This window comes from Heloderma suspectum, chromosome W (genome assembly GCF_057233095.1).
Source record: "Heloderma suspectum isolate Gila_16-S chromosome W, 16-S_ref, whole genome shotgun sequence".
NCBI classification, from domain to species: Eukaryota; Metazoa; Chordata; class Lepidosauria; order Squamata; family Helodermatidae; genus Heloderma; species Heloderma suspectum.
This window is the reverse complement of record NC_139475.1, coordinates 68,407,792-68,545,696: the sequence shown is the minus strand read 5'-3', so window position 1 is coordinate 68,545,696 and position 137,905 is coordinate 68,407,792.

Sequence of the window (137,905 nt, the reverse complement as noted above, 5' to 3'; positions counted from 1 at the left end):
TCCCGCCCAGTCAGCTCCTGGGAGTACTCAGGCCAAACACGTCTAATTCAGTTGGAGCTCTCAGAGGCACCTGGTGAGCTCACAGCCAATCAGAAGGATAAAGGGAAGCCCCCTGGGCTTCCTGCAGCCCACTTACGTCTTAGCCTCTGTCTCCTTTCTCTCCTTTGTCTCTTCAAACACTGCAACTCCCCTGGACAACTCCTGTGTGCTCCCCCTGTTCGCTCGCTCTGTTCCCTCACCTGCTGGGTGGTTCCCTGCTTCTGCAGTCCCTGGACCAGCTTGCTCTGCTCTGCTCTGCTCTGCTCTGCTCAGCTGGGAGGTGGGAAACAGACGGAAGCATCCCGCCCAGTCAGCTACTGGGAGTTCTCAGGCCACACCCCTCCAATTCAGTTGGAGCTCTCAGAAGCACCTGGTCAGCTCACAGCCAATCAGAAGGATAAAGCGAAACCCCCTGGGGTTCCTGAAGCCCACTTACCTTTTAGCCTCTGTCCCTTTGTCTCTTCAACCACTGCAACTCCCCTGGACAACTCCTGTTTTCTCCCCCTGTTCGCTCGCTCTGTTCGCTCGCTCTCTGGGTGCTAGCCTGCTTCTGTAGTAACTGGACCAGCTGGAGCAGCTTCCTCCGCTGTGCTCTGCTCTGCTCAGCTGAGAGGCGGGAGACAGTCTGAAGCTTCCTGTACAGTCAGCTGCTGGGACTACTCAGGCCACACCCCTCCAATTCAGTTGGAGCTCTCAGAAGCATCTGGTGAACTCAAAGCCAATCAGCAGGATAAAAGGCAACCCCCTGGGCTTCCTGCAGACCAATGACCTCTTAGCCTATGTCTCCTTTGTCTCTTCAACCACTGCAACTCCACTGGCCAAGCCCTGCTTGCTCCCCCTGTTCGCAGGCTCTGCTCGCTCGCTCTCTGGTTGCTTGCCCGGTTCTGTAGTCCCTGGACCAGCTTGCTCTGCTCTGCTCTACTCAACTGGGAGTCGGGAAACAGATTGAAGTTTGCCACCCAGTCAGCAGCTGGGAGTACTCAGGCCACACCCCTCTAATTCAGTTGGAGGTCTCCGAAGCACCTGGTGAGCTCACAGCCAATCAGCAGGATAAAGAGCAGCCCACTGGGCTTCCCGCAGTCCACTTCCCTCTTACCCTCTGTCTCCTTTGTCTCCTTTGTCTCTTCAACCACTGCAACTCCCCTGCCCAACTCCTCTTTGCTCTGCCTGTTCGCTCGATCTGTTCACTCGCTCTCTGGGAGCTTGCCGGCTTCTGTCGTCCCTGGACCAGCTGGAGCAGCTTGCTCTGCTCTGCTCTGCTTGCTCAGCTGGGAGGTGGGAAACAGACTGAAGCTTCCCTCCCAGTCAGCTGCTGGGAGTACTCAGGCCACACCGCTCCAATTTTATTGGAGCTCTCAGAAGCACCTTGTGAGCTCACAGCCAATCAGAAGGATAAAGGGCAGCCCCCTGGGCTTCCTGCAGCCCACTGACCTCTTAGCCTCTGTCTCCTTTGTCTCCTTTGTCTCTTCAACCACTGCAACTCCCCCGACGAACTCCTGTTTGCTCCCCCTGTTCACTCGCTCTGTTCGCTCACTCTCTGGGAGCTTGCCTGCATCTGTAGTCCCTGGACCAGCCGGAGCAGCTTCCTCTGCTGTGCTCTGCTCTGCTCAGCTGGGAGGCGGGAAACAGACTAAAGCTTCCCGCCCAGTCAGCTGCTGGGAGTACTCAGGCCAAACCCCTCTAATTCAGTTCGAGCTCTCAGAAGCACCTGGTGAGCTCACAGACAATCAGAGGGATAAAGGGCAGCCCCCGGGGCTTCCTGCATCCCACTGACCTCTTAGCCTCTGTCTCCTTTGTCTCTTCAACCACTGCAACTCCCCTGCCCAACTCCTCTTTACTCCCCCTGTTCCCTCGCTCTGTTCGCTCGCTCTCTGGGAGCTTGCCGGCTTCTGTAGTCCCTGGACCAGCTGGAGCAGCTTCCTCTGCTGTGCTCTGCTCTGCTCAGCTGGGAGACAGGAAACAGACTGAAGCTTCCTGCCCAGTCAGCTGCTGGGATTACTCAGCCATACCCCTCCAATTCAGTTGGAGCTCTCAGAACCACCTGGTCAGCTCACAGCCAATCAGAAGGATAAAGGGCAGCCCCCTGGGCTTCCTGCAGCCCACTTACTCCTTAGCCTATGACTCCTTTGTCTCCTTTGTCTCTTCAACCACTCCAACTCCCCTGCTGAACTCGTGTTCTCTCCCCCGGTTCGCTCGCTCTGTTGATCGCTCTCTGGGAGCTTGCCTGCTTCTGTAGTCCCTGGACCAGCTGGTGCAGCTTCCTCTGCTGTGCTCTGCTCCGCTCAGCTGGGAGGCGGGATACAGACTGAAGCTTTCTTCCCAGTTAGCTGCTGGGAGTACTCAGAACAACACCCTCCAATTCAGTTGGAGCTCTCAGAAGCACCTGGTGAGTTCACAGGAATGAGCAGGATAAACGGCCTCCCCCTCGGCTTCCTGCAGCCCACTTCCCTCTTAGCCTCGGTCCACTTTGTCTCCTTTGTCTCTTCAACTACTGCAACTCCCCTGCCCAACTCCTGTTCTCTCCCCCTGTTCGCTCGCTCTGTTCGCTCTCTCTCTGGGACCCTGCCTGCTCTTGTAGTCCCTGGACCAGCCAGAGCAGCTTCCTCTGCTGTGCTCTGCTCTGCTCAGCTGGGAGACAGGAAACAGACTGAAGCTTCCTGCCCAGTCAGCTGCTGGGATTACTCAGCCACACCCCTCCAATTCAGTTGGAGCTCTCAGAACCACCTGGTCAGCTCACAGCCAATCAGAAGGATAAAGGGCAGACCCCGGGGCTTCCTGCCGCCCACTGACCTCTTAGCCTCTGTCTCCTTTGTCTCTTCAACCACTGCAACTCCCCTGCCCAACTCCTCTTTGCTCCCCCTGTTCGCTCGCTCTGTTCGCTCGCTCTCTGGGAGCTTGCCGGCTTCTGTAGTCCCTGGACCAGCTGGAGCAGCTTCCTCTGCTGTGCTCTGCTCTGCTCACCTGGGAGACAGGAAACAGACTGAAGCTTCCTGCCCAGTCAGCTGCTGGGATTACTCAGCCCCACCCCTCCAATTCAGTTGGAGATCTCAGAACCACCTGGTCAGCTCACAGCCAATCAGAAGGATAAAGGGCAGCCCCCTGGGCTTCCTGCAGCCCACTTACTCCTTAGCCTATGTCTCCTTTGTCTCTTCAACCACTGCAACTCCCCTACCGAACTCCTGCTCTCTCCCCCTGTTCGCTCGCTCTGTTTGCTCTCTCTCTGGGAGCTTGCCTGCTCCTGTAGTCCCTGGACCAGCCGGAGCAGCTTCCTCTGCTGTGCTCTGCTCTGCTCAGCTGGGAGGCGGGAAACAGACTAAACCTTCCCGCCCAGTCAGCTCCTGGGAGTACTCAGGCCAAACACGTCTAATTCAGTTGGAGCTCTCAGAGGCACCTGGTGAGCTCACAGCCAATCAGAAGGATAAAGGGAAGCCCCCTGGGCTTCCTGCAGCCCACTTACATCTTAGCCTCTGTCTCCTTTCTCTCCTTTGTCTCTTCAAACACTGCAACTCCCCTGGACAACTCCTGTGTGCTCCCCCTGTTCGCTCGCTCTGTTCCCTCACCCGCTGGGTGCTTCCCTGCTTCTGCAGTCCCTGGACCAGCTTGCTCTGCTCTGCTCTGCTCTGCTCTGCTCAGCTGGGAGGTGGGAAACAGACTGAAGCATCCCGCCCAGTCAGCTACTGGGAGTTCTCAGGCCACACCCCTCCAATTCAGTTGGAGCTCTCAGAACCACCTGGTCAGCTCACAGCCAATCAGAAGGATAAAGGGCAGCCCCCGGGGCTTCCTGCCGCCCACTGACCTCTTAGCCTCTGTCTCCTTTGTCTCTTCAACCACTGCAACTCCCCTGCCCAACTCCTCTTTGCTCCCCCTGTTCGCTCGCTCTGTTCGCTCGCTCTCTGGCTGCTAGCCTGCTTCTGTAGTAACTGGACCAGCTGGAGCAGCTTCCTCCGCTGTGCTCTGCTCTGCTCAGCTGAGAGGCGGGAGACAGTCTGAAGCTTCCTGTACAGTCAGCTGCTGGGACTACTCAGGCCACACCCCTCCAATTCAGTTGGAGCTCTCAGAAGCATCTGGTGAACTCAAAGCCAATCAGCAGGATAAAAGGCAACCCCCTGGGCTTCCTGCAGACCAATGACCTCTTAGCCTATGTCTCCTTTGTCTCTTCAACCACTGCAACTCCACTGGCCAAGCCCTGCTTGCTCCCCGTGTTCGCAGGCTCTGCTCGCTCGCTCTCTGGTTGCTTGCCCGGTTCTGTAGTCCCTGGACCAGCTTGCTCTGCTCTGCTCTACTCAGCTGGGAGTCGGGAAACAGATTGAAGTTTGCCACCCAGTCAGCAGCTGGGAGTACTAAGGCCACACCCCTCTAATTCAGTTGGAGGTCTCCGAAGCACCTGGTGAGCTCACAGCCAATCAGCAGGATAAAGAGCAGCCCACTGGGCTTCCCGCAGTCCACTTCCCTCTTACCCTCTGTCTCCTTTGTCTCCTTTGTCTCTTCAACCACTGCAACTCCCCTGCCCAACTCCTCTTTGCTCTGCCTGTTCGCTCGATCTGTTCACTCGCTCTCTGGGAGCTTGCCGGCTTCTGTCGTCCCTGGACCAGCTGGAGCAGCTTGCTCTGCTCTGCTCTGCTTGCTCAGCTGGGAGGTGGGAAACAGACTGAAGCTTCCCGCCCAGTCAGCTGCTGGGAGTACTCAGGCCACACCGCTCCAATTTTATTGGAGCTCTCAGAAGCACCTGGAGAGCTCACAGCCAATCAGAAGGATAAAGGGAAACCCCCTGGGCTGCCTGCAGCCCACTTACTCCATAGCCTATGACTCTTTTGTCTCCTTTGTCTCTTCAACCACTGCAACTCCCCTGCCGAACTCGTATTCTCTCCCCCTGTTCGCTCGCAATGTTGCTCGCTCTCTGGGAGCTTGCCTGCTTCTGTAGTCCCTGGACCAGCTGGTGCAGCTTCCTCTGCTGTGCTCTGCTCCGCTCAGCTGGGAGGCGGGATACAGACTGAAGCTTTCTTCCCAGTTAGCTGCTGGGAGTACTCAGAACACACCCCTCCAATTCAGTTGGAGCTCTCAGAAGCACCTGGTCAGCTCACAGCTAGTCAGCAGGATAAAGGGCAGCCCCCTGGGCTTCCTGCCGCCCACTTCCCTCTTAGACTCTGTCTCTTTTGTCTCCTTTGTCTCCTTTGTCTCTTCAACCACTGCAACTCCCCTGCCCAACTCCTCTTTGCTCGCCCTGTTCGCTCGCTCTCTTCACTCGCTCTCTGGGAGCTTGCCTGCTTCTGTCGTCCCTGGACCAGCTGGAGCAGCTTCGTCTGCTCTGCGCTGCTTGCTCAGCTGGAAGGCGGGAAACAGACTGAAGCATTCTGCCCAGTCAGCTGATCGGAGTACTCAGGCCACACCCCTCCAATTCACTTGGAGCTCTCAGAAGCACCTGGTCAGCTCACAGCCAATCAGAAGGATAAATGCCAACCCCCTGGGCTTCCTGCAGCCCACTGCCCTCTAAGCCTATGTCTCCTTTGTCTCCTTTGTCTCTTCAACCACTGCAACTCCCCTGCCGAACTCGTATTCTCTCCCCCTGTTCGCTCGCAATGTTGCTCACTCTCTGGGAGCTTGCCTGCTTCTGTAGTCCCTGGACCAGCTGGTGCAGCTTCCTCTGCTGTGCTCTGCTCCGCTCAGCTGGGAGGCGGGATACAGACTGAAGCTTTCTTCCCAGTTAGCTGCTGGGAGTACTCAGAACACACCCCTCCAATTCAGTTGGAGCGCTCAGAAGCACCTGGTGAGCTCACAGCTAGTCAGCAGGATAAAGGGCAGCCCCCTGGGCTTCCTGCCGCCCACTTCCCTCTTAGACTCTGTCTCTTTTGTCTCCTTTGTCTCCTTTGTCTCTTCAAACACTGCAACTCCCCTGCCCAACTCCTCTTTGCTCGCCCTGTTCGCTCGCTCTCTTCACTCGCTCTCTGGGAGCTTGCCTGCTTCTGTCGTCCCTGGACCAGCTGGAGCAGCTTCGTCTACTCTGCGCTGCTTTCTCAGCTGGAAGGCGGGAAACAGACTGAAGCATTCTGCCCAGTCAGCTGATCGGAGTACTCAGGCCACACCCCTCCAATTCACTTGGAGCTCTCAGAAGCACCTGGTCAGCTCACAGCCAATCAGAAGGATAAATGCCAACCCCCTGGGCTTCCTGCAGCCCACTGCCCTCTAAGCCTATGTCTCCTTTGTCTCCTTTGTCTCTTCAACCACTGCAACTCCCCTGGCCAAGCCCTGCTTGCTCCCCCTGTTCGCAGGCTCGGCTCGCTCGCTCTCTGGGTGCTAGCCTGGTTCTGTAGTCCCTGGACAAGCTTGCTCTGCTCTGCTCTGCTCAGCTGGGAGGCGGGAAACAGACTGAAGCATCCCGCCCAGTCACCTGCTGGGAGTACTCAGGCCACACTCCTCCAATTCAGTTGAAGCTCTCAGAAGCACCTGGTGAGCTCACAGCCAATCAGCAGGATAAAGGGCAGCCCCCTGGGCTTCCTGAAGACCACTTCCCTCTTAGCCTCTGTCTCCTTTGTCTCCTTTGTCTCTTCAACCATTGGAACTCCCCTGGCCAACTCCTATTTGCTCCCCCAGTTCACTCGCTGTGTTCGCCCACTCTCTGGGACCCTGCCTGCTTCTGTAGTCCCTGGACCAGCTGGTGCAGCTTCCTCTGTTCTGCTCTGCTCAACTGGGAGCTGGGAAACAGACTGAAGCGTCCCGCCCAGTCAGCTACTGGGAGTACTCAGGCCACACCCCTCCAATTCAGTTGGAGCTCTCAGAAGCACCTGGTGAGCTCACAGCCAATCAGAAGGATAAAGGGCAGCCCCCGGGGCTTCCTGCATCCCACTGACCTCTTAGCCTCTGTCTCCTTTGTCTCTTCAACCACTGCAACTCCCCTGCCCAACTTCTCTTTGCTCCCCCTGTTCCCTCGCTCTGTTCGCTCGCTCTCTGGGAGCTTGCTGGCTTCTGTAGTCCCTGGACCAGCTGGAGCAGCTTCCTCTGCTGTGCTCTGCTCTGCTCAGCTGGGAGACAGGAAACAGACTGAAGCTTCCTGCCCAGTCAGCTGCTGGGATTACTCAGCCACACCCCTCCAATTCAGTTGGAGCTCTCAGAACCACCTGGTCAGCTCACAGCCAATCAGAAGGATAAAGGGCAGCCCCCTGGGCTTCCTGCAGCCCACTTACTCCTTAGCCTATGACTCCTTTGTCTCCTTTGTCTCTTCAACCACTGCAACTCCCCTGCTGAACTCGTGTAATCTCCCCCTGTTCGCTCGCTCTGTTGCTCGCTCTCTGGGAGCTTGCCTGCTTCTGTAGTCCCTGGACCAGCTGGTGCAGCTTCCTCTGCTGTGCTCTGCTCCGCTCAGCTGGGAGGCGGGATACAGACTGAAGCTTTCTTCCCAGTTAGCTGCTGGGAGTACTCAGAACAACACCCACCAATTCAGTTGGAGCTCTCAGAAGCACCTGGTGAGCTCACAGGAATCAGCAGGATAAAGGGACTCCCCCTGGGCTTCCTGCAGCCCACTTCCCTCTTAGCCTCGGTCCACTTTGTCTCCTTTGTCTCTTCAACTACTGCAACTCCCCTGCCCAACTCCTGTTCTCTCCCCCTGTTCGCTCGCTCTGTTCGCTCTCTCTCTGGGACCCTGCCTGCTCTTGTAGTCCCTGGACCAGCCAGAGCAGCTTCCTCTGCTGTGCTCTTCTCTGCTCAGCTGGGAGACGGGAAACAGACTGAAGCTTCCTGCCCAGTCAGCTGCTGGGATTACTCAGCCACACCCCTCCAATTCAGTTGGAGCTCTCAGAACCACCTGGTCAGCTCACAGCCAATCAGAAGGATAAAGGGCAGCCCCCGGGGCTTCCTGCCGCCCACTGACCTCTTAGCCTCTGTCTCCTTTGTCTCTTCAACCACTGCAACTCCCCTGCCCAACTCCTCTTTGCTCCCCCTGTTCGCTCGCTCTGTTCGCTCGCTCTCTGGGTGCTAGCCTGCTTCTGTAGTAACTGGACCAGCTGGAGCAGCTTCCTCCGCTGTGCTCTGCTCTGCTCAGCTGAGAGGCGGGAGACAGTCTGAAGCTTCCTGTACAGTCAGCTGCTGGGACTACTCAGGCCACACCCCTCCAATTCAGTTGGAGCTCTCAGAAGCATCTGGTGAACTCAAAGCCAATCAGCAGGATAAAAGGCAACCCCCTGGGCTTCCTGCAGACCAATGACCTCTTAGCCTATGTCTCCTTTGTCTCTTCAACCACTGCAACTCCACTGGCCAAGCCCTGCTTGCTCCCCGTGTTCGCAGGCTCTGCTCGCTCGCTCTCTGGTTGCTTGCCCGGTTCTGTAGTCCCTGGACCAGCTTGCTCTGCTCTGCTCTACTCAGCTGGGAGTCGGGAAACAGATTGAAGTTTGCCACCCAGTCAGCAGCTGGGAGTACTCAGGCCACACCCCTCTAATTCAGTTGGAGGTCTCCGAAGCACCTGGTGAGCTCACAGCCAATCAGCAGGATAAAGAGCAGCCCCCTGGGCTTCCCGCAGTCCACCTCCCTCTTACCCTCTGTCTCCTTTGTCTCCTTTGTCTCTTCAACCACTGCAACTCCCCTGCCCAACTCCTCTTTGCTCCGCCTGTTCGCTCGATCTGTTCACTCGCTCTCTCGGAGCTTGCCGGCTTCTGTCGTCCCTGGACCAGCTGGAGCAGCTTCCTCTGCTCTGCTCTGCTTGCTCAGCTGGGAGGTGGGAAACAGACTGAAGCGTCCCGCCCAGTCAGCTGCTGGGAGTACTCAGGCCACACCGCTCCAATTTTATTGGAGCTCTCAGAAGCACCTGGAGAGCTCACAGCCAATCAGAAGGATAAAGGGAAACCCCCTGGGCTGCCTGCAGCCCACTTACTCCATAGCCTATGACTCTTTTGTCTCCTTTGTCTCTTCAACCACTGCAACTCCCCTGCCGAACTCGTATTCTCTCCCCCTGTTCGCTCGCAATGTTGCTCGCTCTCTGGGAGCTTGCCTGCTTCTGTAGTCCCTGGACCAGCTGGTGCAGCTTCCTCTGCTGTGCTCTGCTCCGCTCAGCTGGGAGGCGGGATACAGACTGAAGCTTTCTTCCCAGTTAGCTGCTGGGAGTACTCAGAACACACCCCTCCAATTCAGTTGGAGCTCTCAGAAGCACCTGGTCAGCTCACAGCTAGTCAGCAGGATAAAGGGCAGCCCCCTGGGCTTCCTGCCGCCCACTTCCCTCTTAGACTCTGTCTCTTTTGTCTCCTTTGTCTCCTTTGTCTCTTCAACCACTGCAACTCCCCTGCCCAACTCCTCTTTGCTCGCCCTGTTCGCTCGCTCTCTTCACTCGCTCTCTGGGAGCTTGCCTGCTTCTGTCGTCCCTGGACCAGCTGGAGCAGCTTCGTCTGCTCTGCGCTGCTTGCTCAGCTGGAAGGCGGGAAACAGACTGAAGCATTCTGCCCAGTCAGCTGATCGGAGTACTCAGGCCACACCCCTCCAATTCACTTGGAGCTCTCAGAAGCACCTGGTCAGCTCACAGCCAATCAGAAGGATAAATGCCAACCCCCTGGGCTTCCTGCAGCCCACTGCCCTCTAAGCCTATGTCTCCTTTGTCTCCTTTGTCTCTTCAACCACTGCAACTCCCCTGCCGAACTCGTATTCTCTCCCCCTGTTCGCTCGCAATGTTGCTCACTCTCTGGGAGCTTGCCTGCTTCTGTAGTCCCTGGACCAGCTGGTGCAGCTTCCTCTGCTGTGCTCTGCTCCGCTCAGCTGGGAGGCGGGATACAGACTGAAGCTTTCTTCCCAGTTAGCTGCTGGGAGTACTCAGAACACACCCCTCCAATTCAGTTGGAGCGCTCAGAAGCACCTGGTGAGCTCACAGCTAGTCAGCAGGATAAAGGGCAGCCCCCTGGGCTTCCTGCCGCCCACTTCCCTCTTAGACTCTGTCTCTTTTGTCTCCTTTGTCTCCTTTGTCTCTTCAAACACTGCAACTCCCCTGCCCAACTCCTCTTTGCTCGCCCTGTTCGCTCGCTCTCTTCACTCGCTCTCTGGGAGCTTGCCTGCTTCTGTCGTCCCTGGACCAGCTGGAGCAGCTTCGTCTACTCTGCGCTGCTTTCTCAGCTGGAAGGCGGGAAACAGACTGAAGCATTCTGCCCAGTCAGCTGATCGGAGTACTCAGGCCACACCCCTCCAATTCACTTGGAGCTCTCAGAAGCACCTGGTCAGCTCACAGCCAATCAGAAGGATAAATGCCAACCCCCTGGGCTTCCTGCAGCCCACTGCCCTCTAAGCCTATGTCTCCTTTGTCTCCTTTGTCTCTTCAACCACTGCAACTCCCCTGGCCAAGCCCTGCTTGCTCCCCCTGTTCGCAGGCTCGGCTCGCTCGCTCTCTGGGTGCTAGCCTGGTTCTGTAGTCCCTGGACAAGCTTGCTCTGCTCTGCTCTGCTCAGCTGGGAGGCGGGAAACAGACTGAAGCATCCCGCCCAGTCACCTGCTGGGAGTACTCAGGCCACACTCCTCCAATTCAGTTGGAGCTCTCAGAAGCACCTGGTGAGCTCACAGCCAATCAGCAGGATAAAGGGCAGCCCCCTGGGCTTCCTGAAGACCACTTCCCTCTTAGCCTCTGTCTCCTTTGTCTCCTTTGTCTCTTCAACCATTGGAACTCCCCTGGCCAACTCCTATTTGCTCCCCCAGTTCACTCGCTGTGTTCGCCCACTCTCTGGGACCCTGCCTGCTTCTGTAGTCCCTGGACCAGCTGGTGCAGCTTCCTCTGTTCTGCTCTGCTCAACTGGGAGCTGGGAAACAGACTGAAGCGTCCCGCCCAGTCAGCTACTGGGAGTACTCAGGCCACACCCCTCCAATTCAGTTGGAGCTCTCAGAAGCACCTGGTGAGCTCACAGCCAATCAGAAGGATAAAGGGCAGCCCCCGGGGCTTCCTGCATCCCACTGACCTCTTAGCCTCTGTCTCCTTTGTCTCTTCAACCACTGCAACTCCCCTGCCCAACTTCTCTTTGCTCCCCCTGTTCCCTCGCTCTGTTCGCTCGCTCTCTGGGAGCTTGCTGGCTTCTGTAGTCCCTGGACCAGCTGGAGCAGCTTCCTCTGCTGTGCTCTGCTCTGCTCAGCTGGGAGACAGGAAACAGACTGAAGCTTCCTGCCCAGTCAGCTGCTGGGATTACTCAGCCACACCCCTCCAATTCAGTTGGAGCTCTCAGAACCACCTGGTCAGCTCACAGCCAATCAGAAGGATAAAGGGCAGCCCCCTGGGCTTCCTGCAGCCCACTTACTCCTTAGCCTATGACTCCTTTGTCTCCTTTGTCTCTTCAACCACTGCAACTCCCCTGCTGAACTCGTGTAATCTCCCCCTGTTCGCTCGCTCTGTTGCTCGCTCTCTGGGAGCTTGCCTGCTTCTGTAGTCCCTGGACCAGCTGGTGCAGCTTCCTCTGCTGTGCTCTGCTCCGCTCAGCTGGGAGGCGGGATACAGACTGAAGCTTTCTTCCCAGTTAGCTGCTGGGAGTACTCAGAACAACACCCACCAATTCAGTTGGAGCTCTCAGAAGCACCTGGTGAGCTCACAGGAATCAGCAGGATAAAGGGCCTCCCCCTGGGCTTCCTGCAGCCCACTTCCCTCTTAGCCTCGGTCCACTTTGTCTCCTTTGTCTCTTCAACTACTGCAACTCCCCTGCCCAACTCCTGTTCTCTCCCCCTGTTCGCTCGCTCTGTTCGCTCTCTCTCTGGGACCCTGCCTGCTCTTGTAGTCCCTGGACCAGCCAGAGCAGCTTCCTCTGCTGTGCTCTTCTCTGCTCAGCTGGGAGACGGGAAACAGACTGAAGCTTCCTGCCCAGTCAGCTGCTGGGATTACTCAGCCACACCCCTCCAATTCAGTTGGAGCTCTCAGAACCACCTGGTCAGCTCACAGCCAATCAGAAGGATAAAGGGCAGCCCCCGGGGCTTCCTGCCGCCCACTGACCTCTTAGCCTCTGTCTCCTTTGTCTCTTCAACCACTGCAACTCCCCTGCCCAACTCCTCTTTGCTCCCCCTGTTCGCTCGCTCTGTTCGCTCGCTCTCTGGGTGCTAGCCTGCTTCTGTAGTAACTGGACCAGCTGGAGCAGCTTCCTCCGCTGTGCTCTGCTCTGCTCAGCTGAGAGGCGGGAGACAGTCTGAAGCTTCCTGTACAGTCAGCTGCTGGGACTACTCAGGCCACACCCCTCCAATTCAGTTGGAGCTCTCAGAAGCATCTGGTGAACTCAAAGCCAATCAGCAGGATAAAAGGCAACCCCCTGGGCTTCCTGCAGACCAATGACCTCTTAGCCTATGTCTCCTTTGTCTCTTCAACCACTGCAACTCCACTGGCCAAGCCCTGCTTGCTCCCCGTGTTCGCAGGCTCTGCTCGCTCGCTCTCTGGTTGCTTGCCCGGTTCTGTAGTCCCTGGACCAGCTTGCTCTGCTCTGCTCTACTCAGCTGGGAGTCGGGAAACAGATTGAAGTTTGCCACCCAGTCAGCAGCTGGGAGTACTCAGGCCACACCCCTCTAATTCAGTTGGAGGTCTCCGAAGCACCTGGTGAGCTCACAGCCAATCAGCAGGATAAAGAGCAGCCCCCTGGGCTTCCCGCAGTCCACCTCCCTCTTACCCTCTGTCTCCTTTGTCTCCTTTGTCTCTTCAACCACTGCAACTCCCCTGCCCAACTCCTCTTTGCTCCGCCTGTTCGCTCGATCTGTTCACTCGCTCTCTCGGAGCTTGCCGGCTTCTGTCGTCCCTGGACCAGCTGGAGCAGCTTCCTCTGCTCTGCTCTGCTTGCTCAGCTGGGAGGTGGGAAACAGACTGAAGCGTCCCGCCCAGTCAGCTGCTGGGAGTACTCAGGCCACACCGCTCCAATTTTATTGGAGCTCTCAGAAGCACCTGGTGAGCTCACAGCCAATCAGAAGGATAAAAGGCAGCCCCCTGGGCTTCCTGCAGCCCACTTACTCCATAGCCTATGACTCCTTTGTCTCCTTTGTCTCTTCAACCACTGCAACTCCCCTGCCGAACTCGTATTCTCTCCCCCTGTTCGCTCGCAATGTTGCTCACTCTCTGGGAGCTTGCCTGCTTCTGTAGTCCCTGGACCAGCTGGTGCAGCTTCCTCTGCTGTGCTCTGCTCCGCTCAGCTGGGAGGCGGGATACAGACTGAAGCTTTCTTCCCAGTTAGCTGCTGGGAGTACTCAGAACACACCCCTCCAATTCAGTTGGAGCGCTCAGAAGCACCTGGTGAGCTCACAGCTAGTCAGCAGGATAAAGGGCAGCCCCCTGGGCTTCCTGCCGCCCACTTCCCTCTTAGACTCTGTCTCTTTTGTCTCCTTTGTCTCCTTTGTCTCTTCAACCACTGCAACTCCCCTGCCCAACTCCTCTTTGCTCGCCCTGTTCGCTCGCTCTCTTCACTCGCTCTCTGGGAGCTTGCCTGCTTCTGTCGTCCCTGGACCAGCTGGAGCAGCTTCGTCTGCTCTGCGCTGCTTGCTCAGCTGGAAGGCGGGAAACAGACTGAAGCATTCTGCCCAGTCAGCTGATCGGAGTACTCAGGCCACACCCCTCCAATTCACTTGGAGATCTCAGAACCACCTGGTGAGCTCACAGGAATGAGCAGGATAAACGGCCTCCCCCTGGGCTTCCTGCAGCCCACTTCCCTCTAAGCCTATGTCTCCTTTGTCTCCTTTGTCTCTTCAACCACTGCAACTCCCCTGGCCAAGCCCTGCTTGCTCCCCCTGTTCGCAGGCTCGGCTCGCTCGCTCTCTGGGTGCTTGCCTGGTTCTGTAGTCCCTGGACAAGCTTGCTCTGCTCTGCTCTGCTCAGCTGGGAGGCGGGAAACAGACTGAAGCATCCCGCCCAGTCACCTGCTGGGAGTACTCAGGCCACACTCCTCCAATTTAGTTGGAGCTCTCAGAAGCACCTGGTGAGCTCACAGCCAATCAGCAGGATAAAGGGCAGCCCCCTGGGCTTCCTGAAGACCACTTCCCTCTTAGCCTCTGTCTCCTTTGTCTCCTTTGTCTCTTCAACCATTGGAACTCCCCTGGCCAACTCCTATTTGCTCCCCCAGTTCACTCGCTGTGTTCGCCCACTCTCTGGGACCCTGCCTGCTTCTGTAGTCCCTGGACCAGCTGGTGCAGCTTCCTCTGTTCTGCTCTGCTCAACTGGGAGCTGGGAAACAGACTGAAGCGTCCCGCCCAGTCAGCTACTGGGAGTACTCCGGCCACACCCCTCCAATTCAGTTGGAGCTCTCAGAAGCACCTGGTCAGCTCACAGCCAATCAGAAGGATAAAGGGCAGCCCCCGGGGCTTCCTGCATCCCACTGACCTCTTAGCCTCTGTCTCCTTTGTCTCTTCAACCACTGCAACTCCCCTGCCCAACTCCTCTTTGCTCCCCCTGTTCCCTCGCTCTGTTCGCTCGCTCTCTGGGAGCTTGCTGGCTTCTGTAGTCCCTGGACCAGCTGGAGCAGCTTCCTCTGCTGTGCTCTGCTCTGCTCAGCTGGGAGACAGGAAACAGACTGAAGCTTCCTGCCCAGTCAGCTGCTGGGATTACTCAGCCATACCCCTCCAATTCAGTTGGAGCTCTCAGAACCACCTGGTCAGCTCACGGCCAATCAGAAGGATAAAGGGCAGCCCCCTGGGCTTCCTGCAGCCCACTTACTCCTTAGCCTATGACTCCTTTGTCTCCTTTGTCTCTTCAACCACTCCAACTCCCCTGCTGAACTCGTGTTCTCTCCCCCGTTCGCTCGCTCTGTTGATCGCTCTCTGGGAGCTTGCCTGCTTCTGTAGTCCCTGGACCAGCTGGTGCAGCTTCCTCTGCTGTGCTCTGCTCCGCTCAGCTGGGAGGCGGGATACAGACTGAAGCTTTCTTCCCAGTTAGCTGCTGGGAGTACTCAGAACAACACCCTCCAATTCAGTTGGAGCTCTCAGAACCACCTGGTGAGCTCACAGGAATGAGCAGGATAAACGGCCTCCCCCTGGGCTTCCTGCAGCCCACTTCCCTCTTAGCCTCGGTCCACTTTGTCTCCTTTGTCTCTTCAACTACTGCAACTCCCCTGCCCAACTCCTGTTCTCTCCCCCTGTTCGCTCGCTCTGTTCGCTCTCTCTCTGGGACCCTGCCTGCTCTTGTAGTCCCTGGACCAGCCAGAGCAGCTTCCTCTGCTGTGCTCTGCTCTGCTCAGCTGGGAGACAGGAAACAGACTGAAGCTTCCTGCCCAGTCAGCTGCTGGGATTACTCAGCCCCACCCCTCCAATTCAGTTGGAGCTCTCAGAACCACCTGGTCAGCTCACAGCCAATCAGAAGTATAAAGGGCAGACCCCGGGGCTTCCTGCCGCCCACTGACCTCTTAGCCTCTGTCTCCTTTGTCTCTTCAACCACTGCAACTCCCCTGCCCAACTCCTCTTTGCTCCCCCTCTTCGCTCGCTCTGTTCGCTCGCTCTCTGGGAGCTTGCCGGCTTCTGTAGTCCCTGGACCAGCTGGAGCAGCTTCCTCTGCTGTGCTCTGCTCTGCTCACCTGGGAGACAGGAAACAGACTGAAGCTTCCTGCCCAGTCAGCTGCTGGGATTACTCAGCCCCACCCCTCCAATTCAGTTGGAGCTCTCAGAACCACCTGGTCAGCTCACAGCCAATCAGAAGGATAAAGGGCAGCCCCCTGGGCTTCCTGCAGCCCACTTACTCCTTAGCCTATGTCTCCTTTGTCTCTTCAACCACTGCAACTCCCCTACCGAACTCCTGCTCTCTCCCCCTGTTCGCTCGCTCTGTTTGCTCTCTCTCTGGGAGCTTGCCTGCTCCTGTAGTCCCTGGACCAGCCGGAGCAGCTTCCTCTGCTGTGCTCTGCTCTGCTCAGCTGGGAGGCGGGAAACAGACTAAACCTTCCCGCCCAGTCAGCTCCTGGGAGTACTCAGGCCAAACACGTCTAATTCAGTTGGAGCTCTCAGAGGCACCTGGTGAGCTCACAGCCAATCAGAAGGATAAAGGGAAGCCCCCTGGGCTTCCTGCAGCCCACTTACGTCTTAGCCTCTGTCTCCTTTCTCTCCTTTGTCTCTTCAAACACTGCAACTCCCCTGGACAACTCCTGTGTGCTCCCCCTGTTCGCTCGCTCTGTTCCCTCGCCCGCTGGGTGCTTCCCTGCTTCTGCAGTCCCTGGACCAGCTTGCTCTGCTCTGCTCTGCTCTGCTCTGCTCAGCTGGGAGGTGGGAAACAGACTGAAGCGTCCCGCCCAGTCAGCTACTGGGAGTTCTCAGGCCACACCCCTCCAATTCAGTTGGAGCTCTCAGAAGCACCTGGTCAGCTCACAGCCAATCAGAAGGATAAAGGGAAACCCCCTGGGGTTCCTGAAGCCCACTTACCTTTTAGCCTCTGTCTCCTTTGTCTCTTCAACCACTGCAACTCCCCTGGACAACTCCTGTTTTCTCAACCCTGTTCGCTCGCTCTGTTCGCTCGCTCTCTGGGTGCTAGCCTGCTTCTGTAGTAACTGGACCAGCTGGAGCAGCTTCCTCCGCTGTGCTCTGCTCTGCTCAGCTGAGAGGCGGGAGACAGTCTGAAGCTTCCTGTACAGTCAGCTGCTGGGACTACTCAGGCCACACCCCTCCAATTCAGTTGGAGCTCTCAGAAGCATCTGGTGAGCTCACAGCCAATCAGCAGGATAAAAGGCAACCCCCTGGGCTTCCTGCAGCCCACTGCCCTCTTAACCTATGTCTACTTTGTCTCCTTTGTCTCTTCAACCACTGCAACTCCACTGGCCAAGCCCTGCTTGCTCCCCCTTTTCGCAGGCTCTGCTCGCTCGCTCTCTGGGTGCTTGCCCGGTTCTGTAGTCCCTGGACCAGCTTGCTCTGCTCTGCTCTGCTCTGCTCTGCGGTGAGGTGGGAAACAGACTGAAACACCCCGCCCAGTCAGCTGCTGGGAATACTCAGGCCACACTCCTCCAATTCAGTTGGAGCTCTCAGAAGCACCTGGTGACCTCACAGCCAATCAGCAGGATAAAGGGCAGCACCCTGGGCTTCCTGCAGCCCACTTCCCTCTTAGACTCTGTCTCATTTCTCTCCTTTGTCTCTTCAACCACTGCAACTCCCCTGGCCAACTCCTATTTGCTCCCCCTGTTCACTCGATGTGTTCGCTCACTCTCTGGGACCCTGCCTGCTTCTGTAGTCCCTGGACCAGCTGGTGCAGCTTCCTCTGCTGTGCTCTGCTCTGCTCAGCGGGGGGGCGGGAAACTGACTGAAGCTTACCGCCCAGTTAGCTGCTGGGAGTACTCAGGCCACACCCCTCCAATTCAGTTGGAGCTCTCAGAAGCATCTGGTGTGCTCACAACCAATCAGCAGGATAAAAGGCAGCCACCTGGGCTTCCTGCAGCCCACTTCCATCTTACACTCTGTCTCCTTTGTCTCCTTTGTCTCTTCAACCACTGCAACTCCCCCGGCCAAGACCTGTTTGCTCCCCCTGTTCGATCGCTCTGATCGCTCGCTCTCTGGCAGCTTGCCTGCTTCTGTAGTCCCTGGACCAGCCGGAGCAGCTTCCTCTGCTGTGCTCTGCTCTGCTCAGCTGGGAGGCGGGAAACAGACTAAAGCTTCCCGCCCAGTCAGCTGCTGGGAGTACTCAGGCCAAACCCCTCTAATTCAGTTCGAGCTCTCAGAAGCACCTGGTGAGCTCACAGCCAATCAGAGGGATAAAGGGCATCCCCTGGGCTTCCTGCAGCCCACTTACCTCTTAACCTCTTTCTCCTTTGTCTCTTCCTCCACTGCAACTCCCCTGGACAACTCCTGTTTTCTCCCCCTGTTCGCTCGCTCTGTTCGCTCGCTCTCTGGGAGCGTGCCGGCTTCTGTAGTCCCAGGACCAGCTGGAGCAGCTTCCACTGCTCTGCTCTGCTGGGAGGCGGGAAACAGATTGAAGTTTCCCATCCAGTCAGCAGCTGGGAGTACTCAGGCCACACCCCTCTATTTCAGTTGGAGCTCTCAGAAGCACCTGCTCAGCTCACAGCCAATCAGAAGGATAAAGGGCAGCCCCTGGGCTTCCTGAAGCCCACTTACGTCTTAGCCTTTGTCTCTTTTGTCTCTTCAACCACTGCAACTCCCCCGGCCAAGACCTGTTTGCTCCCCCTGTTCGATTGCTCTGATCGCTCCCTCTCTGGCAGCTTGCCTGCATCTGTAGTCCCTCGACCAGCTGGAGCAGCTTCCACTGCTCTGCTCAGCTGGGAGGCGGGAAAAAGACTAAAGCTTCCCGTCCAGTCAGCTGCTGGGAGTACTCAGGCCACACCCCTCCAATTCAGTTGGAGCTCTCAGAAGCCTCTGGTGAGCTCACACCAATCAGCAGGATAAAAGGCAGCCCCCTGGGCTTCCTGCAGCCCACTTCCCTCTTACCCTCTGTCTCTTTTGTCTCCTTTGTCTCCTTTGTCTCTTCAACCACTGCAACTCCCCTGCCCAACTCCTCTTTGCTCCCCCTGTTCGCTCGATCTGTTCACTCGCTCTCTGGGAGCTTGCCTGCTTCTGTCGTCCCTGGACCAGCTGGAGCAGCTTACTCTGCTCTGCTCTCCTCTGCTCAGCTGGGAGGCGGGAAACAGACTGAAGCTTCCCGCCCAGTTAGCTGCTGGTAGTACTCAGGCCACACCCCTCCAATTCACTTGCAGCTCTCAAAAGCACCTGGTGAGCTCACAGCCAGTCAGAAGGATAAAGGGCAGCCCCCTGGACTTCCTGCACCCCACCTAATTCTCAGCCTCTGTCTCCTTTCTCTCTTCAACCACTGCAAATCCCCTGGCCAACTCCTCTTTGCTCGCTCTGTTGGCTCACTCTTTTCGCTCTCTCTCTGGGAGCTTGCCTGCTTCTTTAGTCCCTGGACCAGCTTAAGCAGCTTGCTCTGCTCTGCTCTACTCTGCTCAGCTGTGAGGCGGGAAACAGACTGAAGCTTCCCACCCAGTCAGCTGCTGGGATTACTCAGGCCACACCCCTCCAATTCAGTTGGAGCTCTCAGAACCACCTGGTCAGCTCACAGCCAATCAGAAGGATAAAGGGCCACCCCCTGGGCTTCCTGCAGCCCAATTACCTCTTAGCCTCTGTCTCCTTTGTCTCCTTTGTCTCTTCAACCACTGCAACTCCACTGGACAACTCCTGTTTGCTCCCCCTGTTCGCTCGCTCTGTTCGCTCGCTCTCTGGGAGCTTGTCGGCTTCTGTAGTCCCTGGACCAGCTGGAGCAGCTTCCTCTGCTGTGCTCTGCTCTGCTCAGCTGGGAGACGGGAAACAGACTGAAACTTCCTGCCCAGTCAGCTGCTGGGAGTACTCAGCCACACCCCTCCAATTCAGTTGGAGCTCTCAGAACCACCTGGTCAGCTCACAGCCAATCAGCAGGATAAAAGGCAGCCCCCTGGGCTTCCTGCAGCCCACTGACCTCTTAGCCTATGTCTCCTTTGTCTCCTTCGTCTCCTTTGTTTCTTCAACCACTGCAACTCCCCTGCCCAACTCCTCTTTGCTCCCCCTGTTCGCTCGATCTGTTCACTCGCTCTCTGGGAGCTTGCCTGCTTCTGTCGTCCCTGGACCAGCTGGAGCAGCTTACTCTGCTCTGCTCTCCTCTGCTCAGCTGGGAGGCGGGAAACAGACTGAAGCTTCCCGCCCAGTTAGCTGCTGGTAGTACTCAGGCCACACCCCTCCAATTCACTTGCAGCTCTCAAAAGCACCTGGTGAGCTCACAGCCAGTCAGAAGGATAAAGGGCAGCCCCCTGGACTTCCTGCAGCCCACCTAACTCTCAGCCTCTGTCTCCTTTCTCTCTTCAACCACTGCAAATCCCCTGGCCAACTCCTCTTTGCTCGCTCTGTTGGCTCACTCTTTTCGCTCTCTCTCTGGGAGCTTGCCTGCTTCTTTAGTCCCTGGACCAGCTTAAGCAGCTTGCTCTGCTCTGCTCTGCTCTGCTCAGCTGTGAGGCGGGAAACAGACTGAAGCTTCCCACCCAGTCAGCTGCTGGGATTACTCAGGCCACACCCCTCCAATTCAGTTCGAGCTCTCAGAACCACCTGGTGAGCTCACAGACAATCAGAAGGATAAAGGGCCACCCCCTGGGCTTCCTGCAGCCCACTTCCCTCTTAGCCTCTGTCTCCTTTGTCTCCTTTGTCTCTTCAACCACTGCAACTCCACTGGACAACTCCTGTTTGCTCCCCCTGTTCGCTCGCTCTGTTCGCTCGCTCTCTGGGAGCTTGTCGGCTTCTGTAGTCCCTGGACCAGCTGGAGCAGCTTCCTCTGCTGTGCTCTGCTCTGCTCAGCTGGGAGACGTGAAACAGACTGAAACTTCCTGCCCAGTCAGCTGCTGGGAGTACTCAGCCACACCCCTCCAATTCAGTTGGAGCTCTCAGAACCACCTGGTCAGCTCACAGCCAATCAGCAGGATAAAAGGCAGCCCCCTGGGCTTCCTGCAGCCCACTGACCTCTTAGCCTATGTCTCCTTTGTCTCCTTCGTCTCCTTTGTTTCTTCAACCACTGCAACTCCCCTGCCCAACTCCTCTTTGCTCCCCCTGTTCGCTCGATCTGTTCACTCGCTCTCTGGGAGCTTGCCTGCTTCTGTCGTCCCTGGACCAGCTGGAGCAGCTTACTCTGCTCTGCTCTGCTTGCTCTGCTGGAAGGCGGGAAACAGACTGAAGCATTCTGCCCAGTTAGCTGCTGGTAGTACTCAGGACACACCCCTCCAATTCAGTTGCAGCTCTCAGAACCACCTGGTGACCTCACAGCCAATCAGAAGGATAAAGGGCCGCCCCCTGGGCTTCCTGCAGCCCACTTCCCTCTTAGCCTCGGTCCACTTTGTCTCCTTTGTCTCTTCAACCACTGCAACTCCCCTGCCCAACTCCTCTTTGCTCCCCCTCTTCGCTCGCTCTGTTCGCTCGCTCTCTGGGAGCTTGCAGGCTTCTGTAGTCCCTGGACCAGCTGGAGCAGCTTCCTCTGCTGTGCTCTGCTCTGTTCAGCTGGCAGACAAGAAACAGACTGAAGCTTCCTGCCCAGTCAGCTGCTGGGATTACTCAGCCACACCCCTCCAATTCAGTTGGAGCTCTCATAACCACCTGGTCAGCTCACAGCCAATCAGAAGGATAAAGGGCAGCCCCCTGGGCTTCCTGCAGCCCACTTACTCCTTAGCCTATGTCTCCTTTGTCTCTTCAACCACTGCAACTCCCCAGCCGAACTCCTGTTCTCTCCCCCTGTTCGCTCGCTCTGTTCGCTCACTCTCTGGGAGCTTGCCTGCTCCTGTAGTCCCTGGACCAGCCGGAGCAGCTTCCTCTGCTGTGCTCTGCTCTGCTCAGCTGGGAGGCGGGAAACAGACTAAACCTTCCCGCCCAGTCAGCTCCTGGGAGTACTCAGGCCAAACACGTCTAATACAGTTGGAGCTCTCAGAGGCACCTGGTGAGCTCACAGCCAATCAAAAGGATAAAGGGAAACCCCCTGGACTTCCTAAAGACCACTTTCCTCTTAGCCTCTGTCTGCTTTGTCTGCTTTGTCTCTTCAACCCCTGCAACTCCCCTGGACAACTCCTGTGTGCTCCCCCTGTTCGCTCGCTCTGTTCCCTCGCCCTCTGGGTGCTTCCCTGCTTCTGCAGTCCCTGGACCAGCTTGCTGTGCTCTGCTCTGCTCTACTCAGCTGGGAGGCGGGAAACAGAGTGAAGCGTCCCACCCAGTCAGCTGCTGGGAGTACTCAGGCCACACCCCTCCAATTCAGTTGGAGCTCTCAGAAGCACCTGGTCAGCTCACAGGCAATCAGAAGGATAAAGGGAAACCCCCTGGACTTCCTAAAGACCACTTACCTCTTAGCCTCTGTCTGCTTTGTCTGCTTTGTCTCTTCAACCACTGCAACTCCCCTGGACAACTTCTGTTTGCTCCCCCTGTTCGCTCGCTCTGTTCGCTCGCTCTCTGGGTGCTTGCCTGCATCTGTAGTAACTGGACCAGCTGGAGCAGCTTCCTCCGCTGTGCTCTGCTCTGCTCAGCTGAGAGGCGGGAAACAGTGTGAAGATTCCTGTACAGTCAGCTGCTGGGACTACTCAGGCCACACCCCTCCAATTCAGTTGGAGCTCTCAGAAGCATCTGGTGAGCTCACAGCCAATCAGCAGGATAAAAGGCAACCCCCTGGGCTTCCTGCAGCCCACTGACCTCTTAACCTATGTCTACTTTGTCTCCTTTGTCTCTTCAACCACTGCAACTCCACTGGCCAAGCCCTGCTTGCTCCCCCTTTTCGCAGGCTCTGCTCGCTCGCTCTCTGGGTGCTTGCCCGGTTCTGTAGTCCCTGGACCAGCTTGCTCTGCTCTGCTCTGCTCTGCTGTGCGGTGAGGCGGGAAACAGACTGAAACACCCCGCCCAGTCAGCTGCTGGGAATACTCAGGCCACACTCCTCCAATTCAGTTGGAGCTCTCAGAAGCACCTGGTGACCTCACAGCCAATCAGCAGGATAAAGGGCAGCACCCTGGGCTTCCTGCAGCCCACTTCCCTCTTAGACTCTGTCTCATTTCTCTCCTTTGTCTCTTCAACCACTGCAACTCCCCCGGCCAAGACCTGTTTGCTCCCCCTTTTCACTCGATGTGTTCGCTCACTCTCTGGGACCCTGCCTGCTTCTGTAGTCCCTGGACCAGCTGGTGCAGCTTCCTCTGCTGTGCTCTGCTCTGCTCAGCGGGGGGGCGGGAAACTGACTGAAGCTTACCGCCCAGTTAGCTGCTGGGAGTACTCAGGCCAAACCCCTCTAATTCAGTTCGAGCTCTCAGAAGCACCTGGTGAGCTCACAGCCAATCAGAGGGATAAAGGGCATCCCCTGGGCTTCCTGCAGCCCACTTACCTCTTAACCTCTTTCTCCTTTGTCTCTTCCTCCACTGCAACTCCCCTGGACAACTCCTGTTTTCTCCCCCTGTTCGCTCGCTCTGTTCGCTCGCTCTCTGGGAGCGTGCCGGCTTCTGTAGTCCCAGGACCAGCTGGAGCAGCTTCCACTGCTCTGCTCTGCTGGGAGGCGGGAAACAGATTGAAGTTTCCCGCCCAGTCAGCTGCTGGTAGTACTCAGGCCACACCGCTCCAATTTTATTGGAGCTCTCAGAAGCACCTGCTCACAGCCAATCAGAAGGATAAAGGGCAGCCCCTGGGCTTCCTGAAGCCCACTTACGTCTTAGCCTTTGTCTCTTTTGTCTCTTCAACCACTGCAACTCCCCCGGCCAAGACCTGTTTGCTCCCCCTGTTCGATTGCTTTGATCGCTCCCTCTCTGGCAGCTTGCCTGCATCTGTAGTCCCTCGACCAGCTGGAGCAGCTTCCACTGCTCTGCTCAGCTGGGAGGCGGGAAAAAGACTAAAGCTTCCCGTCCAGTCAGCTGCTGGGAGTACTCAGGCCACACCCCTCCAATTCAGTTGGAGCTCTCAGAAGCCTCTGGTGAGCTCACACCAATCAGCAGGATAAAAGGCAGCCCCCTGGGCTTCCTGCAGCCCACTTCCCTCTTACCCTCTGTCTCTTTTGTCTCCTTTGTCTCCTTTGTCTCCTTTGTCTCTTCAACCACTGCAACTCCCCTGCCCAACTCCTCTTTGCTCCCCCTGTTCGCTCGATCTGTTCACTCGCTCTCTGGGAGCTTGCCTGCTTCTGTCGTCCCTGGACCAGCTGGAGCAGCTTACTCTGCTCTGCTCTCCTCTGCTCAGCTGGGAGGCGGGAAACAGACTGAAGCTTCCCGCCCAGTTAGCTGCTGGTAGTACTCAGGCCACACCCCTCCAATTCACTTGCAGCTCTCAAAAGCACCTGGTGAGCTCACAGCCAGTCAGAAGGATAAAGGGCAGCCCCCTGGACTTCCTGCAGCCCACCTAACTCTCAGCCTCTGTCTCCTTTCTCTCTTCAACCACTGCAAATCCCCTGGCCAACTCCTCTTTGCTCGCTCTGTTGGCTCACTCTTTTCGCTCTCTCTCTGGGAGCTTGCCTGCTTCTTTAGTCCCTGGACCAGCTTAAGCAGCTTGCTCTGCTCTGCTCTGCTCTGCTCAGCTGTGAGGCGGGAAACAGACTGAAGCTTCCCACCCAGTCAGCTGCTGGGATTACTCAGGCCACACCCCTCCAATTCAGTTGGAGCTCTCAGAACCACCTGGTCAGCTCACAGCCAATCAGAAGGATAAAGGGCCACCCCCTGGGCTTCCTGCAGCCCAATTACCTCTTAGCCTCTGTCTCCTTTGTCTCCTTTGTCTCTTCAACCACTGCAACTCCACTGGACAACTCCTGTTTGCTCCCCCTGTTCGCTCGCTCTGTTCGCTCGCTCTCTGGGAGCTTGTCGGCTTCTGTAGTCCCTGGACCAGCTGGAGCAGCTTCCTCTGCTGTGCTCTGCTCTGCTCAGCTGGGAGACGGGAAACAGACTGAAACTTCCTGCCCAGTCAGCTGCTGGGAGTACTCAGCCACACCCCTCCAATTCAGTTGGAGCTCTCAGAACCACCTGGTCAGCTCACAGCCAATCAGCAGGATAAAAGGCAGCCCCCTGGGCTTCCTGCAGCCCACTGACCTCTTAGCCTATGTCTCCTTTGTCTCCTTCGTCTCCTTTGTTTCTTCAACCACTGCAACTCCCCTGCCCAACTCCTCTTTGCTCCCCCTGTTCGCTCGATCTGTTCACTCGCTCTCTGGGAGCTTGCCTGCTTCTGTCGTCCCTGGACCAGCTGGAGCAGCTTACTCTGCTCTGCTCTCCTCTGCTCAGCTGGGAGGCGGGAAACAGACTGAAGCTTCCCGCCCAGTTAGCTGCTGGTAGTACTCAGGCCACACCCCTCCAATTCACTTGCAGCTCTCAAAAGCACCTGGTGAGCTCACAGCCAGTCAGAAGGATAAAGGGCAGCCCCCTGGACTTCCTGCAGCCCACCTAACTCTCAGCCTCTGTCTCCTTTCTCTCTTCAACCACTGCAAATCCCCTGGCCAACTCCTCTTTGCTCGCTCTGTTGGCTCACTCTTTTCGCTCTCTCTCTGGGAGCTTGCCTGCTTCTTTAGTCCCTGGACCAGCTTAAGCAGCTTGCTCTGCTCTGCTCTGCTCTGCTCAGCTGTGAGGCGGGAAACAGACTGAAGCTTCCCACCCAGTCAGCTGCTGGGATTACTCAGGCCACACCCCTCCAATTCAGTTCGAGCTCTCAGAACCACCTGGTGAGCTCACAGACAATCAGAAGGATAAAGGGCCACCCCCTGGGCTTCCTGCAGCCAAACCCCTCTAATTCAGTTCGAGCTCTCAGAAGCACCTGGTGAGCTCACAGACAATCAGAGGGATAAATGGCATACCCTGGGCTTCCTGCAGCCCACTTCCCTCTTAGCCTCTGTCTCCTTTGTCTCCTTTGTCTCTTCAACCTTTGTCTCTGTCTCCTTTCTCTCTTCAACCACTGCAAATCCCCTGGCCAACTCCTCTTTGCTCGCTCTGTTGGCTCACTCTTTTCGCTCTCTCTCTGGGAGCTTGCCTGCTTCTTTAGTCCCTGGACCAGCTTAAGCAGCTTCCTCTGCTGTGCTCTGCTCCGCTCAGCTGGGAGGCGGGATACAGACTGAAGCTTTCTACCCAGTTAGCTGCTGGGAGTATTCAGAACACACCCCTCCAATTCAGTTGGAGCTCTCAGAAGCACCTGGTGAGCTCACAGCCAATCAGCAGGATAAAGGGAAGCCCCCTGGGCTTCCTGCCGCCCACTTCCCTCTTAGACTCTGTCTCCTTTGTCTCCTTTGTCTCCTTTGTCTCTTCAACCACTGCAACTCCCCTGCCCAACTCCTCTTTGCTCGCCCTGTTCGCTCGCTCTCTTCACTCGCTCTCTGGGAGCTTGCCTGCTTCTGTCGTCCCTGGACCAGCTGGAGCAGCTTGCTCTCCTCTGCTCTGCTTGCTCTGCTGGAAGGCGGGAAACAGACTGAAGCATTCTGCCCAGTCAGCTGCTGGGATTACTCAGGACACACCCCTCCAATTCAGTTGCAGCTCTCAGAACCACCTGGTGACCTCACAGCCAATCAGAAGGATAAAGGGCCGCCCCCTGGGCTTCCTGCAGCCCACTTCCCTCTTAGCCTCGGTCCACTTTGTCTCCTTTGTCTCTTCAACCACTGCAACTCCCCTGCCCAACTCCTCTTTGCTCCCCCTCTTCGCTCGCTCTGTTCGCTCGCTCTCTGGGAGCTTGCAGGCTTCTGTAGTCCCTGGACCAGCTGGAGCAGCTTCCTCTGCTGTGCTCTGCTCTGTTCAGCTGGCAGACAAGAAACAGACTGAAGCTTCCTGCCCAGTCAGCTGCTGGGATTACTCAGCCACACCCCTCCAATTCAGTTGGAGCTCTCATAACCACCTGGTCAGCTCACAGCCAATCAGAAGGATAAAGGGCAGCCCCCTGGGCTTCCTGCAGCCCACTTACTCCTTAGCCTATGTCTCCTTTGTCTCTTCAACCACTGCAACTCCCCAGCCGAACTCCTGTTCTCTCCCCCTGTTCGCTCGCTCTGTTCGCTCACTCTCTGGGAGCTTGCCTGCTCCTGTAGTCCCTGGACCAGCCGGAGCAGCTTCCTCTGCTGTGCTCTGCTCTGCTCAGCTGGGAGGCGGGAAACAAACTAAACCTTCCCGCCCAGTCAGCTCCTGGGAGTACTCAGGCCAAACACGTCTAATTCAGTTGGAGCTCTCAGAGGCATCTGGTGAGCTCACAGCCAATCAAAAGGATAAAGGGAAACCCCCTGGACTTCCTGCAGCCCACTTCCCTCTTAGACTCTGTCTCATTCCTCTCCTTTGTCTCTTCAACCACTGCAACTCCCCTGGCCAACTCCTATTTGCTCCCCCTGTTCACTCGATGTGTTCGCTCACTCTCTGGGACCCTGCCTGCTTCTGTTGTCCCTGGACCAGCTGGTGCAGCTTCCTCTGCTGTGCTCTGCTCTGCTCAGCGGGGGGGCGGGAAACTGACTGAAGCTTACCGCCCAGTTAGCTGCTGGGAGTACTCAGGCCACACCCCTCCAATTCAGTTGGAGCTCTCAGAAGCATCTGGTGTGCTCACAACCAATCAGCAGGATAAAAGGCAGCCACCTGGGCTTCCTGCAGCCCACTTCCATCTTACACTCTGTCTCTTTTGTCTCCTTTGTCTCCTTTGTCTCTTCAACCACTGCAACTCCCCTGGCCAACTCCTCTTTGCTCCCCCTGTTCGCTCCCTCTGTTCACTCGCTCTCTGGGAGCTTGCCTGCTTCTGTCGTCCCTGGACAAGCAGGAGCAGCTTGGTCTGCTCTGCTCTGCTTGCTCAGCTGGGAGGTGGGAAACAGACTGAAGCATTCTGCCCAGTCAGCTGCTCGGAGTACTCAGGCCACACCCCTCCAATTCATTTGGAGCGCTCAAAACCACCTGGTCAGCTCACAGCCAATCAGAAGGATAAAGGGCAGCCCCCTGGGCTTCCTGCAGCCCACTTACATCTTAGCCTTTGTCTCCTTTGTCTCCTTTGTCTCTTCAACCACTGCAACTCCCCCGGCCAAGACCTGTTTGCTCCCCCTGTTCGATCGCTCTGATCGCTCGCTCTCTGGCAGCTTGCCTGCTTCTGTAGTCCCTGGACCAGCCGAAGCAGCTTCCTCTGCTGTGCTCTGCTCTGCTCAGCTGGGAGGCGGGAAACAGACTAAAGCTTCCCGCCCAGTCAGCTGATGGGAGTACTCAGGCCACACCCCTCCAATTCAGTTGGAGCTCTCAGAACCACCTGGTCAGCTCACAGCCAATCAGCAGGATAAAAGGCAGCCCCCTGGGCTTCCTGCAGCCCACTGACCTCTTAGCCTATGTCTCCTTTGTCTCCTTTGTCTCCTTTGTTTCTTCAACCACTGCAACTCCCCTGCCCAACTCCTCTTTGCTCCCCCTGTTCGCTCGATCTGTTCACTCGCTCTCTGGGAGCTTGCCTGCTTCTGTCGTCCCTGGACCAGCTGGAGCAGCTTACTCTGCTCTGCTCTCCTCTGCTCAGCTGGGAGGCGGGAAACAGACTGAAGCTTCCCACCCAGTTAGCTGCTGGTAGTACTCAGGCCACACCCCTCCAATTCACTTGCAGCTCTCAAAAGCACCTGGTGAGCTCACAGCCAGTCAGAAGGATAAAGGGCAGCCCCCTGGACTTCCTGCAGCCCACCTAACTCTCAGCCTCTGTCTCCTTTCTCTCTTCAACCACTGCAAATCCCCTGGCCAACTCCTCTTTGCTCGCTCTGTTGGCTCACTCTTTTCGCTCTCTCTCTGGGAGCTTGCCTGCTTCTTTAGTCCCTGGACCAGCTTAAGCAGCTTGCTCTGCTCTGCTCTGCTCTGCTCAGCTGTGAGGCGGGAGACAGACTGAAGCTTCCCACCCAGTCAGCTGCTGGGATTACTCAGGCCAAACCCCTCTAATTCAGTTCGAGCTCTCAGAAGCACCTGGTGAGCTCACAGACAATCAGGGGGATAAATGGCATACCCTGGGCTTCCTGAAGCCCACTTCCCTCTTAGCCTCTGTCTCCTTTGTCTCCTTTGTCTCTTCAACCACTGCAACTCCCCTGCCCAACTCCTGTTCTCTCCCCCTGTTCGCTCGCTCTGTTCGCTCGCTCTCTGGGAGCTTGCCTGCTTCTGTAGTCCCTGGACCAGCTGGTGCAGCTTCCTCTGCTGTGCTCTGCTCCGCTCAGCTGGGAGGCGGGATACAGACTGAAGCTTTCTACCCAGTTAGCTGCTGGGAGTATTCAGAACACACCCCTCCAATTCAGTTGGAGCTCTCAGAAGCACCTGGTGAGCTCACAGCCAATCAGCAGGATAAAGGGAAGCCCCCTGGGCTTCCTGCCGCCCACTTCCCTCTTAGACTCTGTCTCCTTTGTCTCCTTTGTCTCCTTTGTCTCTTCAACCACTGCAACTCCCCTGCCCAACTCCTCTTTGCTCGCCCTGTTCGCTCGCTCTCTTCACTCGCTCTCTGGGAGCTTGCCTGCTTCTGTCGTCCCTGGACCAGCTGGAGCAGCTTGCTCTCCTCTGCTCTGCTTGCTCTGCTGGAAGGCGGGAAACAGACTGAAGCATTCTGCCCAGTCAGCTGCTGGGATTACTCAGGACACACCCCTCCAATTCAGTTGCAGCTCTCAGAACCACCTGGTGACCTCACAGCCAATCAGAAGGATAAAGGGCTGGGCTTCCTGGAAGGAAGGCTTCCTGCAGCCCACTTCCCTCTTAGCCTCGGTCCACTTTGTCTCCTTTGTCTCTTCAACCACTGCAACTCCCCTGCCCAACTCCTCTTTGCTCCCCCTCTTCGCTCGCTCTGTTCGCTCTGTTCGCTCGCTCTCTGGGAGCTTGCCGGCTTCTGTAGTCCCTGGACCAGCTGGAGCAGCTTCCTCTGCTGTGCTCTGCTCTGTTCAGCTGGCAGACAAGAAACAGACTGAAGCTTCCTGCCCAGTCAGCTGCTGGGATTACTCAGCCACACCCCTCCAATTCAGTTGGAGCTCTCATAACCACCTGGTCAGCTCACAGCCAATCAGAAGGATAAAGGGCAGCCCCCTGGGCTTCCTGCAGCCCACTTACTCCTTAGCCTATGTCTCCTTTGTCTCTTCAACCACTGCAACTCCCCAGCCGAACTCCTGTTCTCTCCCCCTGTTCGCTCGCTCTGTTCGCTCACTCTCTGGGAGCTTGCCTGCTCCTGTAGTCCCTGGACCAGCCGGAGCAGCTTCCTCTGCTGTGCTCTGCTCTGCTCAGCTGGGAGGCGGGAAACAGACTAAACCTTCCCGCCCAGTCAGCTCCTGGGAGTACTCAGGCCAAACACGTCTAATTCAGTTGGAGCTCTCAGAGGCACCTGGTGAGCTCACAGCCAATCAGAAGGATAAAGGGAAGCCCCCTGGGCTTCCTGCAGCCCACTTACGTCTTAGCCTCTGTCTCCTTTCTCTCCTTTGTCTCTTCAAACACTGCAACTCCCCTGGACAACTCCTGTGTGCTCCCCCTGTTCGCTCGCTCTGTTCCCTCACCTGCTGGGTGGTTCCCTGCTTCTGCAGTCCCTGGACCAGCTTGCTCTGCTCTGCTCTGCTCTGCTCTGCTCAGCTGGGAGGTGGGAAACAGACGGAAGCATCCCGCCCAGTCAGCTACTGGGAGTTCTCAGGCCACACCCCTCCAATTCAGTTGGAGCTCTCAGAAGCACCTGGTCAGCTCACAGCCAATCAGAAGGATAAAGCGAAACCCCCTGGGGTTCCTGAAGCCCACTTACCTTTTAGCCTCTGTCCCTTTGTCTCTTCAACCACTGCAACTCCCCTGGACAACTCCTGTTTTCTCCCCCTGTTCGCTCGCTCTGTTCGCTCGCTCTCTGGGTGCTAGCCTGCTTCTGTAGTAACTGGACCAGCTGGAGCAGCTTCCTCCGCTGTGCTCTGCTCTGCTCAGCTGAGAGGCGGGAGACAGTCTGAAGCTTCCTGTACAGTCAGCTGCTGGGACTACTCAGGCCACACCCCTCCAATTCAGTTGGAGCTCTCAGAAGCATCTGGTGAACTCAAAGCCAATCAGCAGGATAAAAGGCAACCCCCTGGGCTTCCTGCAGACCAATGACCTCTTAGCCTATGTCTCCTTTGTCTCTTCAACCACTGCAACTCCACTGGCCAAGCCCTGCTTGCTCCCCCTGTTCGCAGGCTCTGCTCGCTCGCTCTCTGGTTGCTTGCCCGGTTCTGTAGTCCCTGGACCAGCTTGCTCTGCTCTGCTCTACTCAACTGGGAGTCGGGAAACAGATTGAAGTTTGCCACCCAGTCAGCAGCTGGGAGTACTCAGGCCACACCCCTCTAATTCAGTTGGAGGTCTCCGAAGCACCTGGTGAGCTCACAGCCAATCAGCAGGATAAAGAGCAGCCCACTGGGCTTCCCGCAGTCCACTTCCCTCTTACCCTCTGTCTCCTTTGTCTCCTTTGTCTCTTCAACCACTGCAACTCCCCTGCCCAACTCCTCTTTGCTCTGCCTGTTCGCTCGATCTGTTCACTCGCTCTCTGGGAGCTTGCCGGCTTCTGTCGTCCCTGGACCAGCTGGAGCAGCTTGCTCTGCTCTGCTCTGCTTGCTCAGCTGGGAGGTGGGAAACAGACTGAAGCTTCCCTCCCAGTCAGCTGCTGGGAGTACTCAGGCCACACCGCTCCAATTTTATTGGAGCTCTCAGAAGCACCTTGTGAGCTCACAGCCAATCAGAAGGATAAAGGGCAGCCCCCTGGGCTTCCTGCAGCCCACTGACCTCTTAGCCTCTGTCTCCTTTGTCTCCTTTGTCTCTTCAACCACTGCAACTCCCCCGACGAACTCCTGTTTGCTCCCCCTGTTCACTCGCTCTGTTCGCTCACTCTCTGGGAGCTTGCCTGCATCTGTAGTCCCTGGACCAGCCGGAGCAGCTTCCTCTGCTGTGCTCTGCTCTGCTCAGCTGGGAGGCGGGAAACAGACTAAAGCTTCCCGCCCAGTCAGCTGCTGGGAGTACTCAGGCCAAACCCCTCTAATTCAGTTCGAGCTCTCAGAAGCACCTGGTGAGCTCACAGACAATCAGAGGGATAAAGGGCAGCCCCCGGGGCTTCCTGCATCCCACTGACCTCTTAGCCTCTGTCTCCTTTGTCTCTTCAACCACTGCAACTCCCCTGCCCAACTCCTCTTTACTCCCCCTGTTCCCTCGCTCTGTTCGCTCGCTCTCTGGGAGCTTGCCGGCTTCTGTAGTCCCTGGACCAGCTGGAGCAGCTTCCTCTGCTGTGCTCTGCTCTGCTCAGCTGGGAGACAGGAAACAGACTGAAGCTTCCTGCCCAGTCAGCTGCTGGGATTACTCAGCCATACCCCTCCAATTCAGTTGGAGCTCTCAGAACCACCTGGTCAGCTCACAGCCAATCAGAAGGATAAAGGGCAGCCCCCTGGGCTTCCTGCAGCCCACTTACTCCTTAGCCTATGACTCCTTTGTCTCCTTTGTCTCTTCAACCACTCCAACTCCCCTGCTGAACTCGTGTTCTCTCCCCCGGTTCGCTCGCTCTGTTGATCGCTCTCTGGGAGCTTGCCTGCTTCTGTAGTCCCTGGACCAGCTGGTGCAGCTTCCTCTGCTGTGCTCTGCTCCGCTCAGCTGGGAGGCGGGATACAGACTGAAGCTTTCTTCCCAGTTAGCTGCTGGGAGTACTCAGAACAACACCCTCCAATTCAGTTGGAGCTCTCAGAAGCACCTGGTGAGTTCACAGGAATGAGCAGGATAAACGGCCTCCCCCTCGGCTTCCTGCAGCCCACTTCCCTCTTAGCCTCGGTCCACTTTGTCTCCTTTGTCTCTTCAACTACTGCAACTCCCCTGCCCAACTCCTGTTCTCTCCCCCTGTTCGCTCGCTCTGTTCGCTCTCTCTCTGGGACCCTGCCTGCTCTTGTAGTCCCTGGACCAGCCAGAGCAGCTTCCTCTGCTGTGCTCTGCTCTGCTCAGCTGGGAGACAGGAAACAGACTGAAGCTTCCTGCCCAGTCAGCTGCTGGGATTACTCAGCCACACCCCTCCAATTCAGTTGGAGCTCTCAGAACCACCTGGTCAGCTCACAGCCAATCAGAAGGATAAAGGGCAGACCCCGGGGCTTCCTGCCGCCCACTGACCTCTTAGCCTCTGTCTCCTTTGTCTCTTCAACCACTGCAACTCCCCTGCCCAACTCCTCTTTGCTCCCCCTGTTCGCTCGCTCTGTTCGCTCGCTCTCTGGGAGCTTGCCGGCTTCTGTAGTCCCTGGACCAGCTGGAGCAGCTTCCTCTGCTGTGCTCTGCTCTGCTCACCTGGGAGACAGGAAACAGACTGAAGCTTCCTGCCCAGTCAGCTGCTGGGATTACTCAGCCCCACCCCTCCAATTCAGTTGGAGATCTCAGAACCACCTGGTCAGCTCACAGCCAATCAGAAGGATAAAGGGCAGCCCCCTGGGCTTCCTGCAGCCCACTTACTCCTTAGCCTATGTCTCCTTTGTCTCTTCAACCACTGCAACTCCCCTACCGAACTCCTGCTCTCTCCCCCTGTTCGCTCGCTCTGTTTGCTCTCTCTCTGGGAGCTTGCCTGCTCCTGTAGTCCCTGGACCAGCCGGAGCAGCTTCCTCTGCTGTGCTCTGCTCTGCTCAGCTGGGAGGCGGGAAACAGACTAAACCTTCCCGCCCAGTCAGCTCCTGGGAGTACTCAGGCCAAACACGTCTAATTCAGTTGGAGCTCTCAGAGGCACCTGGTGAGCTCACAGCCAATCAGAAGGATAAAGGGAAGCCCCCTGGGCTTCCTGCAGCCCACTTACATCTTAGCCTCTGTCTCCTTTCTCTCCTTTGTCTCTTCAAACACTGCAACTCCCCTGGACAACTCCTGTGTGCTCCCCCTGTTCGCTCGCTCTGTTCCCTCACCCGCTGGGTGCTTCCCTGCTTCTGCAGTCCCTGGACCAGCTTGCTCTGCTCTGCTCTGCTCTGCTCTGCTCAGCTGGGAGGTGGGAAACAGACTGAAGCATCCCGCCCAGTCAGCTACTGGGAGTTCTCAGGCCACACCCCTCCAATTCAGTTGGAGCTCTCAGAAGCACCTGGTCAGCTCACAGCCAATCAGAAGGATAAAGGGAAACCCCCTGGGGTTCCTGAAGCCCACTTACCTTTTAGCCTCTGTCTCCTTTGTCTCTTCAACCACTGCAACTCCCCTGGACAACTCCTGTTTTCTCCCCCTGTTCGCTCGCTCTGTTCGCTCGCTCTCTGGGTGCTAGCCTGCTTCTGTAGTAACTGGACCAGCTGGAGCAGCTTCCTCCGCTGTGCTCTGCTCTGCTCAGCTGAGAGGCGGGAGACAGTCTGAAGCTTCCTGTACAGTCAGCTGCTGGGACTACTCAGGCCACACCCCTCCAATTCAGTTGGAGCTCTCAGAAGCATCTGGTGAACTCAAAGCCAATCAGCAGGATAAAAGGCAACCCCCTGGGCTTCCTGCAGACCAATGACCTCTTAGCCTATGTCTCCTTTGTCTCTTCAACCACTGCAACTCCACTGGCCAAGCCCTGCTTGCTCCCCCTGTTCGCAGGCTCTGCTCGCTCGCTCTCTGGTTGCTTGCCCGGTTCTGTAGTCCCTGGACCAGCTTGCTCTGCTCTGCTCTACTCAACTGGGAGTCGGGAAACAGATTGAAGTTTGCCACCCAGTCAGCAGCTGGGAGTACTCAGGCCACACCCCTCTAATTCAGTTGGAGGTCTCCGAAGCACCTGGTGAGCTCACAGCCAATCAGCAGGATAAAGAGCAGCCCACTGGGCTTCCCGCAGTCCACTTCCCTCTTACCCTCTGTCTCCTTTGTCTCCTTTGTCTCTTCAACCACTGCAACTCCCCTGCCCAACTCCTCTTTGCTCTGCCTGTTCGCTCGATCTGTTCACTCGCTCTCTGGGAGCTTGCCGGCTTCTGTCGTCCCTGGACCAGCTGGAGCAGCTTGCTCTGCTCTGCTCTGCTTGCTCAGCTGGGAGGTGGGAAACAGACTGAAGCTTCCCTCCCAGTCAGCTGCTGGGAGTACTCAGGCCACACCGCTCCAATTTTATTGGAGCTCTCAGAAGCACCTTGTGAGCTCACAGCCAATCAGAAGGATAAAGGGCAGCCCCCTGGGCTTCCTGCAGCCCACTGACCTCTTAGCCTCTGTCTCCTTTGTCTCCTTTGTCTCTTCAACCACTGCAACTCCCCCGACGAACTCCTGTTTGCTCCCCCTGTTCACTCGCTCTGTTCGCTCACTCTCTGGGAGCTTGCCTGCATCTGTAGTCTTTGGACCAGCCGGAGCAGCTTCCTCTGCTGTGCTCTGCTCTGCTCAGCTGGGAGGCGGGAAACAGACTAAAGCTTCCCGCCCAGTCAGCTGCTGGGAGTACTCAGGCCAAACCCCTCTAATTCAGTTCGAGCTCTCAGAAGCACCTGGTGAGCTCACAGACAATCAGAGGGATAAAGGGCAGCCCCCGGGGCTTCCTGCATCCCACTGACCTCTTAGCCTCTGTCTCCTTTGTCTCTTCAACCACTGCAACTCCCCTGCCCAACTTCTCTTTGCTCCCCCTGTTCCCTCGCTCTGTTCGCTCGCTCTCTGGGAGCTTGCCGGCTTCTGTAGTCCCTGGACCAGCCGGAGCAGCTTCCTCTGCTGTGCTCTGCTCTGCTCAGCTGGGAGGCGGGAAACAGACTAAAGCTTCCCGTCCAGTCAGCTGCAGGGAGTACTCAGGCCAAACCCCTCAAATTCTGTTGGAGCTCTCAGGAGCACCTGGTGAGCTCACAGCCAATAAGCAGGAGTAATGGGAGCCCCCTGGGCTTCCTGCAGGCCACTTTCCTCTTAGAATCTGTCTCTTTTGTCTCCTTTGTCTCTTCAACCACTGCAACTCCCCTGGACAACTCCTGTGTGCTCCTCCTGTTCGCTCGCTCTGTTCCCTCGCCCTCTGGGTGCTTCCTGCTTCTGCAGTCCCTGGACCAGCTTGTTCTGCTCTGCTCGGCTCTGCTCAGCTGGGAGGTGGGAAACAGACTGAAGCGTCCCGCCCAGTCAGCTGCTGGGAGTACTCAGGCCACACACCTCCAATTCAGTTGGAGCTCTCAGAAGCACCTGGTCAGCTCACAGCCAATCAGAAGGATAAAGGGAAACCCCCTGGACCTCCTAAAGCCCACTTACCTCTCAGCCTCTGTCTCCTTTGTCTCTTTTGTCTCTTCAACCACTGCAACTCCCCTGCCCAACTCCTGTTCTCTCCCCCTGTTGGCTCGCTCTGTTCGCTCGCTCTCTGGGAGCTTGCCTGCTTCTGTAGTCCCTGGAACAGCTGGTGCAGCTTCCTCTGCTGTGCTCTGCTCCGCTCAGCTGGGAGGCGGGATACAGACTGAAGCTTTCTACCCAGTTAGCTGCTGGGAGTACTCAGAAAACACCCCTCCAATTCAGTTGGAGCTCTCAGAAGCACCTGGTGTGCTCACAGCCAATCAGCAGGATAAAGGGAAGCCCCCTGGGCTTCCTGCCGCCCACTTCCCTCTTAGACTCTGTCTCTTTTGTCTCCTTTGTCTCCTTTGTCTCTTCAACCACTGCAACTCCCCTGCCCAACTCCTCTTTGCTCGCCCTGTTCGCTCGCTCTCTTCACTCGCTCTCTGGGAGCTTGCCTGCTTCTGTCGTCCCTGGACCAGCTGGAGCAGCTTGCTCTGCTCTGCTCTGCTTGCTCAGCTGGAAGGCGGGAAACAGACTGAAGCATTCTGCCCAGTCAGCTGCTGGAATTACTCAGGACACACCCCTCCAATTCAGTTGCAGCTCTCAGAACCACCTGGTGACCTCACAGCCAATCAGAAGGATAAAGGGCCGCCCCCTGGGCTTCCTGCAGCCCACTTCCATCTTAGCCTCAGTCCACTTTGTCTCCTTTGTCTCTTAAACCACTGCAACTCCCCTTCCCAGCTCCTGTTCTCTCCCCCTCTTCGCTCGCTCTGTTCGCTCTCTCTCTGGGACCTTGCCTGCTCCTGTAGTCCCTGGACCAGCTGGAGCAGCTTCGTCTGCTCTGCTCTGCTTGCTCAGTTGGGAGGCGGGAAACAGACTGAAGCATCCCGCCCAGTCACCTGCTGGGAGTACTCAGGCCACACTCCTCCAATTCAGTTGGAGCTCTCAGAAGCACCTGGTGAGCTCACAGCCAATCAGCAGGATAAAGGGCAGCCCCCTGGGCTTCCTGCAGCCCACTTCCCTCTTAGCCTCTGTCTCCTTTGTCTCCTTCGTCTCTTCAACCATTGGAACTCCCCTGGCCAACTCCTATTTGCTCCCCCTGTTCACTCGCTGTGTTCGCCCACTCTCTGGGACCCTGCCTGCTTCTGTAGTCCCTGGACCAGCTGGTGCAGCTTCCTCTGTTCTGCTCTGCTCAACTGGGAGCTGGGAAACAGACTGAAGCGTCCCGCCCAGTCAGCTACTGGGAGTACTCAGGCCACACCCCTCCAATTCAGTTGGAGCTCTCAGAAGCACCTGGTGAGCTCACAGCCAATCAGAAGGATAAAGGGCAGCCCCCGGGGCTTCCTGCATCCCACAGACCTATTACCCTCTGTCTCCTTTGTCTCTTCAACCACTGCAACTCCCCTGCCCAACTTCTCTTTTCTCCCCCTGTTCCCTCGCTCTGTTCACTCGCTCTCTGGGAGCTTGCCGGCTTCTGTAGTCCCTGGACCAGCTTGCTCTGCTCTGCTTGCTCAGTTGGGAGGCGGGAAACAGACTGAAGCATCCCGCCCAGTCACCTGCTGGGAGTACTCAGGCCACACTCCTCCAATTCAGTTGGAGCTCTCAGAAGCACCTGGTGAGCTCACAGCCAATCAGCAGGATAAAGGGCAGTCCCCTGGGCTTCCTGCAGCCCACTTACCACTTAGCCTCTGTCTCCTTTGTCTCCGTTGTCTCTTCAACCACTGCAACTCCCCTGGACAACTTCTATTTTCTCCCCCTGTTCAGTCCCTGAGTTCGCTCGCTCTCTGGGAGCTTGCCTGCTTCTGTAGTCCCTGGACCAGCTGGTGCAGCTTCCTCTGCTGTGCTCTGCTCCGCTCAGATGGGAGGCAGGATACAGACTGAATCTTTCTGCACAGTTAGCTGCTGGGAGTACTCAGAACACACCCCTCCAATTCAGTTGGAGCTCTCAGAAGCACCTGGTGAGCTCACAGCCAATCAGCAGGATAAAGGGCAGCCCCCTGGGCTTCCTGCCGCCCACTTCCCTCTCAGACTCTGTCTCTTTTGTCTCCTTTGTCTCCTTTGTCTCTTCAACCACTGCAACTCCCCTGCCCAACTCCTCTTTGCTCCCCCTGTTCGCTCGCTCTGTTCGCTCGCTCTCTGGGTGCTAGCCTGCTTCTGTAGTAACTGGACCAGCTGGAGCAGCTTCCTCCGCTGTGCTCTGCTCTGCTCAGCTGAGAGGCGGGAGACAGTCTGAAGCTTCCTGTACAGTCAGCTGCTGGGACTACTCAGGCCACACCCCTCCAATTCAGTTGGAGCTCTCAGAAGCATCTGGTGAACTCAAAGCCAATCAGCAGGATAAAAGGCAACCCCCTGGGCTTCCTGCAGACCAATGACCTCTTAGCCTATGTCTCCTTTGTCTCTTCAACCACTGCAACTCCACTGGCCAAGCCCTGCTTGCTCCCCGTGTTCGCAGGCTCTGCTCGCTCGCTCTCTGGTTGCTTGCCCGGTTCTGTAGTCCCTGGACCAGCTTGCTCTGCTCTGCTCTACTCAGCTGGGAGTCGGGAAACAGATTGAAGTTTGCCACCCAGTCAGCAGCTGGGAGTACTCAGGCCACACCCCTCTAATTCAGTTGGAGGTCTCCGAAGCACCTGGTGAGCTCACAGCCAATCAGCAGGATAAAGAGCAGCCCCCTGGGCTTCCCGCAGTCCACCTCCCTCTTACCCTCTGTCTCCTTTGTCTCCTTTGTCTCTTCAACCACTGCAACTCCCCTGCCCAACTCCTCTTTGCTCCGCCTGTTCGCTCGATCTGTTCACTCGCTCTCTGGGAGCTTGCCGGCTTCTGTCGTCCCTGGACCAGCTGGAGCAGCTTGCTCTGCTCTGCTCTGCTCAGCTGGGAGACAGGAAACAGACTGAAGCTTCCTGCCCAGTCAGCTGCTGGGATTACTCAGCCATACCCCTCCAATTCAGTTGGAGCTCTCAGAACCACCTGGTCAGCTCACAGCCAATCAGAAGGATAAAGGGCAGCCCCCTGGGCTTCCTGCAGCCCACTTACTCCTTAGCCTATGACTCCTTTGTCTCCTTTGTCTCTTCAACCACTCCAACTCCCCTGCTGAACTCGTGTTCTCTCCCCCGGTTCGCTCGCTCTGTTGATCGCTCTCTGGGAGCTTGCCTGCTTCTGTAGTCCCTGGACCAGCTGGTGCAGCTTCCTCTGCTGTGCTCTGCTCCGCTCAGCTGGGAGGCGGGATACAGACTGAAGCTTTCTTCCCAGTTAGCTGCTGGGAGTACTCAGAACAACACCCTCCAATTCAGTTGGAGCTCTCAGAAGCACCTGGTGAGCTCACAGGAATGAGCAGGATAAACGGCCTCCCCCTCGGCTTCCTGCAGCCCACTTCCCTCTTAGCCTCGGTCCACTTTGTCTCCTTTGTCTCTTCAACCACTGCAACTCCCCTGCCCAACTCCTGTTCTCTCCCCCTGTTCGCTCGCTCTGTTCGCTCTCTCTCTGGGACCCTGCCTGCTCTTGTAGTCCCTGGACCAGCCAGAGCAGCTTCCTCTGCTGTGCTCTGCTCTGCTCAGCTGGGAGACAGGAAACAGACTGAAGCTTCCTGCCCAGTCAGCTGCTGGGATTACTCAGCCACACCCCTCCAATTCAGTTGGAGCTCTCAGAACCACCTGGTCAGCTCACAGCCAATCAGAAGGATAAAGGGCAGCCCCCTGGGCTTCCTGCAGCCCACGTACTCCTTAGCCTATGTCTCCTTTGTCTCTTCAACCACTGCAACTCCCCTACCGAACTCCTGCTCTCTCCCCCTGTTCGCTCGCTCTGTTTGCTCTCTCTCTGGGAGCTTGCCTGCTCCTGTAGTCCCTGGACCAGCCGGAGCAGCTTCCTCTGCTGTGCTCTGCTCTGCTCAGCTGGGAGGCGGGAAACAGACTAAACCTTCCCGCCCAGTCAGCTCCTGGGAGTACTCAGGCCAAACACGTCTAATTCAGTTGGAGCTCTCAGAGGCACCTGGTGAGCTCACAGCCAATCAGAAGGATAAAGGGAAGCCCCCTGGGCTTCCTGCAGCCCACTTACGTCTTAGCCTCTGTCTCCTTTCTCTCCTTTGTCTCTTCAAACACTGCAACTCCCCTGGACAACTCCTGTGTGCTCCCCCTGTTCGCTCGCTCTGTTCCCTCGCCCGCTGGGTGCTTCCCTGCTTCTGCAGTCCCTGGACCAGCTTGCTCTGCTCTGCTCTGCTCTGCTCTGCTCAGCTGGGAGGTGGGAAACAGACTGAAGCATCCCGCCCAGTCAGCTACTGGGAGTTCTCAGGCCACACCCCTCCAATTCAGTTGGAGCTCTCAGAAGCACCTGGTCAGCTCACAGCCAATCAGAAGGATAAAGGGAAACCCCCTGGGGTTCCTGAAGCCCACTTACCTTTTAGCCTCTGTCTCCTTTGTCTCTTCAACCACTGCAACTCCCCTGGACAACTCCTGTTTTCTCCCCCTGTTCGCTCGCTCTGTTCGCTCGCTCTCTGGGTGCTAGCCTGCTTCTGTAGTAACTGGACCAGCTGGAGCAGCTTCCTCCGCTGTGCTCTGCTCTGCTCAGCTGAGAGGCGGGAGACAGTCTGAAGCTTCCTGTACAGTCAGCTGCTGGGACTACTCAGGCCACACCCCTCCAATTCAGTTGGAGCTCTCAGAAGCATCTGGTGAACTCAAAGCCAATCAGCAGGATAAAAGGCAACCCCCTGGGCTTCCTGCAGACCAATGACCTCTTAGCCTATGTCTCCTTTGTCTCTTCAACCACTGCAACTCCACTGGCCAAGCCCTGCTTGCTCCCCCTTTTCGCAGGCTCTGCTCGCTCGCTCTCTGGTTGCTTGCCCGGTTCTGTAGTCCCTGGACCAGCTTGCTCTGCTCTGCTCTACTCAACTGGGAGTCGGGAAACAGATTGAAGTTTGCCACCCAGTCAGCAGCTGGGAGTACTCAGGCCACACCCCTCTAATTCAGTTGGAGGTCTCCGAAGCACCTGGTGAGCTCACAGCCAATCAGCAGGATAAAGAGCAGCCCACTGGGCTTCCCGCAGTCCACTTCCCTCTTACCCTCTGTCTCCTTTGTCTCCTTTGTCTCTTCACCCACTGCAACTCCCCTGCCCAACTCCTCTTTGCTCTGCCTGTTCGCTCGATCTGTTCACTCGCTCTCTGGGAGCTTGCCGGCTTCTGTCGTCCCTGGACCAGCTGGAGCAGCTTGCTCTGCTCTGCTCTGCTTGCTCAGCTGGGAGGTGGGAAACAGACTGAAGCTTCCCTCCCAGTCAGCTGCTGGGAGTACTCAGGCCACACCGCTCCAATTTTATTGGAGCTCTCAGAAGCACCTTGTGAGCTCACAGCCAATCAGAAGGATAAAGGGCAGCCCCCTGGGCTTCCTGCAGCCCACTGACCTCTTAGCCTCTGTCTCCTTTGTCTCCTTTGTCTCTTCAACCACTGCAACTCCCCCGACGAACTCCTGTTTGCTCCCCCTGTTCACTCGCTCTGTTCGCTCACTCTCTGGGACCCTGCCTGCTCTTGTAGTCCCTGGACCAGCCAGAGCAGCTTCCTCTGCTGTGCTCTGCTCTGCTCAGCTGGGAGACAGGAAACAGACTGAAGCTTCCTGCCCAGTCAGCGGCTGGGATTACTCAGCCACACCCCTCCAATTCAGTTGGAGCTCTCAGAACCACCTGGTCAGCTCACAGCCAATCAGAAGGATAAAGGGCAGACCCCGGGGCTTCCTGCCGCCCACTGACCTCTTAGCCTCTGTCTCCTTTGTCTCTTCAACCACTGCAACTCCCCTGCCCAACTCCTCTTTGCTCCCCCTGTTCGCTCGCTCTGTTCGCTCGCTCTCTGGGAGCTTGCCGGCTTCTGTAGTCCCTGGACCAGCTGGAGCAGCTTCCTCTGCTGTGCTCTGCTCTGCTCACCTGGGAGACAGGAAACAGACTGAAGCTTCCTGCCCAGTCAGCTGCTGGGATTACTCAGCCCCACCCCTCCAATTCAGTTGGAGCTCTCAGAACCACCTGGTCAGCTCACAGCCAATCAGAAGGATAAAGGGCAGCCCCCTGGGCTTCCTGCAGCCCACGTACTCCTTAGCCTATGTCTCCTTTGTCTCTTCAACCACTGCAACTCCCCTACCGAACTCCTGCTCTCTCCCCCTGTTCGCTCGCTCTGTTTGCTCTCTCTCTGGGAGCTTGCCTGCTCCTGTAGTCCCTGGACCAGCCGGAGCAGCTTCCTCTGCTGTGCTCTGCTCTGCTCAGCTGGGAGGCGGGAAACAGACTAAACCTTCCCGCCCAGTCAGCTCCTGGGAGTACTCAGGCCAAACACGTCTAATTCAGTTGGAGCTCTCAGAGGCACCTGGTGAGCTCACAGCCAATCAGAAGGATAAAGGGAAGCCCCCTGGGCTTCCTGCAGCCCACTTACGTCTTAGCCTCTGTCTCCTTTCTCTCCTTTGTCTCTTCAAACACTGCAACTCCCCTGGACAACTCCTGTGTGCTCCCCCTGTTCGCTCGCTCTGTTCCCTCGCCCGCTGGGTGCTTCCCTGCTTCTGCAGTCCCTGGACCAGCTTGCTCTGCTCTGCTCTGCTCTGCTCTGCTCAGCTGGGAGGTGGGAAACAGACTGAAGCGTCCCGCCCAGTCAGCTACTGGGAGTTCTCAGGCCACACCCCTCCAATTCAGTTGGAGCTCTCAGAAGCACCTGGTCAGCTCACAGCCAATCAGAAGGATAAAGGGAAACCCCCTGGGGTTCCTGAAGCCCACTTACCTTTTAGCCTCTGTCTCCTTTGTCTCTTCAACCACTGCAACTCCCCTGGACAACTCCTGTTTTCTCAACCCTGTTCGCTCGCTCTGTTCGCTCGCTCTCTGGGTGCTAGCCTGCTTCTGTAGTAACTGGACCAGCTGGAGCAGCTTCCTCCGCTGTGCTCTGCTCTGCTCAGCTGAAAGGCGGGAGACAGTCTGAAGCTTCCTGTACAGTCAGCTGCTGGGACTACTCAGGCCACACCCCTCCAATTCAGTTGGAGCTCTCAGAAGCATCTGGTGAGCTCACAGCCAATCAGCAGGATAAAAGGCAACCCCCTGGGCTTCCTGCAGCCCACTGCCCTCTTAACCTATGTCTACTTTGTCTCCTTTGTCTCTTCAACCACTGCAACTCCACTGGCCAAGCCCTGCTTGCTCCCCCTTTTCGCAGGCTCTGCTCGCTCGCTCTCTGGGTGCTTGCCCGGTTCTGTAGTCCCTGGACCAGCTTGCTCTGCTCTGCTCTGCTCTGCTCTGCGGTGAGGTGGGAAACAGACTGAAACACCCCGCCCAGTCAGCTGCTGGGAATACTCAGGCCACACTCCTCCAATTCAGTTGGAGCTCTCAGAAGCACCTGGTGACCTCACAGCCAATCAGCAGGATAAAGGGCAGCACCCTGGGCTTCCTGCAGCCCACTTCCCTCTTAGACTCTGTCTCATTTCTCTCCTTTGTCTCTTCAACCACTGCAACTCCCCTGGCCAACTCCTATTTGCTCCCCCTGTTCACTCGATGTGTTCGCTCACTCTCTGGGACCCTGCCTGCTTCTGTAGTCCCTGGACCAGCTGGTGCAGCTTCCTCTGCTGTGCTCTGCTCTGCTCAGCGGGGGGGCGGGAAACTGACTGAAGCTTACCGCCCAGTTAGCTGCTGGGAGTACTCAGGCCACACCCCTCCAATTCAGTTGGAGCTCTCAGAAGCATCTGGTGTGCTCACAACCAATCAGCAGGATAAAAGGCAGCCACCTGGGCTTCCTGCAGCCCACTTCCATCTTACACTCTGTCTCCTTTGTCTCCTTTGTCTCTTCAACCACTGCAACTCCCCCGGCCAAGACCTGTTTGCTCCCCCTGTTCGATCGCTCTGATCGCTCGCTCTCTGGCAGCTTGCCTGCTTCTGTAGTCCCTGGACCAGCCGGAGCAGCTTCCTCTGCTGTGCTCTGCTCTGCTCAGCTGGGAGGCGGGAAACAGACTAAAGCTTCCCGCCCAGTCAGCTGCTGGGAGTACTCAGGCCAAACCCCTCTAATTCAGTTCGAGCTCTCAGAAGCACCTGGTGAGCTCACAGCCAATCAGAGGGATAAAGGGCATCCCCTGGGCTTCCTGCAGCCCACTTACCTCTTAACCTCTTTCTCCTTTGTCTCTTCCTCCACTGCAACTCCCCTGGACAACTCCTGTTTTCTCCCCCTGTTCGCTCGCTCTGTTCGCTCGCTCTCTGGGAGCGTGCCGGCTTCTGTAGTCCCAGGACCAGCTGGAGCAGCTTCCACTGCTCTGCTCTGCTGGGAGGCGGGAAACAGATTGAAGTTTCCCATCCAGTCAGCAGCTGGGAGTACTCAGGCCACACCCCTCTATTTCAGTTGGAGCTCTCAGAAGCACCTGCTCAGCTCACAGCCAATCAGAAGGATAAAGGGCAGCCCCTGGGCTTCCTGAAGCCCACTTACGTCTTAGCCTTTGTCTCTTTTGTCTCTTCAACCACTGCAACTCCCCCGGCCAAGACCTGTTTGCTCCCCCTGTTCGATTGCTCTGATCGCTCCCTCTCTGGCAGCTTGCCTGCATCTGTAGTCCCTCGACCAGCTGGAGCAGCTTCCACTGCTCTGCTCAGCTGGGAGGCGGGAAAAAGACTAAAGCTTCCCGTCCAGTCAGCTGCTGGGAGTACTCAGGCCACACCCCTCCAATTCAGTTGGAGCTCTCAGAAGCCTCTGGTGAGCTCACACCAATCAGCAGGATAAAAGGCAGCCCCCTGGGCTTCCTGCAGCCCACTTCCCTCTTACCCTCTGTCTCTTTTGTCTCCTTTGTCTCCTTTGTCTCTTCAACCACTGCAACTCCCCTGCCCAACTCCTCTTTGCTCCCCCTGTTCGCTCGATCTGTTCACTCGCTCTCTGGGAGCTTGCCTGCTTCTGTCGTCCCTGGACCAGCTGGAGCAGCTTACTCTGCTCTGCTCTCCTCTGCTCAGCTGGGAGGCGGGAAACAGACTGAAGCTTCCCGCCCAGTTAGCTGCTGGTAGTACTCAGGCCACACCCCTCCAATTCACTTGCAGCTCTCAAAAGCACCTGGTGAGCTCACAGCCAGTCAGAAGGATAAAGGGCAGCCCCCTGGACTTCCTGCACCCCACCTAATTCTCAGCCTCTGTCTCCTTTCTCTCTTCAACCACTGCAAATCCCCTGGCCAACTCCTCTTTGCTCGCTCTGTTGGCTCACTCTTTTCGCTCTCTCTCTGGGAGCTTGCCTGCTTCTTTAGTCCCTGGACCAGCTTAAGCAGCTTGCTCTGCTCTGCTCTACTCTGCTCAGCTGTGAGGCGGGAAACAGACTGAAGCTTCCCACCCAGTCAGCTGCTGGGATTACTCAGGCCACACCCCTCCAATTCAGTTGGAGCTCTCAGAACCACCTGGTCAGCTCACAGCCAATCAGAAGGATAAAGGGCCACCCCCTGGGCTTCCTGCAGCCCAATTACCTCTTAGCCTCTGTCTCCTTTGTCTCCTTTGTCTCTTCAACCACTGCAACTCCACTGGACAACTCCTGTTTGCTCCCCCTGTTCGCTCGCTCTGTTCGCTCGCTCTCTGGGAGCTTGTCGGCTTCTGTAGTCCCTGGACCAGCTGGAGCAGCTTCCTCTGCTGTGCTCTGCTCTGCTCAGCTGGGAGACGGGAAACAGACTGAAACTTCCTGCCCAGTCAGCTGCTGGGAGTACTCAGCCACACCCCTCCAATTCAGTTGGAGCTCTCAGAACCACCTGGTCAGCTCACAGCCAATCAGCAGGATAAAAGGCAGCCCCCTGGGCTTCCTGCAGCCCACTGACCTCTTAGCCTATGTCTCCTTTGTCTCCTTCGTCTCCTTTGTTTCTTCAACCACTGCAACTCCCCTGCCCAACTCCTCTTTGCTCCCCCTGTTCGCTCGATCTGTTCACTCGCTCTCTGGGAGCTTGCCTGCTTCTGTCGTCCCTGGACCAGCTGGAGCAGCTTACTCTGCTCTGCTCTCCTCTGCTCAGCTGGGAGGCGGGAAACAGACTGAAGCTTCCCGCCCAGTTAGCTGCTGGTAGTACTCAGGCCACACCCCTCCAATTCACTTGCAGCTCTCAAAAGCACCTGGTGAGCTCACAGCCAGTCAGAAGGATAAAGGGCAGCCCCCTGGACTTCCTGCAGCCCACCTAACTCTCAGCCTCTGTCTCCTTTCTCTCTTCAACCACTGCAAATCCCCTGGCCAACTCCTCTTTGCTCGCTCTGTTGGCTCACTCTTTTCGCTCTCTCTCTGGGAGCTTGCCTGCTTCTTTAGTCCCTGGACCAGCTTAAGCAGCTTGCTCTGCTCTGCTCTGCTCTGCTCAGCTGTGAGGCGGGAAACAGACTGAAGCTTCCCACCCAGTCAGCTGCTGGGATTACTCAGGCCACACCCCTCCAATTCAGTTCGAGCTCTCAGAACCACCTGGTGAGCTCACAGACAATCAGAAGGATAAAGGGCCACCCCCTGGGCTTCCTGCAGCCCACTTCCCTCTTAGCCTCTGTCTCCTTTGTCTCCTTTGTCTCTTCAACCACTGCAACTCCACTGGACAACTCCTGTTTGCTCCCCCTGTTCGCTCGCTCTGTTCGCTCGCTCTCTGGGAGCTTGTCGGCTTCTGTAGTCCCTGGACCAGCTGGAGCAGCTTCCTCTGCTGTGCTCTGCTCTGCTCAGCTGGGAGACGTGAAACAGACTGAAACTTCCTGCCCAGTCAGCTGCTGGGAGTACTCAGCCACACCCCTCCAATTCAGTTGGAGCTCTCAGAACCACCTGGTCAGCTCACAGCCAATCAGCAGGATAAAAGGCAGCCCCCTGGGCTTCCTGCAGCCCACTGACCTCTTAGCCTATGTCTCCTTTGTCTCCTTCGTCTCCTTTGTTTCTTCAACCACTGCAACTCCCCTGCCCAACTCCTCTTTGCTCCCCCTGTTCGCTCGATCTGTTCACTCGCTCTCTGGGAGCTTGCCTGCTTCTGTCGTCCCTGGACCAGCTGGAGCAGCTTACTCTGCTCTGCTCTGCTTGCTCTGCTGGAAGGCGGGAAACAGACTGAAGCATTCTGCCCAGTTAGCTGCTGGTAGTACTCAGGACACACCCCTCCAATTCAGTTGCAGCTCTCAGAACCACCTGGTGACCTCACAGCCAATCAGAAGGATAAAGGGCCGCCCCCTGGGCTTCCTGCAGCCCACTTCCCTCTTAGCCTCGGTCCACTTTGTCTCCTTTGTCTCTTCAACCACTGCAACTCCCCTGCCCAACTCCTCTTTGCTCCCCCTCTTCGCTCGCTCTGTTCGCTCGCTCTCTGGGAGCTTGCAGGCTTCTGTAGTCCCTGGACCAGCTGGAGCAGCTTCCTCTGCTGTGCTCTGCTCTGTTCAGCTGGCAGACAAGAAACAGACTGAAGCTTCCTGCCCAGTCAGCTGCTGGGATTACTCAGCCACACCCCTCCAATTCAGTTGGAGCTCTCATAACCACCTGGTCAGCTCACAGCCAATCAGAAGGATAAAGGGCAGCCCCCTGGGCTTCCTGCAGCCCACTTACTCCTTAGCCTATGTCTCCTTTGTCTCTTCAACCACTGCAACTCCCCAGCCGAACTCCTGTTCTCTCCCCCTGTTCGCTCGCTCTGTTCGCTCACTCTCTGGGAGCTTGCCTGCTCCTGTAGTCCCTGGACCAGCCGGAGCAGCTTCCTCTGCTGTGCTCTGCTCTGCTCAGCTGGGAGGCGGGAAACAGACTAAACCTTCCCGCCCAGTCAGCTCCTGGGAGTACTCAGGCCAAACACGTCTAATACAGTTGGAGCTCTCAGAGGCACCTGGTGAGCTCACAGCCAATCAAAAGGATAAAGGGAAACCCCCTGGACTTCCTAAAGACCACTTTCCTCTTAGCCTCTGTCTGCTTTGTCTGCTTTGTCTCTTCAACCCCTGCAACTCCCCTGGACAACTCCTGTGTGCTCCCCCTGTTCGCTCGCTCTGTTCCCTCGCCCTCTGGGTGCTTCCCTGCTTCTGCAGTCCCTGGACCAGCTTGCTGTGCTCTGCTCTGCTCTACTCAGCTGGGAGGCGGGAAACAGAGTGAAGCGTCCCACCCAGTCAGCTGCTGGGAGTACTCAGGCCACACCCCTCCAATTCAGTTGGAGCTCTCAGAAGCACCTGGTCAGCTCACAGGCAATCAGAAGGATAAAGGGAAACCCCCTGGACTTCCTAAAGACCACTTACCTCTTAGCCTCTGTCTGCTTTGTCTGCTTTGTCTCTTCAACCACTGCAACTCCCCTGGACAACTTCTGTTTGCTCCCCCTGTTCGCTCGCTCTGTTCGCTCGCTCTCTGGGTGCTTGCCTGCATCTGTAGTAACTGGACCAGCTGGAGCAGCTTCCTCCGCTGTGCTCTGCTCTGCTCAGCTGAGAGGCGGGAAACAGTGTGAAGATTCCTGTACAGTCAGCTGCTGGGACTACTCAGGCCACACCCCTCCAATTCAGTTGGAGCTCTCAGAAGCATCTGGTGAGCTCACAGCCAATCAGCAGGATAAAAGGCAACCCCCTGGGCTTCCTGCAGCCCACTGACCTCTTAACCTATGTCTACTTTGTCTCCTTTGTCTCTTCAACCACTGCAACTCCACTGGCCAAGCCCTGCTTGCTCCCCCTTTTCGCAGGCTCTGCTCGCTCGCTCTCTGGGTGCTTGCCCGGTTCTGTAGTCCCTGGACCAGCTTGCTCTGCTCTGCTCTGCTCTGCTGTGCGGTGAGGCGGGAAACAGACTGAAACACCCCGCCCAGTCAGCTGCTGGGAATACTCAGGCCACACTCCTCCAATTCAGTTGGAGCTCTCAGAAGCACCTGGTGACCTCACAGCCAATCAGCAGGATAAAGGGCAGCACCCTGGGCTTCCTGCAGCCCACTTCCCTCTTAGACTCTGTCTCATTTCTCTCCTTTGTCTCTTCAACCACTGCAACTCCCCCGGCCAAGACCTGTTTGCTCCCCCTTTTCACTCGATGTGTTCGCTCACTCTCTGGGACCCTGCCTGCTTCTGTAGTCCCTGGACCAGCTGGTGCAGCTTCCTCTGCTGTGCTCTGCTCTGCTCAGCGGGGGGGCGGGAAACTGACTGAAGCTTACCGCCCAGTTAGCTGCTGGGAGTACTCAGGCCAAACCCCTCTAATTCAGTTCGAGCTCTCAGAAGCACCTGGTGAGCTCACAGCCAATCAGAGGGATAAAGGGCATCCCCTGGGCTTCCTGCAGCCCACTTACCTCTTAACCTCTTTCTCCTTTGTCTCTTCCTCCACTGCAACTCCCCTGGACAACTCCTGTTTTCTCCCCCTGTTCGCTCGCTCTGTTCGCTCGCTCTCTGGGAGCGTGCCGGCTTCTGTAGTCCCAGGACCAGCTGGAGCAGCTTCCACTGCTCTGCTCTGCTGGGAGGCGGGAAACAGATTGAAGTTTCCCGCCCAGTCAGCTGCTGGTAGTACTCAGGCCACACCGCTCCAATTTTATTGGAGCTCTCAGAAGCACCTGCTCACAGCCAATCAGAAGGATAAAGGGCAGCCCCTGGGCTTCCTGAAGCCCACTTACGTCTTAGCCTTTGTCTCTTTTGTCTCTTCAACCACTGCAACTCCCCCGGCCAAGACCTGTTTGCTCCCCCTGTTCGATTGCTTTGATCGCTCCCTCTCTGGCAGCTTGCCTGCATCTGTAGTCCCTCGACCAGCTGGAGCAGCTTCCACTGCTCTGCTCAGCTGGGAGGCGGGAAAAAGACTAAAGCTTCCCGTCCAGTCAGCTGCTGGGAGTACTCAGGCCACACCCCTCCAATTCAGTTGGAGCTCTCAGAAGCCTCTGGTGAGCTCACACCAATCAGCAGGATAAAAGGCAGCCCCCTGGGCTTCCTGCAGCCCACTTCCCTCTTACCCTCTGTCTCTTTTGTCTCCTTTGTCTCCTTTGTCTCCTTTGTCTCTTCAACCACTGCAACTCCCCTGCCCAACTCCTCTTTGCTCCCCCTGTTCGCTCGATCTGTTCACTCGCTCTCTGGGAGCTTGCCTGCTTCTGTCGTCCCTGGACCAGCTGGAGCAGCTTACTCTGCTCTGCTCTCCTCTGCTCAGCTGGGAGGCGGGAAACAGACTGAAGCTTCCCGCCCAGTTAGCTGCTGGTAGTACTCAGGCCACACCCCTCCAATTCACTTGCAGCTCTCAAAAGCACCTGGTGAGCTCACAGCCAGTCAGAAGGATAAAGGGCAGCCCCCTGGACTTCCTGCAGCCCACCTAACTCTCAGCCTCTGTCTCCTTTCTCTCTTCAACCACTGCAAATCCCCTGGCCAACTCCTCTTTGCTCGCTCTGTTGGCTCACTCTTTTCGCTCTCTCTCTGGGAGCTTGCCTGCTTCTTTAGTCCCTGGACCAGCTTAAGCAGCTTGCTCTGCTCTGCTCTGCTCTGCTCAGCTGTGAGGCGGGAAACAGACTGAAGCTTCCCACCCAGTCAGCTGCTGGGATTACTCAGGCCACACCCCTCCAATTCAGTTGGAGCTCTCAGAACCACCTGGTCAGCTCACAGCCAATCAGAAGGATAAAGGGCCACCCCCTGGGCTTCCTGCAGCCCAATTACCTCTTAGCCTCTGTCTCCTTTGTCTCCTTTGTCTCTTCAACCACTGCAACTCCACTGGACAACTCCTGTTTGCTCCCCCTGTTCGCTCGCTCTGTTCGCTCGCTCTCTGGGAGCTTGTCGGCTTCTGTAGTCCCTGGACCAGCTGGAGCAGCTTCCTCTGCTGTGCTCTGCTCTGCTCAGCTGGGAGACGGGAAACAGACTGAAACTTCCTGCCCAGTCAGCTGCTGGGAGTACTCAGCCACACCCCTCCAATTCAGTTGGAGCTCTCAGAACCACCTGGTCAGCTCACAGCCAATCAGCAGGATAAAAGGCAGCCCCCTGGGCTTCCTGCAGCCCACTGACCTCTTAGCCTATGTCTCCTTTGTCTCCTTCGTCTCCTTTGTTTCTTCAACCACTGCAACTCCCCTGCCCAACTCCTCTTTGCTCCCCCTGTTCGCTCGATCTGTTCACTCGCTCTCTGGGAGCTTGCCTGCTTCTGTCGTCCCTGGACCAGCTGGAGCAGCTTACTCTGCTCTGCTCTCCTCTGCTCAGCTGGGAGGCGGGAAACAGACTGAAGCTTCCCGCCCAGTTAGCTGCTGGTAGTACTCAGGCCACACCCCTCCAATTCACTTGCAGCTCTCAAAAGCACCTGGTGAGCTCACAGCCAGTCAGAAGGATAAAGGGCAGCCCCCTGGACTTCCTGCAGCCCACCTAACTCTCAGCCTCTGTCTCCTTTCTCTCTTCAACCACTGCAAATCCCCTGGCCAACTCCTCTTTGCTCGCTCTGTTGGCTCACTCTTTTCGCTCTCTCTCTGGGAGCTTGCCTGCTTCTTTAGTCCCTGGACCAGCTTAAGCAGCTTGCTCTGCTCTGCTCTGCTCTGCTCAGCTGTGAGGCGGGAGACAGACTGAAGCTTCCCACCCAGTCAGCTGCTGGGATTACTCAGGCCAAACCCCTCTAATTCAGTTCGAGCTCTCAGAAGCACCTGGTGAGCTCACAGACAATCAGAGGGATAAATGGCATACCCTGGGCTTCCTGCAGCCCACTTCCCTCTTAGCCTCTGTCTCCTTTGTCTCCTTTGTCTCTTCAACCACTGCAACTCCCCTGCCCAACTCCTGTTCTCTCCCCCTGTTCGCTCGCTCTGTTCGCTCGCTCTCTGGGAGCTTGCCTGCTTCTGTAGTCCCTGGACCAGCTGGTGCAGCTTCCTCTGCTGTGCTCTGCTCCGCTCAGCTGGGAGGCGGGATACAGACTGAAGCTTTCTACCCAGTTAGCTGCTGGGAGTATTCAGAACACACCCCTCCAATTCAGTTGGAGCTCTCAGAAGCACCTGGTGAGCTCACAGCCAATCAGCAGGATAAAGGGAAGCCCCCTGGGCTTCCTGCCGCCCACTTCCCTCTTAGACTCTGTCTCCTTTGTCTCCTTTGTCTCCTTTGTCTCTTCAACCACTGCAACTCCCCTGCCCAACTCCTCTTTGCTCGCCCTGTTCGCTCGCTCTCTTCACTCGCTCTCTGGGAGCTTGCCTGCTTCTGTCGTCCCTGGACCAGCTGGAGCAGCTTGCTCTCCTCTGCTCTGCTTGCTCTGCTGGAAGGCGGGAAACAGACTGAAGCATTCTGCCCAGTCAGCTGCTGGGATTACTCAGGACACACCCCTCCAATTCAGTTGCAGCTCTCAGAACCACCTGGTGACCTCACAGCCAATCAGAAGGATAAAGGGCCGCCCCCTGGGCTTCCTGCAGCCCACTTACTCCTTAGCCTATGTCTCCTTTGTCTCTTCAACCACTGCAACTCCCCAGCCGAACTCCTGTTCTCTCCCCCTGTTCGCTCGCTCTGTTCGCTCACTCTCTGGGAGCTTGCCTGCTCCTGTAGTCCCTGGACCAGCCGGAGCAGCTTCCTCTGCTGTGCTCTGCTCTGCTCAGCTGGGAGGCGGGAAACAGACTAAACCTTCCCACCCAGTCAGCTCCTGGGAGTACTCAGGCCAAACACGTCTAATTCAGTTGGAGCTCTCAGAGGCATCTGGTGAGCTCACAGCCAATCAAAAGGATAAAGGGAAACCCCCTGGACTTCCTGCAGCCCACTTCCCTCTTAGACTCTGTCTCATTCCTCTCCTTTGTCTCTTCAACCACTGCAACTCCCCTGGCCAACTCCTATTTCCTCCCCCTGTTCACTCGATGTGTTCGCTCACTCTCTGGGACCCTGCCTGCTTCTGTTGTCCCTGGACCAGCTGGTGCAGCTTCCTCTGCTGTGCTCTGCTCTGCTCAGCGGGGGGGCGGGAAACTGACTGAAGCTTACCGCCCAGTTAGCTGCTGGGAGTACTCAGGCCACACCCCTCCAATTCAGTTGGAGCTCTCAGAAGCATCTGGTGTGCTCACAACCAATCAGCAGGATAAAAGGCAGCCACCTGGGCTTCCTGCAGCCCACTTCCATCTTACACTCTGTCTCTTTTGTCTCCTTTGTCTCCTTTGTCTCTTCAACCACTGCAACTCCCCTGGCCAACTCCTCTTTGCTCCCCCTGTTCGCTCCCTCTGTTCACTCGCTCTCTGGGAGCTTGCCTGCTTCTGTCGTCCCTGGACAAGCAGGAGCAGCTTGGTCTGCTCTGCTCTGCTTGCTCAGCTGGGAGGTGGGAAACAGACTGAAGCATTCTGCCCAGTCAGCTGCTCGGAGTACTCAGGCCACACCCCTCCAATTCATTTGGAGCGCTCAAAACCACCTGGTCAGCTCACAGCCAATCAGAAGGATAAAGGGCAGCCCCCTGGGCTTCCTGCAGCCCACTTACATCTTAGCCTTTGTCTCCTTTGTCTCCTTTGTCTCTTCAACCACTGCAACTCCCCCGGCCAAGACCTGTTTGCTCCCCCTGTTCGATCGCTCTGATCGCTCGCTCTCTGGCAGCTTGCCTGCTTCTGTAGTCCCTGGACCAGCCGAAGCAGCTTCCTCTGCTGTGCTCTGCTCTGCTCAGCTGGGAGGCGGGAAACAGACTAAAGCTTCCCGCCCAGTCAGCTGATGGGAGTACTCAGGCCACACCCCTCCAATTCAGTTGGAGCTCTCAGAACCACCTGGTCAGCTCACAGCCAATCAGCAGGATAAAAGGCAGCCCCCTGGGCTTCCTGCAGCCCACTGACCTCTTAGCCTATGTCTCCTTTGTCTCCTTTGTCTCCTTTGTTTCTTCAACCACTGCAACTCCCCTGCCCAACTCCTCTTTGCTCCCCCTGTTCGCTCGATCTGTTCACTCGCTCTCTGGGAGCTTGCCTGCTTCTGTCGTCCCTGGACCAGCTGGAGCAGCTTACTCTGCTCTGCTCTCCTCTGCTCAGCTGGGAGGCGGGAAACAGACTGAAGCTTCCCACCCAGTTAGCTGCTGGTAGTACTCAGGCCACACCCCTCCAATTCACTTGCAGCTCTCAAAAGCACCTGGTGAGCTCACAGCCAGTCAGAAGGATAAAGGGCAGCCCCCTGGACTTCCTGCAGCCCACCTAACTCTCAGCCTCTGTCTCCTTTCTCTCTTCAACCACTGCAAATCCCCTGGCCAACTCCTCTTTGCTCGCTCTGTTGGCTCACTCTTTTCGCTCTCTCTCTGGGAGCTTGCCTGCTTCTTTAGTCCCTGGACCAGCTTAAGCAGCTTGCTCTGCTCTGCTCTGCTCTGCTCAGCTGTGAGGCGGGAGACAGACTGAAGCTTCCCACCCAGTCAGCTGCTGGGATTACTCAGGCCAAACCCCTCTAATTCAGTTCGAGCTCTCAGAAGCACCTGGTGAGCTCACAGACAATCAGGGGGATAAATGGCATACCCTGGGCTTCCTGAAGCCCACTTCCCTCTTAGCCTCTGTCTCCTTTGTCTCCTTTGTCTCTTCAACCACTGCAACTCCCCTGCCCAACTCCTGTTCTCTCCCCCTGTTCGCTCGCTCTGTTCGCTCGCTCTCTGGGAGCTTGCCTGCTTCTGTAGTCCCTGGACCAGCTGGTGCAGCTTCCTCTGCTGTGCTCTGCTCCGCTCAGCTGGGAGGCGGGATACAGACTGAAGCTTTCTACCCAGTTAGCTGCTGGGAGTATTCAGAACACACCCCTCCAATTCAGTTGGAGCTCTCAGAAGCACCTGGTGAGCTCACAGCCAATCAGCAGGATAAAGGGAAGCCCCCTGGGCTTCCTGCCGCCCACTTCCCTCTTAGACTCTGTCTCCTTTGTCTCCTTTGTCTCCTTTGTCTCTTCAACCACTGCAACTCCCCTGCCCAACTCCTCTTTGCTCGCCCTGTTCGCTCGCTCTCTTCACTCGCTCTCTGGGAGCTTGCCTGCTTCTGTCGTCCCTGGACCAGCTGGAGCAGCTTGCTCTCCTCTGCTCTGCTTGCTCTGCTGGAAGGCGGGAAACAGACTGAAGCATTCTGCCCAGTCAGCTGCTGGGATTACTCAGGACACACCCCTCCAATTCAGTTGCAGCTCTCAGAACCACCTGGTGACCTCACAGCCAATCAGAAGGATAAAGGGCTGGGCTTCCTGGAAGGAAGGCTTCCTGCAGCCCACTTCCCTCTTAGCCTCGGTCCACTTTGTCTCCTTTGTCTCTTCAACCACTGCAACTCCCCTGCCCAACTCCTCTTTGCTCCCCCTCTTCGCTCGCTCTGTTCGCTCTGTTCGCTCGCTCTCTGGGAGCTTGCAGGCTTCTGTAGTCCCTGGACCAGCTGGAGCAGCTTCCTCTGCTGTGCTCTGCTCTGTTCAGCTGGCAGACAAGAAACAGACTGAAGCTTCCTGCCCAGTCAGCTGCTGGGATTACTCAGCCACACCCCTCCAATTCAGTTGGAGCTCTCATAACCACCTGGTCAGCTCACAGCCAATCAGAAGGATAAAGGGCAGCCCCCTGGGCTTCCTGCAGCCCACTTACTCCTTAGCCTATGTCTCCTTTGTCTCTTCAACCACTGCAACTCCCCAGCCGAACTCCTGTTCTCTCCCCCTGTTCGCTCGCTCTGTTCGCTCACTCTCTGGGAGCTTGCCTGCTCCTGTAGTCCCTGGACCAGCCGGAGCAGCTTCCTCTGCTGTGCTCTGCTCTGCTCAGCTGGGAGGCGGGAAACAGACTAAACCTTCCCGCCCAGTCAGCTCCTGGGAGTACTCAGGCCAAACACGTCTAATTCAGTTGGAGCTCTCAGAGGCACCTGGTGAGCTCACAGCCAATCAGAAGGATAAAGGGAAGCCCCCTGGGCTTCCTGCAGCCCACTGACCTCTTAGCCTCTGTCTCCTTTGTCTCCTTTGTCTCTTCAACCACTGCAACTCCCCCGACGAACTCCTGTTTGCTCCCCCTGTTCACTCGCTCTGTTCGCTCACTCTCTGGGAGCTTGCCTGCATCTGTAGTCCCTGGACCAGCCGGAGCAGCTTCCTCTGCTGTGCTCTGCTCTGCTCAGCTGGGAGGCGGGAAACAGACTAAAGCTTCCCGCCCAGTCAGCTGCTGGGAGTACTCAGGCCAAACCCCTCTAATTCAGTTCGAGCTCTCAGAAGCACCTGGTGAGCTCACAGACAATCAGAGGGATAAAGGGCAGCCCCCGGGGCTTCCTGCATCCCACTGACCTCTTAGCCTCTGTCTCCTTTGTCTCTTCAACCACTGCAACTCCCCTGCCCAACTCCTCTTTACTCCCCCTGTTCCCTCGCTCTGTTCGCTCGCTCTCTGGGAGCTTGCCGGCTTCTGTAGTCCCTGGACCAGCTGGAGCAGCTTCCTCTGCTGTGCTCTGCTCTGCTCAGCTGGGAGACAGGAAACAGACTGAAGCTTCCTGCCCAGTCAGCTGCTGGGATTACTCAGCCATACCCCTCCAATTCAGTTGGAGCTCTCAGAACCACCTGGTCAGCTCACAGCCAATCAGAAGGATAAAGGGCAGCCCCCTGGGCTTCCTGCAGCCCACTTACTCCTTAGCCTATGACTCCTTTGTCTCCTTTGTCTCTTCAACCACTCCAACTCCCCTGCTGAACTCGTGTTCTCTCCCCCGGTTCGCTCGCTCTGTTGATCGCTCTCTGGGAGCTTGCCTGCTTCTGTAGTCCCTGGACCAGCTGGTGCAGCTTCCTCTGCTGTGCTCTGCTCCGCTCAGCTGGGAGGCGGGATACAGACTGAAGCTTTCTTCCCAGTTAGCTGCTGGGAGTACTCAGAACAACACCCTCCAATTCAGTTGGAGCTCTCAGAAGCACCTGGTGAGTTCACAGGAATGAGCAGGATAAACGGCCTCCCCCTCGGCTTCCTGCAGCCCACTTCCCTCTTAGCCTCGGTCCACTTTGTCTCCTTTGTCTCTTCAACTACTGCAACTCCCCTGCCCAACTCCTGTTCTCTCCCCCTGTTCGCTCGCTCTGTTCGCTCTCTCTCTAGGACCCTGCCTGCTCTTGTAGTCCCTGGACCAGCCAGAGCAGCTTCCTCTGCTGTGCTCTGCTCTGCTCAGCTGGGAGACAGGAAACAGACTGAAGCTTCCTGCCCAGTCAGCTGCTGGGATTACTCAGCCACACCCCTCCAATTCAGTTGGAGCTCTCAGAACCACCTGGTCAGCTCACAGCCAATCAGAAGGATAAAGGGCAGACCCCGGGGCTTCCTGCCGCCCACTGACCTCTTAGCCTCTGTCTCCTTTGTCTCTTCAACCACTGCAACTCCCCTGCCCAACTCCTCTTTGCTCCCCCTGTTCGCTCGCTCTGTTCGCTCGCTCTCTGGGAGCTTGCCGGCTTCTGTAGTCCCTGGACCAGCTGGAGCAGCTTCCTCTGCTGTGCTCTGCTCTGCTCACCTGGGAGACAGGAAACAGACTGAAGCTTCCTGCCCAGTCAGCTGCTGGGATTACTCAGCCCCACCCCTCCAATTCAGTTGGAGATCTCAGAACCACCTGGTCAGCTCACAGCCAATCAGAAGGATAAAGGGCAGCCCCCTGGGCTTCCTGCAGCCCACTTACTCCTTAGCCTATGTCTCCTTTGTCTCTTCAACCACTGCAACTCCCCTACCGAACTCCTGCTCTCTCCCCCTGTTCGCTCGCTCTGTTTGCTCTCTCTCTGGGAGCTTGCCTGCTCCTGTAGTCCCTGGACCAGCCGGAGCAGCTTCCTCTGCTGTGCTCTGCTCTGCTCAGCTGGGAGGCGGGAAACAGACTAAACCTTCCCGCCCAGTCAGCTCCTGGGAGTACTCAGGCCAAACACGTCTAATTCAGTTGGAGCTCTCAGAGGCACCTGGTGAGCTCACAGCCAATCAGAAGGATAAAGGGAAGCCCCCTGGGCTTCCTGCAGCCCACTTACATCTTAGCCTCTGTCTCCTTTCTCTCCTTTGTCTCTTCAAACACTGCAACTCCCCTGGACAACTCCTGTGTGCTCCCCCTGTTCGCTCGCTCTGTTCCCTCACCCGCTGGGTGCTTCCCTGCTTCTGCAGTCCCTGGACCAGCTTGCTCTGCTCTGCTCTGCTCTGCTCTGCTCAGCTGGGAGGTGGGAAACAGACTGAAGCATCCCGCCCAGTCAGCTACTGGGAGTTCTCAGGCCACACCCCTCCAATTCAGTTGGAGCTCTCAGAAGCACCTGGTCAGCTCACAGCCAATCAGAAGGATAAAGGGAAACCCCCTGGGGTTCCTGAAGCCCACTTACCTTTTAGCCTCTGTCTCCTTTGTCTCTTCAACCACTGCAACTCCCCTGGACAACTCCTGTTTTCTCCCCCTGTTCGCTCGCTCTGTTCGCTCGCTCTCTGGGTGCTAGCCTGCTTCTGTAGTAACTGGACCAGCTGGAGCAGCTTCCTCCGCTGTGCTCTGCTCTGCTCAGCTGAGAGGCGGGAGACAGTCTGAAGCTTCCTGTACAGTCAGCTGCTGGGACTACTCAGGCCACACCCCTCCAATTCAGTTGGAGCTCTCAGAAGCATCTGGTGAACTCAAAGCCAATCAGCAGGATAAAAGGCAACCCCCTGGGCTTCCTGCAGACCAATGACCTCTTAGCCTATGTCTCCTTTGTCTCTTCAACCACTGCAACTCCACTGGCCAAGCCCTGCTTGCTCCCCCTGTTCGCAGGCTCTGCTCGCTCGCTCTCTGGTTGCTTGCCCGGTTCTGTAGTCCCTGGACCAGCTTGCTCTGCTCTGCTCTACTCAACTGGGAGTCGGGAAACAGATTGAAGTTTGCCACCCAGTCAGCAGCTGGGAGTACTCAGGCCACACCCCTCTAATTCAGTTGGAGGTCTCCGAAGCACCTGGTGAGCTCACAGCCAATCAGCAGGATAAAGAGCAGCCCACTGGGCTTCCCGCAGTCCACTTCCCTCTTACCCTCTGTCTCCTTTGTCTCCTTTGTCTCTTCAACCACTGCAACTCCCCTGCCCAACTCCTCTTTGCTCTGCCTGTTCGCTCGATCTGTTCACTCGCTCTCTGGGAGCTTGCCGGCTTCTGTCGTCCCTGGACCAGCTGGAGCAGCTTGCTCTGCTCTGCTCTGCTTGCTCAGCTGGGAGGTGGGAAACAGACTGAAGCTTCCCTCCCAGTCAGCTGCTGGGAGTACTCAGGCCACACCGCTCCAATTTTATTGGAGCTCTCAGAAGCACCTTGTGAGCTCACAGCCAATCAGAAGGATAAAGGGCAGCCCCCTGGGCTTCCTGCAGCCCACTGACCTCTTAGCCTCTGTCTCCTTTGTCTCCTTTGTCTCTTCAACCACTGCAACTCCCCCGACGAACTCCTGTTTGCTCCCCCTGTTCACTCGCTCTGTTCGCTCACTCTCTGGGAGCTTGCCTGCATCTGTAGTCTTTGGACCAGCCGGAGCAGCTTCCTCTGCTGTGCTCTGCTCTGCTCAGCTGGGAGGCGGGAAACAGACTAAAGCTTCCCGCCCAGTCAGCTGCTGGGAGTACTCAGGCCAAACCCCTCTAATTCAGTTCGAGCTCTCAGAAGCACCTGGTGAGCTCACAGACAATCAGAGGGATAAAGGGCAGCCCCCGGGGCTTCCTGCATCCCACTGACCTCTTAGCCTCTGTCTCCTTTGTCTCTTCAACCACTGCAACTCCCCTGCCCAACTTCTCTTTGCTCCCCCTGTTCCCTCGCTCTGTTCGCTCGCTCTCTGGGAGCTTGCCGGCTTCTGTAGTCCCTGGACCAGCCGGAGCAGCTTCCTCTGCTGTGCTCTGCTCTGCTCAGCTGGGAGGCGGGAAACAGACTAAAGCTTCCCGTCCAGTCAGCTGCAGGGAGTACTCAGGCCAAACCCCTCAAATTCTGTTGGAGCTCTCAGGAGCACCTGGTGAGCTCACAGCCAATAAGCAGGAGTAATGGGAGCCCCCTGGGCTTCCTGCAGGCCACTTTCCTCTTAGAATCTGTCTCTTTTGTCTCCTTTGTCTCTTCAACCACTGCAACTCCCCTGGACAACTCCTGTGTGCTCCTCCTGTTCGCTCGCTCTGTTCCCTCGCCCTCTGGGTGCTTCCTGCTTCTGCAGTCCCTGGACCAGCTTGTTCTGCTCTGCTCGGCTCTGCTCAGCTGGGAGGTGGGAAACAGACTGAAGCGTCCCGCCCAGTCAGCTGCTGGGAGTACTCAGGCCACACACCTCCAATTCAGTTGGAGCTCTCAGAAGCACCTGGTCAGCTCACAGCCAATCAGAAGGATAAAGGGAAACCCCCTGGACCTCCTAAAGCCCACTTACCTCTCAGCCTCTGTCTCCTTTGTCTCTTTTGTCTCTTCAACCACTGCAACTCCCCTGCCCAACTCCTGTTCTCTCCCCCTGTTGGCTCGCTCTGTTCGCTCGCTCTCTGGGAGCTTGCCTGCTTCTGTAGTCCCTGGAACAGCTGGTGCAGCTTCCTCTGCTGTGCTCTGCTCCGCTCAGCTGGGAGGCGGGATACAGACTGAAGCTTTCTACCCAGTTAGCTGCTGGGAGTACTCAGAAAACACCCCTCCAATTCAGTTGGAGCTCTCAGAAGCACCTGGTGTGCTCACAGCCAATCAGCAGGATAAAGGGAAGCCCCCTGGGCTTCCTGCCGCCCACTTCCCTCTTAGACTCTGTCTCTTTTGTCTCCTTTGTCTCCTTTGTCTCTTCAACCACTGCAACTCCCCTGCCCAACTCCTCTTTGCTCGCCCTGTTCGCTCGCTCTCTTCACTCGCTCTCTGGGAGCTTGCCTGCTTCTGTCGTCCCTGGACCAGCTGGAGCAGCTTGCTCTGCTCTGCTCTGCTTGCTCAGCTGGAAGGCGGGAAACAGACTGAAGCATTCTGCCCAGTCAGCTGCTGGAATTACTCAGGACACACCCCTCCAATTCAGTTGCAGCTCTCAGAACCACCTGGTGACCTCACAGCCAATCAGAAGGATAAAGGGCCGCCCCCTGGGCTTCCTGCAGCCCACTTCCATCTTAGCCTCAGTCCACTTTGTCTCCTTTGTCTCTTAAACCACTGCAACTCCCCTTCCCAGCTCCTGTTCTCTCCCCCTCTTCGCTCGCTCTGTTCGCTCTCTCTCTGGGACCTTGCCTGCTCCTGTAGTCCCTGGACCAGCTGGAGCAGCTTCGTCTGCTCTGCTCTGCTTGCTCAGTTGGGAGGCGGGAAACAGACTGAAGCATCCCGCCCAGTCACCTGCTGGGAGTACTCAGGCCACACTCCTCCAATTCAGTTGGAGCTCTCAGAAGCACCTGGTGAGCTCACAGCCAATCAGCAGGATAAAGGGCAGCCCCCTGGGCTTCCTGAAGCCCACTTCCCTCTTAGCCTCTGTCTCCTTTGTCTCCTTCGTCTCTTCAACCATTGGAACTCCCCTGGCCAACTCCTATTTGCTCCCCCTGTTCACTCGCTGTGTTCGCCCACTCTCTGGGACCCTGCCTGCTTCTGTAGTCCCTGGACCAGCTGGTGCAGCTTCCTCTGTTCTGCTCTGCTCAACTGGGAGCTGGGAAACAGACTGAAGCGTCCCGCCCAGTCAGCTACTGGGAGTACTCAGGCCACACCCCTCCAATTCAGTTGGAGCTCTCAGAAGCACCTGGTGAGCTCACAGCCAATCAGAAGGATAAAGGGCAGCCCCCGGGGCTTCCTGCATCCCACAGACCTATTACCCTCTGTCTCCTTTGTCTCTTCAACCACTGCAACTCCCCTGCCCAACTTCTCTTTTCTCCCCCTGTTCCCTCGCTCTGTTCACTCGCTCTCTGGGAGCTTGCCGGCTTCTGTAGTCCCTGGACCAGCTTGCTCTGCTCTGCTTGCTCAGTTGGGAGGCGGGAAACAGACTGAAGCATCCCGCCCAGTCACCTGCTGGGAGTACTCAGGCCACACTCCTCCAATTCAGTTGGAGCTCTCAGAAGCACCTGGTGAGCTCACAGCCAATCAGCAGGATAAAGGGCAGTCCCCTGGGCTTCCTGCAGCCCACTTACCACTTAGCCTCTGTCTCCTTTGTCTCCGTTGTCTCTTCAACCACTGCAACTCCCCTGGACAACTTCTATTTTCTCCCCCTGTTCAGTCCCTGAGTTCGCTCGCTCTCTGGGAGCTTGCCTGCTTCTGTAGTCCCTGGACCAGCTGGTGCAGCTTCCTCTGCTGTGCTCTGCTCCGCTCAGATGGGAGGCAGGATACAGACTGAATCTTTCTGCACAGTTAGCTGCTGGGAGTACTCAGAACACACCCCTCCAATTCAGTTGGAGCTCTCAGAAGCACCTGGTGAGCTCACAGCCAATCAGCAGGATAAAGGGCAGCCCCCTGGGCTTCCTGCCGCCCACTTCCCTCTCAGACTCTGTCTCTTTTGTCTCCTTTGTCTCCTTTGTCTCTTCAACCACTGCAACTCCCCTGCCCAACTCCTCTTTGCTCCCCCTGTTCGCTCGCTCTGTTCGCTCGCTCTCTGGGTGCTAGCCTGCTTCTGTAGTAACTGGACCAGCTGGAGCAGCTTCCTCCGCTGTGCTCTGCTCTGCTCAGCTGAGAGGCGGGAGACAGTCTGAAGCTTCCTGTACAGTCAGCTGCTGGGACTACTCAGGCCACACCCCTCCAATTCAGTTGGAGCTCTCAGAAGCATCTGGTGAACTCAAAGCCAATCAGCAGGATAAAAGGCAACCCCCTGGGCTTCCTGCAGACCAATGACCTCTTAGCCTATGTCTCCTTTGTCTCTTCAACCACTGCAACTCCACTGGCCAAGCCCTGCTTGCTCCCCGTGTTCGCAGGCTCTGCTCGCTCGCTCTCTGGTTGCTTGCCCGGTTCTGTAGTCCCTGGACCAGCTTGCTCTGCTCTGCTCTACTCAGCTGGGAGTCGGGAAACAGATTGAAGTTTGCCACCCAGTCAGCAGCTGGGAGTACTCAGGCCACACCCCTCTAATTCAGTTGGAGGTCTCCGAAGCACCTGGTGAGCTCACAGCCAATCAGCAGGATAAAGAGCAGCCCCCTGGGCTTCCCGCAGTCCACCTCCCTCTTACCCTCTGTCTCCTTTGTCTCCTTTGTCTCTTCAACCACTGCAACTCCCCTGCCCAACTCCTCTTTGCTCCGCCTGTTCGCTCGATCTGTTCACTCGCTCTCTGGGAGCTTGCCGGCTTCTGTCGTCCCTGGACCAGCTGGAGCAGCTTGCTCTGCTCTGCTCTGCTCAGCTGGGAGACAGGAAACAGACTGAAGCTTCCTGCCCAGTCAGCTGCTGGGATTACTCAGCCATACCCCTCCAATTCAGTTGGAGCTCTCAGAACCACCTGGTCAGCTCACAGCCAATCAGAAGGATAAAGGGCAGCCCCCTGGGCTTCCTGCAGCCCACTTACTCCTTAGCCTATGACTCCTTTGTCTCCTTTGTCTCTTCAACCACTCCAACTCCCCTGCTGAACTCGTGTTCTCTCCCCCGGTTCGCTCGCTCTGTTGATCGCTCTCTGGGAGCTTGCCTGCTTCTGTAGTCCCTGGACCAGCTGGTGCAGCTTCCTCTGCTGTGCTCTGCTCCGCTCAGCTGGGAGGCGGGATACAGACTGAAGCTTTCTTCCCAGTTAGCTGCTGGGAGTACTCAGAACAACACCCTCCAATTCAGTTGGAGCTCTCAGAAGCACCTGGTGAGCTCACAGGAATGAGCAGGATAAACGGCCTCCCCCTCGGCTTCCTGCAGCCCACTTCCCTCTTAGCCTCGGTCCACTTTGTCTCCTTTGTCTCTTCAACTACTGCAACTCCCCTGCCCAACTCCTGTTCTCTCCCCCTGTTCGCTCGCTCTGTTCGCTCTCTCTCTGGGACCCTGCCTGCTCTTGTAGTCCCTGGACCAGCCAGAGCAGCTTCCTCTGCTGTGCTCTGCTCTGCTCAGCTGGGAGACAGGAAACAGACTGAAGCTTCCTGCCCAGTCAGCTGCTGGGATTACTCAGCCACACCCCTCCAATTCAGTTGGAGCTCTCAGAACCACCTGGTCAGCTCACAGCCAATCAGAAGGATAAAGGGCAGCCCCCTGGGCTTCCTGCAGCCCACGTACTCCTTAGCCTATGTCTCCTTTGTCTCTTCAACCACTGCAACTCCCCTACCGAACTCCTGCTCTCTCCCCCTGTTCGCTCGCTCTGTTTGCTCTCTCTCTGGGAGCTTGCCTGCTCCTGTAGTCCCTGGACCAGCCGGAGCAGCTTCCTCTGCTGTGCTCTGCTCTGCTCAGCTGGGAGGCGGGAAACAGACTAAACCTTCCCGCCCAGTCAGCTCCTGGGAGTACTCAGGCCAAACACGTCTAATTCAGTTGGAGCTCTCAGAGGCACCTGGTGAGCTCACAGCCAATCAGAAGGATAAAGGGAAGCCCCCTGGGCTTCCTGCAGCCCACTTACGTCTTAGCCTCTGTCTCCTTTCTCTCCTTTGTCTCTTCAAACACTGCAACTCCCCTGGACAACTCCTGTGTGCTCCCCCTGTTCGCTCGCTCTGTTCCCTCGCCCGCTGGGTGCTTCCCTGCTTCTGCAGTCCCTGGACCAGCTTGCTCTGCTCTGCTCTGCTCTGCTCTGCTCAGCTGGGAGGTGGGAAACAGACTGAAGCATCCCGCCCAGTCAGCTACTGGGAGTTCTCAGGCCACACCCCTCCAATTCAGTTGGAGCTCTCAGAAGCACCTGGTCAGCTCACAGCCAATCAGAAGGATAAAGGGAAACCCCCTGGGGTTCCTGAAGCCCACTTACCTTTTAGCCTCTGTCTCCTTTGTCTCTTCAACCACTGCAACTCCCCTGGACAACTCCTGTTTTCTCCCCCTGTTCGCTCGCTCTGTTCGCTCGCTCTCTGGGTGCTAGCCTGCTTCTGTAGTAACTGGACCAGCTGGAGCAGCTTCCTCCGCTGTGCTCTGCTCTGCTCAGCTGAGAGGCGGGAGACAGTCTGAAGCTTCCTGTACAGTCAGCTGCTGGGACTACTCAGGCCACACCCCTCCAATTCAGTTGGAGCTCTCAGAAGCATCTGGTGAACTCAAAGCCAATCAGCAGGATAAAAGGCAACCCCCTGGGCTTCCTGCAGACCAATGACCTCTTAGCCTATGTCTCCTTTGTCTCTTCAACCACTGCAACTCCACTGGCCAAGCCCTGCTTGCTCCCCCTTTTCGCAGGCTCTGCTCGCTCGCTCTCTGGTTGCTTGCCCGGTTCTGTAGTCCCTGGACCAGCTTGCTCTGCTCTGCTCTACTCAACTGGGAGTCGGGAAACAGATTGAAGTTTGCCACCCAGTCAGCAGCTGGGAGTACTCAGGCCACACCCCTCTAATTCAGTTGGAGGTCTCCGAAGCACCTGGTGAGCTCACAGCCAATCAGCAGGATAAAGAGCAGCCCACTGGGCTTCCCGCAGTCCACTTCCCTCTTACCCTCTGTCTCCTTTGTCTCCTTTGTCTCTTCACCCACTGCAACTCCCCTGCCCAACTCCTCTTTGCTCTGCCTGTTCGCTCGATCTGTTCACTCGCTCTCTGGGAGCTTGCCGGCTTCTGTCGTCCCTGGACCAGCTGGAGCAGCTTGCTCTGCTCTGCTCTGCTTGCTCAGCTGGGAGGTGGGAAACAGACTGAAGCTTCCCTCCCAGTCAGCTGCTGGGAGTACTCAGGCCACACCGCTCCAATTTTATTGGAGCTCTCAGAAGCACCTTGTGAGCTCACAGCCAATCAGAAGGATAAAGGGCAGCCCCCTGGGCTTCCTGCAGCCCACTGACCTCTTAGCCTCTGTCTCCTTTGTCTCCTTTGTCTCTTCAACCACTGCAACTCCCCCGACGAACTCCTGTTTGCTCCCCCTGTTCACTCGCTCTGTTCGCTCACTCTCTGGGAGCTTGCCTGCATCTGTAGTCTTTGGACCAGCCGGAGCAGCTTCCTCTGCTGTGCTCTGCTCTGCTCAGCTGGGAGGCGGGAAACAGACTAAAGCTTCCCGCCCAGTCAGCTGCTGGGAGTACTCAGGCCAAACCCCTCTAATTCAGTTCGAGCTCTCAGAAGCACCTGGTGAGCTCACAGACAATCAGAGGGATAAAGGGCAGCCCCCGGGGCTTCCTGCATCCCACTGACCTCTTAGCCTCTGTCTCCTTTGTCTCTTCAACCACTGCAACTCCCCTGCCCAACTTCTCTTTGCTCCCCCTGTTCCCTCGCTCTGTTCGCTCGCTCTCTGGGAGCTTGCCGGCTTCTGTAGTCCCTGGACCAGCTGGAGCAGCTTCCTCTGCTGTGCTCTGCTCTGCTCAGCTGGGAGACAGGAAACAGACTGAAGCTTCCTGCCCAGTCAGCTGCTGGGATTACTCAGCCACACCCCTCCAATTCAGTTGGAGCTCTCAGAACCACCTGGTCAGCTCACAGCCAATCAGAAGGATAAAGGGCAGCCCCCTGGGCTTCCTGCAGCCCACTTACTCCTTAGCCTATGACTCCTTTGTCTCCTTTGTCTCTTCAACCACTGCAACTCCCCTGCTGAACTCGTGTAATCTCCCCCTGTTCGCTCGCTCTGTTGCTCGCTCTCTGGGAGCTTGCCTGCTTCTGTAGTCCCTGGACCAGCTGGTGCAGCTTCCTCTGCTGTGCTCTGCTCCGCTCAGCTGGGAGGCGGGATACAGACTGAAGCTTTCTTCCCAGTTAGCTGCTGGGAGTACTCAGAACAACACCCTCCAGTTCAGTTGGAGCTCTCAGAAGCACCTGGTGAGCTCACAGGAATGAGCAGGATAAACGGCCTCCCCCTCGGCTTCCTGCAGCCCACTTCCCTCTTAGCCTCGGTCCACTTTGTCTCCTTTGTCTCTTCAACTACTGCAACTCCCCTGCCCAACTCCTGTTCTCTCCCCCTGTTCGCTCGCTCTGTTCGCTCTCTCTCTGGGACCCTGCCTGCTCTTGTAGTCCCTGGACCAGCCAGAGCAGCTTCCTCTGCTGTGCTCTGCTCTGCTCAGCTGGGAGACAGGAAACAGACTGAAGCTTCCTGCCCAGTCAGCGGCTGGGATTACTCAGCCACACCCCTCCAATTCAGTTGGAGCTCTCAGAACCACCTGGTCAGCTCACAGCCAATCAGAAGGATAAAGGGCAGACCCCGGGGCTTCCTGCCGCCCACTGACCTCTTAGCCTCTGTCTCCTTTGTCTCTTCAACCACTGCAACTCCCCTGCCCAACTCCTCTTTGCTCCCCCTGTTCGCTCGCTCTGTTCGCTCGCTCTCTGGGAGCTTGCCGGCTTCTGTAGTCCCTGGACCAGCTGGAGCAGCTTCCTCTGCTGTGCTCTGCTCTGCTCACCTGGGAGACAGGAAACAGACTGAAGCTTCCTGCCCAGTCAGCTGCTGGGATTACTCAGCCCCACCCCTCCAATTCAGTTGGAGCTCTCAGAACCACCTGGTCAGCTCACAGCCAATCAGAAGGATAAAGGGCAGCCCCCTGGGCTTCCTGCAGCCCACGTACTCCTTAGCCTATGTCTCCTTTGTCTCTTCAACCACTGCAACTCCCCTACCGAACTCCTGCTCTCTCCCCCTGTTCGCTCGCTCTGTTTGCTCTCTCTCTGGGAGCTTGCCTGCTCCTGTAGTCCCTGGACCAGCCGGAGCAGCTTCCTCTGCTGTGCTCTGCTCTGCTCAGCTGGGAGGCGGGAAACAGACTAAACCTTCCCGCCCAGTCAGCTCCTGGGAGTACTCAGGCCAAACACGTCTAATTCAGTTGGAGCTCTCAGAGGCACCTGGTGAGCTCACAGCCAATCAGAAGGATAAAGGGAAGCCCCCTGGGCTTCCTGCAGCCCACTTACGTCTTAGCCTCTGTCTCCTTTCTCTCCTTTGTCTCTTCAAACACTGCAACTCCCCTGGACAACTCCTGTGTGCTCCCCCTGTTCGCTCGCTCTGTTCCCTCGCCCGCTGGGTGCTTCCCTGCTTCTGCAGTCCCTGGACCAGCTTGCTCTGCTCTGCTCTGCTCTGCTCTGCTCAGCTGGGAGGTGGGAAACAGACTGAAGCGTCCCGCCCAGTCAGCTACTGGGAGTTCTCAGGCCACACCCCTCCAATTCAGTTGGAGCTCTCAGAAGCACCTGGTCAGCTCACAGCCAATCAGAAGGATAAAGGGAAACCCCCTGGGGTTCCTGAAGCCCACTTACCTTTTAGCCTCTGTCTCCTTTGTCTCTTCAACCACTGCAACTCCCCTGGACAACTCCTTTTTTTTCCCCCTGTTCGCTCGCTCTGTTCGCTCGCTCTCTGGGTGCTAGCCTGCTTCTGTAGTAACTGGACCAGCTGGAGCAGCTTCCTCCGCTGTGCTCTGCTCTGCTCAGCTGAGAGGCGGGAGACAGTCTGAAGCTTCCTGTACAGTCAGCTGCTGGGACTACTCAGGCCACACCCCTCCAATTCAGTTGGAGCTCTCAGAAGCATCTGGTGAACTCAAAGCCAATCAGCAGGATAAAAGGCAACCCCCTGGGCTTCCTGCAGACCAATGACCTCTTAGCCTATGTCTCCTTTGTCTCTTCAACCACTGCAACTCCACTGGCCAAGCCCTGCTTGCTCCCCCTGTTCGCAGGCTCTGCTCGCTCGCTCTCTAGTTGCTTGCCCGGTTCTGTAGTCCCTGGACCAGCTTGCTCCGCTCTGCTCTACTCAACTGGGAGTCGGGAAACAGATTGAAGTTTGCCACCCAGTCAGCAGCTAGGAGTACTCAGGCCACACCCCTCTAATTCAGTTGGAGGTCTCCGAAGCACCTGGTGAGCTCACAGCCAATCAGCAGGATAAAGAGCAGCCCACTGGGCTTCCCGCAGTCCACTTCCCTCTTACCCTGTGTCTCCTTTGTCTCCGTTGTCTCTTCAACCACTGCAACTCCCCTGCCCAACTCCTCTTTGCTCTGCCTGTTCGCTCGATCTGTTCACTCGCTCTCTGGGAGCTTGCCGGCTTCTGTCGTCCCTGGACCAGCTGGAGCAGCTTGCTCTGCTCTGCTCTGCTTGCTCAGCTGGGAGGTGGGAAACAGACTGAAGCTTCCCGCCCAGTCAGCTGCTGGGAGTACTCAGGCCACACCGCTCCAATTTTATTGGAGCTCTCAGAAGCACCTCGTGAGCTCACAGCCAATCAGAAGGATAAAGGGCAGCCCCCTGGGCTTCCTGCAGCCCACTGACCTCTTAGCCTCTGTCTCCTTTGTCTCCTTTGTCTCTTGAACCACTGCAACTCCCCTGCCCAACTTCTCTTTGCTCCCCCTGTTCCCTCGCTCTGTTCGCTCGCTCTCTGGGAGCTTGCCGGCTTCTGTAGCCCCTGGACCAGCTGGAGCAGCTTGCTCTGCTCTGCTCTGCTTGCTCAGCTGGGAGGTGGGAAACAGACTGAAGCGTCCCGCCCAGTCAGCTGCTGGGAGTACTCAGGCCACACCCCTCCAATTCAGTTGGAGCTCTCAGAAGCACCTGGTCAGCTCACAGCCAATCAGAAGGATAAAGGGAAACCCTCTGGGGTTCCTGAAGCCCACTTACCTCTTAGCCTCTGTCTCCTTTGTCTCTTCAACCACTGCAACTCCCCCGGCCAACTCCTCTTTGCTCCCCCTGTTCCCTCGCTCTGTTCGCTCGCTCTCTGGGAGCTTGCCGGCTTCTGTAGTCCCTGGACCAGCTGGAGCAGCTTCCTCTGCTGTGCTCTGCTCTGCTCAGCTGGGAGACAGGAAACAGACTGAAGCTTCCTGCCCAGTCAGCTGCTGGGATTACTCAGCCACACCCCTCCAATTCAGTTGGAGCTCTCAGAACCACCTGGTCAGCTCACAGCCAATCAGAAGGATAAAGGGCAGCCCCCTGGGCTTCCTGCAGCCCACTTACTCCTTAGCCTATGACTCCTTTGTCTCCTTTGTCTCTTCAACCACTGCAACTCCCCTGCTGAACTCGTGTAATCTCCCCCTGTTCGCTCGCTCTGTTGATCGCTCTCTGGGAGCTTGCCTGCTTCTGTAGTCCCTGGACCAGCTGGTGCAGCTTCCTCTGCTGTGCTCTGCTCCGCTCAGCTGGGAGGCGGGATACAGACTGAAGCTTTCTTCCCAGTTAGCTGCTGGGAGTACTCAGAACAACACCCACCAATTCAGTTGGAGCTCTCAGAAGCACCTGGTGAGCTCACAGGAATCAGCAGGATTAAGGGCCTCCCCCTGGGCTTCCTGCAGCCCACTTCCCTCTTAACCTCGGTCCACTTTGTCTCCTTTGTCTCTTCAACTACTGCAACTCCCCTGCCCAACTCCTGTTCTCTCCCCCTGTTCGCTCGCTCTGTTCGCTCTCTCTCTGGGACCCTGCCTGCTCTTGTAGTCCCTGGACCAGCCAGAGCAGCTTCCTCTGCTGTGCTCTTCTCTGCTCAGCTGGGAGACAGGAAACAGACTGAAGCTTCCTGCCCAGTCAGCTGCTGGGATTACTCAGCCACACCCCTCCAATTCAGTTGGAGCTCTCAGAACCACCTGGTCAGCTCACAGCCAATCAGAAGGATAAAGGGCAGCCCCCGGGGCTTCCTGCCGCCCACTGACCTCTTAGCCTCTGTCTCCTTTGTCTCTTCAACCACTGCAACTCCCCTGCCCAACTCCTCTTTGCTCCCCCTGTTCGCTCGCTCTGTTCGCTCGCTCTCTGGCTGCTAGCCTGCTTCTGTAGTAACTGGACCAGCTGGAGCAGCTTCCTCCGCTGTGCTCTGCTCTGCTCAGCTGAGAGGCGGGAGACAGTCTGAAGCTTCCTGTACAGTCAGCTGCTGGGACTACTCAGGCCACACCCCTCCAATTCAGTTGGAGCTCTCAGAAGCATCTGGTGAACTCAAAGCCAATCAGCAGGATAAAAGGCAACCCCCTGGGCTTCCTGCAGACCAATGACCTCTTAGCCTATGTCTCCTTTGTCTCTTCAACCACTGCAACTCCACTGGCCAAGCCCTGCTTGCTCCCCGTGTTCGCAGGCTCTGCTCGCTCGCTCTCTGGTTGCTTGCCCGGTTCTGTAGTCCCTGGACCAGCTTGCTCTGCTCTGCTCTACTCAGCTGGGAGTCGGGAAACAGATTGAAGTTTGCCACCCAGTCAGCAGCTGGGAGTACTAAGGCCACACCCCTCTAATTCAGTTGGAGGTCTCCGAAGCACCTGGTGAGCTCACAGCCAATCAGCAGGATAAAGAGCAGCCCACTGGGCTTCCCGCAGTCCACTTCCCTCTTACCCTCTGTCTCCTTTGTCTCCTTTGTCTCTTCAACCACTGCAACTCCCCTGCCCAACTCCTCTTTGCTCTGCCTGTTCGCTCGATCTGTTCACTCGCTCTCTGGGAGCTTGCCGGCTTCTGTCGTCCCTGGACCAGCTGGAGCAGCTTGCTCTGCTCTGCTCTGCTTGCTCAGCTGGGAGGTGGGAAACAGACTGAAGCTTCCCGCCCAGTCAGCTGCTGGGAGTACTCAGGCCACACCGCTCCAATTTTATTGGAGCTCTCAGAAGCACCTGGAGAGCTCACAGCCAATCAGAAGGATAAAGGGAAACCCCCTGGGCTGCCTGCAGCCCACTTACTCCATAGCCTATGACTCTTTTGTCTCCTTTGTCTCTTCAACCACTGCAACTCCCCTGCCGAACTCGTATTCTCTCCCCCTGTTCGCTCGCAATGTTGCTCGCTCTCTGGGAGCTTGCCTGCTTCTGTAGTCCCTGGACCAGCTGGTGCAGCTTCCTCTGCTGTGCTCTGCTCCGCTCAGCTGGGAGGCGGGATACAGACTGAAGCTTTCTTCCCAGTTAGCTGCTGGGAGTACTCAGAACACACCCCTCCAATTCAGTTGGAGCTCTCAGAAGCACCTGGTCAGCTCACAGCTAGTCAGCAGGATAAAGGGCAGCCCCCTGGGCTTCCTGCCGCCCACTTCCCTCTTAGACTCTGTCTCTTTTGTCTCCTTTGTCTCCTTTGTCTCTTCAACCACTGCAACTCCCCTGCCCAACTCCTCTTTGCTCGCCCTGTTCGCTCGCTCTCTTCACTCGCTCTCTGGGAGCTTGCCTGCTTCTGTCGTCCCTGGACCAGCTGGAGCAGCTTCGTCTGCTCTGCGCTGCTTGCTCAGCTGGAAGGCGGGAAACAGACTGAAGCATTCTGCCCAGTCAGCTGATCGGAGTACTCAGGCCACACCCCTCCAATTCACTTGGAGCTCTCAGAAGCACCTGGTCAGCTCACAGCCAATCAGAAGGATAAATGCCAACCCCCTGGGCTTCCTGCAGCCCACTGCCCTCTAAGCCTATGTCTCCTTTGTCTCCTTTGTCTCTTCAACCACTGCAACTCCCCTGCCGAACTCGTATTCTCTCCCCCTGTTCGCTCGCAATGTTGCTCACTCTCTGGGAGCTTGCCTGCTTCTGTAGTCCCTGGACCAGCTGGTGCAGCTTCCTCTGCTGTGCTCTGCTCCGCTCAGCTGGGAGGCGGGATACAGACTGAAGCTTTCTTCCCAGTTAGCTGCTGGGAGTACTCAGAACACACCCCTCCAATTCAGTTGGAGCGCTCAGAAGCACCTGGTGAGCTCACAGCTAGTCAGCAGGATAAAGGGCAGCCCCCTGGGCTTCCTGCCGCCCACTTCCCTCTTAGACTCTGTCTCTTTTGTCTCCTTTGTCTCCTTTGTCTCTTCAAACACTGCAACTCCCCTGCCCAACTCCTCTTTGCTCGCCCTGTTCGCTCGCTCTCTTCACTCGCTCTCTGGGAGCTTGCCTGCTTCTGTCGTCCCTGGACCAGCTGGAGCAGCTTCGTCTGCTCTGCGCTGCTTTCTCAGCTGGAAGGCGGGAAACAGACTGAAGCATTCTGCCCAGTCAGCTGATCGGAGTACTCAGGCCACACCCCTCCAATTCACTTGGAGCTCTCAGAAGCACCTGGTCAGCTCACAGCCAATCAGAAGGATAAATGCCAACCCCCTGGGCTTCCTGCAGCCCACTGCCCTCTAAGCCTATGTCTCCTTTGTCTCCTTTGTCTCTTCAACCACTGCAACTCCCATGGCCAAGCCCTGCTTGCTCCCCCTGTTCGCAGGCTCGGCTCGCTCGCTCTCTGGGTGCTAGCCTGGTTCTGTAGTCCCTGGACAAGCTTGCTCTGCTCTGCTCTGCTCAGCTGGGAGGCGGGAAACAGACTGAAGCATCCCGCCCAGTCACCTGCTGGGAGTACTCAGGCCACACTCCTCCAATTCAGTTGGAGCTCTCAGAAGCACCTGGTGAGCTCACAGCCAATCAGCAGGATAAAGGGCAGCCCCCTGGGCTTCCTGAAGACCACTTCCCTCTTAGCCTCTGTCTCCTTTGTCTCCTTTGTCTCTTCAACCATTGGAACTCCCCTGGCCAACTCCTATTTGCTCCCCCAGTTCACTCGCTGTGTTCGCCCACTCTCTGGGACCCTGCCTGCTTCTGTAGTCCCTGGACCAGCTGGTGCAGCTTCCTCTGTTCTGCTCTGCTCAACTGGGAGCTGGGAAACAGACTGAAGCGTCCCGCCCAGTCAGCTACTGGGAGTACTCAGGCCACACCCCTCCAATTCAGTTGGAGCTCTCAGAAGCACCTGGTGAGCTCACAGCCAATCAGAAGGATAAAGGGCAGCCCCCGGGGCTTCCTGCATCCCACTGACCTCTTAGCCTCTGTCTCCTTTGTCTCTTCAACCACTGCAACTCCCCTGCCCAACTTCTCTTTGCTCCCCCTGTTCCCTCGCTCTGTTCGCTCGCTCTCTGGGAGCTTGCTGGCTTCTGTAGTCCCTGGACCAGCTGGAGCAGCTTCCTCTGCTGTGCTCTGCTCTGCTCAGCTGGCAGACAGGAAACAGACTGAAGCTTCCTGCCCAGTCAGCTGCTGGGATTACTCAGCCACACCCCTCCAATTCAGTTGGAGCTCTCAGAACCACCTGGTCAGCTCACAGCCAATCAGAAGGATAAAGGGCAGCCCCCTGGGCTTCCTGCAGCCCACTTACTCCTTAGCCTATGACTCCTTTGTCTCCTTTGTCTCTTCAACCACTGCAACTCCCCTGCTGAACTCGTGTAATCTCCCCCTGTTCGCTCGCTCTGTTGCTCGCTCTCTGGGAGCTTGCCTGCTTCTGTAGTCCCTGGACCAGCTGGTGCAGCTTCCTCTGCTGTGCTCTGCTCCGCTCAGCTGGGAGGCGGGATACAGACTGAAGCTTTCTTCCCAGTTAGCTGCTGGGAGTACTCAGAACAACACCCTCCAGTTCAGTTGGAGCTCTCAGAAGCACCTGGTGAGCTCACAGGAATGAGCAGGATAAACGGCCTCCCCCTCGGCTTCCTGCAGCCCACTTCCCTCTTAGCCTCGGTCCACTTTGTCTCCTTTGTCTCTTCAACTACTGCAACTCCCCTGCCCAACTCCTGTTCTCTCCCCCTGTTCGCTCGCTCTGTTCGCTCTCTCTCTGGGACCCTGCCTGCTCTTGTAGTCCCTGGACCAGCCAGAGCAGCTTCCTCTGCTGTGCTCTGCTCTGCTCAGCTGGGAGACAGGAAACAGACTGAAGCTTCCTGCCCAGTCAGCGGCTGGGATTACTCAGCCACACCCCTCCAATTCAGTTGGAGCTCTCAGAACCACCTGGTCAGCTCACAGCCAATCAGAAGGATAAAGGGCAGACCCCGGGGCTTCCTGCCGCCCACTGACCTCTTAGCCTCTGTCTCCTTTGTCTCTTCAACCACTGCAACTCCCCTGCCCAACTCCTCTTTGCTCCCCCTGTTCGCTCGCTCTGTTCGCTCGCTCTCTGGGAGCTTGCCGGCTTCTGTAGTCCCTGGACCAGCTGGAGCAGCTTCCTCTGCTGTGCTCTGCTCTGCTCACCTGGGAGACAGGAAACAGACTGAAGCTTCCTGCCCAGTCAGCTGCTGGGATTACTCAGCCCCACCCCTCCAATTCAGTTGGAGCTCTCAGAACCACCTGGTCAGCTCACAGCCAATCAGAAGGATAAAGGGCAGCCCCCTGGGCTTCCTGCAGCCCACGTACTCCTTAGCCTATGTCTCCTTTGTCTCTTCAACCACTGCAACTCCCCTACCGAACTCCTGCTCTCTCCCCCTGTTCGCTCGCTCTGTTTGCTCTCTCTCTGGGAGCTTGCCTGCTCCTGTAGTCCCTGGACCAGCCGGAGCAGCTTCCTCTGCTGTGCTCTGCTCTGCTCAGCTGGGAGGCGGGAAACAGACTAAACCTTCCCGCCCAGTCAGCTCCTGGGAGTACTCAGGCCAAACACGTCTAATTCAGTTGGAGCTCTCAGAGGCACCTGGTGAGCTCACAGCCAATCAGAAGGATAAAGGGAAGCCCCCTGGGCTTCCTGCAGCCCACTTACGTCTTAGCCTCTGTCTCCTTTCTCTCCTTTGTCTCTTCAAACACTGCAACTCCCCTGGACAACTCCTGTGTGCTCCCCCTGTTCGCTCGCTCTGTTCCCTCGCCCGCTGGGTGCTTCCCTGCTTCTGCAGTCCCTGGACCAGCTTGCTCTGCTCTGCTCTGCTCTGCTCTGCTCAGCTGGGAGGTGGGAAACAGACTGAAGCGTCCCGCCCAGTCAGCTACTGGGAGTTCTCAGGCCACACCCCTCCAATTCAGTTGGAGCTCTCAGAAGCACCTGGTCAGCTCACAGCCAATCAGAAGGATAAAGGGAAACCCCCTGGGGTTCCTGAAGCCCACTTACCTTTTAGCCTCTGTCTCCTTTGTCTCTTCAACCACTGCAACTCCCCTGGACAACTCCTTTTTTTTCCCCCTGTTCGCTCGCTCTGTTCGCTCGCTCTCTGGGTGCTAGCCTGCTTCTGTAGTAACTGGACCAGCTGGAGCAGCTTCCTCCGCTGTGCTCTGCTCTGCTCAGCTGAGAGGCGGGAGACAGTCTGAAGCTTCCTGTACAGTCAGCTGCTGGGACTACTCAGGCCACACCCCTCCAATTCAGTTGGAGCTCTCAGAAGCATCTGGTGAACTCAAAGCCAATCAGCAGGATAAAAGGCAACCCCCTGGGCTTCCTGCAGACCAATGACCTCTTAGCCTATGTCTCCTTTGTCTCTTCAACCACTGCAACTCCACTGGCCAAGCCCTGCTTGCTCCCCCTGTTCGCAGGCTCTGCTCGCTCGCTCTCTAGTTGCTTGCCCGGTTCTGTAGTCCCTGGACCAGCTTGCTCCGCTCTGCTCTACTCAACTGGGAGTCGGGAAACAGATTGAAGTTTGCCACCCAGTCAGCAGCTAGGAGTACTCAGGCCACACCCCTCTAATTCAGTTGGAGGTCTCCGAAGCACCTGGTGAGCTCACAGCCAATCAGCAGGATAAAGAGCAGCCCACTGGGCTTCCCGCAGTCCACTTCCCTCTTACCCTCTGTCTCCTTTGTCTCCGTTGTCTCTTCAACCACTGCAACTCCCCTGCCCAACTCCTCTTTGCTCTGCCTGTTCGCTCGATCTGTTCACTCGCTCTCTGGGAGCTTGCCGGCTTCTGTCGTCCCTGGACCAGCTGGAGCAGCTTGCTCTGCTCTGCTCTGCTTGCTCAGCTGGGAGGTGGGAAACAGACTGAAGCTTCCCGCCCAGTCAGCTGCTGGGAGTACTCAGGCCACACCGCTCCAATTTTATTGGAGCTCTCAGAAGCACCTCGTGAGCTCACAGCCAATCAGAAGGATAAAGGGCAGCCCCCTGGGCTTCCTGCAGCCCACTGACCTCTTAGCCTCTGTCTCCTTTGTCTCCTTTGTCTCTTGAACCACTGCAACTCCCCTGCCCAACTTCTCTTTGCTCCCCCTGTTCCCTCGCTCTGTTCGCTCGCTCTCTGGGAGCTTGCCGGCTTCTGTAGCCCCTGGACCAGCTGGAGCAGCTTGCTCTGCTCTGCTCTGCTTGCTCAGCTGGGAGGTGGGAAACAGACTGAAGCGTCCCGCCCAGTCAGCTGCTGGGAGTACTCAGGCCACACCCCTCCAATTCAGTTGGAGCTCTCAGAAGCACCTGGTCAGCTCACAGCCAATCAGAAGGATAAAGGGAAACCCTCTGGGGTTCCTGAAGCCCACTTACCTCTTAGCCTCTGTCTCCTTTGTCTCTTCAACCACTGCAACTCCCCCGGCCAACTCCTCTTTGCTCCCCCTGTTCCCTCGCTCTGTTCGCTCGCTCTCTGGGAGCTTGCCGGCTTCTGTAGTCCCTGGACCAGCTGGAGCAGCTTCCTCTGCTGTGCTCTGCTCTGCTCAGCTGGGAGACAGGAAACAGACTGAAGCTTCCTGCCCAGTCAGCTGCTGGGATTACTCAGCCACACCCCTCCAATTCAGTTGGAGCTCTCAGAACCACCTGGTCAGCTCACAGCCAATCAGAAGGATAAAGGGCAGCCCCCTGGGCTTCCTGCAGCCCACTTACTCCTTAGCCTATGACTCCTTTGTCTCCTTTGTCTCTTCAACCACTGCAACTCCCCTGCTGAACTCGTGTAATCTCCCCCTGTTCGCTCGCTCTGTTGATCGCTCTCTGGGAGCTTGCCTGCTTCTGTAGTCCCTGGACCAGCTGGTGCAGCTTCCTCTGCTGTGCTCTGCTCCGCTCAGCTGGGAGGCGGGATACAGACTGAAGCTTTCTTCCCAGTTAGCTGCTGGGAGTACTCAGAACAACACCCACCAATTCAGTTGGAGCTCTCAGAAGCACCTGGTGAGCTCACAGGAATCAGCAGGATTAAGGGCCTCCCCCTGGGCTTCCTGCAGCCCACTTCCCTCTTAACCTCGGTCCACTTTGTCTCCTTTGTCTCTTCAACTACTGCAACTCCCCTGCCCAACTCCTGTTCTCTCCCCCTGTTCGCTCGCTCTGTTCGCTCTCTCTCTGGGACCCTGCCTGCTCTTGTAGTCCCTGGACCAGCCAGAGCAGCTTCCTCTGCTGTGCTCTTCTCTGCTCAGCTGGGAGACAGGAAACAGACTGAAGCTTCCTGCCCAGTCAGCTGCTGGGATTACTCAGCCACACCCCTCCAATTCAGTTGGAGCTCTCAGAACCACCTGGTCAGCTCACAGCCAATCAGAAGGATAAAGGGCAGCCCCCGGGGCTTCCTGCCGCCCACTGACCTCTTAGCCTCTGTCTCCTTTGTCTCTTCAACCACTGCAACTCCCCTGCCCAACTCCTCTTTGCTCCCCCTGTTCGCTCGCTCTGTTCGCTCGCTCTCTGGCTGCTAGCCTGCTTCTGTAGTAACTGGACCAGCTGGAGCAGCTTCCTCCGCTGTGCTCTGCTCTGCTCAGCTGAGAGGCGGGAGACAGTCTGAAGCTTCCTGTACAGTCAGCTGCTGGGACTACTCAGGCCACACCCCTCCAATTCAGTTGGAGCTCTCAGAAGCATCTGGTGAACTCAAAGCCAATCAGCAGGATAAAAGGCAACCCCCTGGGCTTCCTGCAGACCAATGACCTCTTAGCCTATGTCTCCTTTGTCTCTTCAACCACTGCAACTCCACTGGCCAAGCCCTGCTTGCTCCCCGTGTTCGCAGGCTCTGCTCGCTCGCTCTCTGGTTGCTTGCCCGGTTCTGTAGTCCCTGGACCAGCTTGCTCTGCTCTGCTCTACTCAGCTGGGAGTCGGGAAACAGATTGAAGTTTGCCACCCAGTCAGCAGCTGGGAGTACTAAGGCCACACCCCTCTAATTCAGTTGGAGGTCTCCGAAGCACCTGGTGAGCTCACAGCCAATCAGCAGGATAAAGAGCAGCCCACTGGGCTTCCCGCAGTCCACTTCCCTCTTACCCTCTGTCTCCTTTGTCTCCTTTGTCTCTTCAACCACTGCAACTCCCCTGCCCAACTCCTCTTTGCTCTGCCTGTTCGCTCGATCTGTTCACTCGCTCTCTGGGAGCTTGCCGGCTTCTGTCGTCCCTGGACCAGCTGGAGCAGCTTGCTCTGCTCTGCTCTGCTTGCTCAGCTGGGAGGTGGGAAACAGACTGAAGCTTCCCGCCCAGTCAGCTGCTGGGAGTACTCAGGCCACACCGCTCCAATTTTATTGGAGCTCTCAGAAGCACCTGGAGAGCTCACAGCCAATCAGAAGGATAAAGGGAAACCCCCTGGGCTGCCTGCAGCCCACTTACTCCATAGCCTATGACTCTTTTGTCTCCTTTGTCTCTTCAACCACTGCAACTCCCCTGCCGAACTCGTATTCTCTCCCCCTGTTCGCTCGCAATGTTGCTCGCTCTCTGGGAGCTTGCCTGCTTCTGTAGTCCCTGGACCAGCTGGTGCAGCTTCCTCTGCTGTGCTCTGCTCCGCTCAGCTGGGAGGCGGGATACAGACTGAAGCTTTCTTCCCAGTTAGCTGCTGGGAGTACTCAGAACACACCCCTCCAATTCAGTTGGAGCTCTCAGAAGCACCTGGTCAGCTCACAGCTAGTCAGCAGGATAAAGGGCAGCCCCCTGGGCTTCCTGCCGCCCACTTCCCTCTTAGACTCTGTCTCTTTTGTCTCCTTTGTCTCCTTTGTCTCTTCAACCACTGCAACTCCCCTGCCCAACTCCTCTTTGCTCGCCCTGTTCGCTCGCTCTCTTCACTCGCTCTCTGGGAGCTTGCCTGCTTCTGTCGTCCCTGGACCAGCTGGAGCAGCTTCGTCTGCTCTGCGCTGCTTGCTCAGCTGGAAGGCGGGAAACAGACTGAAGCATTCTGCCCAGTCAGCTGATCGGAGTACTCAGGCCACACCCCTCCAATTCACTTGGAGCTCTCAGAAGCACCTGGTCAGCTCACAGCCAATCAGAAGGATAAATGCCAACCCCCTGGGCTTCCTGCAGCCCACTGCCCTCTAAGCCTATGTCTCCTTTGTCTCCTTTGTCTCTTCAACCACTGCAACTCCCCTGCCGAACTCGTATTCTCTCCCCCTGTTCGCTCGCAATGTTGCTCACTCTCTGGGAGCTTGCCTGCTTCTGTAGTCCCTGGACCAGCTGGTGCAGCTTCCTCTGCTGTGCTCTGCTCCGCTCAGCTGGGAGGCGGGATACAGACTGAAGCTTTCTTCCCAGTTAGCTGCTGGGAGTACTCAGAACACACCCCTCCAATTCAGTTGGAGCGCTCAGAAGCACCTGGTGAGCTCACAGCTAGTCAGCAGGATAAAGGGCAGCCCCCTGGGCTTCCTGCCGCCCACTTCCCTCTTAGACTCTGTCTCTTTTGTCTCCTTTGTCTCCTTTGTCTCTTCAAACACTGCAACTCCCCTGCCCAACTCCTCTTTGCTCGCCCTGTTCGCTCGCTCTCTTCACTCGCTCTCTGGGAGCTTGCCTGCTTCTGTCGTCCCTGGACCAGCTGGAGCAGCTTCGTCTGCTCTGCGCTGCTTTCTCAGCTGGAAGGCGGGAAACAGACTGAAGCATTCTGCCCAGTCAGCTGATCGGAGTACTCAGGCCACACCCCTCCAATTCACTTGGAGCTCTCAGAAGCACCTGGTCAGCTCACAGCCAATCAGAAGGATAAATGCCAACCCCCTGGGCTTCCTGCAGCCCACTGCCCTCTAAGCCTATGTCTCCTTTGTCTCCTTTGTCTCTTCAACCACTGCAACTCCCCTGGCCAAGCCCTGCTTGCTCCCCCTGTTCGCAGGCTCGGCTCGCTCGCTCTCTGGGTGCTAGCCTGGTTCTGTAGTCCCTGGACAAGCTTGCTCTGCTCTGCTCTGCTCAGCTGGGAGGCGGGAAACAGACTGAAGCATCCCGCCCAGTCACCTGCTGGGAGTACTCAGGCCACACTCCTCCAATTCAGTTGGAGCTCTCAGAAGCACCTGGTGAGCTCACAGCCAATCAGCAGGATAAAGGGCAGCCCCCTGGGCTTCCTGAAGACCACTTCCCTCTTAGCCTCTGTCTCCTTTGTCTCCTTTGTCTCTTCAACCATTGGAACTCCCCTGGCCAACTCCTATTTGCTCCCCCAGTTCACTCGCTGTGTTCGCCCACTCTCTGGGACCCTGCCTGCTTCTGTAGTCCCTGGACCAGCTGGTGCAGCTTCCTCTGTTCTGCTCTGCTCAACTGGGAGCTGGGAAACAGACTGAAGCGTCCCGCCCAGTCAGCTACTGGGAGTACTCAGGCCACACCCCTCCAATTCAGTTGGAGCTCTCAGAAGCACCTGGTGAGCTCACAGCCAATCAGAAGGATAAAGGGCAGCCCCCGGGGCTTCCTGCATCCCACTGACCTCTTAGCCTCTGTCTCCTTTGTCTCTTCAACCACTGCAACTCCCCTGCCCAACTTCTCTTTGCTCCCCCTGTTCCCTCGCTGTGTTCGCTCGCTCTCTGGGAGCTTGCTGGCTTCTGTAGTCCCTGGACCAGCTGGAGCAGCTTCCTCTGCTGTGCTCTGCTCTGCTCAGCTGGCAGACAGGAAACAGACTGAAGCTTCCTGCCCAGTCAGCTGCTGGGATTACTCAGCCACACCCCTCCAATTCAGTTGGAGCTCTCAGAACCACCTGGTCAGCTCACAGCCAATCAGAAGGATAAAGGGCAGCCCCCTGGGCTTCCTGCAGCCCACTTACTCCTTAGCCTATGACTCCTTTGTCTCCTTTGTCTCTTCAACCACTGCAACTCCCCTGCTGAACTCGTGTAATCTCCCCCTGTTCGCTCGCTCTGTTGCTCGCTCTCTGGGAGCTTGCCTGCTTCTGTAGTCCCTGGACCAGCTGGTGCAGCTTCCTCTGCTGTGCTCTGCTCCGCTCAGCTGGGAGGCGGGATACAGACTGAAGCTTTCTTCCCAGTTAGCTGCTGGGAGTACTCAGAACAACACCCACCAATTCAGTTGGAGCTCTCAGAAGCACCTGGTGAGCTCACAGGAATCAGCAGGATAAAGGGCCTCCCCCTGGGCTTCCTGCAGCCCACTTCCCTCTTAGCCTCGGTCCACTTTGTCTCCTTTGTCTCTTCAACTACTGCAACTCCCCTGCCCAACTCCTGTTCTCTCCCCCTGTTCGCTCGCTCTGTTCGCTCTCTCTCTGGGACCCTGCCTGCTCTTGTAGTCCCTGGACCAGCCAGAGCAGCTTCCTCTGCTGTGCTCTTCTCTGCTCAGCTGGGAGACGGGAAACAGACTGAAGCTTCCTGCCCAGTCAGCTGCTGGGATTACTCAGCCACACCCCTCCAATTCAGTTGGAGCTCTCAGAACCACCTGGTCAGCTCACAGCCAATCAGAAGGATAAAGGGCAGCCCCCGGGGCTTCCTGCCGCCCACTGACCTCTTAGCCTCTGTCTCCTTTGTCTCTTCAACCACTGCAACTCCCCTGCCCAACTCCTCTTTGCTCCCCCTGTTCGCTCGCTCTGTTCGCTCGCTCTCTGGGTGCTAGCCTGCTTCTGTAGTAACTGGACCAGCTGGAGCAGCTTCCTCCGCTGTGCTCTGCTCTGCTCAGCTGAGAGGCGGGAGACAGTCTGAAGCTTCCTGTACAGTCAGCTGCTGGGACTACTCAGGCCACACCCCTCCAATTCAGTTGGAGCTCTCAGAAGCATCTGGTGAACTCAAAGCCAATCAGCAGGATAAAAGGCAACCCCCTGGGCTTCCTGCAGACCAATGACCTCTTAGCCTATGTCTCCTTTGTCTCTTCAACCACTGCAACTCCACTGGCCAAGCCCTGCTTGCTCCCCGTGTTCGCAGGCTCTGCTCGCTCGCTCTCTGGTTGCTTGCCCGGTTCTGTAGTCCCTGGACCAGCTTGCTCTGCTCTGCTCTACTCAGCTGGGAGTCGGGAAACAGATTGAAGTTTGCCACCCAGTCAGCAGCTGGGAGTACTCAGGCCACACCCCTCTAATTCAGTTGGAGGTCTCCGAAGCACCTGGTGAGCTCACAGCCAATCAGCAGGATAAAGAGCAGCCCCCTGGGCTTCCCGCAGTCCACCTCCCTCTTACCCTCTGTCTCCTTTGTCTCCTTTGTCTCTTCAACCACTGCAACTCCCCTGCCCAACTCCTCTTTGCTCCGCCTGTTCGCTCGATCTGTTCACTCGCTCTCTCGGAGCTTGCCGGCTTCTGTCGTCCCTGGACCAGCTGGAGCAGCTTCCTATGCTCTGCTCTGCTTGCTCAGCTGGGAGGTGGGAAACAGACTGAAGCGTCCCGCCCAGTCAGCTGCTGGGAGTACTCAGGCCACACCGCTCCAATTTTATTGGAGCTCTCAGAAGCACCTGGTGAGCTCACAGCCAATCAGAAGGATAAAAGGCAGCCCCCTGGGCTTCCTGCAGCCCACTTACTCCATAGCCTATGACTCCTTTGTCTCCTTTGTCTCTTCAACCACTGCAACTCCCCTGCCGAACTCGTATTCTCTCCCCCTGTTCGCTCGCAATGTTGCTCACTCTCTGGGAGCTTGCCTGCTTCTGTAGTCCCTGGACCAGCTGGTGCAGCTTCCTCTGCTGTGCTCTGCTCCGCTCAGCTGGGAGGCGGGATACAGACTGAAGCTTTCTTCCCAGTTAGCTGCTGGGAGTACTCAGAACACACCCCTCCAATTCAGTTGGAGCGCTCAGAAGCACCTGGTGAGCTCACAGCTAGTCAGCAGGATAAAGGGCAGCCCCCTGGGCTTCCTGCCGCCCACTTCCCTCTTAGACTCTGTCTCTTTTGTCTCCTTTGTCTCCTTTGTCTCTTCAACCACTGCAACTCCCCTGCCCAACTCCTCTTTGCTCGCCCTGTTCGCTCGCTCTCTTCACTCGCTCTCTGGGAGCTTGCCTGCTTCTGTCGTCCCTGGACCAGCTGGAGCAGCTTCGTCTGCTCTGCGCTGCTTGCTCAGCTGGAAGGCGGGAAACAGACTGAAGCATTCTGCCCAGTCAGCTGATCGGAGTACTCAGGCCACACCCCTCCAATTCACTTGGAGATCTCAGAACCACCTGGTGAGCTCACAGGAATGAGCAGGATAAACGGCCTCCCCCTGGGCTTCCTGCAGCCCACTTCCCTCTAAGCCTATGTCTCCTTTGTCTCCTTTGTCTCTTCAACCACTGCAACTCCCCTGGCCAAGCCCTGCTTGCTCCCCCTGTTCGCAGGCTCGGCTCGCTCGCTCTCTGGGTGCTTGCCTGGTTCTGTAGTCCCTGGACAAGCTTGCTCTGCTCTGCTCTGCTCAGCTGGGAGGCGGGAAACAGACTGAAGCATCCCGCCCAGTCACCTGCTGGGAGTACTCAGGCCACACTCCTCCAATTTAGTTGGAGCTCTCAGAAGCACCTGGTGAGCTCACAGCCAATCAGCAGGATAAAGGGCAGCCCCCTGGGCTTCCTGAAGACCACTTCCCTCTTAGCCTCTGTCTCCTTTGTCTCCTTTGTCTCTTCAACCATTGGAACTCCCCTGGCCAACTCCTATTTGCTCCCCCAGTTCACTCGCTGTGTTCGCCCACTCTCTGGGACCCTGCCTGCTTCTGTAGTCCCTGGACCAGCTGGTGCAGCTTCCTCTGTTCTGCTCTGCTCAACTGGGAGCTGGGAAACAGACTGAAGCGTCCCGGCCAGTCAGCTACTGGGAGTACTCCGGCCACACCCCTCCAATTCAGTTGGAGCTCTCAGAAGCACCTGGTCAGCTCACAGCCAATCAGAAGGATAAAGGGCAGCCCCCGGGGCTTCCTGCATCCCACTGACCTCTTAGCCTCTGTCTCCTTTGTCTCTTCAACCACTGCAACTCCCCTGCCCAACTCCTCTTTGCTCCCCCTGTTCCCTCGCTCTGTTCGCTCGCTCTCTGGGAGCTTGCTGGCTTCTGTAGTCCCTGGACCAGCTGGAGCAGCTTCCTCTGCTGTGCTCTGCTCTGCTCAGCTGGGAGACAGGAAACAGACTGAAGCTTCCTGCCCAGTCAGCTGCTGGGATTACTCAGCCATACCCCTCCAATTCAGTTGGAGCTCTCAGAACCACCTGGTCAGCTCACGGCCAATCAGAAGGATAAAGGGCAGCCCCCTGGGCTTCCTGCAGCCCACTTACTCCTTAGCCTATGACTCCTTTGTCTCCTTTGTCTCTTCAACCACTCCAACTCCCCTGCTGAACTCGTGTTCTCTCCCCCGTTCGCTCGCTCTGTTGATCGCTCTCTGGGAGCTTGCCTGCTTCTGTAGTCCCTGGACCAGCTGGTGCAGCTTCCTCTGCTGTGCTCTGCTCCGCTCAGCTGGGAGGCGGGATACAGACTGAAGCTTTCTTCCCAGTTAGCTGCTGGGAGTACTCAGAACAACACCCTCCAATTCAGTTGGAGCTCTCAGAACCACCTGGTGAGCTCACAGGAATGAGCAGGATAAACGGCCTCCCCCTGGGCTTCCTGCAGCCCACTTCCCTCTTAGCCTCGGTCCACTTTGTCTCCTTTGTCTCTTCAACTACTGCAACTCCCCTGCCCAACTCCTGTTCTCTCCCCCTGTTCGCTCGCTCTGTTCGCTCTCTCTCTGGGACCCTGCCTGCTCTTGTAGTCCCTGGACCAGCCAGAGCAGCTTCCTCTGCTGTGCTCTGCTCTGCTCAGCTGGGAGACAGGAAACAGACTGAAGCTTCCTGCCCAGTCAGCTGCTGGGATTACTCAGCCCCACCCCTCCAATTCAGTTGGAGCTCTCAGAACCACCTGGTCAGCTCACAGCCAATCAGAAGTATAAAGGGCAGCCCCCGGGGCTTCCTGCCGCCCACTGACCTCTTAGCCTCTGTCTCCTTTGTCTCTTCAACCACTGCAACTCCCCTGCCCAACTCCTCTTTGCTCCCCCTGTTCGCTCGCTCTGTTCGCTCGCTCTCTGGGAGCTTGCCGGCTTCTGTAGTCCCTGGACCAGCTGGAGCAGCTTCCTCTGCTGTGCTCTGCTCTGCTCACCTGGGAGACAGGAAACAGACTGAAGCTTCCTGCCCAGTCAGCTGCTGGGATTACTCAGCCCCACCCCTCCAATTCAGTTGGAGCTCTCAGAACCACCTGGTCAGCTCACAGCCAATCAGAAGGATAAAGGGCAGCCCCCTGGGCTTCCTGCAGCCCACGTACTCCTTAGCCTATGTCTCCTTTGTCTCTTCAACCACTGCAACTCCCCTACCGAACTCCTGCTCTCTCCCCCTGTTCGCTCGCTCTGTTTGCTCTCTCTCTGGGAGCTTGCCTGCTCCTGTAGTCCCTGGACCAGCCGGAGCAGCTTCCTCTGCTGTGCTCTGCTCTGCTCAGCTGGGAGGCGGGAAACAGACTAAACCTTCCCGCCCAGTCAGCTCCTGGGAGTACTCAGGCCAAACACGTCTAATTCAGTTGGAGCTCTCAGAGGCACCTGGTGAGCTCACAGCCAATCAGAAGGATAAAGGGAAGCCCCCTGGGCTTCCTGCAGCCCACTTACGTCTTAGCCTCTGTCTCCTTTCTCTCCTTTGTCTCTTCAAACACTGCAACTCCCCTGGACAACTCCTGTGTGCTCCCCCTGTTCGCTCGCTCTGTTCCCTCGCCCGCTGGGTGCTTCCCTGCTTCTGCAGTCCCTGGACCAGCTTGCTCTGCTCTGCTCTGCTCTGCTCTGCTCAGCTGGGAGGTGGGAAACAGACTGAAGCGTCCCGCCCAGTCAGCTACTGGGAGTTCTCAGGCCACACCCCTCCAATTCAGTTGGAGCTCTCAGAAGCACCTGGTCAGCTCACAGCCAATCAGAAGGATAAAGGGCAGCCCCCGGGGCTTCCTGCCGCCCACTGACCTCTTAGCCTCTGTCTCCTTTGTCTCTTCAACCACTGCAACTCCCCTGCCCAACTCCTCTTTGCTCCCCCTGTTCGCTCGCTCTGTTCGCTCGCTCTCTGGGTGCTAGCCTGCTTCTGTAGTAACTGGACCAGCTGGAGCAGCTTCCTCCGCTGTGCTCTGCTCTGCTCAGCTGAGAGGCGGGAGACAGTCTGAAGCTTCCTGTACAGTCAGCTGCTGGGACTACTCAGGCCACACCCCTCCAATTCAGTTGGAGCTCTCAGAAGCATCTGGTGAACTCAAAGCCAATCAGCAGGATAAAAGGCAACCCCCTGGGCTTCCTGCAGACCAATGACCTCTTAGCCTATGTCTCCTTTGTCTCTTCAACCACTGCAACTCCACTGGCCAAGCCCTGCTTGCTCCCCGTGTTCGCAGGCTCTGCTCGCTCGCTCTCTGGTTGCTTGCCCGGTTCTGTAGTCCCTGGACCAGCTTGCTCTGCTCTGCTCTACTCAGCTGGGAGTCGGGAAACAGATTGAAGTTTGCCACCCAGTCAGCAGCTGGGAGTACTCAGGCCACACCCCTCTAATTCAGTTGGAGGTCTCCGAAGCACCTGGTGAGCTCACAGCCAATCAGCAGGATAAAGAGCAGCCCCCTGGGCTTCCCGCAGTCCACCTCCCTCTTACCCTCTGTCTCCTTTGTCTCCTTTGTCTCTTCAACCACTGCAACTCCCCTGCCCAACTCCTCTTTGCTCCGCCTGTTCGCTCGATCTGTTCACTCGCTCTCTCGGAGCTTGCCGGCTTCTGTCGTCCCTGGACCAGCTGGAGCAGCTTCCTATGCTCTGCTCTGCTTGCTCAGCTGGGAGGTGGGAAACAGACTGAAGCGTCCCGCCCAGTCAGCTGCTGGGAGTACTCAGGCCACACCGCTCCAATTTTATTGGAGCTCTCAGAAGCACCTGGTGAGCTCACAGCCAATCAGAAGGATAAAAGGCAGCCCCCTGGGCTTCCTGCAGCCCACTTACTCCATAGCCTATGACTCCTTTGTCTCCTTTGTCTCTTCAACCACTGCAACTCCCCTGCCGAACTCGTATTCTCTCCCCCTGTTCGCTCGCAATGTTGCTCACTCTCTGGGAGCTTGCCTGCTTCTGTAGTCCCTGGACCAGCTGGTGCAGCTTCCTCTGCTGTGCTCTGCTCCGCTCAGCTGGGAGGCGGGATACAGACTGAAGCTTTCTTCCCAGTTAGCTGCTGGGAGTACTCAGAACACACCCCTCCAATTCAGTTGGAGCGCTCAGAAGCACCTGGTGAGCTCACAGCTAGTCAGCAGGATAAAGGGCAGCCCCCTGGGCTTCCTGCCGCCCACTTCCCTCTTAGACTCTGTCTCTTTTGTCTCCTTTGTCTCCTTTGTCTCTTCAACCACTGCAACTCCCCTGCCCAACTCCTCTTTGCTCGCCCTGTTCGCTCGCTCTCTTCACTCGCTCTCTGGGAGCTTGCCTGCTTCTGTCGTCCCTGGACCAGCTGGAGCAGCTTCGTCTGCTCTGCGCTGCTTGCTCAGCTGGAAGGCGGGAAACAGACTGAAGCATTCTGCCCAGTCAGCTGATCGGAGTACTCAGGCCACACCCCTCCAATTCACTTGGAGATCTCAGAACCACCTGGTGAGCTCACAGGAATGAGCAGGATAAACGGCCTCCCCCTGGGCTTCCTGCAGCCCACTTCCCTCTAAGCCTATGTCTCCTTTGTCTCCTTTGTCTCTTCAACCACTGCAACTCCCCTGGCCAAGCCCTGCTTGCTCCCCCTGTTCGCAGGCTCGGCTCGCTCGCTCTCTGGGTGCTTGCCTGGTTCTGTAGTCCCTGGACAAGCTTGCTCTGCTCTGCTCTGCTCAGCTGGGAGGCGGGAAACAGACTGAAGCATCCCGCCCAGTCACCTGCTGGGAGTACTCAGGCCACACTCCTCCAATTTAGTTGGAGCTCTCAGAAGCACCTGGTGAGCTCACAGCCAATCAGCAGGATAAAGGGCAGCCCCCTGGGCTTCCTGAAGACCACTTCCCTCTTAGCCTCTGTCTCCTTTGTCTCCTTTGTCTCTTCAACCATTGGAACTCCCCTGGCCAACTCCTATTTGCTCCCCCAGTTCACTCGCTGTGTTCGCCCACTCTCTGGGACCCTGCCTGCTTCTGTAGTCCCTGGACCAGCTGGTGCAGCTTCCTCTGTTCTGCTCTGCTCAACTGGGAGCTGGGAAACAGACTGAAGCGTCCCGGCCAGTCAGCTACTGGGAGTACTCCGGCCACACCCCTCCAATTCAGTTGGAGCTCTCAGAAGCACCTGGTCAGCTCACAGCCAATCAGAAGGATAAAGGGCAGCCCCCGGGGCTTCCTGCATCCCACTGACCTCTTAGCCTCTGTCTCCTTTGTCTCTTCAACCACTGCAACTCCCCTGCCCAACTCCTCTTTGCTCCCCCTGTTCCCTCGCTCTGTTCGCTCGCTCTCTGGGAGCTTGCTGGCTTCTGTAGTCCCTGGACCAGCTGGAGCAGCTTCCTCTGCTGTGCTCTGCTCTGCTCAGCTGGGAGACAGGAAACAGACTGAAGCTTCCTGCCCAGTCAGCTGCTGGGATTACTCAGCCATACCCCTCCAATTCAGTTGGAGCTCTCAGAACCACCTGGTCAGCTCACGGCCAATCAGAAGGATAAAGGGCAGCCCCCTGGGCTTCCTGCAGCCCACTTACTCCTTAGCCTATGACTCCTTTGTCTCCTTTGTCTCTTCAACCACTCCAACTCCCCTGCTGAACTCGTGTTCTCTCCCCCGTTCGCTCGCTCTGTTGATCGCTCTCTGGGAGCTTGCCTGCTTCTGTAGTCCCTGGACCAGCTGGTGCAGCTTCCTCTGCTGTGCTCTGCTCCGCTCAGCTGGGAGGCGGGATACAGACTGAAGCTTTCTTCCCAGTTAGCTGCTGGGAGTACTCAGAACAACACCCTCCAATTCAGTTGGAGCTCTCAGAACCACCTGGTGAGCTCACAGGAATGAGCAGGATAAACGGCCTCCCCCTGGGCTTCCTGCAGCCCACTTCCCTCTTAGCCTCGGTCCACTTTGTCTCCTTTGTCTCTTCAACTACTGCAACTCCCCTGCCCAACTCCTGTTCTCTCCCCCTGTTCGCTCGCTCTGTTCGCTCTCTCTCTGGGACCCTGCCTGCTCTTGTAGTCCCTGGACCAGCCAGAGCAGCTTCCTCTGCTGTGCTCTGCTCTGCTCAGCTGGGAGACAGGAAACAGACTGAAGCTTCCTGCCCAGTCAGCTGCTGGGATTACTCAGCCCCACCCCTCCAATTCAGTTGGAGCTCTCAGAACCACCTGGTCAGCTCACAGCCAATCAGAAGTATAAAGGGCAGCCCCCGGGGCTTCCTGCCGCCCACTGACCTCTTAGCCTCTGTCTCCTTTGTCTCTTCAACCACTGCAACTCCCCTGCCCAACTCCTCTTTGCTCCCCCTGTTCGCTCGCTCTGTTCGCTCGCTCTCTGGGAGCTTGCCGGCTTCTGTAGTCCCTGGACCAGCTGGAGCAGCTTCCTCTGCTGTGCTCTGCTCTGCTCACCTGGGAGACAGGAAACAGACTGAAGCTTCCTGCCCAGTCAGCTGCTGGGATTACTCAGCCCCACCCCTCCAATTCAGTTGGAGCTCTCAGAACCACCTGGTCAGCTCACAGCCAATCAGAAGGATAAAGGGCAGCCCCCTGGGCTTCCTGCAGCCCACGTACTCCTTAGCCTATGTCTCCTTTGTCTCTTCAACCACTGCAACTCCCCTACCGAACTCCTGCTCTCTCCCCCTGTTCGCTCGCTCTGTTTGCTCTCTCTCTGGGAGCTTGCCTGCTCCTGTAGTCCCTGGACCAGCCGGAGCAGCTTCCTCTGCTGTGCTCTGCTCTGCTCAGCTGGGAGGCGGGAAACAGACTAAACCTTCCCGCCCAGTCAGCTCCTGGGAGTACTCAGGCCAAACACGTCTAATTCAGTTGGAGCTCTCAGAGGCACCTGGTGAGCTCACAGCCAATCAGAAGGATAAAGGGAAGCCCCCTGGGCTTCCTGCAGCCCACTTACGTCTTAGCCTCTGTCTCCTTTCTCTCCTTTGTCTCTTCAAACACTGCAACTCCCCTGGACAACTCCTGTGTGCTCCCCCTGTTCGCTCGCTCTGTTCCCTCGCCCGCTGGGTGCTTCCCTGCTTCTGCAGTCCCTGGACCAGCTTGCTCTGCTCTGCTCTGCTCTGCTCTGCTCAGCTGGGAGGTGGGAAACAGACTGAAGCGTCCCGCCCAGTCAGCTACTGGGAGTTCTCAGGCCACACCCCTCCAATTCAGTTGGAGCTCTCAGAAGCACCTGGTCAGCTCACAGCCAATCAGAAGGATAAAGGGAAACCCCCTGGGGTTCCTGAAGCCCACTTACCTTTTAGCCTCTGTCTCCTTTGTCTCTTCAACCACTGCAACTCCCCTGGACAACTCCTTTTTTTTCCCCCTGTTCGCTCGCTCTGTTCGCTCGCTCTCTGGGTGCTAGCCTGCTTCTGTAGTAACTGGACCAGCTGGAGCAGCTTCCTCCGCTGTGCTCTGCTCTGCTCAGCTGAGAGGCGGGAGACAGTCTGAAGCTTCCTGTACACTCAGCTGCTGGGACTACTCAGGCCACACCCCTCCAATTCAGTTGGAGCTCTCAGAAGCATCTGGTGAACTCAAAGCCAATCAGCAGGATAAAAGGCAACCCCCTGGGCTTCCTGCAGACCAATGACCTCTTAGCCTATGTCTCCTTTGTCTCTTCAACCACTGCAACTCCACTGGCCAAGCCCTGCTTGCTCCCCCTGTTCGCAGGCTCTGCTCGCTCGCTCTCTAGTTGCTTGCCCGGTTCTGTAGTCCCTGGACCAGCTTGCTCCGCTCTGCTCTACTCAGCTGGGAGTCGGGAAACAGATTGAAGTTTGCCACCCAGTCAGCAGCTGGGAGTACTCAGGCCACACCCCTCTAATTCAGTTGGAGGTCTCCGAAGCACCTGGTGAGCTCACAGCCAATCAGCAGGATAAAGAGCAGCCCACTGGGCTTCCCGCAGTCCACTTCCCTCTTACCCTCTGTCTCCTTTGTCTCCGTTGTCTCTTCAACCACTGCAACTCCCCTGCCCAACTCCTCTTTGCTCTGCCTGTTCGCTCGATCTGTTCACTCGCTCTCTGGGAGCTTGCCGGCTTCTGTCGTCCCTGGACCAGCTGGAGCAGCTTGCTCTGCTCTGCTCTGCTTGCTCAGCTGGGAGGTGGGAAACAGACTGAAGCTTCCCGCCCAGTCAGCTGCTGGGAGTACTCAGGCCACACCGCTCCAATTTTATTGGAGCTCTCAGAAGCACCTCGTGAGCTCACAGCCAATCAGAAGGATAAAGGGCAGCCCCCTGGGCTTCCTGCAGCCCACTGACCTCTTAGCCTCTGTCTCCTTTGTCTCCTTTGTCTCTTGAACCACTGCAACTCCCCTGCCCAACTTCTCTTTGCTCCCCCTGTTCCCTCGCTCTGTTCGCTCGCTCTCTGGGAGCTTGCCGGCTTCTGTAGCCCCTGGACCAGCTGGAGCAGCTTGCTCTGCTCTGCTCTGCTTGCTCAGCTGGGAGGTGGGAAACAGACTGAAGCGTCCCGCCCAGTCAGCTGCTGGGAGTACTCAGGCCACACCCCTCCAATTCAGTTGGAGCTCTCAGAAGCACCTGGTCAGCTCACAGCCAATCAGAAGGATAAAGGGAAACCCTCTGGGGTTCCTGAAGCCCACTTACCTCTTAGCCTCTGTCTCCTTTGTCTCTTCAACCACTGCAACTCCCCCGGCCAACTCCTCTTTGCTCCCCCTGTTCCCTCGCTCTGTTCGCTCGCTCTCTGGGAGCTTGCCGGCTTCTGTAGTCCCTGGACCAGCTGGAGCAGCTTCCTCTGCTGTGCTCTGCTCTGCTCAGCTGGGAGACAGGAAACAGACTGAAGCTTCCTGCCCAGTCAGCTGCTGGGATTACTCAGCCACACCCCTCCAATTCAGTTGGAGCTCTCAGAACCACCTGGTCAGCTCACAGCCAATCAGAAGGATAAAGGGCAGCCCCCTGGGCTTCCTGCAGCCCACTTACTCCTTAGCCTATGACTCCTTTGTCTCCTTTGTCTCTTCAACCACTGCAACTCCCCTGCTGAACTCGTGTAATCTCCCCCTGTTCGCTCGCTCTGTTGATCGCTCTCTGGGAGCTTGCCTGCTTCTGTAGTCCCTGGACCAGCTGGTGCAGCTTCCTCTGCTGTGCTCTGCTCCGCTCAGCTGGGAGGCGGGATACAGACTGAAGCTTTCTTCCCAGTTAGCTGCTGGGAGTACTCAGAACAACACCCACCAATTCAGTTGGAGCTCTCAGAAGCACCTGGTGAGCTCACAGGAATCAGCAGGATTAAGGGCCTCCCCCTGGGCTTCCTGCAGCCCACTTCCCTCTTAACCTCGGTCCACTTTGTCTCCTTTGTCTCTTCAACTACTGCAACTCCCCTGCCCAACTCCTGTTCTCTCCCCCTGTTCGCTCGCTCTGTTCGCTCTCTCTCTGGGACCCTGCCTGCTCTTGTAGTCCCTGGACCAGCCAGAGCAGCTTCCTCTGCTGTGCTCTTCTCTGCTCAGCTGGGAGACAGGAAACAGACTGAAGCTTCCTGCCCAGTCAGCTGCTGGGATTACTCAGCCACACCCCTCCAATTCAGTTGGAGCTCTCAGAACCACCTGGTCAGCTCACAGCCAATCAGAAGGATAAAGGGCAGCCCCCGGGGCTTCCTGCCGCCCACTGACCTCTTAGCCTCTGTCTCCTTTGTCTCTTCAACCACTGCAACTCCCCTGCCCAACTCCTCTTTGCTCCCCCTGTTCGCTCGCTCTGTTCGCTCGCTCTCTGGCTGCTAGCCTGCTTCTGTAGTAACTGGACCAGCTGGAGCAGCTTCCTCCGCTGTGCTCTGCTCTGCTCAGCTGAGAGGCGGGAGACAGTCTGAAGCTTCCTGTACAGTCAGCTGCTGGGACTACTCAGGCCACACCCCTCCAATTCAGTTGGAGCTCTCAGAAGCATCTGGTGAACTCAAAGCCAATCAGCAGGATAAAAGGCAACCCCCTGGGCTTCCTGCAGACCAATGACCTCTTAGCCTATGTCTCCTTTGTCTCTTCAACCACTGCAACTCCACTGGCCAAGCCCTGCTTGCTCCCCGTGTTCGCAGGCTCTGCTCGCTCGCTCTCTGGTTGCTTGCCCGGTTCTGTAGTCCCTGGACCAGCTTGCTCTGCTCTGCTCTACTCAGCTGGGAGTCGGGAAACAGATTGAAGTTTGCCACCCAGTCAGCAGCTGGGAGTACTAAGGCCACACCCCTCTAATTCAGTTGGAGGTCTCCGAAGCACCTGGTGAGCTCACAGCCAATCAGCAGGATAAAGAGCAGCCCACTGGGCTTCCCGCAGTCCACTTCCCTCTTACCCTCTGTCTCCTTTGTCTCCTTTGTCTCTTCAACCACTGCAACTCCCCTGCCCAACTCCTCTTTGCTCTGCCTGTTCGCTCGATCTGTTCACTCGCTCTCTGGGAGCTTGCCGGCTTCTGTCGTCCCTGGACCAGCTGGAGCAGCTTGCTCTGCTCTGCTCTGCTTGCTCAGCTGGGAGGTGGGAAACAGACTGAAGCTTCCCGCCCAGTCAGCTGCTGGGAGTACTCAGGCCACACCGCTCCAATTTTATTGGAGCTCTCAGAAGCACCTGGAGAGCTCACAGCCAATCAGAAGGATAAAGGGAAACCCCCTGGGCTGCCTGCAGCCCACTTACTCCATAGCCTATGACTCTTTTGTCTCCTTTGTCTCTTCAACCACTGCAACTCCCCTGCCGAACTCGTATTCTCTCCCCCTGTTCGCTCGCAATGTTGCTCGCTCTCTGGGAGCTTGCCTGCTTCTGTAGTCCCTGGACCAGCTGGTGCAGCTTCCTCTGCTGTGCTCTGCTCCGCTCAGCTGGGAGGCGGGATACAGACTGAAGCTTTCTTCCCAGTTAGCTGCTGGGAGTACTCAGAACACACCCCTCCAATTCAGTTGGAGCTCTCAGAAGCACCTGGTCAGCTCACAGCTAGTCAGCAGGATAAAGGGCAGCCCCCTGGGCTTCCTGCCGCCCACTTCCCTCTTAGACTCTGTCTCTTTTGTCTCCTTTGTCTCCTTTGTCTCTTCAACCACTGCAACTCCCCTGCCCAACTCCTCTTTGCTCGCCCTGTTCGCTCGCTCTCTTCACTCGCTCTCTGGGAGCTTGCCTGCTTCTGTCGTCCCTGGACCAGCTGGAGCAGCTTCGTCTGCTCTGCGCTGCTTGCTCAGCTGGAAGGCGGGAAACAGACTGAAGCATTCTGCCCAGTCAGCTGATCGGAGTACTCAGGCCACACCCCTCCAATTCACTTGGAGCTCTCAGAAGCACCTGGTCAGCTCACAGCCAATCAGAAGGATAAATGCCAACCCCCTGGGCTTCCTGCAGCCCACTGCCCTCTAAGCCTATGTCTCCTTTGTCTCCTTTGTCTCTTCAACCACTGCAACTCCCCTGCCGAACTCGTATTCTCTCCCCCTGTTCGCTCGCAATGTTGCTCACTCTCTGGGAGCTTGCCTGCTTCTGTAGTCCCTGGACCAGCTGGTGCAGCTTCCTCTGCTGTGCTCTGCTCCGCTCAGCTGGGAGGCGGGATACAGACTGAAGCTTTCTTCCCAGTTAGCTGCTGGGAGTACTCAGAACACACCCCTCCAATTCAGTTGGAGCGCTCAGAAGCACCTGGTGAGCTCACAGCTAGTCAGCAGGATAAAGGGCAGCCCCCTGGGCTTCCTGCCGCCCACTTCCCTCTTAGACTCTGTCTCTTTTGTCTCCTTTGTCTCCTTTGTATCTTCAAACACTGCAACTCCCCTGCCCAACTCCTCTTTGCTCGCCCTGTTCGCTCGCTCTCTTCACTCGCTCTCTGGGAGCTTGCCTGCTTCTGTCGTCCCTGGACCAGCTGGAGCAGCTTCGTCTGCTCTGCGCTGCTTTCTCAGCTGGAAGGCGGGAAACAGACTGAAGCATTCTGCCCAGTCAGCTGATCGGAGTACTCAGGCCACACCCCTCCAATTCACTTGGAGCTCTCAGAAGCACCTGGTCAGCTCACAGCCAATCAGAAGGATAAATGCCAACCCCCTGGGCTTCCTGCAGCCCACTGCCCTCTAAGCCTATGTCTCCTTTGTCTCCTTTGTCTCTTCAACCACTGCAACTCCCCTGGCCAAGCCCTGCTTGCTCCCCCTGTTCGCAGGCTCGGCTCGCTCGCTCTCTGGGTGCTAGCCTGGTTCTGTAGTCCCTGGACAAGCTTGCTCTGCTCTGCTCTGCTCAGCTGGGAGGCGGGAAACAGACTGAAGCATCCCGCCCAGTCACCTGCTGGGAGTACTCAGGCCACACTCCTCCAATTCAGTTGGAGCTCTCAGAAGCACCTGGTGAGCTCACAGCCAATCAGCAGGATAAAGGGCAGCCCCCTGGGCTTCCTGAAGACCACTTCCCTCTTAGCCTCTGTCTCCTTTGTCTCCTTTGTCTCTTCAACCATTGGAACTCCCCTGGCCAACTCCTATTTGCTCCCCCAGTTCACTCGCTGTGTTCGCCCACTCTCTGGGACCCTGCCTGCTTCTGTAGTCCCTGGACCAGCTGGTGCAGCTTCCTCTGTTCTGCTCTGCTCAACTGGGAGCTGGGAAACAGACTGAAGCGTCCCGCCCAGTCAGCTACTGGGAGTACTCAGGCCACACCCCTCCAATTCAGTTGGAGCTCTCAGAAGCACCTGGTGAGCTCACAGCCAATCAGAAGGATAAAGGGCAGCCCCCGGGGCTTCCTGCATCCCACTGACCTCTTAGCCTCTGTCTCCTTTGTCTCTTCAACCACTGCAACTCCCCTGCCCAACTTCTCTTTGCTCCCCCTGTTCCCTCGCTCTGTTCGCTCGCTCTCTGGGAGCTTGCTGGCTTCTGTAGTCCCTGGACCAGCTGGAGCAGCTTCCTCTGCTGTGCTCTGCTCTGCTCAGCTGGCAGACAGGAAACAGACTGAAGCTTCCTGCCCAGTCAGCTGCTGGGATTACTCAGCCACACCCCTCCAATTCAGTTGGAGCTCTCAGAACCACCTGGTCAGCTCACAGCCAATCAGAAGGATAAAGGGCAGCCCCCTGGGCTTCCTGCAGCCCACTTACTCCTTAGCCTATGACTCCTTTGTCTCCTTTGTCTCTTCAACCACTGCAACTCCCCTGCTGAACTCGTGTAATCTCCCCCTGTTCGCTCGCTCTGTTGCTCGCTCTCTGGGAGCTTGCCTGCTTCTGTAGTCCCTGGACCAGCTGGTGCAGCTTCCTCTGCTGTGCTCTGCTCCGCTCAGCTGGGAGGCGGGATACAGACTGAAGCTTTCTTCCCAGTTAGCTGCTGGGAGTACTCAGAACAACACCCACCAATTCAGTTGGAGCTCTCAGAAGCACCTGGTGAGCTCACAGGAATCAGCAGGATAAAGGGCCTCCCCCTGGGCTTCCTGCAGCCCACTTCCCTCTTAGCCTCGGTCCACTTTGTCTCCTTTGTCTCTTCAACTACTGCAACTCCCCTGCCCAACTCCTGTTCTCTCCCCCTGTTCGCTCGCTCTGTTCGCTCTCTCTCTGGGACCCTGCCTGCTCTTGTAGTCCCTGGACCAGCCAGAGCAGCTTCCTCTGCTGTGCTCTTCTCTGCTCAGCTGGGAGACGGGAAACAGACTGAAGCTTCCTGCCCAGTCAGCTGCTGGGATTACTCAGCCACACCCCTCCAATTCAGTTGGAGCTCTCAGAACCACCTGGTCAGCTCACAGCCAATCAGAAGGATAAAGGGCAGCCCCCGGGGCTTCCTGCCGCCCACTGACCTCTTAGCCTCTGTCTCCTTTGTTTCTTCAACCACTGCAACTCCCCTGCCCAACTCCTCTTTGCTCCCCCTGTTCGCTCGCTCTGTTCGCTCGCTCTCTGGGTGCTAGCCTGCTTCTGTAGTAACTGGACCAGCTGGAGCAGCTTCCTCCGCTGTGCTCTGCTCTGCTCAGCTGAGAGGCGGGAGACAGTCTGAAGCTTCCTGTACAGTCAGCTGCTGGGACTACTCAGGCCACACCCCTCCAATTCAGTTGGAGCTCTCAGAAGCATCTGGTGAACTCAAAGCCAATCAGCAGGATAAAAGGCAACCCCCTGGGCTTCCTGCAGACCAATGACCTCTTAGCCTATGTCTCCTTTGTCTCTTCAACCACTGCAACTCCACTGGCCAAGCCCTGCTTGCTCCCCGTGTTCGCAGGCTCTGCTCGCTCGCTCTCTGGTTGCTTGCCCGGTTCTGTAGTCCCTGGAACAGCTTGCTCTGCTCTGCTCTACTCAGCTGGGAGTCGGGAAACAGATTGAAGTTTGCCACCCAGTCAGCAGCTGGGAGTACTCAGGCCACACCCCTCTAATTCAGTTGGAGGTCTCCGAAGCACCTGGTGAGCTCACAGCCAATCAGCAGGATAAAGAGCAGCCCCCTGGGCTTCCCGCAGTCCACCTCCCTCTTACCCTCTGTCTCCTTTGTCTCCTTTGTCTCTTCAACCACTGCAACTCCCCTGCCCAACTCCTCTTTGCTCCGCCTGTTCGCTCGATCTGTTCACTCGCTCTCTCGGAGCTTGCCGGCTTCTGTCGTCCCTGGACCAGCTGGAGCAGCTTCCTATGCTCTGCTCTGCTTGCTCAGCTGGGAGGTGGGAAACAGACTGAAGCGTCCCGCCCAGTCAGCTGCTGGGAGTACTCAGGCCACACCGCTCCAATTTTATTGGAGCTCTCAGAAGCACCTGGTGAGCTCACAGCCAATCAGAAGGATAAAAGGCAGCCCCCTGGGCTTCCTGCAGCCCACTTACTCCATAGCCTATGACTCCTTTGTCTCCTTTGTCTCTTCAACCACTGCAACTCCCCTGCCGAACTCGTATTCTCTCCCCCTGTTCGCTCGCAATGTTGCTCACTCTCTGGGAGCTTGCCTGCTTCTGTAGTCCCTGGACCAGCTGGTGCAGCTTCCTCTGCTGTGCTCTGCTCCGCTCAGCTGGGAGGCGGGATACAGACTGAAGCTTTCTTCCCAGTTAGCTGCTGGGAGTACTCAGAACACACCCCTCCAATTCAGTTGGAGCGCTCAGAAGCACCTGGTGAGCTCACAGCTAGTCAGCAGGATAAAGGGCAGCCCCCTGGGCTTCCTGCCGCCCACTTCCCTCTTAGACTCTGTCTCTTTTGTCTCCTTTGTCTCCTTTGTCTCTTCAACCACTGCAACTCCCCTGCCCAACTCCTCTTTGCTCGCCCTGTTCGCTCGCTCTCTTCACTCGCTCTCTGGGAGCTTGCCTGCTTCTGTCGTCCCTGGACCAGCTGGAGCAGCTTCGTCTGCTCTGCGCTGCTTGCTCAGCTGGAAGGCGGGAAACAGACTGAAGCATTCTGCCCAGTCAGCTGATCGGAGTACTCAGGCCACACCCCTCCAATTCACTTGGAGATCTCAGAACCACCTGGTGAGCTCACAGGAATGAGCAGGATAAACGGCCTCCCCCTGGGCTTCCTGCAGCCCACTTCCCTCTAAGCCTATGTCTCCTTTGTCTCCTTTGTCTCTTCAACCACTGCAACTCCCCTGGCCAAGCCCTGCTTGCTCCCCCTGTTCGCAGGCTCGGCTCGCTCGCTCTCTGGGTGCTTGCCTGGTTCTGTAGTCCCTGGACAAGCTTGCTCTGCTCTGCTCTGCTCAGCTGGGAGGCGGGAAACAGACTGAAGCATCCCGCCCAGTCACCTGCTGGGAGTACTCAGGCCACACTCCTCCAATTTAGTTGGAGCTCTCAGAAGCACCTGGTGAGCTCACAGCCAATCAGCAGGATAAAGGGCAGCCCCCTGGGCTTCCTGAAGACCACTTCCCTCTTAGCCTCTGTCTCCTTTGTCTCCTTTGTCTCTTCAACCATTGGAACTCCCCTGGCCAACTCCTATTTGCTCCCCCAGTTCACTCGCTGTGTTCGCCCACTCTCTGGGACCCTGCCTGCTTCTGTAGTCCCTGGACCAGCTGGTGCAGCTTCCTCTGTTCTGCTCTGCTCAACTGGGAGCTGGGAAACAGACTGAAGCGTCCCGGCCAGTCAGCTACTGGGAGTACTCCGGCCACACCCCTCCAATTCAGTTGGAGCTCTCAGAAGCACCTGGTCAGCTCACAGCCAATCAGAAGGATAAAGGGCAGCCCCCGGGGCTTCCTGCATCCCACTGACCTCTTAGCCTCTGTCTCCTTTGTCTCTTCAACCACTGCAACTCCCCTGCCCAACTCCTCTTTGCTCCCCCTGTTCCCTCGCTCTGTTCGCTCGCTCTCTGGGAGCTTGCTGGCTTCTGTAGTCCCTGGACCAGCTGGAGCAGCTTCCTCTGCTGTGCTCTGCTCTGCTCAGCTGGGAGACAGGAAACAGACTGAAGCTTCCTGCCCAGTCAGCTGCTGGGATTACTCAGCCATACCCCTCCAATTCAGTTGGAGCTCTCAGAACCACCTGGTCAGCTCACGGCCAATCAGAAGGATAAAGGGCAGCCCCCTGGGCTTCCTGCAGCCCACTTACTCCTTAGCCTATGACTCCTTTGTCTCCTTTGTCTCTTCAACCACTCCAACTCCCCTGCTGAACTCGTGTTCTCTCCCCCGTTCGCTCGCTCTGTTGATCGCTCTCTGGGAGCTTGCCTGCTTCTGTAGTCCCTGGACCAGCTGGTGCAGCTTCCTCTGCTGTGCTCTGCTCCGCTCAGCTGGGAGGCGGGATACAGACTGAAGCTTTCTTCCCAGTTAGCTGCTGGGAGTACTCAGAACAACACCCTCCAATTCAGTTGGAGCTCTCAGAACCACCTGGTGAGCTCACAGGAATGAGCAGGATAAACGGCCTCCCCCTGGGCTTCCTGCAGCCCACTTCCCTCTTAGCCTCGGTCCACTTTGTCTCCTTTGTCTCTTCAACTACTGCAACTCCCCTGCCCAACTCCTGTTCTCTCCCCCTGTTCGCTCGCTCTGTTCGCTCTCTCTCTGGGACCCTGCCTGCTCTTGTAGTCCCTGGACCAGCCAGAGCAGCTTCCTCTGCTGTGCTCTGCTCTGCTCAGCTGGGAGACAGGAAACAGACTGAAGCTTCCTGCCCAGTCAGCTGCTGGGATTACTCAGCCCCACCCCTCCAATTCAGTTGGAGCTCTCAGAACCACCTGGTCAGCTCACAGCCAATCAGAAGTATAAAGGGCAGCCCCCGGGGCTTCCTGCCGCCCACTGACCTCTTAGCCTCTGTCTCCTTTGTCTCTTCAACCACTGCAACTCCCCTGCCCAACTCCTCTTTGCTCCCCCTGTTCGCTCGCTCTGTTCGCTCGCTCTCTGGGAGCTTGCCGGCTTCTGTAGTCCCTGGACCAGCTGGAGCAGCTTCCTCTGCTGTGCTCTGCTCTGCTCACCTGGGAGACAGGAAACAGACTGAAGCTTCCTGCCCAGTCAGCTGCTGGGATTACTCAGCCCCACCCCTCCAATTCAGTTGGAGCTCTCAGAACCACCTGGTCAGCTCACAGCCAATCAGAAGGATAAAGGGCAGCCCCCTGGGCTTCCTGCAGCCCACTTACTCCTTAGCCTATGTCTCCTTTGTCTCTTCAACCACTGCAACTCCCCTACCGAACTCCTGCTCTCTCCCCCTGTTCGCTCGCTCTGTTTGCTCTCTCTCTGGGAGCTTGCCTGCTCCTGTAGTCCCTGGACCAGCCGGAGCAGCTTCCTCTGCTGTGCTCTGCTCTGCTCAGCTGGGAGGCGGGAAACAGACTAAACCTTCCCGCCCAGTCAGCTCCTGGGAGTACTCAGGCCAAACACGTCTAATTCAGTTGGAGCTCTCAGAGGCACCTGGTGAGCTCACAGCCAATCAGAAGGATAAAGGGAAGCCCCCTGGGCTTCCTGCAGCCCACTTACGTCTTAGCCTCTGTCTCCTTTCTCTCCTTTGTCTCTTCAAACACTGCAACTCCCCTGGACAACTCCTGTGTGCACCCCCTGTTCGCTCGCTCTGTTCCCTCGCCCGCTGGGTGCTTCCCTGCTTCTGCAGTCCCTGGACCAGCTTGCTCTGCTCTGCTCTGCTCTGCTCTGCTCAGCTGGGAGGTGGGAAACAGACTGAAGCGTCCCGCCCAGTCAGCTACTGGGAGTTCTCAGGCCACACCCCTCCAATTCAGTTGGAGCTCTCAGAAGCACCTGGTCAGCTCACAGCCAATCAGAAGGATAAAGGGAAACCCCCTGGGGTTCCTGAAGCCCACTTACCTTTTAGCCTCTGTCTCCTTTGTCTCTTCAACCACTGCAACTCCCCTGGACAACTCCTGTTTTCTCAACCCTGTTCGCTCGCTCTGTTCGCTCGCTCTCTGGGTGCTAGCCTGCTTCTGTAGTAACTGGACCAGCTGGAGCAGCTTCCTCCGCTGTGCTCTGCTCTGCTCAGCTGAGAGGCGGGAGACAGTCTGAAGCTTCCTGTACAGTCAGCTGCTGGGACTACTCAGGCCACACCCCTCCAATTCAGTTGGAGCTCTCAGAAGCATCTGGTGAGCTCACAGCCAATCAGCAGGATAAAAGGCAACCCCCTGGGCTTCCTGCAGCCCACTGCCCTCTTAACCTATGTCTACTTTGTCTCCTTTGTCTCTTCAACCACTGCAACTCCACTGGCCAAGCCCTGCTTGCTCCCCCTTTTCGCAGGCTCTGCTCGCTCGCTCTCTGGGTGCTTGCCCGGTTCTGTAGTCCCTGGACCAGCTTGCTCTGCTCTGCTCTGCTCTGCTCTGCGGTGAGGTGGGAAACAGACTGAAACACCCCGCCCAGTCAGCTGCTGGGAATACTCAGGCCACACTCCTCCAATTCAGTTGGAGCTCTCAGAAGCACCTGGTGACCTCACAGCCAATCAGCAGGATAAAGGGCAGCACCCTGGGCTTCCTGCAGCCCACTTCCCTCTTAGACTCTGTCTCATTTCTCTCCTTTGTCTCTTCAACCACTGCAACTCCCCTGGCCAACTCCTATTTGCTCCCCCTGTTCACTCGATGTGTTCGCTCACTCTCTGGGACCCTGCCTGCTTCTGTAGTCCCTGGACCAGCTGGTGCAGCTTCCTCTGCTGTGCTCTGCTCTGCTCAGCGGGGGGGCGGGAAACTGACTGAAGCTTACCGCCCAGTTAGCTGCTGGGAGTACTCAGGCCACACCCCTCCAATTCAGTTGGAGCTCTCAGAAGCATCTGGTGTGCTCACAACCAATCAGCAGGATAAAAGGCAGCCACCTGGGCTTCCTGCAGCCCACTTCCATCTTACACTCTGTCTCCTTTGTCTCCTTTGTCTCTTCAACCACTGCAACTCCCCCGGCCAAGACCTGTTTGCTCCCCCTGTTCGATCGCTCTGATCGCTCGCTCTCTGGCAGCTTGCCTGCTTCTGTAGTCCCTGGACCAGCCGGAGCAGCTTCCTCTGCTGTGCTCTGCTCTGCTCAGCTGGGAGGCGGGAAACAGACTAAAGCTTCCCGCCCAGTCAGCTGCTGGGAGTACTCAGGCCAAACCCCTCTAATTCAGTTCGAGCTCTCAGAAGCACCTGGTGAGCTCACAGCCAATCAGAGGGATAAAGGGCATCCCCTGGGCTTCCTGCAGCCCACTTACCTCTTAACCTCTTTCTCCTTTGTCTCTTCCTCCACTGCAACTCCCCTGGACAACTCCTGTTTTCTCCCCCTGTTCGCTCGCTCTGTTCGCTCGCTCTCTGGGAGCGTGCCGGCTTCTGTAGTCCCAGGACCAGCTGGAGCAGCTTCCACTGCTCTGCTCTGCTGGGAGGCGGGAAACAGATTGAAGTTTCCCATCCAGTCAGCAGCTGGGAGTACTCAGGCCACACCCCTCTATTTCAGTTGGAGCTCTCAGAAGCACCTGCTCAGCTCACAGCCAATCAGAAGGATAAAGGGCAGCCCCTGGGCTTCCTGAAGCCCACTTACGTCTTAGCCTTTGTCTCTTTTGTCTCTTCAACCACTGCAACTCCCCCGGCCAAGACCTGTTTGCTCCCCCTGTTCGATTGCTCTGATCGCTCCCTCTCTGGCAGCTTGCCTGCATCTGTAGTCCCTCGACCAGCTGGAGCAGCTTCCACTGCTCTGCTCAGCTGGGAGGCGGGAAAAAGACTAAAGCTTCCCGTCCAGTCAGCTGCTGGGAGTACTCAGGCCACACCCCTCCAATTCAGTTGGAGCTCTCAGAAGCCTCTGGTGAGCTCACACCAATCAGCAGGATAAAAGGCAGCCCCCTGGGCTTCCTGCAGCCCACTTCCCTCTTACCCTCTGTCTCTTTTGTCTCCTTTGTCTCCTTTGTCTCTTCAACCACTGCAACTCCCCTGCCCAACTCCTCTTTGCTCCCCCTGTTCGCTCGATCTGTTCACTCGCTCTCTGGGAGCTTGCCTGCTTCTGTCGTCCCTGGACCAGCTGGAGCAGCTTACTCTGCTCTGCTCTCCTCTGCTCAGCTGGGAGGCGGGAAACAGACTGAAGCTTCCCGCCCAGTTAGCTGCTGGTAGTACTCAGGCCACACCCCTCCAATTCACTTGCAGCTCTCAAAAGCACCTGGTGAGCTCACAGCCAGTCAGAAGGATAAAGGGCAGCCCCCTGGACTTCCTGCACCCCACCTAATTCTCAGCCTCTGTCTCCTTTCTCTCTTCAACCACTGCAAATCCCCTGGCCAACTCCTCTTTGCTCGCTCTGTTGGCTCACTCTTTTCGCTCTCTCTCTGGGAGCTTGCCTGCTTCTTTAGTCCCTGGACCAGCTTAAGCAGCTTGCTCTGCTCTGCTCTACTCTGCTCAGCTGTGAGGCGGGAAACAGACTGAAGCTTCCCACCCAGTCAGCTGCTGGGATTACTCAGGCCACACCCCTCCAATTCAGTTGGAGCTCTCAGAACCACCTGGTCAGCTCACAGCCAATCAGAAGGATAAAGGGCCACCCCCTGGGCTTCCTGCAGCCCAATTACCTCTTAGCCTCTGTCTCCTTTGTCTCCTTTGTCTCTTCAACCACTGCAACTCCACTGGACAACTCCTGTTTGCTCCCCCTGTTCGCTCGCTCTGTTCGCTCGCTCTCTGGGAGCTTGTCGGCTTCTGTAGTCCCTGGACCAGCTGGAGCAGCTTCCTCTGCTGTGCTCTGCTCTGCTCAGCTGGGAGACGGGAAACAGACTGAAACTTCCTGCCCAGTCAGCTGCTGGGAGTACTCAGCCACACCCCTCCAATTCAGTTGGAGCTCTCAGAACCACCTGGTCAGCTCACAGCCAATCAGCAGGATAAAAGGCAGCCCCCTGGGCTTCCTGCAGCCCACTGACCTCTTAGCCTATGTCTCCTTTGTCTCCTTCGTCTCCTTTGTTTCTTCAACCACTGCAACTCCCCTGCCCAACTCCTCTTTGCTCCCCCTGTTCGCTCGATCTGTTCACTCGCTCTCTGGGAGCTTGCCTGCTTCTGTCGTCCCTGGACCAGCTGGAGCAGCTTACTCTGCTCTGCTCTCCTCTGCTCAGCTGGGAGGCGGGAAACAGACTGAAGCTTCCCGCCCAGTTAGCTGCTGGTAGTACTCAGGCCACACCCCTCCAATTCACTTGCAGCTCTCAAAAGCACCTGGTGAGCTCACAGCCAGTCAGAAGGATAAAGGGCAGCCCCCTGGACTTCCTGCAGCCCACCTAACTCTCAGCCTCTGTCTCCTTTCTCTCTTCAACCACTGCAAATCCCCTGGCCAACTCCTCTTTGCTCGCTCTGTTGGCTCACTCTTTTCGCTCTCTCTCTGGGAGCTTGCCTGCTTCTTTAGTCCCTGGACCAGCTTAAGCAGCTTGCTCTGCTCTGCTCTGCTCTGCTCAGCTGTGAGGCGGGAAACAGACTGAAGCTTCCCACCCAGTCAGCTGCTGGGATTACTCAGGCCACACCCCTCCAATTCAGTTCGAGCTCTCAGAACCACCTGGTGAGCTCACAGACAATCAGAAGGATAAAGGGCCACCCCCTGGGCTTCCTGCAGCCCACTTCCCTCTTAGCCTCTGTCTCCTTTGTCTCCTTTGTCTCTTCAACCACTGCAACTCCACTGGACAACTCCTGTTTGCTCCCCCTGTTCGCTCGCTCTGTTCGCTCGCTCTCTGGGAGCTTGTCGGCTTCTGTAGTCCCTGGACCAGCTGGAGCAGCTTCCTCTGCTGTGCTCTGCTCTGCTCAGCTGGGAGACGTGAAACAGACTGAAACTTCCTGCCCAGTCAGCTGCTGGGAGTACTCAGCCACACCCCTCCAATTCAGTTGGAGCTCTCAGAACCACCTGGTCAGCTCACAGCCAATCAGCAGGATAAAAGGCAGCCCCCTGGGCTTCCTGCAGCCCACTGACCTCTTAGCCTATGTCTCCTTTGTCTCCTTCGTCTCCTTTGTTTCTTCAACCACTGCAACTCCCCTGCCCAACTCCTCTTTGCTCCCCCTGTTCGCTCGATCTGTTCACTCGCTCTCTGGGAGCTTGCCTGCTTCTGTCGTCCCTGGACCAGCTGGAGCAGCTTACTCTGCTCTGCTCTGCTTGCTCTGCTGGAAGGCGGGAAACAGACTGAAGCATTCTGCCCAGTTAGCTGCTGGTAGTACTCAGGACACACCCCTCCAATTCAGTTGCAGCTCTCAGAACCACCTGGTGACCTCACAGCCAATCAGAAGGATAAAGGGCCGCCCCCTGGGCTTCCTGCAGCCCACTTCCCTCTTAGCCTCGGTCCACTTTGTCTCCTTTGTCTCTTCAACCACTGCAACTCCCCTGCCCAACTCCTCTTTGCTCCCCCTCTTCGCTCGCTCTGTTCGCTCGCTCTCTGGGAGCTTGCAGGCTTCTGTAGTCCCTGGACCAGCTGGAGCAGCTTCCTCTGCTGTGCTCTGCTCTGTTCAGCTGGCAGACAAGAAACAGACTGAAGCTTCCTGCCCAGTCAGCTGCTGGGATTACTCAGCCACACCCCTCCAATTCAGTTGGAGCTCTCATAACCACCTGGTCAGCTCACAGCCAATCAGAAGGATAAAGGGCAGCCCCCTGGGCTTCCTGCAGCCCACTTACTCCTTAGCCTATGTCTCCTTTGTCTCTTCAACCACTGCAACTCCCCAGCCGAACTCCTGTTCTCTCCCCCTGTTCGCTCGCTCTGTTCGCTCACTCTCTGGGAGCTTGCCTGCTCCTGTAGTCCCTGGACCAGCCGGAGCAGCTTCCTCTGCTGTGCTCTGCTCTGCTCAGCTGGGAGGCGGGAAACAGACTAAACCTTCCCGCCCAGTCAGCTCCTGGGAGTACTCAGGCCAAACACGTCTAATACAGTTGGAGCTCTCAGAGGCACCTGGTGAGCTCACAGCCAATCAAAAGGATAAAGGGAAACCCCCTGGACTTCCTAAAGACCACTTTCCTCTTAGCCTCTGTCTGCTTTGTCTGCTTTGTCTCTTCAACCCCTGCAACTCCCCTGGACAACTCCTGTGTGCTCCCCCTGTTCGCTCGCTCTGTTCCCTCGCCCTCTGGGTGCTTCCCTGCTTCTGCAGTCCCTGGACCAGCTTGCTGTGCTCTGCTCTGCTCTACTCAGCTGGGAGGCGGGAAACAGAGTGAAGCGTCCCACCCAGTCAGCTGCTGGGAGTACTCAGGCCACACCCCTCCAATTCAGTTGGAGCTCTCAGAAGCACCTGGTCAGCTCACAGGCAATCAGAAGGATAAAGGGAAACCCCCTGGACTTCCTAAAGACCACTTACCTCTTAGCCTCTGTCTGCTTTGTCTGCTTTGTCTCTTCAACCACTGCAACTCCCCTGGACAACTTCTGTTTGCTCCCCCTGTTCGCTCGCTCTGTTCGCTCGCTCTCTGGGTGCTTGCCTGCATCTGTAGTAACTGGACCAGCTGGAGCAGCTTCCTCCGCTGTGCTCTGCTCTGCTCAGCTGAGAGGCGGGAAACAGTGTGAAGATTCCTGTACAGTCAGCTGCTGGGACTACTCAGGCCACACCCCTCCAATTCAGTTGGAGCTCTCAGAAGCATCTGGTGAGCTCACAGCCCATCAGCAGGATAAAAGGCAACCCCCTGGGCTTCCTGCAGCCCACTGACCTCTTAACCTATGTCTACTTTGTCTCCTTTGTCTCTTCAACCACTGCAACTCCACTGGCCAAGCCCTGCTTGCTCCCCCTTTTCGCAGGCTCTGCTCGCTCGCTCTCTGGGTGCTTGCCCGGTTCTGTAGTCCCTGGACCAGCTTGCTCTGCTCTGCTCTGCTCTGCTGTGCGGTGAGGCGGGAAACAGACTGAAACACCCCGCCCAGTCAGCTGCTGGGAATACTCAGGCCACACTCCTCCAATTCAGTTGGAGCTCTCAGAAGCACCTGGTGACCTCACAGCCAATCAGCAGGATAAAGGGCAGCACCCTGGGCTTCCTGCAGCCCACTTCCCTCTTAGACTCTGTCTCATTTCTCTCCTTTGTCTCTTCAACCACTGCAACTCCCCCGGCCAAGACCTGTTTGCTCCCCCTTTTCACTCGATGTGTTCGCTCACTCTCTGGGACCCTGCCTGCTTCTGTAGTCCCTGGACCAGCTGGTGCAGCTTCCTCTGCTGTGCTCTGCTCTGCTCAGCGGGGGGGCGGGAAACTGACTGAAGCTTACCGCCCAGTTAGCTGCTGGGAGTACTCAGGCCAAACCCCTCTAATTCAGTTCGAGCTCTCAGAAGCACCTGGTGAGCTCACAGCCAATCAGAGGGATAAAGGGCATCCCCTGGGCTTCCTGCAGCCCACTTACCTCTTAACCTCTTTCTCCTTTGTCTCTTCCTCCACTGCAACTCCCCTGGACAACTCCTGTTTTCTCCCCCTGTTCGCTCGCTCTGTTCGCTCGCTCTCTGGGAGCGTGCCGGCTTCTGTAGTCCCAGGACCAGCTGGAGCAGCTTCCTCTGCTCTGCTCTGCTGGGAGGCGGGAAACAGATTGAAGTTTCCCGCCCAGTCAGCTGCTGGTAGTACTCAGGCCACACCGCTCCAATTTTATTGGAGCTCTCAGAAGCACCTGCTCACAGCCAATCAGAAGGATAAAGGGCAGCCCCTGGGCTTCCTGAAGCCCACTTACGTCTTAGCCTTTGTCTCTTTTGTCTCTTCAACCACTGCAACTCCCCCGGCCAAGACCTGTTTGCTCCCCCTGTTCGATTGCTTTGATCGCTCCCTCTCTGGCAGCTTGCCTGCATCTGTAGTCCCTCGACCAGCTGGAGCAGCTTCCACTGCTCTGCTCAGCTGGGAGGCGGGAAAAAGACTAAAGCTTCCCGTCCAGTCAGCTGCTGGGAGTACTCAGGCCACACCCCTCCAATTCAGTTGGAGCTCTCAGAAGCCTCTGGTGAGCTCACACCAATCAGCAGGATAAAAGGCAGCCCCCTGGGCTTCCTGCAGCCCACTTCCCTCTTACCCTCTGTCTCTTTTGTCTCCTTTGTCTCCTTTGTCTCCTTTGTCTCTTCAACCACTGCAACTCCCCTGCCCAACTCCTCTTTGCTCCCCCTGTTCGCTCGATCTGTTCACTCGCTCTCTGGGAGCTTGCCTGCTTCTGTCGTCCCTGGACCAGCTGGAGCAGCTTACTCTGCTCTGCTCTCCTCTGCTCAGCTGGGAGGCGGGAAACAGACTGAAGCTTCCCGCCCAGTTAGCTGCTGGTAGTACTCAGGCCACACCCCTCCAATTCACTTGCAGCTCTCAAAAGCACCTGGTGAGCTCACAGCCAGTCAGAAGGATAAAGGGCAGCCCCCTGGACTTCCTGCAGCCCACCTAACTCTCAGCCTCTGTCTCCTTTCTCTCTTCAACCACTGCAAATCCCCTGGCCAACTCCTCTTTGCTCGCTCTGTTGGCTCACTCTTTTCGCTCTCTCTCTGGGAGCTTGCCTGCTTCTTTAGTCCCTGGACCAGCTTAAGCAGCTTGCTCTGCTCTGCTCTGCTCTGCTCAGCTGTGAGGCGGGAAACAGACTGAAGCTTCTCACCCAGTCAGCTGCTGGGATTACTCAGGCCACACCCCTCCAATTCAGTTGGAGCTCTCAGAACCACCTGGTCAGCTCACAGCCAATCAGAAGGATAAAGGGCCACCCCCTGGGCTTCCTGCAGCCCAATTACCTCTTAGCCTCTGTCTCCTTTGTCTCCTTTGTCTCTTCAACCACTGCAACTCCACTGGACAACTCCTGTTTGCTCCCCCTGTTCGCTCGCTCTGTTCGCTCGCTCTCTGGGAGCTTGTCGGCTTCTGTAGTCCCTGGACCAGCTGGAGCAGCTTCCTCTGCTGTGCTCTGCTCTGCTCAGCTGGGAGACGGGAAACAGACTGAAACTTCCTGCCCAGTCAGCTGCTGGGAGTACTCAGCCACACCCCTCCAATTCAGTTGGAGCTCTCAGAACCACCTGGTCAGCTCACAGCCAATCAGCAGGATAAAAGGCAGCCCCCTGGGCTTCCTGCAGCCCACTGACCTCTTAGCCTATGTCTCCTTTGTCTCCTTCGTCTCCTTTGTTTCTTCAACCACTGCAACTCCCCTGCCCAACTCCTCTTTGCTCCCCCTGTTCGCTCGATCTGTTCACTCGCTCTCTGGGAGCTTGCCTGCTTCTGTCGTCCCTGGACCAGCTGGAGCAGCTTACTCTGCTCTGCTCTCCTCTGCTCAGCTGGGAGGCGGGAAACAGACTGAAGCTTCCCACCCAGTTAGCTGCTGGTAGTACTCAGGCCACACCCCTCCAATTCACTTGCAGCTCTCAAAAGCACCTGGTGAGCTCACAGCCAGTCAGAAGGATAAAGGGCAGCCCCCTGGACTTCCTGCAGCCCACCTAACTCTCAGCCTCTGTCTCCTTTCTCTCTTCAACCACTGCAAATCCCCTGGCCAACTCCTCTTTGCTCGCTCTGTTGGCTCACTCTTTTCGCTCTCTCTCTGGGAGCTTGCCTGCTTCTTTAGTCCCTGGACCAGCTTAAGCAGCTTGCTCTGCTCTGCTCTGCTCTGCTCAGCTGTGAGGCGGGAGACAGACTGAAGCTTCCCACCCAGTCAGCTGCTGGGATTACTCAGGCCAAACCCCTCTAATTCAGTTCGAGCTCTCAGAAGCACCTGGTGAGCTCACAGACAATCAGAGGGATAAATGGCATACCCTGGGCTTCCTGCAGCCCACTTCCCTCTTAGCCTCTGTCTCCTTTGTCTCCTTTGTCTCTTCAACCACTGCAACTCCCCTGCCCAACTCCTGTTCTCTCCCCCTGTTCGCTCGCTCTGTTCGCTCGCTCTCTGGGAGCTTGCCTGCTTCTGTAGTCCCTGGACCAGCTGGTGCAGCTTCCTCTGCTGTGCTCTGCTCCGCTCAGCTGGGAGGCGGGATACAGACTGAAGCTTTCTACCCAGTTAGCTGCTGGGAGTATTCAGAACACACCCCTCCAATTCAGTTGGAGCTCTCAGAAGCACCTGGTGAGCTCACAGCCAATCAGCAGGATAAAGGGAAGCCCCCTGGGCTTCCTGCCGCCCACTTCCCTCTTAGACTCTGTCTCCTTTGTCTCCTTTGTCTCCTTTGTCTCTTCAACCACTGCAACTCCCCTGCCCAACTCCTCTTTGCTCGCCCTGTTCGCTCGCTCTCTTCACTCGCTCTCTGGGAGCTTGCCTGCTTCTGTCGTCCCTGGACCAGCTGGAGCAGCTTGCTCTCCTCTGCTCTGCTTGCTCTGCTGGAAGGCGGGAAACAGACTGAAGCATTCTGCCCAGTCAGCTGCTGGGATTACTCAGGACACACCCCTCCAATTCAGTTGCAGCTCTCAGAACCACCTGGTGACCTCACAGCCAATCAGAAGGATAAAGGGCCGCCCCCTGGGCTTCCTGCAGCCCACTTCCCTCTTAGCCTCGGTCCACTTTGTCTCCTTTGTCTCTTCAACCACTGCAACTCCCCTGCCCAACTCCTCTTTGCTCCCCCTCTTCGCTCGCTCTGTTCGCTCGCTCTCTGGGAGCTTGCAGGCTTCTGTAGTCCCTGGACCAGCTGGAGCAGCTTCCTCTGCTGTGCTCTGCTCTGTTCAGCTGGCAGACAAGAAACAGACTGAAGCTTCCTGCCCAGTCAGCTGCTGGGATTACTCAGCCACACCCCTCCAATTCAGTTGGAGCTCTCATAACCACCTGGTCAGCTCACAGCCAATCAGAAGGATAAAGGGCAGCCCCCTGGGCTTCCTGCAGCCCACTTACTCCTTAGCCTATGTCTCCTTTGTCTCTTCAACCACTGCAACTCCCCAGCCGAACTCCTGTTCTCTCCCCCTGTTCGCTCGCTCTGTTCGCTCACTCTCTGGGAGCTTGCCTGCTCCTGTAGTCCCTGGACCAGCCGGAGCAGCTTCCTCTGCTGTGCTCTGCTCTGCTCAGCTGGGAGGCGGGAAACAGACTAAACCTTCCCGCCCAGTCAGCTCCTGGGAGTACTCAGGCCAAACACGTCTAATTCAGTTGGAGCTCTCAGAGGCATCTGGTGAGCTCACAGCCAATCAAAAGGATAAAGGGAAACCCCCTGGACTTCCTGCAGCCCACTTCCCTCTTAGACTCTGTCTCATTCCTCTCCTTTGTCTCTTCAACCACTGCAACTCCCCTGGCCAACTCCTATTTGCTCCCCCTGTTCACTCGATGTGTTCGCTCACTCTCTGGGACCCTGCCTGCTTCTGTTGTCCCTGGACCAGCTGGTGCAGCTTCCTCTGCTGTGCTCTGCTCTGCTCAGCGGGGGGGCGGGAAACTGACTGAAGCTTACCGCCCAGTTAGCTGCTGGGAGTACTCAGGCCACACCCCTCCAATTCAGTTGGAGCTCTCAGAAGCATCTGGTGTGCTCACAACCAATCAGCAGGATAAAAGGCAGCCACCTGGGCTTCCTGCAGCCCACTTCCATCTTACACTCTGTCTCTTTTGTCTCCTTTGTCTCCTTTGTCTCTTCAACCACTGCAACTCCCCTGGCCAACTCCTCTTTGCTCCCCCTGTTCGCTCCCTCTGTTCACTCGCTCTCTGGGAGCTTGCCTGCTTCTGTCGTCCCTGGACAAGCAGGAGCAGCTTGGTCTGCTCTGCTCTGCTTGCTCAGCTGGGAGGTGGGAAACAGACTGAAGCATTCTGCCCAGTCAGCTGCTCGGAGTACTCAGGCCACACCCCTCCAATTCATTTGGAGCGCTCAAAACCACCTGGTCAGCTCACAGCCAATCAGAAGGATAAAGGGCAGCCCCCTGGGCTTCCTGCAGCCCACTTACATCTTAGCCTTTGTCTCCTTTGTCTCCTTTGTCTCTTCAACCACTGCAACTCCCCCGGCCAAGACCTGTTTGCTCCCCCTGTTCGATCGCTCTGATCGCTCGCTCTCTGGCAGCTTGCCTGCTTCTGTAGTCCCTGGACCAGCCGAAGCAGCTTCCTCTGCTGTGCTCTGCTCTGCTCAGCTGGGAGGCGGGAAACAGACTAAAGCTTCCCGCCCAGTCAGCTGATGGGAGTACTCAGGCCACACCCCTCCAATTCAGTTGGAGCTCTCAGAACCACCTGGTCAGCTCACAGCCAATCAGCAGGATAAAAGGCAGCCCCCTGGGCTTCCTGCAGCCCACTGACCTCTTAGCCTATGTCTCCTTTGTCTCCTTTGTCTCCTTTGTTTCTTCAACCACTGCAACTCCCCTGCCCAACTCCTCTTTGCTCCCCCTGTTCGCTCGATCTGTTCACTCGCTCTCTGGGAGCTTGCCTGCTTCTGTCGTCCCTGGACCAGCTGGAGCAGCTTACTCTGCTCTGCTCTCCTCTGCTCAGCTGGGAGGCGGGAAACAGACTGAAGCTTCCCACCCAGTTAGCTGCTGGTAGTACTCAGGCCACACCCCTCCAATTCACTTGCAGCTCTCAAAAGCACCTGGTGAGCTCACAGCCAGTCAGAAGGATAAAGGGCAGCCCCCTGGACTTCCTGCAGCCCACCTAACTCTCAGCCTCTGTCTCCTTTCTCTCTTCAACCACTGCAAATCCCCTGGCCAACTCCTCTTTGCTCGCTCTGTTGGCTCACTCTTTTCGCTCTCTCTCTGGGAGCTTGCCTGCTTCTTTAGTCCCTGGACCAGCTTAAGCAGCTTGCTCTGCTCTGCTCTGCTCTGCTCAGCTGTGAGGCGGGAGACAGACTGAAGCTTCCCACCCAGTCAGCTGCTGGGATTACTCAGGCCAAACCCCTCTAATTCAGTTCGAGCTCTCAGAAGCACCTGGTGAGCTCACAGACAATCAGGGGGATAAATGGCATACCCTGGGCTTCCTGAAGCCCACTTCCCTCTTAGCCTCTGTCTCCTTTGTCTCCTTTGTCTCTTCAACCACTGCAACTCCCCTGCCCAACTCCTGTTCTCTCCCCCTGTTCGCTCGCTCTGTTCGCTCGCTCTCTGGGAGCTTGCCTGCTTCTGTAGTCCCTGGACCAGCTGGTGCAGCTTCCTCTGCTGTGCTCTGCTCCGCTCAGCTGGGAGGCGGGATACAGACTGAAGCTTTCTACCCAGTTAGCTGCTGGGAGTATTCAGAACACACCCCTCCAATTCAGTTGGAGCTCTCAGAAGCACCTGGTGAGCTCACAGCCAATCAGCAGGATAAAGGGAAGCCCCCTGGGCTTCCTGCCGCCCACTTCCCTCTTAGACTCTGTCTCCTTTGTCTCCTTTGTCTCCTTTGTCTCTTCAACCACTGCAACTCCCCTGCCCAACTCCTCTTTGCTCGCCCTGTTCGCTCGCTCTCTTCACTCGCTCTCTGGGAGCTTGCCTGCTTCTGTCGTCCCTGGACCAGCTGGAGCAGCTTGCTCTCCTCTGCTCTGCTTGCTCTGCTGGAAGGCGGGAAACAGACTGAAGCATTCTGCCCAGTCAGCTGCTGGGATTACTCAGGACACACCCCTCCAATTCAGTTGCAGCTCTCAGAACCACCTGGTGACCTCACAGCCAATCAGAAGGATAAAGGGCCGCCCCCTGGGCTTCCTGCAGCCCACTTCCCTCTTAGCCTCGGTCCACTTTGTCTCCTTTGTCTCTTCAACCACTGCAACTCCCCTGCCCAACTCCTCTTTGCTCCCCCTCTTCGCTCGCTCTGTTCGCTCGCTCTCTGGGAGCTTGCAGGCTTCTGTAGTCCCTGGACCAGCTGGAGCAGCTTCCTCTGCTGTGCTCTGCTCTGTTCAGCTGGCAGACAAGAAACAGACTGAAGCTTCCTGCCCAGTCAGCTGCTGGGATTACTCAGCCACACCCCTCCAATTCAGTTGGAGCTCTCATAACCACCTGGTCAGCTCACAGCCAATCAGAAGGATAAAGGGCAGCCCCCTGGGCTTCCTGCAGCCCACTTACTCCTTAGCCTATGTCTCCTTTGTCTCTTCAACCACTGCAACTCCCCAGCCGAACTCCTGTTCTCTCCCCCTGTTCGCTCGCTCTGTTCGCTCACTCTCTGGGAGCTTGCCTGCTCCTGTAGTCCCTGGACCAGCCGGAGCAGCTTCCTCTGCTGTGCTCTGCTCTGCTCAGCTGGGAGGCGGGAAACAGACTAAACCTTCCCGCCCAGTCAGCTCCTGGGAGTACTCAGGCCAAACACGTCTAATTCAGTTGGAGCTCTCAGAGGCATCGGGTGAGCTCACAGCCAATCAAAAGGATAAAGGGAAACCCCCTGGACTTCCTAAAGACCACTTTCCTCTTAGCCTCTGTCTGCTTTGTCTGCTTTGTCTCTTCAACCCCTGCAACTCCCCTGGACAACTCCTGTGTGCTCCCCCTGTTCGCTCGCTCTGTTCCCTCGCCCTCTGGGTGCTTCCCTGCTTCTGCAGTCCCTGGACCAGCTTGCTCTGCTCTGCTCTGCTCTACTCAGCTGGGAGGCGGGAAACAGAGTGAAGCGTCCCACCCAGTCAGCTGCTGGGAGTACTCAGGCCACACCCCTCCAATTCAGTTGGAGCTCTCAGAAGCACCTGGTCAGCTCACAGGCAATCAGAAGGATAAAGGGAAACCCCCTGGACTTCCTAAAGACCACTTACCTCTTAGCCTCTGTCTGCTTTGTCTGCTTTGTCTCTTCAACCACTGCAACTCCCCTGGACAACTTCTGTTTGCTCCCCCTGTTCGCTCGCTCTGTTCGCTCGCTCTCTGGGTGCTTGCCTGCATCTGTAGTAACTGGACCAGCTGGAGCAGCTTCCTCCGCTGTGCTCTGCTCTGCTCAGCTGAGAGGCGGGAAACAGTGTGAAGATTCCTGTACAATCAGCTGCTGGGACTACTCAGGCCACACCCCTCCAATTCAGTTGGAGCTCTCAGAAGCACCTCGTGAGCTCACAGCCAATCAGAAGGATAAAGGGCAGCCCCCTGGGCTTCCTGCAGCCCACTGACCTCTTAGCCTCTGTCTCCTTTGTCTCCTTTGTCTAGTCAACCACTGCAACTCCCCCGACGAACTCCTGTTTGCTCCCCCTGTTCACTCGCTCTGTTCGCTCACTCTCTGGGAGCTTGCCTGCATCGGTAGTCCCTGGACCAGCCGGAGCAGCTTCCTCTGCTGTGCTCTGCTCTGCTCAGCTGGGAGGCGGGAAACAGACTAAAGCTTCCCGCCCAGTCAGCTGCTGGGAGTACTCAGGCCAAACACCTCTAATTCAGTTCGAGCTCTCAGAAGCACCTGGTGAGCTCACAGACAATCAGAGGGATAAATGGCATACCCTGGGCTTCCTGCAGCCCACTATCCTCTTAGCCTCTGTCTCCTTTGTCTCTTTTGTCTCTTCACCCACTGCAACTCCCCTGCCCAACTCCTCTTTGCTCGCCCTGTTCGCTCGCTCTCTTCACTCGCTCTCTGGGAGCTTGCCTGCTTCTGTAGTCCCTGGACCAGCTGGTGCAGCTTCCTCTGCTGTGCTCTGCTCCGCTCAGCTGGGAGGCGGGATACAGACTGAAGCTTTCTACCCAGTTAGCTGCTGGGAGTACTCAGAACACACCCCTCCAATTCAGTTGGAGCTCTCAGAAGCACCTGGTGAGCTCACAGCCAATCAGCAGGATAAAGGGAAGCCCCCTGGGCTTCCTGCCGCCCACTTCCCTCTTAGACTCTGTCTCTTTTGTCTCCTTTGTCTCCTTTGTCTCTTCAACCACTGCAACTCCCCTGCCCAACTCCTGTTCTCTCCCCCTGTTCGCTCGCTCTGTTCGCTCTCTCTCTGGGACCTTGCCTGCTCCTGTAGTCCCTGGACCAGCCGGAGCAGCTTCCTCTGCTGTGCTCTGCTCTGCTCAGCTGGGAGACAGGAAACAGACTGAAGCTTCCTGCCCAGTCAGCTGCTGGGATTACTCAGCCAGACCCCTCCAATTCAGTTGGAGGTCTCAGAACCACCTGGTCAGCTCACAGCCAATCAAAAGGATAAAGGGCAGCCCCCTGGGCTTCCTGCCGCCCACTTCCCTCATAGACTCTGTCTCTTTTGTCTCCTTTGTCTCCTTTGTCTCTTCAACCACTGCAACTCCCCTGCCCAACTCCTCTTTGCTCGCCCTGTTCGCTCGCTCTCTTCACTCGCTCTCTGGGAGCTTGCCTGCTTCTGTCGTCCCTGGACCAGCTGGAGCAGCTTGCTCTGCTCTGCTCTCCTTGCTCTGCTGGAAGGCAGGAAACAGACTGAAGCATTCTGCCCAGTCAGCTGCTGGGATTACTCAGGACACACCCCTCCAATTCAGTTGCAGCTCTCAGAACCACCTGGTGACCTCACAGCCAATCAGAAGGATAAAGGGCCGCCCCCTGGGCTTCCTGCAGCCCACTTCCCTCTTAGCCTCGGTCCACTTTGTCTCCTTTGTCTCTTCAACCACTGCAACTCCCCTGCCCAACTCCTCTTTGCTCCCCTCTTCGCTTGCTCTGTTCGCTCTCTCTCTGGGAGCTTGCAGGCTTCTGTAGTCCCTGGACCAGCTGGAGCAGCTTCCTCTGCTGTGCTCTGCTCTGTTCAGCTGGCAGACAGGAAACAGACTGAAGCTTCCTGCCCAGTCAGCTGCTGGGATTACTCAGCCACACCCCTCCAATTCAGTTGGAGCTCTCATAACCACCTGGTCAGCTCACAGCCAATCAGAAGGATAAAGGGCAGCCCCCTGGGCTTCCTGCAGCCCACTTACTCCTTAGCCTATGTCTCCTTTGTCTCTTCAACCACTGCAACTCCCCAGCCGAACTCCTGTTCTCTCCCCCTGTTCGCTCGCTCTGTTCGCTCACTCTCTGGGAGCTTGCCTGCTCCTGTAGTCCCTGGACCAGCCGGAGCAGCTTCCTCTGCTGTGCTCTGCTCTGCTCAGCTGGGAGGCGGGAAACAGACTAAACCTTCCCGCCCAGTCAGCTCCTGGGAGTACTCAGGCCAAACACGTCTAATTCAGTTGGAGCTCTCAGAGGCACCTGGTGAGCTCACAGCCAATCAGAACGATAAAGGGAAACCCCCTGGACTTCCTAAAGACCACTTACCTCTTAGCCTCTGTCTGCTTTGTCTGCTTTGTCTCTTCAACCACTGCAACTCCCCTGGACAACTCCTGTGTGCTCCCCCTGTTCGCTCGCTCTGTTCCCTCGCCCTCTGGGTGCTTGCCTGCTTCTGCAGTCCCTGGACCAGCTTGCTGCACTCTGCTCTGCTCTACTCAGCTGGGAGGCGGGAAACAGAGTGAAGCGTCCCACCCAGTCAGCTGCTGGGAGTACTCAGGCCATACCCCTCCAATTCAGTTGGAGCTCTCAGAAGCACCTGGTCAGCTCACAGGCAATCAGAAGGATAAATGGAAACCCCCTGGACTTCCTAAAGACCACTTACCTCTTAGCCTCTGTCTGCTTTGTCTGCTTTGTCTCTTCAACCACTGCAACTCCCCTGGACAACTTCTGTTTGCTCCCCCTGTTCGCTCGCTCTGTTCGCTCGCTCTCTGGGTGCTTGCCTGCATCTGTAGTAACTGGACCAGCTGGAGCAGCTTCCTCCGCTGTGCTCTGCTCTGCTCAGCTGAGAGGCGGGAAACAGTGTGAAGATTCCTGTACAGTCAGCTGCTGGGACTACTCAGGCCACACCCCTCCAATTCAGTTGGAGCTCTCAGAAGCATCTGGTGAGCTCACAGCCAATCAGCAGGATAAAAGGCAACCCCCTGGGCTTCCTGCAGCCCACTGCCCTCTTAACCTATGTCTACTTTGTCTCCTTTGTCTCTTCAACCACTGCAACTCCACTGGCCAAGCCCTGCTTGCTCCCCCTTTTCGCAGGCTCTGCTCGCTCGCTCTCTGGGTGCTTGCCCGGTTCTGTAGTCCCTGGACCAGCTTGCTCTGCTCTGCTCTGCTCTGCTCTGCGGTGAGGTGGGAAACAGACTGAAACACCCCGCCCAGTCAGCTGCTGGGAATACTCAGGCCACACTCCTCCAATTCAGTTGGAGCTCTCAGAAGCACCTGGTGACCTCACAGCCAATCAGCAGGATAAAGGGCAGCACCCTGGGCTTCCTGCAGCCCACTTCCCTCTTAGACTCTGTCTCATTTCTCTCCTTTGTCTCTTCAACCACTGCAACTCCCCTGGCCAACTCCTATTTGCTCCCCCTGTTCACTCGATGTGTTCGCTCACTCTCTGGGACCCTGCCTGCTTCTGTAGTCCCTGGACCAGCTGGTGCAGCTTCCTCTGCTGTGCTCTGCTCTGCTCAGCGGGGGGGCGGGAAACTGACTGAAGCTTACCGCCCAGTTAGCTGCTGGGAGTACTCAGGCCACACCCCTCCAATTCAGTTGGAGCTCTCAGAAGCATCTGGTGTGCTCACAACCAATCAGCAGGATAAAAGGCAGCCACCTGGGCTTCCTGCAGCCCACTTCCATCTTACACTCTGTCTCCTTTGTCTCCTTTGTCTCTTCAACCACTGCAACTCCCCCGGCCAAGACCTGTTTGCTCCCCCTGTTCGATCGCTCTGATCGCTCGCTCTCTGGCAGCTTGCCTGCTTCTGTAGTCCCTGGACCAGCCGGAGCAGCTTCCTCTGCTGTGCTCTGCTCTGCTCAGCTGGGAGGCGGGAAACAGACTAAAGCTTCCCGCCCAGTCAGCTGCTGGGAGTACTCAGGCCAAACCCCTCTAATTCAGTTCGAGCTCTCAGAAGCACCTGGCGAGCTCACAGCCAATCAGAGGGATAAAGGGCAGCCCCTGGGCTTCCTGAAGCCCACTTACGTCTTAGCCTTTGTCTCTTTTGTCTCTTCAACCACTGCAACTCCCCTGGACAACTCCTGTTTTCTCCCCCTGTTCGCTCGCTCTGTTCGCTCGCTCTCTGGGAGCGTGCCGGCTTCTGTAGTCCCAGGACCAGCTGGAGCAGCTTCCACTGCTCTGCTCTGCTGGGAGGCGGGAAACAGATTGAAGTTTCCCATCCAGTCAGCAGCTGGGAGTACTCAGGCCACACCCCTCTATTTCAGTTGGAGCTCTCAGAAGCACCTGGTCAGCTCACAGCCAATCAGAAGGATAAAGGGCAGCCCCTGGGCTTCCTGAAGCCCACTTACGTCTTAGCCTTTGTCTCTTTTGTCTCTTCAACCACTGCAACTCCCCCGGCCAAGACCTGTTTGCTCCCCCTGTTCGATTGCTCTGATCGCTCCCTCTCTGGCAGCTTGCCTGCATCTGTAGTCCCTCGACCAGCTGGAGCAGCTTCCACTGCTCTGCTCAGCTGGGAGGCGGGAAAAAGACTAAAGCTTCCCGTCCAGTCAGCTGCTGGGAGTACTCAGGCCACACCCCTCCAATTCAGTTGGAGCTCTCAGAAGCCTCTGGTGAGCTCACACCAATCAGCAGGATAAAAGGCAGCCCCCTGGGCTTCCTGCAGCCCACTTCCCTCTTACCCTCTGTCTCTTTTGTCTCCTTTGTCTCTTCAACCACTGCAACTCCCCTGCCCAACTCCTCTTTGCTCCCCCTGTTCGCTCGATCTGTTCACTCGCTCTCTGGGAGCTTGCCTGCTTCTGTCGTCCCTGGACCAGCTGGAGCAGCTTACTCTGCTCTGCTCTCCTCTGCTCAGCTGGGAGGCGGGAAACAGACTGAAGCTTCCCGCCCAGTTAGCTGCTGGTAGTACTCAGGCCACACCCCTCCAATTCACTTGCAGCTCTCAAAAGCACCTGGTGAGCTCACAGCCAGTCAGAAGGATAAAGGGCAGCCCCCTGGACTTCCTGCACCCCACCTAACTCTCAGCCTCTGTCTCCTTTCTCTCTTCAACCACTGCAAATCCCCTGGCCAACTCCTCTTTGCTCGCTCTGTTGGCTCACTCTTTTCGCTCTCTCTCTGGGAGCTTGCCTGCTTCTTTAGTCCCTGGACCAGCTTAAGCAGCTTGCTCTGCTCTGCTCTACTCTGCTCAGCTGTGAGGCGGGAAACAGACTGAAGCTTCCCACCCAGTCAGCTGCTGGGATTACTCAGGCCACACCCCTCCAATTCAGTTGGAGCTCTCAGAACCACCTGGTCAGCTCACAGCCAATCAGAAGGATAAAGGGCCACCCCCTGGGCTTCCTGCAGCCCAATTACCTCTTAGCCTCTGTCTCCTTTGTCTCCTTTGTCTCTTCAACCACTGCAACTCCACTGGACAACTCCTGTTTGCTCCCCCTGTTCGCTCGCTCTGTTCGCTCGCTCTCTGGGAGCTTGTCGGCTTCTGTAGTCCCTGGACCAGCTGGAGCAGCTTCCTCTGCTGTGCTCTGCTCTGCTCAGCTGGGAGACGGGAAACAGACTGAAACTTCCTGCCCAGTCAGCTGCTGGGAGTACTCAGCCACACCCCTCCAATTCAGTTGGAGCTCTCAGAACCACCTGGTCAGCTCACAGCCAATCAGCAGGATAAAAGGCAGCCCCCTGGGCTTCCTGCAGCCCACTGACCTCTTAGCCTATGTCTCCTTTGTCTCCTTCGTCTCCTTTGTTTCTTCAACCACTGCAACTCCCCTGCCCAACTCCTCTTTGCTCCCCCTGTTCGCTCGATCTGTTCACTCGCTCTCTGGGAGCTTGCCTGCTTCTGTCGTCCCTGGACCAGCTGGAGCAGCTTACTCTGCTCTGCTCTCCTCTGCTCAGCTGGGAGGCGGGAAACAGACTGAAGCTTCCCACCCAGTTAGCTGCTGGTAGTACTCAGGCCACACCCCTCCAATTCACTTGCAGCTCTCAAAAGCACCTGGTGAGCTCACAGCCAGTCAGAAGGATAAAGGGCAGCCCCCTGGACTTCCTGCAGCCCACCTAACTCTCAGCCTCTGTCTCCTTTCTCTCTTCAACCACTGCAAATCCCCTGGCCAACTCCTCTTTGCTCGCTCTGTTGGCTCACTCTTTTCGCTCTCTCTCTGGGAGCTTGCCTGCTTCTTTAGTCCCTGGACCAGCTTAAGCAGCTTGCTCTGCTCTGCTCTGCTCTGCTCAGCTGTGAGGCGGGAGACAGACTGAAGCTTCCCACCCAGTCAGCTGCTGGGATTACTCAGGCCAAACCCCTCTAATTCAGTTCGAGCTCTCAGAAGCACCTGGTGAGCTCACAGACAATCAGAGGGATAAATGGCATACCCTGGGCTTCCTGCAGCCCACTTCCCTCTTAGCCTCTGTCTCCTTTGTCTCCTTTGTCTCTTCAACCACTGCAACTCCCCTGCCCAACTCCTGTTCTCTCCCCCTGTTCGCTCGCTCTGTTCGCTCGCTCTCTGGGAGCTTGCCTGCTTCTGTAGTCCCTGGACCAGCTGGTGCAGCTTCCTCTGCTGTGCTCTGCTCCGCTCAGCTGGGAGGCGGGATACAGACTGAAGCTTTCTACCCAGTCAGCTGCTGGGAGTATTCAGAACACACCCCTCCAATTCAGTTGGAGCTCTCAGAAGCACCTGGTGAGCTCACAGCCAATCAGCAGGATAAAGGGAAGCCCCCTGGGCTTCCTGCCGCCCACTTCCCTCTTAGACTCTGTCTCCTTTGTCTCCTTTGTCTCCTTTGTCTCTTCAACCACTGCAACTCCCCTGCCCAACTCCTCTTTGCTCGCCCTGTTCGCTCGCTCTCTTCACTCGCTCTCTGGGAGCTTGCCTGCTTCTGTCGTCCCTGGACCAGCTGGAGCAGCTTGCTCTCCTCTGCTCTGCTTGCTCTGCTGGAAGGCGGGAAACAGACTGAAGCATTCTGCCCAGTCAGCTGCTGGGATTACTCAGGACACACCCCTCCAATTCAGTTGCAGCTCTCAGAACCACCTGGTGACCTCACAGCCAATCAGAAGGATAAAGGGCCGCCCCCTGGGCTTCCTGCAGCCCACTTCCCTCTTAGCCTCGGTCCACTTTGTCTCCTTTGTCTCTTCAACCACTGCAACTCCCCTGCCCAACTCCTCTTTGCTCCCCCTCTTCGCTCGCTCTGTTCGCTCGCTCTCTGGGAGCTTGCAGGCTTCTGTAGTCCCTGGACCAGCTGGAGCAGCTTCCTCTGCTGTGCTCTGCTCTGTTCAGCTGGCAGACAAGAAACAGACTGAAGCTTCCTGCCCAGTCAGCTGCTGGGATTACTCAGCCACACCCCTCCAATTCAGTTGGAGCTCTCATAACCACCTGGTCAGCTCACAGCCAATCAGAAGGATAAAGGGCAGCCCCCTGGGCTTCCTGCAGCCCACTTACTCCTTAGCCTATGTCTCCTTTGTCTCTTCAACCACTGCAACTCCCCAGCCGAACTCCTGTTCTCTCCCCCTGTTCGCTCGCTCTGTTCGCTCACTCTCTGGGAGCTTGCCTGCTCCTGTAGTCCCTGGACCAGCCGGAGCAGCTTCCTCTGCTGTGCTCTGCTCTGCTCAGCTGGGAGGCGGGAAACAGACTAAACCTTCCCGCCCAGTCAGCTCCTGGGAGTACTCAGGCCAAACACGTCTAATTCAGTTGGAGCTCTCAGAGGCATCTGGTGAGCTCACAGCCAATCAAAAGGATAAAGGGAAACCCCCTGGACTTCCTAAAGACCACTTTCCTCTTAGCCTCTGTCTGCTTTGTCTGCTTTGTCTCTTCAACCCCTGCAACTCCCCTGGACAACTCCTGTGTGCTCCCCCTGTTCGCTCGCTCTGTTCCCTCGCCCTCTGGGTGCTTCCCTGCTTCTGCAGTCCCTGGACCAGCTTGCTGTGCTCTGCTCTGCTCTACTCAGCTGGGAGGCGGGAAACAGAGTGAAGCGTCCCACCCAGTCAGCTGCTGGGAGTACTCAGGCCACACCCCTCCAATTCAGTTGGAGCTCTCAGAAGCACCTGGTCAGCTCACAGGCAATCAGAAGGATAAAGGGAAACCCCCTGGACTTCCTAAAGACCACTTACCTCTTAGCCTCTGTCTGCTTTGTCTGCTTTGTCTCTTCAACCACTGCAACTCCCCTGGACAACTTCTGTTTGCTCCCCCTGTTCGCTCGCTCTGTTTGCTCGCTCTCTGGGTGCTTGCCTGCATCTGTAGTAACTGGACCAGCTGGAGCAGCTTCCTCCGCTGTGCTCTGCTCTGCTCAGCTGAGAGGCGGGAAACAGTGTGAAGATTCCTGTACAATCAGCTGCTGGGACTACTCAGGCCACACCCCTCCAATTCAGTTGGAGCTCTCAGAAGCACCTCGTGAGCTCACAGCCAATCAGAAGGATAAAGGGCAGCCCCCTGGGCTTCCTGCAGCCCACTGACCTCTTAGCCTCTGTCTCCTTTGTCTCCTTTGTCTAGTCAACCAATGCAACTCCCCCGACGAACTCCTGTTTGCTCCCCCTGTTCACTCGCTCTGTTCGCTCACTCTCTGGGAGCTTGCCTGCATCGGTAGTCCCTGGACCAGCCGGAGCAGCTTCCTCTGCTGTGCTCTGCTCTGCTCAGCTGGGAGGCGGGAAACAGACTAAAGCTTCCCGCCCAGTCAGCTGCTGGGAGTACTCAGGCCAAACCCCTCTAATTCAGTTCGAGCTCTCAGAAGCACCTGGTGAGCTCACAGACAATCAGAGGGATAAATGGCATACCCTGGGCTTCCTGCAGCCCACTATCCTCTTAGCCTCTGTCTCCTTTGTCTCTTTTGTCTCTTCACCCACTGCAACTCCCCTGCCCAACTCCTGTTCTCTCCCCCTGTTCGCTCGCTCTGTTCACTCGCTTTCTGGGAGCTTGCCTGCTTCTGTAGTCCCTGGACCAGCTGGTGCAGCTTCCTCTGCTGTGCTCTGCTCCGCTCAGCTGGGAGGCGGGATACAGACTGAAGCTTTCTACCCAGTTAGCTGCTGGGAGTACTCAGAACACACCCCTCCAATTCAGTTGGAGCTCTCAGAAGCACCTGGTGAGCTCACAGCCAATCAGCAGGATAAAGGGAAGCCCCCTGGGCTTCCTGCCGCCCACTTCCCTCTTAGACTCTGTCTCTTTTGTCTCCTTTGTCTCCTTTGTCTCTTCAACCACTGCAACTCCCCTGCCCAACTCCTGTTCTCTCCCCCTGTTCGCTCGCTCTGTTCGCTCTCTCTCTGGGACCTTGCCTGCTCCTGTAGTCCCTGGACCAGCCGGAGCAGCTTCCTCTGCTGTGCTCTGCTCTGCTCAGCTGGGAGACAGGAAACAGACTGAAGCTTCCTGCCCAGTCAGCTGCTGGGATTACTCAGCCAGACCCCTCCAATTCAGTTGGAGGTCTCAGAACCACCTGGTCAGCTCACAGCCAATCAAAAGGATAAAGGGCAGCCCCCTGGGCTTCCTGCCGCCCACTTCCCTCTTAGACTCTGTCTCTTTTGTCTCCTTTGTCTCCTTTGTCTCTTCAACCACTGCAACTCCCCTGCCCAACTCCTCTTTGCTCGCCCTGTTCGCTCGCTCTCTTCACTCGCTCTCTGGGAGCTTGCCTGCTTCTGTCGTCCCTGGACCAGCTGGAGCAGCTTGCTCTGCTCTGCTCTCCTTGCTCTGCTGGAAGGCGGGAAACAGACTGAAGCATTCTGCCCAGTCAGCTGCTGGGATTACTCAGGACACACCCCTCCAATTCAGTTGCAGCTCTCAGAACCACCTGGTGACCTCACAGCCAATCAGAAGGATAAAGGGCCGCCCCCTGGGCTTCCTGCAGCCCACTTCCCTCTTAGCCTCGGTCCACTTTGTCTCCTTTGTCTCTTCAACCACTGCAACTCCCCTGCCCAACTCCTCTTTGCTCCCCCTCTTCGCTTGCTCTGTTCGCTCTCTCTCTGGGAGCTTGCAGGCTTCTGTAGTCCCTGGACCAGCTGGAGCAGCTTCCTCTGCTGTGCTCTGCTCTGTTCAGCTGGCAGACAGGAAACAGACTGAAGCTTCCTGCCCAGTCAGCTGCTGGGATTACTCAGCCACACCCCTCCAATTCAGTTGGAGCTCTCATAACCACCTGGTCAGCTCACAGCCAATCAGAAGGATAAAGGGCAGCCCCCTGGGCTTCCTGCAGCCCACTTACTCCTTAGCCTATGTCTCCTTTGTCTCTTCAACCACTGCAACTCCCCAGCCGAACTCCTGTTCTCTCCCCCTGTTCGCTCGCTCTGTTCGCTCACTCTCTGGGAGCTTGCCTGCTCCTGTAGTCCCTGGACCAGCCGGAGCAGCTTCCTCTGCTGTGCTCTGCTCTGCTCAGCTGGGAGGCGGGAAACAGACTAAACCTTCCCGCCCAGTAAGCTCCTGGGAGTACTCAGGCCAAACACGTCTAATTCAGTTGGAGCTCTCAGAGGCACCTGGTGAGCTCACAGCCAATCAGAACGATAAAGGGAAACCCCCTGGACTTCCTAAAGACCACTTACCTCTTAGCCTCTGTCTGCTTTGTCTGCTTTGTCTCTTCAACCACTGCAACTCCCCTGGACAACTCCTGTGTGCTCCCCCTGTTCGCTCGCTCTGTTCCCTCGCCCTCTGGGTGCTTGCCTGCTTCTGCAGTCCCTGGACCAGCTTGCTGCGCTCTGCTCTGCTCTACTCAGCTGGGAGGCGGGAAACAGAGTGAAGCGTCCCACCCAGTCAGCTGCTGGGAGTACTCAGGCCATACCCCTCCAATTCAGTTGGAGCTCTCAGAAGCACCTGGTCAGCTCACAGGCAATCAGAAGGATAAATGGAAACCCCCTGGACTTCCTAAAGACCACTTACCTCTTAGCCTCTGTCTGCTTTGTCTGCTTTGTCTCTTCAACCACTGCAACTCCCCTGGACAACTTCTGTTTGCTCCCCCTGTTCGCTCGCTCTGTTCGCTCGCTCTCTGGGTGCTTGCCTGCATCTGTAGTAACTGGACCAGCTGGAGCAGCTTCCTCCGCTGTGCTCTGCTCTGCTCAGCTGAGAGGCGGGAAACAGTGTGAAGATTCCTGTACAGTCAGCTGCTGGGACTACTCAGGCCACACCCCTCCAATTCAGTTGGAGCTCTCAGAAGCATCTGGTGAGCTCACAGCCAATCAGCAGGATAAAAGGCAACCCCCTGGGCTTCCTGCAGCCCACTGCCCTCTTAACCTATGTCTACTTTGTCTCCTTTGTCTCTTCAACCACTGCAACTCCACTGGCCAAGCCCTGCTTGCTCCCCCTTTTCGCAGGCTCTGCTCGCTCGCTCTCTGGGTGCTTGCCCGGTTCTGTAGTCCCTGGACCAGCTTGCTCTGCTCTGCTCTGCTCTGCTCTGCGGTGAGGTGGGAAACAGACTGAAACACCCCGCCCAGTCAGCTGCTGGGAATACTCAGGCCACACTCCTCCAATTCAGTTGGAGCTCTCAGAAGCACCTGGTGACCTCACAGCCAATCAGCAGGATAAAGGGCAGCACCCTGGGCTTCCTGCAGCCCACTTCCCTCTTAGACTCTGTCTCATTTCTCTCCTTTGTCTCTTCAACCACTGCAACTCCCCTGGCCAACTCCTATTTGCTCCCCCTGTTCACTCGATGTGTTCGCTCACTCTCTGGGACCCTGCCTGCTTCTGTAGTCCCTGGACCAGCTGGTGCAGCTTCCTCTGCTGTGCTCTGCTCTGCTCAGCGGGGGGGCGGGAAACTGACTGAAGCTTACCGCCCAGTTAGCTGCTGGGAGTACTCAGGCCACACCCCTCCAATTCAGTTGGAGCTCTCAGAAGCATCTGGTGTGCTCACAACCAATCAGCAGGATAAAAGGCAGCCACCTGGGCTTCCTGCAGCCCACTTCCATCTTACACTCTGTCTCCTTTGTCTCCTTTGTCTCTTCAACCACTGCAACTCCCCCGGCCAAGACCTGTTTGCTCCCCCTGTTCGATCGCTCTGATCGCTCGCTCTCTGGCAGCTTGCCTGCTTCTGTAGTCCCTGGACCAGCCGGAGCAGCTTCCTCTGCTGTGCTCTGCTCTGCTCAGCTGGGAGGCGGGAAACAGACTAAAGCTTCCCGCCCAGTCAGCTGCTGGGAGTACTCAGGCCAAACCCCTCTAATTCAGTTCGAGCTCTCAGAAGCACCTGGCGAGCTCACAGCCAATCAGAGGGATAAAGGGCAGCCCCTGGGCTTCCTGAAGCCCACTTACGTCTTAGCCTTTGTCTCTTTTGTCTCTTCAACCACTGCAACTCCCCTGGACAACTCCTGTTTTCTCCCCCTGTTCGCTCGCTCTGTTCGCTCGCTCTCTGGGAGCGTGCCGGCTTCTGTAGTCCCAGGACCAGCTGGAGCAGCTTCCACTGCTCTGCTCTGCTGGGAGGCGGGAAACAGATTGAAGTTTCCCATCCAGTCAGCAGCTGGGAGTACTCAGGCCACACCCCTCTATTTCAGTTGGAGCTCTCAGAAGCACCTGGTCAGCTCACAGCCAATCAGAAGGATAAAGGGCAGCCCCTGGGCTTCCTGAAGCCCACTTACGTCTTAGCCTTTGTCTCTTTTGTCTCTTCAACCACTGCAACTCCCCCGGCCAAGACCTGTTTGCTCCCCCTGTTCGATTGCTCTGATCGCTCCCTCTCTGGCAGCTTGCCTGCATCTGTAGTCCCTCGACCAGCTGGAGCAGCTTCCACTGCTCTGCTCAGCTGGGAGGCGGGAAAAAGACTAAAGCTTCCCGTCCAGTCAGCTGCTGGGAGTACTCAGGCCACACCCCTCCAATTCAGTTGGAGCTCTCAGAAGCCTCTGGTGAGCTCACACCAATCAGCAGGATAAAAGGCAGCCCCCTGGGCTTCCTGCAGCCCACTTCCCTCTTACCCTCTGTCTCTTTTGTCTCCTTTGTCTCTTCAACCACTGCAACTCCCCTGCCCAACTCCTCTTTGCTCCCCCTGTTCGCTCGATCTGTTCACTCGCTCTCTGGGAGCTTGCCTGCTTCTGTCGTCCCTGGACCAGCTGGAGCAGCTTACTCTGCTCTGCTCTCCTCTGCTCAGCTGGGAGGCGGGAAACAGACTGAAGCTTCCCGCCCAGTTAGCTGCTGGTAGTACTCAGGCCACACCCCTCCAATTCACTTGCAGCTCTCAAAAGCACCTGGTGAGCTCACAGCCAGTCAGAAGGATAAAGGGCAGCCCCCTGGACTTCCTGCACCCCACCTAACTCTCAGCCTCTGTCTCCTTTCTCTCTTCAACCACTGCAAATCCCCTGGCCAACTCCTCTTTGCTCGCTCTGTTGGCTCACTCTTTTCGCTCTCTCTCTGGGAGCTTGCCTGCTTCTTTAGTCCCTGGACCAGCTTAAGCAGCTTGCTCTGCTCTGCTCTACTCTGCTCAGCTGTGAGGCGGGAAACAGACTGAAGCTTCCCACCCAGTCAGCTGCTGGGATTACTCAGGCCACACCCCTCCAATTCAGTTGGAGCTCTCAGAACCACCTGGTCAGCTCACAGCCAATCAGAAGGATAAAGGGCCACCCCCTGGGCTTCCTGCAGCCCAATTACCTCTTAGCCTCTGTCTCCTTTGTCTCCTTTGTCTCTTCAACCACTGCAACTCCACTGGACAACTCCTGTTTGCTCCCCCTGTTCGCTCGCTCTGTTCGCTCGCTCTCTGGGAGCTTGTCGGCTTCTGTAGTCCCTGGACCAGCTGGAGCAGCTTCCTCTGCTGTGCTCTGCTCTGCTCAGCTGGGAGACGGGAAACAGACTGAAACTTCCTGCCCAGTCAGCTGCTGGGAGTACTCAGCCACACCCCTCCAATTCAGTTGGAGCTCTCAGAACCACCTGGTCAGCTCACAGCCAATCAGCAGGATAAAAGGCAGCCCCCTGGGCTTCCTGCAGCCCACTGACCTCTTAGCCTATGTCTCCTTTGTCTCCTTCGTCTCCTTTGTTTCTTCAACCACTGCAACTCCCCTGCCCAACTCCTCTTTGCTCCCCCTGTTCGCTCGATCTGTTCACTCGCTCTCTGGGAGCTTGCCTGCTTCTGTCGTCCCTGGACCAGCTGGAGCAGCTTACTCTGCTCTGCTCTCCTCTGCTCAGCTGGGAGGCGGGAAACAGACTGAAGCTTCCCACCCAGTTAGCTGCTGGTAGTACTCAGGCCACACCCCTCCAATTCACTTGCAGCTCTCAAAAGCACCTGGTGAGCTCACAGCCAGTCAGAAGGATAAAGGGCAGCCCCCTGGACTTCCTGCAGCCCACCTAACTCTCAGCCTCTGTCTCCTTTCTCTCTTCAACCACTGCAAATCCCCTGGCCAACTCCTCTTTGCTCGCTCTGTTGGCTCACTCTTTTCGCTCTCTCTCTGGGAGCTTGCCTGCTTCTTTAGTCCCTGGACCAGCTTAAGCAGCTTGCTCTGCTCTGCTCTGCTCTGCTCAGCTGTGAGGCGGGAGACAGACTGAAGCTTCCCACCCAGTCAGCTGCTGGGATTACTCAGGCCAAACCCCTCTAATTCAGTTCGAGCTCTCAGAAGCACCTGGTGAGCTCACAGACAATCAGAGGGATAAATGGCATACCCTGGGCTTCCTGCAGCCCACTTCCCTCTTAGCCTCTGTCTCCTTTGTCTCCTTTGTCTCTTCAACCACTGCAACTCCCCTGCCCAACTCCTGTTCTCTCCCCCTGTTCGCTCGCTCTGTTCGCTCGCTCTCTGGGAGCTTGCCTGCTTCTGTAGTCCCTGGACCAGCTGGTGCAGCTTCCTCTGCTGTGCTCTGCTCCGCTCAGCTGGGAGGCGGGATACAGACTGAAGCTTTCTACCCAGTCAGCTGCTGGGAGTATTCAGAACACACCCCTCCAATTCAGTTGGAGCTCTCAGAACCACCTGGTGAGCTCACAGCCAATCAGCAGGATAAAGGGAAGCCCCCTGGGCTTCCTGCCGCCCACTTCCCTCTTAGACTCTGTCTCCTTTGTCTCCTTTGTCTCCTTTGTCTCTTCAACCACTGCAACTCCCCTGCCCAACTCCTCTTTGCTCGCCCTGTTCGCTCGCTCTCTTCACTCGCTCTCTGGGAGCTTGCCTGCTTCTGTCGTCCCTGGACCAGCTGGAGCAGCTTGCTCTCCTCTGCTCTGCTTGCTCTGCTGGAAGGCGGGAAACAGACTGAAGCATTCTGCCCAGTCAGCTGCTGGGATTACTCAGGACACACCCCTCCAATTCAGTTGCAGCTCTCAGAACCACCTGGTGACCTCACAGCCAATCAGAAGGATAAAGGGCCGCCCCCTGGGCTTCCTGCAGCCCACTTCCCTCTTAGCCTCGGTCCACTTTGTCTCCTTTGTCTCTTCAACCACTGCAACTCCCCTGCCCAACTCCTCTTTGCTCCCCCTCTTCGCTCGCTCTGTTCGCTCGCTCTCTGGGAGCTTGCAGGCTTCTGTAGTCCCTGGACCAGCTGGAGCAGCTTCCTCTGCTGTGCTCTGCTCTGTTCAGCTGGCAGACAAGAAACAGACTGAAGCTTCCTGCCCAGTCAGCTGCTGGGATTACTCAGCCACACCCCTCCAATTCAGTTGGAGCTCTCATAACCACCTGGTCAGCTCACAGCCAATCAGAAGGATAAAGGGCAGCCCCCTGGGCTTCCTGCAGCCCACTTACTCCTTAGCCTATGTCTCCTTTGTCTCTTCAACCACTGCAACTCCCCAGCCGAACTCCTGTTCTCTCCCCCTGTTCGCTCGCTCTGTTCGCTCACTCTCTGGGAGCTTGCCTGCTCCTGTAGTCCCTGGACCAGCCGGAGCAGCTTCCTCTGCTGTGCTCTGCTCTGCTCAGCTGGGAGGCGGGAAACAGACTAAACCTTCCCGCCCAGTCAGCTCCTGGGAGTACTCAGGCCAAACACGTCTAATTCAGTTGGAGCTCTCAGAGGCATCTGGTGAGCTCACAGCCAATCAAAAGGATAAAGGGAAACCCCCTGGACTTCCTAAAGACCACTTTCCTCTTAGCCTCTGTCTGCTTTGTCTGCTTTGTCTCTTCAACCCCTGCAACTCCCCTGGACAACTCCTGTGTGCTCCCCCTGTTCGCTCGCTCTGTTCCCTCGCCCTCTGGGTGCTTCCCTGCTTCTGCAGTCCCTGGACCAGCTTGCTGTGCTCTGCTCTGCTCTACTCAGCTGGGAGGCGGGAAACAGAGTGAAGCGTCCCACCCAGTCAGCTGCTGGGAGTACTCAGGCCACACCCCTCCAATTCAGTTGGAGCTCTCAGAAGCACCTGGTCAGCTCACAGGCAATCAGAAGGATAAAGGGAAACCCCCTGGACTTCCTAAAGACCACTTACCTCTTAGCCTCTGTCTGCTTTGTCTGCTTTGTCTCTTCAACCACTGCAACTCCCCTGGACAACTTCTGTTTGCTCCCCCTGTTCGCTCGCTCTGTTCGCTCGCTCTCTGGGTGCTTGCCTGCATCTGTAGTAACTGGACCAGCTGGAGCAGCTTCCTCCGCTGTGCTCTGCTCTGCTCAGCTGAGAGGCGGGAAACAGTGTGAAGATTCCTGTACAATCAGCTGCTGGGACTACTCAGGCCACACCCCTCCAATTCAGTTGGAGCTCTCAGAAGCACCTCGTGAGCTCACAGCCAATCAGAAGGATAAAGGGCAGCCCCCTGGGCTTCCTGCAGCCCACTGACCTCTTAGCCTCTGTCTCCTTTGTCTCCTTTGTCTAGTCAACCACTGCAACTCCCCCGACGAACTCCTGTTTGCTCCCCCTGTTCACTCGCTCTGTTCGCTCACTCTCTGGGAGCTTGCCTGCATCGGTAGTCCCTGGACCAGCCGGAGCAGCTTCCTCTGCTGTGCTCTGCTCTGCTCAGCTGGGAGGCGGGAAACAGACTAAAGCTTCCCGCCCAGTCAGCTGCTGGGAGTACTCAGGCCAAACCCCTCTAATTCAGTTCGAGCTCTCAGAAGCACCTGGTGAGCTCACAGACAATCAGAGGGATAAATGGCATACCCTGGGCTTCCTGCAGCCCACTATCCTCTTAGCCTCTGTCTCCTTTGTCTCTTTTGTCTCTTCACCCACTGCAACTCCCCTGCCCAACTCCTGTTCTCTCCCCCTGTTCGCTCGCTCTGTTCACTCGCTTTCTGGGAGCTTGCCTGCTTCTGTAGTCCCTGGACCAGCTGGTGCAGCTTCCTCTGCTGTGCTCTGCTCCGCTCAGCTGGGAGGCGGGATACAGACTGAAGCTTTCTACCCAGTTAGCTGCTGGGAGTACTCAGAACACACCCCTCCAATTCAGTTGGAGCTCTCAGAAGCACCTGGTGAGCTCACAGCCAATCAGCAGGATAAAGGGAAGCCCCCTGGGCTTCCTGCCGCCCACTTCCCTCTTAGACTCTGTCTCTTTTGTCTCCTTTGTCTCCTTTGTCTCTTCAACCACTGCAACTCCCCTGCCCAACTCCTGTTCTCTCCCCCTGTTCGCTCGCTCTGTTCGCTCTCTCTCTGGGACCTTGCCTGCTCCTGTAGTCCCTGGACCAGCCGGAGCAGCTTCCTCTGCTGTGCTCTGCTCTGCTCAGCTGGGAGACAGGAAACAGACTGAAGCTTCCTGCCCAGTCAGCTGCTGGGATTACTCAGCCAGACCCCTCCAATTCAGTTGGAGGTCTCAGAACCACCTGGTCAGCTCACAGCCAATCAAAAGGATAAAGGGCAGCCCCCTGGGCTTCCTGCCGCCCACTTCCCTCTTAGACTCTGTCTCTTTTGTCTCCTTTGTCTCCTTTGTCTCTTCAACCACTGCAACTCCCCTGCCCAACTCCTCTTTGCTCGCCCTGTTCGCTCGCTCTCTTCACTCGCTCTCTGGGAGCTTGCCTGCTTCTGTCGTCCCTGGACCAGCTGGAGCAGCTTGCTCTGCTCTGCTCTCCTTGCTCTGCTGGAAGGCGGGAAACAGACTGAAGCATTCTGCCCAGTCAGCTGCTGGGATTACTCAGGACACACCCCTCCAATTCAGTTGCAGCTCTCAGAACCACCTGGTGACCTCACAGCCAATCAGAAGGATAAATGCCAACCCCCTGGGCTTCCTGCAGCCCATTGCCCTCTAAGCCTATGTCTCCTTTGTCTCCTTTGTCTCTTCAACCACTGCAACTCCCCTGGCCAAGTCCTGCTTGCTCCCCCTGTTCGCAGGCTCTGCTCGCTCGCTCTCTGGGTGCTTGCCTGGTTCTGTAGTCCCTGGACCAGCTTGCTCTGCTCTGCTCAGCTGGGAGGCGGGAAACAGACTGAAGCTTACCGCCCAGTTAGCTGCTGGGAGTACTCAGGCCACACCCCTCAAATTCAGTTGGAGCTCTCAGAAGCATCTGGTGATCTCAAAACTAATCAGCAGGATAAAGGGCAGCCCCCTGGGCTTCCTGCAGCCAACTTCCCTCTTAGACTCTGTCTCTTTTGTCTCCTTTGTCTCCTTTGTCTCTTCAACCACTGCAACTCCCCTGGCCAACTCCTCTTTGCTCCCCCTGTTCACTCGCTCTGTTCACTCGCTCTCTGGGAGCTTGCCTGCTTCTGCAGTCCCTGGACCAGCTTGCTCTGCTCTGTTCAGCTGGGAGGCGGGAAACAGACTGAAGCTTACCGCCCAGTTAGCTGCTGGGAGTACTCAGGCTGCACCCCTCCAATTCAGTTGGAGCTCTCAGAAGCACCTGGTCAGCTCACAGCCAATCAGAAGGATAAAAGGCAACCCCCTGGGCTTCCTACAGCCCACTTACGTCTTAGCCTTTGTCTCCTTTGTCTCTTCAACCACTGCAACTCCCCCGGCCAAGACCTGTTTGCTCCCCCTGTTCGATCATTCTGATCGCTCCCTCTCTGGCAGCTTTCCTGCATCTGCAGGCCCTCGACCAGCTGGAGCAGCTTGCTCTGCTCTGCTCTCCTCTGCTCAGCTGGGAGGTGGGAAACAGACTAAAGCTTCCCGTCCAGTCAGCTGCAGGGAGTACTCAGGCCAAACCCCTCAAATTCATTTGGAGCTCTCAGGAGCTCTCTGGGAGCTTGCATGCTTCTGTAGTCCCTGGACCAGCTGGTGCAGCTTCGTCTGCTGTGCTCTGCTATGCTGAGCTGAGCTGGGAGGCGGGAAACACACTGAAGCTTTCCGCCCAGTTAGCTGCTGGGAGTTCTCAGGCCACACCCCTCCAATTCATTTGGAGCTCTCAGGAGCACCTGGTGAGCTCACAGCCAATAAGCAGGATTAATGGGAGCCCCCTGGGCTTCCTGCAGCCCACTTCCCTCTTAGACTCTGTCTCTTTTGTCTCCTTTGTCTCTTCAACCACTTCAACTCCCCTGCCCAACTGCTCTTTGCTCCCCCTGTTCAGTCCCTGTGTTCGCTCGCTCTCTGGGAGCTTTCCTGCATCTGCAGGCCCTCGACCAGCTGGAGCAGCTTGCTCTGCTCTGCTCTGCTCTGCTCAGCTGGGAGGCAGGAAACAGATTGCAGCTTCCCGCCCAGTCAGCTGGTGGCAGTACTCAGGCCACACCCCTCCAATTCACTTGGAGCTCTCAGAAGCACCTGGTCAGCTCACAGCCAATCAGAAGGATAAAGGGGAGCCCCCTGGGCCTCCTGCAGCCCACTTCCCTCTTAGCCTCTGTCTCCTTTGTCTCCTTTGTCTCTTCAACCACTGCAACTCCCCTGGACAACTTCTATTTTCTCCCCCTGTTCAGTCCCTGTGTTCGCTCGCTCTCTGAGAGCTTGCCTGCCTCTCTAGTCCCTGGACCAGCTGGTGCAGCTTACTCTGCTGTGCTCTGCTCTGCTCAGATGGGAGGCACGATACAGACTGAAGCTTTCTGCCCAGTTAGCTGCTGGGAGTACTCAGAACACACCCCTCCAATTCAGTTGGAGCTCTCAGAAGCACCTGGTGAGCTCACAGCCAATCAGCAGGATAAAGGGCAGCCCCCTGGGCTTCCTGCCGCCCACTTCCCTCTTAGACTCTGTCTCTTTTGTCTCCTTTGTCTCTTCAACCACTGCAACTCCACTGGCCAAGCCCTGCTTGCTCCACCTGTTAGCAGACTCTGCTCGCTTGCTCTCTGGGTGCTTGCCCGGTTCTGTAGTCACTGGACCATCTTGCTCTGCTCTGCTCTGCTCAGCTGGGAGTCGGGAAACAGACTGAAGCATCCCGCCCAGTCAGCTGCTGGGAGTACTCAGGCCACACTCCTCCAATTCAGTTGGAGCTCTCAGAAGCACCTGGTGAGCTCACAGCCAATCAGCAGGATAAAGGGCAGCCCCCTGGGGTTCCTGCAGGCCACTTCCCTCTTAGACTCTGTCTCTTTTGTCTCCTTTGTCTCCTTTGTCTCTTCAACCACTGCAACTCCCCTGCCCAACTCCTGTTCTCTCCCCCTGTTCGCTCGCTCTGTTCGCTCGCTCTCTGGGAGCTTGCCTGCTTCTGTAGTCCCTGGACCAGCTGGTGCAGCTTCCTCTGCTGTGCTCTGCTCCGCTCAGCTGGGAGGCGGGATACAGACTGAAGCTTTCTACCCAGTTAGCTGCTGGGAGTACTCAGAAAACACCCCTCCAATTCAGTTGGAGCTCTCAGAAGCACCTGGTGTGCTCACAGCCAATCAGCAGGATAAAGGGAAGCCCCCTGGGCTTCCTGCCGCCCACTTCCCTCTTAGACTCTGTCTCTTTTGTCTCCTTTGTCTCCTTTGTCTCTTCAACCACTGCAACTCCCCTGCCCAACTCCTCTTTGCTCGCCCTGTTCGCTCGCTCTCTTCACTCGCTCTCTGGGAGCTTGCCTGCTTCTGTCGTCCCTGGACCAGCTGGAGCAGCTTGCTCTGCTCTGCTCTGCTTGCTCAGCTGGAAGGCGGGAAACAGACTGAAGCATTCTGCCCAGTCAGCTGCTGGAATTACTCAGGACACACCCCTCCAATTCAGTTGCAGCTCTCAGAACCACCTGGTGACCTCACAGCCAATCAGAAGGATAAAGGGCCGCCCCCTGGGCTTCCTGCAGCCCACTTCCATCTTAGCCTCAGTCCACTTTGTCTCCTTTGTCTCTTAAACCACTGCAACTCCCCTTCCCAGCTCCTGTTCTCTCCCCCTCTTCGCTCGCTCTGTTCGCTCTCTCTCTGGGACCTTGCCTGCTCCTGTAGTCCCTGGACCAGCTGGAGCAGCTTCGTCTGCTCTGCTCTGCTTGCTCAGTTGGGAGGCGGGAAACAGACTGAAGCATCCCGCCCAGTCACCTGCTGGGAGTACTCAGGCCACACTCCTCCAATTCAGTTGGAGCTCTCAGAAGCACCTGGTGAGCTCACAGCCAATCAGCAGGATAAAGGGCAGCCCCCTGGGCTTCCTGAAGCCCACTTCCCTCTTAGCCTCTGTCTCCTTTGTCTCCTTCGTCTCTTCAACCATTGGAACTCCCCTGGCCAACTCCTATTTGCTCCCCCTGTTCACTCGCTGTGTTCGCCCACTCTCTGGGACCCTGCCTGCTTCTGTAGTCCCTGGACCAGCTGGTGCAGCTTCCTCTGTTCTGCTCTGCTCAACTGGGAGCTGGGAAACAGACTGAAGCGTCCCGCCCAGTCAGCTACTGGGAGTACTCAGGCCACACCCCTCCAATTCAGTTGGAGCTCTCAGAAGCACCTGGTGAGCTCACAGCCAATCAGAAGGATAAAGGGCAGCCCCCTGGGCTTCCTGCAGCCCACAGACCTATTACCCTCTGTCTCCTTTGTCTCTTCAACCACTGCAACTCCCCTGCCCAACTTCTCTTTTCTCCCCCTGTTCCCTCGCTCTGTTCACTCGCTCTCTGGGAGCTTGCCGGCTTCTGTAGTCCCTGGACCAGCTTGCTCTGCTCTGCTTGCTCAGTTGGGAGGCGGGAAACAGACTGAAGCATCCCGCCCAGTCACCTGCTGGGAGTACTCAGGCCACACTCCTCCAATTCAGTTGGAGCTCTCAGAAGCACCTGGTGAGCTCACAGCCAATCAGCAGGATAAAGGGCAGTCCCCTGGGCTTCCTGCAGCCCACTTACCACTTAGCCTCTGTCTCCTTTGTCTCCGTTGTCTCTTCAACCACTGCAACTCCCCTGGACAACTTCTATTTTCTCCCCCTGTTCAGTCCCTGAGTTCGCTCGCTCTCTGGGAGCTTGCCTGCTTCTGTAGTCCCTGGACCAGCTGGTGCAGCTTCCTCTGCTGTGCTCTGCTCCGCTCAGATGGGAGGCAGGATACAGACTGAATCTTTCTGCACAGTTAGCTGCTGGGAGTACTCAGAACGCACCCCTCCAATTCAGTTGGAGCTCTCAGAAGCACCTGGTGAGCTCACAGCCAATCAGCAGGATAAAGGGCAGCCCCCTGGGCTTCCTGCCGCCCACTTCCCTCTCAGACTCTGTCTCTTTTGTCTCCTTTGTCTCCTTTGTCTCTTCAACCACTGCAACTCCCCTGCCCAACTCCTCTTTGCTCCCCCTGTTCGCTCGCTCTGTTCGCTCGCTCTCTGGGTGCTAGCCTGCTTCTGTAGTAACTGGACCAGCTGGAGCAGCTTCCTCCGCTGTGCTCTGCTCTGCTCAGCTGAGAGGCGGGAGACAGTCTGAAGCTTCCTGTACAGTCAGCTGCTGGGACTACTCAGGCCACACCCCTCCAATTCAGTTGGAGCTCTCAGAAGCATCTGGTGAACTCAAAGCCAATCAGCAGGATAAAAGGCAACCCCCTGGGCTTCCTGCAGATCAATGACCTCTTAGCCTATGTCTCCTTTGTCTCTTCAACCACTGCAACTCCACTGGCCAAGCCCTGCTTGCTCCCCGTGTTCGCAGGCTCTGCTCGCTCGCTCTCTGGTTGCTTGCCCGGTTCTGTAGTCCCTGGACCAGCTTGCTCTGCTCTGCTCTACTCAGCTGGGAGTCGGGAAACAGATTGAAGTTTGCCACCCAGTCAGCAGCTGGGAGTACTCAGGCCACACCCCTCTAATTCAGTTGGAGGTCTCCGAAGCACCTGGTGAGCTCACAGCCAATCAGCAGGATAAAGAGCAGCCCCCTGGGCTTCCCGCAGTCCACCTCCCTCTTACCCTCTGTCTCCTTTGTCTCCTTTGTCTCTTCAACCACTGCAACTCCCCTGCCCAACTCCTCTTTGCTCCGCCTGTTCGCTCGATCTGTTCGCTCGCTCTCTGGGAGCTTGTCGGCTTCTGTAGTCCCTGGACCAGCTGGAGCAGCTTCCTCTGCTGTGCTCTGCTCTGCTCAGCTGGGAGACGGGAAACAGACTGAAACTTCCTGCCCAGTCAGCTGCTGGGAGTACTCAGCCACACCCCTCCAATTCAGTTGGAGCTCTCAGAACCACCTGGTCAGCTCACAGCCAATCAGCAGGATAAAAGGCAGCCCCCTGGGCTTCCTGCAGCCCACTGACCTCTTAGCCTATGTCTCCTTTGTCTCCTTCGTCTCCTTTGTTTCTTCAACCACTGCAACTCCCCTGCCCAACTCCTCTTTGCTCCCCCTGTTCGCTCGATCTGTTCACTCGCTCTCTGGGAGCTTGCCTGCTTCTGTCGTCCCTGGACCAGCTGGAGCAGCTTACTCTGCTCTGCTCTCCTCTGCTCAGCTGGGAGGCGGGAAACAGACTGAAGCTTCCCGCCCAGTTAGCTGCTGGTAGTACTCAGGCCACACCCCTCCAATTCACTTGCAGCTCTCAAAAGCACCTGGTGAGCTCACAGCCAGTCAGAAGGATAAAGGGCAGCCCCCTGGACTTCCTGCAGCCCACCTAACTCTCAGCCTCTGTCTCCT